The sequence below is a fragment of the Puntigrus tetrazona genome, chromosome 5, assembly GCF_018831695.1.
Source record: "Puntigrus tetrazona isolate hp1 chromosome 5, ASM1883169v1, whole genome shotgun sequence".
Taxonomy (NCBI): domain Eukaryota; kingdom Metazoa; phylum Chordata; class Actinopteri; order Cypriniformes; family Cyprinidae; genus Puntigrus; species Puntigrus tetrazona.
This window is the reverse complement of record NC_056703.1, coordinates 11,713,527-11,857,705: the sequence shown is the minus strand read 5'-3', so window position 1 is coordinate 11,857,705 and position 144,179 is coordinate 11,713,527. Positions and strand designations below refer to the sequence as shown.

The 144,179-nt window shown below is 36.8% G+C and overlaps 9 protein-coding genes and 1 long non-coding RNA gene across 17 annotated transcripts in view; 6 read left to right on the top strand and 4 right to left on the bottom strand.

Annotated features, from left to right (window-relative positions):
- mtmr8 (myotubularin related protein 8) overlaps positions 1 to 5,415 on the bottom strand; it is an 8,682-nt gene extending 3,267 nt beyond the window's left edge. The window contains exons 1-9 of the mRNA XM_043239567.1: positions 5,261 to 5,415; positions 3,907 to 4,029; positions 3,496 to 3,658; positions 2,650 to 2,807; positions 1,505 to 1,633; positions 1,036 to 1,170; positions 572 to 704; positions 308 to 417; positions 93 to 218 (exon numbers count right to left, since the gene is read on the bottom strand). Coding sequence (XP_043095502.1) covers positions 93 to 218; positions 308 to 417; positions 572 to 704; positions 1,036 to 1,170; positions 1,505 to 1,633; positions 2,650 to 2,807; positions 3,496 to 3,658; positions 3,907 to 4,029; positions 5,261 to 5,284 — 1,101 coding nt within the window. The 5' untranslated portion in view covers positions 5,285 to 5,415. The remainder of the gene's footprint in view (positions 1 to 92; positions 219 to 307; positions 418 to 571; positions 705 to 1,035; positions 1,171 to 1,504; positions 1,634 to 2,649; positions 2,808 to 3,495; positions 3,659 to 3,906; positions 4,030 to 5,260) is intronic.
- Positions 5,416 to 8,750: 3,335 nt separating this feature from the next.
- On the top strand, positions 8,751 to 10,579 carry shisa2a (shisa family member 2a). Its single transcript, XM_043240473.1, has 2 exons — positions 8,751 to 9,160; positions 9,819 to 10,579. Exons 1-2 carry the CDS (start codon positions 8,872 to 8,874, stop codon positions 10,304 to 10,306), a joined length of 777 nt encoding a protein of 258 aa, XP_043096408.1. The 5' UTR covers positions 8,751 to 8,871; the 3' UTR covers positions 10,307 to 10,579.
- A 1,857-nt stretch (positions 10,580 to 12,436) lies between these two features.
- Positions 12,437 to 17,230, bottom strand: zc4h2 (zinc finger, C4H2 domain containing). Of its 3 annotated transcripts, none has more exons than XM_043238911.1 (6): positions 17,092 to 17,230; positions 16,031 to 16,109; positions 15,247 to 15,418; positions 14,448 to 14,620; positions 14,076 to 14,238; positions 12,437 to 13,727 (listed from the first exon to the last, which is right to left on the bottom strand). In XM_043238911.1, the coding sequence occupies exons 2-6, from the start codon at positions 16,081 to 16,083 to the stop codon at positions 13,614 to 13,616; spliced, it is 675 nt and encodes a 224-aa protein (XP_043094846.1). In that variant the 5' UTR covers positions 16,084 to 16,109; positions 17,092 to 17,230; the 3' UTR covers positions 12,437 to 13,613. The 3 variants fall into 3 exon arrangements, with proteins under 3 accessions (XP_043094846.1, XP_043094845.1, XP_043094844.1); XM_043238910.1 differs by lacking the exon at positions 17,092 to 17,230 and adding an exon at positions 16,183 to 16,242; XM_043238909.1 differs by lacking the exon at positions 17,092 to 17,230 and having other exon boundaries at positions 16,031 to 16,176.
- A 433-nt stretch (positions 17,231 to 17,663) lies between these two features.
- zc3h12b (zinc finger CCCH-type containing 12B) lies at positions 17,664 to 32,439 on the top strand. Of its 4 annotated transcripts, XM_043238907.1 has the most exons (7): positions 17,722 to 17,855; positions 20,903 to 21,039; positions 23,140 to 23,996; positions 24,949 to 25,088; positions 25,755 to 25,989; positions 26,662 to 26,783; positions 28,077 to 32,439. In XM_043238907.1, the coding sequence occupies exons 3-7, from the start codon at positions 23,323 to 23,325 to the stop codon at positions 29,552 to 29,554; spliced, it is 2,649 nt and encodes an 882-aa protein (XP_043094842.1). In that variant the 5' UTR covers positions 17,722 to 17,855; positions 20,903 to 21,039; positions 23,140 to 23,322; the 3' UTR covers positions 29,555 to 32,439. The 4 variants fall into 4 exon arrangements, with proteins under 4 accessions (XP_043094840.1, XP_043094839.1, XP_043094842.1 ...); XM_043238905.1 differs by lacking the exon at positions 20,903 to 21,039 and having other exon boundaries at positions 17,664 to 17,855; positions 26,662 to 26,768; XM_043238904.1 differs by lacking the exon at positions 20,903 to 21,039 and having other exon boundaries at positions 17,664 to 17,855.
- Positions 32,440 to 34,094: 1,655 nt separating this feature from the next.
- On the bottom strand, positions 34,095 to 40,354 carry las1l (LAS1 like ribosome biogenesis factor). Its single transcript, XM_043238908.1, has 13 exons — positions 40,035 to 40,354; positions 39,030 to 39,155; positions 38,877 to 38,946; positions 38,710 to 38,791; positions 38,443 to 38,610; positions 37,860 to 37,906; positions 37,417 to 37,526; positions 37,212 to 37,297; positions 36,920 to 37,123; positions 36,117 to 36,252; positions 35,735 to 36,039; positions 34,739 to 34,889; positions 34,095 to 34,656 (listed from the first exon to the last, which is right to left on the bottom strand). The coding sequence occupies exons 1-13, from the start codon at positions 40,175 to 40,177 to the stop codon at positions 34,563 to 34,565; spliced, it is 1,722 nt and encodes a 573-aa protein (XP_043094843.1). The 5' UTR covers positions 40,178 to 40,354; the 3' UTR covers positions 34,095 to 34,562.
- Positions 40,355 to 41,761: 1,407 nt separating this feature from the next.
- msna (moesin a) lies at positions 41,762 to 62,050 on the top strand. Of its 2 annotated transcripts, XM_043239555.1 has the most exons (14): positions 41,762 to 42,140; positions 52,532 to 52,615; positions 54,162 to 54,257; positions 54,999 to 55,121; positions 55,354 to 55,505; positions 56,273 to 56,356; positions 56,474 to 56,620; positions 56,791 to 56,887; positions 57,260 to 57,423; positions 57,905 to 58,035; positions 58,114 to 58,274; positions 58,509 to 58,601; positions 59,768 to 59,995; positions 60,616 to 62,050. In XM_043239555.1, exons 1-14 carry the CDS (start codon positions 42,129 to 42,131, stop codon positions 60,778 to 60,780), a joined length of 1,737 nt encoding a protein of 578 aa, XP_043095490.1. In that variant the 5' UTR covers positions 41,762 to 42,128; the 3' UTR covers positions 60,781 to 62,050. The 2 variants fall into 2 exon arrangements, with proteins under 2 accessions (XP_043095490.1, XP_043095491.1); XM_043239556.1 differs by lacking the exons at positions 41,762 to 42,140; positions 54,162 to 54,257; positions 54,999 to 55,121; positions 55,354 to 55,505 and having other exon boundaries at positions 52,557 to 52,615.
- Positions 62,051 to 71,562: 9,512 nt separating this feature from the next.
- fdx1b (ferredoxin 1b) lies at positions 71,563 to 80,094 on the top strand. Its single transcript, XM_043238168.1, is given in 5 exon segments — positions 71,563 to 72,099; positions 76,580 to 76,588; positions 78,181 to 78,299; positions 78,973 to 79,102; positions 79,998 to 80,094. Coding segments are annotated over 5 exon segments (489 nt in total). The 5' UTR covers positions 71,563 to 71,965.
- A 2,999-nt stretch (positions 80,095 to 83,093) lies between these two features.
- Positions 83,094 to 87,846, top strand: LOC122344709. The gene is made up of 2 exons (XR_006250923.1): positions 83,094 to 83,271; positions 87,405 to 87,846. It is a non-coding gene; the product is annotated as an uncharacterized LOC122344709 (long non-coding RNA).
- A 1,845-nt stretch (positions 87,847 to 89,691) lies between these two features.
- On the top strand, positions 89,692 to 126,187 carry arhgap20b (Rho GTPase activating protein 20b). Of its 2 annotated transcripts, none has more exons than XM_043240190.1 (15): positions 89,692 to 90,113; positions 94,196 to 94,263; positions 96,945 to 97,082; positions 97,188 to 97,334; positions 99,486 to 99,527; positions 99,720 to 99,810; positions 99,984 to 100,061; positions 100,546 to 100,612; positions 102,536 to 102,703; positions 107,075 to 107,244; positions 108,939 to 109,100; positions 109,309 to 109,418; positions 112,107 to 112,296; positions 117,341 to 117,455; positions 121,328 to 126,187. In XM_043240190.1, the coding sequence occupies exons 2-15, from the start codon at positions 94,199 to 94,201 to the stop codon at positions 123,154 to 123,156; spliced, it is 3,372 nt and encodes a 1,123-aa protein (XP_043096125.1). In that variant the 5' UTR covers positions 89,692 to 90,113; positions 94,196 to 94,198; the 3' UTR covers positions 123,157 to 126,187. The 2 variants fall into 2 exon arrangements, with proteins under 2 accessions (XP_043096125.1, XP_043096124.1); XM_043240189.1 differs by having other exon boundaries at positions 89,693 to 90,064.
- A 7,045-nt stretch (positions 126,188 to 133,232) lies between these two features.
- On the bottom strand, positions 133,233 to 140,146 carry gpr83 (G protein-coupled receptor 83). The gene is made up of 4 exons (XM_043238446.1): positions 139,670 to 140,146; positions 139,012 to 139,137; positions 138,763 to 138,896; positions 133,233 to 137,889 (listed from the first exon to the last, which is right to left on the bottom strand). The coding sequence occupies exons 1-4, from the start codon at positions 139,985 to 139,987 to the stop codon at positions 137,412 to 137,414; spliced, it is 1,056 nt and encodes a 351-aa protein (XP_043094381.1). The 5' UTR covers positions 139,988 to 140,146; the 3' UTR covers positions 133,233 to 137,411.
- Positions 140,147 to 144,179: the final 4,033 nt, after the last annotated feature.

The following is a 144,179-nucleotide window of genomic DNA, read 5'->3' as shown; positions in this document are numbered from 1 at the left end:
GGAATAGTTAACGACTTAATTTGAAAAGCCATGAACTGCCATGAACTAAGTCCTGTGTTAAGGGTAGAGGTTATAGGTTACTGGGTCATTACCATGAGGCCTTTAATAGTTCTGTAGTAAGGGTCCAGCAGTATGCAAGCCAAAGAGCACACCTGAGCCGTTCTGTCCCAACCGTCAGAACAATGCACTAACACACTCGCCTTCTCTTCACATACAGCCTAGAACACAAACAAAATGACTGAGCTTATCATTGTTGATGTACTCGTCTTGGTTTCTCTACATGCAGTTATAGCATGGAAGTCAGTACCTTGGCTAGGAACACGCCTGCATCCATTACAGATTTGATGTGCCTCAACCAGCCAGAATTCTCCAAACCTGTCAAGTAGTCACTCATGGAAGGAGACTTCATAGTGCACACTGGAAGAGCAAATTGAAAAGGTATTTGATTTAAAATGCACAGCCAACAAGCAACGGGGCAACTTACAACTTACTTAGACTATATGCTGTAATGCTATATGCTAATGCATGTGCTGCTGCATTAGTGCTGTAATAGAAATAAGAGATGTCTCACCCTCCAGCAATTTTTGTAGGCTGCTTCTCATGACGTGGATGTTTTCAATTCCTTGGAACTGGAACCTGATATTGGAGTAGTTGTCCTCATTCTCATAGCCTTTACCAGCTGCGCGGTTGGCCATTGCGTTCAACTGACAAAGACAAAGATATTTACAAATGAATGCATAAATAGCTACAGAGGGTGAGGTCAAGGTTTACGGTCTCCTAAATAATAGAGAAAGGAATGAAATGTTTCTCCAGTTACACCGAGTTACTAGTCAGTTGAGATACTAGTCAGAATCCTTTATTAGTTTACTAAATGAATACGAGTAGTTGGTGTCAGAGGGTGAAAGATTACACATTCTCTTATGCATCTCCCACATTTATGACAATTGGGGTGGAAAGTTTAAAGATAAACATTTTAAAAGTCCCGTTCTGGACTGTGTGTAATGTATATAGAAAGGTTAAGGTTAAAGGTCGCACCTTCGGCCGTGTGTCCACTACATATATAAAAGGACAGTTGGGGTTCGCTTGGCTGATGGCCTGAAGCATCTGCTCGTCTTCCACACAGCGAGACGTCAAACCTGACAAAGGCTGACTGCAGCGACAGATCACAGCCTGCAAGACATTGACACAAGACGCAAAGAAAACATAATGTTGTTTTTGTTCTTGTTAGTGGCACAGCTTTTTTCCATTCCTTTTTAAACCTAGTTGTGTATTCATATGCACCCGAATAGTAAAAATGGTGAATATGATCGGTTTGTGGCAGTGTACTTTGGGACTATTGGTGAAGGATATGTGCAGTGTTACCTTAGAATTTGGCCAAAGGTTTTAGAAGGCAGTATAATTATGAGGTATACTGTTTGAAAAAGGTTCCCTGCATGTCTGGATTCCATCTATGTGGGGTGCTCACTTGGTTAAGTGCCTTCATGAAGTGAACATACTTGTATACCTTAGTGTCTTTGTGATAGTAAGACAGAACAGGCAATCGCCCTCGGCTCCTAAACTTGGCACTGCCTGTTATAACTGCACCACTGGCGTTTTTAGGCAGTCCTAGGATAGATGGATAAGTGCTACAGATCTGTGTGAAAGAGAGACATTGAAAGATCCATGAGACAGAACAAAATATGAATTATAACTTAAACAATTGAATTGTAAATACCCACCAAAAAACAAACAAACATTGATATTCAAGCTTTTGGTGCATATACTAATGTTTCTACTTTTTGTTTTTGATGTTTTGCTAAAATTGTAATCTATTTTTGGGGTAACATATCATGAAAAAAATATGTGTCATAATGGGAGTAAAAGTTGACAGGATTTTCATAATAATAGAGTATTTCATGGAATAGTGAAATATAATTTCTTTCCCTATTAATTTGTTATGTCTACAAAAATTCATAGTAAACATGCTTTTAGTCTCAATGTCCTCAGATGAGAATCAACATCCTGTATAAAATCAACATCCTAATTTGTAACATAAAGTCATATTTTGATATGAAACTCCATAACATTTTCCTGAGATGTTGATTTATGACACACAATTTAATTTTATATTACATTAATTTTATAATATTTAATTTAATTTATTTCTGAAAACCAAAAAGAGGGAAGGTCATGATGAAACATCCAATCATCGGTATCTCTAAAAAACCCTGAATGTGCTCTTTATAGAACATCCAGACTTAAAACTGTGACATGTCCCAAAGAAACTGACTAAAATATAATGTCCTCATGAGGACACAGGGTCTTGAGAGGTTCATATTTTTTAGGACTCTTTGATGAATAGGAGGTTTGAAAAACAGCATTTATTTAAAATAAAAAAATTTTCTGCTAATATCATAAATATCTTTACTGTCAATTTTCATTCAATGCATACTTGCTGAATAAAAGTATGAAAAGTATTCATTTTCACAGAAAAATGTCTTTTACCCCAAACATTTCAAGGCTAGTATACAGGTGTTTTGTTGAAACGGTTTGTCTCTAAAACATATTAATCATTGTGATCAGTAGATAAAGGGTTATTACAGATTATTGTGAAATAGTCCTTAACAGGAAGCATGAATACTAGACTGCTTAAGAATAGGAAGTTGCTACCTCAAAGTTCTTGTTGAGGTGGCTGATTTCCCAATATTCATTGGAGAGACCCATCCTGTTGAAGTCGTTGGCCACACTGATGAATTCCCAACCCTGCCTCCTGTCCTCCTCGGTTTGGTGTGGATTATAGAGAAAGGCATACAGCTCCTCTTCTTTAACTAAACATAAAATAAAAGCAGAGTTAGAATCTCAGAGCAAACGTGTGCAGTTAAGTCAGTCTGAAAGATATTACTGCATCTTCAAGTATAAAATAAACAGAACTGGACTGGACACTAAATAAGAATGAAACTGAGAAAAAAAAGAAAGAAAAAAGTGTTGTTTGTTTAATTGGGCCAGTCATGTACTGTCACCATGTACATCACTTACACCGGTGTTTGTAATGTTAACTAAAACTACAACAATTACATTTTACATAAGTGGAATAAAGTTGAAATTAAATAAAATACAAATATTAATCAAAATGGTATACTTAAGAATAAATTTAAATATGACCATGGCAACTAACTGAAATAAAAGGTTTAAGTTCAAGTACACACATTACTAAAACTTCAAAAATAAAAATAAAAAAAGCTGAATACAAATGTTAATTAGTAATTATTATATGATATTATATGATATTATATTATATTATATTATATTATATTATATTATATTATATTATATTATATTATATTATATTATATTACATTATATTATATTACATTATATTATATTATATTATATTACATTATATTATAGTTGTTGGGTGAGGTGATGAAAAGAAATCATTAACCTGATTTAAAATCAAAGAATATTTATGTAATGTCCTCACTGAAAACGTGTGTGTGTGTGTGCTGTACAACGCACCTGGTTGAGACAGGCGCACAAGTGACTGATAGACATCCTGACAATCTCTCTCTCTTTGGAACAGCAGATGAAGCAGCTGGAAGGTTTTACAGCGGATCAGGAGTGGACAACCGGATGCAGTTAACGGAAGCTTCTCTACTGACGTGATGTGATGATGCAGCACCTTCAAACACATGGGATTGATACATCCATTGTTTTCAGACATCTAGACATCGGTTTCTAAAAACTTTATTGTTACATGTACTTACTATTGTAATAACAATAAACTATGCATAATTACATGCAAGTATCCCTAAGACAAACCCTAATCCTAACCATTTAGTAAGCAGTTTATTAATATTAATATTTGCCAATCCTACTACAGGTAAGCAGAAAACTATTACATATTCTGTTCCCACTGGCCTACGTTACCCATGTTTCTGTGCGTGCGTCGTTAGTTTGTTCCACATAGATAAGATGAGTAGCAGTCAAATAGAGCGTCCCCAAAGCTGACTTCTTTTCAGGGAACCTGTTTAGTAGTTTCACATACTCCACCTGCAAATAAATCCAGTAAAAAATGCATTAGTGCAGAAGTATTTACTCGACTGTCTGCAAATAACAAACAAAGGACAAGCCAACGAAAGCAAGGGTTAATGACACAATCAAGCGCGAGGGTTTGGACGTGACCCTCAGGGAGCAGAACCTGTGTTTAACACAATGGAGAGGAAATCCTACAGAACCTCTTAAGACTACTGTCAGCACATCCTGTTCCTCCATCTCTTGTCATTTTGGTTACTTAGTAACAAGCAATGAAACGACATTATAACATGAGATGCCACTTCAGCACTAAGTAACATTTTCTTGATTCAAAGTCTAATGTATTCCGCTGGTTTAAAATTGATAAAGTATATCAGAAGTAATCTTTTCAGTAAATGATTAGAGCGATCCCTTCGGGGATTTGGGGCAGCAAGTTGGTAGGCTATTCTCTAATGTCTCTATAAAGTGAACAGGTTCATGTATTTCAGCAAGGCAAGAAACTCAAGTGAAGGCACGGTAGGTTCATTTTAGATTGTACCGCTCAATTTTAATCAAGATTCGAAATCATAAATCTTTATTAACTGCCAGAGCTGTCAGCTGCTAATATAGAAGCTTCCTGTAGTCTTGCTGATTCGACATGTGACATCCTTTGAGCTGACCCCTCACGTCCCTTCAAAAACATTCAAAAAGGTCAAACACTAATAAAAACATAAAGGTTCAAGAAAAAAGCCAATAAATACACAGTACTATAACACTACTAAAATTAGTAAAATACAAAATAATGTACCTTTATAGAATATATATATATATATATATATATATATATATATATATATATATATATATATATATATATTTATTTATTTATTTATTTTTTTTTTTTTTTTTTTTTTTTTTTTTCTATTTATTTTAGTTATTTTTACAATATTGTGTTTTTCCACTAGGTCTTTATACAGGAATTGTATACATTATCTACAAAGATTTTTATGTGATATTCCCTCCCTTTTGCCTTCTTGTTAACCTGAGCAAAGTTATATCTGTATTTTGGATAAAATAGTCCTTTACATGCAGCAATGAAATTCAACAGCAGATTAAGTAAAACCTAACATTTTGGAATCGTGTTGACAAACCCCATATAAACGCTTCCTTTGGTATGTTTTTACATCTATCGAGAGTTTAGAGTATAGTCTGACATAAAAACACGAGATCGGTCAACTTTACACGAGCACACCTGTTGATTCAGACTTACCTTTGGCGTTATAATGTGCTCCATGTTTTCAGTTGTTTATCATGCAAATGTCCACGTTACACTTTCGATGTTTAGCTGTTATCATGTTTGTTTGAGGAACTCGTATTATGTTGCTGCGTTCTTCCCTGACATGAAGACTACAATTATGTCAGCTGACGGGAGCAAATATCGCGATATCTCGAGTCTCGACGTGATTTCAGTCGACTCGCCTACGTGTCTTCAGCAGTTAATTCATGAAGAATGCTGTAATAATGTTTGCAGCCCGACTATCAACAAAACAGCATAAATAAATAATCGTTTTAGTAACTGAATATTAAAGGTAAAAATCTGTCTAGAAATCTAATCTCCCCTAGATTTAAGATATAACTGGTCTGTGCATATAGGCACAAATTATTATTAGCAATTAATAAAGTAATGCAAGTAGATTAAAATAAGTTTGGTTAAAATAAAAAAATAAATACATTTTTAATAATATTTTTTAATAAATGCAATTATTACAATTAAAAATCTTCTTTAATAAAAAACAAGGTACAGCGAGTAGATAAAACACAAGGATGTAACAATAGAAACTTTATATTTTAAACACATTTTTATTTTTTTTATTAAAATAAAATTTTAGTATGGCCTACATCGCATAAGGGCAATCATATTCGGGTGACTGTGTCCTCTAAAAGATTGAAAATCCCTGATCTAGACAAGCCTAAACATATCTGGAAACCTCATTAAGCCTTACCTACACCCAGACACACGCAGCACAGGGGGGTTGCTCCTGCAGGGTGGCCCGACCAGATTTACCTAATTGCTGGGGAGGACCCCCATCGCTTGACCCATTGTCACCATAACAACCTCCCGACCCTTAAACTCAGTTATCTGATAACAGCACACTAATGAAGAACATTAACATACAGCTCACTCGGCTTAAGCCGAATTCCCACTCGAATACCTGCCAATGTCCTGTAAACACAAAAGCACAAAATACGCATGCTGTCGAATCCGAGACAACAGTCACAACAACTTTTGACTGCAGTTAAGAGCAAATGCGAGTTTTATTTAAATCAAGTCGGCGTTTGCTCAAGAAATACAGTCGTTACTGCATACTTCCCCACTATTTATTCAAAAAAGTGGTCCAGGATGACCTCCGTATGTCACACGATAATGACAACATAACGGCAGCTGTATGTCAAGATTATGTACACGATTTCATACTGTATCCTATAATATCCTATCCTATCATACTGTGTCTATAAACCAGTGTGTTAATGATTACTATGATAAACTGAAATGATATGACAACAAATACATCAAGCCACATAATACGTTTTTGTACAGTTAAAGTAAATGTAAGCAAATGACTCCGTACAACGTACACATCTAAACAGTTACAAATGACTGGACCATAACAAAGGTTATGAAACAAGTACTTATTTAAAAGAAGTATGCTATATTGGAAACAACCCAGGCATAGGCCTCAGCTGCTGGAGAAGCTATAATGTGTTTTTAGGAATCTTGACTCAGAGAAAAGAATCAGATAAACAACACACCCTTTGGGATAAGGATAAAATCTGCAGATGGATCTTCACACACAGATCTAAATGCTGTCAAACACTTCACCCAGCTCCATCTGAGCTCATTCCTGCACTCTCAGTGTGAGCACGACCGGGTTTGGGCATGTCAGCAGAGTTCAGCTAGAAAGGACAGATATGTTTGTTTTTGACCAGCAGGTAGCCTACAAAAATACCTGCACTAGTATGGTAATGGTCTCATAAATGCTATGAAAAGGAGCATACATATTTTTAGAAACTGTGAAAACAATAAGGTACATATATCTGATCAAAATTGTAATTTTATTTCCGTGATAGCAAAACTGATTTTTCAGAAGCCATTATTCGAATTCCTACAAAATATAATATTTCTTAAGCGCCTAATTGTACTTGCAGGAAGCATGTGTAAAACAACCTGAAACTAGTTACAATTTCCTGTTTATTCCACTCTCAGTCTGTCTTTCGGTTCATCACACTTTCTCTCCATCCAACTGTCTCTTTTTCTCTGGTTTCTTATTGTTTCTATTTCTCGTTTCTGTAAACCTACCACCAAATGGTGTCACATTGCTAGTTATTTTGTACTACATTTGCCATCTGGGGCTTGCACACATGTAGGCCCTACATGCATGCTTGCACACACACACACACGCACACATTTGCATTACTGGCTTCATTCCCTGAGATGTATGCAATTCTTAAGCACCTAGTTAAAGTTAATGACTCAGTCATATTCAATAAGCAGATTCTGTCACACCCTCAGGAGACAAGCTTTGTTGACCTGATGCTAATGTGTTAGTTCTCACACAATGGCAATTTACTGTCTTTTGTTTGAGGACTAATCTCTGTTAATAGCTTGACACAATCAGGTCTGCCCAGCTGCAACAGAGATTTGTGTGAATGACGATTCGTGTTATTTTTCGGGATACATTCAAAGATGTCAAATCTGAATGGAGGTTAAATGAACGCATTAGGGCATATGACAAATTGCATGGAATAACTTGTGTTATTCAATGTACATTGTAACAAATGTATTGTGTTATTTCTTTACCATTTTAAATAAAGCACAAAAAAATTATATGTTTCTCTATAACGGATATATTGTCTTTTTCAAAGTCTTGATTTATATATGGTAATTCAAAAAGCATACACAATAATTGTTTGATTTTCATGCACTTTTATATATACTTTCTCACAATTCTGTTATTGTTTCTTCACTTCTTTTCAAGATTTTTAATTTGTCACATACAATTTGTACAAGTACAACTTGTAGTGAAATGCTATGTCTTGAAGTCTCTAAACCGGGATTCTGATGAAATGCTATAGTTGAAAACTACAGCACGAGGAGTTTCATCGTAACGAATGTGTGTGTGTGTGTGTTTAGATGTGCATTGATAGTGAACTGACCTCACTGTCTCAGATAAAGTAAACAGAGACAGACAAGCACAGTCAGTAACCTTTAACCCCACATACACTCACACACAAAAGGCTCCATTCGTCTCCAGACGTGAACAGGCATGCTATCTGTATATTTATGTGTCAGATATCACTGTGAATATTAAAGTTTGAACATTAAGTTTTTTTTCATGCAAACGGATGGAATTTAAATATTTTGTTGCAAAGTCCTCAGGCTGCTCAAAAAAGTTGCCTGGCAAAAATGCTCAAAAAGTTGTCCACTGAGTGTATCATTAGGTTTAATCTCACTTAAAAAACTGACAGATTTTGATGTGATTAAAGTTTTGATTTGTGATCCATGGAGCTGATGTCATTTAGAGTGAGTTCATCACCGCTTGTCATATCTTGTATACAGTAATTAGCAGCGCAAACATACAAATAAACAACCTTGCCAATCACTAAACCTCGCCTACTTTAAATGCAGATGAGCGATAACGAGGGGGTGATGGGAGGAGGGGCTGCTAATGTGTGTGTGTGTGTGTGTGTGTGTAGGGGGAAGGGGGTCCAGCAAACACATAAATGAAGCCCGCGTACAGTGACTCATGATCAGATGCAACTGGCTTACTGGGTCTTCGAAGCAACTTAAACCGCGTTCAAAGGATTTAAACTGACGCAACCATGACTCCGTCTGTATCTTGTGCGCTCTTTCTGTTTGTATCAGTCGTTCTCCCGGTGTCTTTTGCATTATCGGGAGAATATTGTCATGGTTGGACGGACTCCTTCAATTCTTGGCACCGGGGATTCCAGTGTCCGGAGCGCTTTGACGGCGAGGATGCGCGCTACTGCTGCGGTACTTGCGCGCTGAGATACTGCTGTACGTACGCGGAGGCGCGCCTCGATCAGAGCACCTGCGATACCGGCTCCGAGCCAGAGATCACGGGCGACGTGAAAAAGATGACAGAAAGTGGTGAGTTGTTTTTTTTTTTATATAAAAAACAGATGTAAACTTTTTAAATCTTCGTGCAAACACTTGTGTAGGATTTACTTTTTATATGGTTTTGTAAGACACTTTAAAGTTGTCCAAAGAAGTTTTTAGCAATGCATATTACTGATCAAAAATTACGTTTTGATATAGTTACTGTATTAAATCTACAGGATATCTTCATGGAAAATGATATTTTTCTTAATATTCTAACAACTTATGTCATAAAATAAAAATGTATCATTCTGACAATGAATGAAACTGGAAATTTTACATTTTTTGAAATAATATAGTAGTGTACAAGCCATGAAAGAAAATAAACGTATCAACAGAAATACATCTTAGTTATAAAAAATACACATTTTTGGAATGGTCACTTTTCCATTTTTTTGTTTCCGAGCGTATTAAAGATTTATAAACTCTATTATCTACAACCAAAAGACAATTGATACACAGTTTAGTCTGTGGGTTCCCAATAATTTCAGATGCCCTCCTGATTACTCTTATCAAAATACCTATCTTTGTGAAATGTAACATTGTAAATTAATTCAGTGTGTGTGTGTGGGGGGGGTCTGACTCAGCTTGACTTGCATGTTTCTATAACCCTCGTGTTAAATTCTGTCTCTTCTCTCTCTTTCCACAGTTCCAACCTATCTGCCCTTTGTGATTGTGGTGAGTGCGTTCCTGTCGTTCGTTCTGGTTGGTGCGGTTGTGTCTATCTGCTGCTGCCAGTGCGTGAAACCCAAAGCGAGTGATCGGCCAGCGGGGCCATCTGCTGCTCAGACCAGCCTGTTGGAGTCCGGAGGGCCCTCGGTGGACAGCTCTACACCGTCCCGCACCTCCACCTCAGGCTCCTCCATGACAAACGCTCGCCCTCCACCATCCGAGCTCAGCGTGAACCTCTACGGCCCGATGGGAAACGCGTTCCCACCCTCTCAGTCCCAGCAGTATGTTGCTCCACTCCCACAGGGGGCACCACAGTTCTACCAGCCCTACATGAATTATGCTCTTCCCCCCGAACGCAGTATGCTGATGGCCCCTGCGTTCTTGGACGCCCGTCCTGCGTTTGGGCAGCCTTTTCCTCAGGCCCCCATGCACACTGAGCCCATTTATCCCCCTGTCACTATCTGATAAAACTATGAATGGACTACAAAACTGTGTGGGACTATAGAAGAAGTAGGGATGTTTCACGGATGCTTTCTTTTCTTGCTACCTTGGGTGGCCTCCACAAACATGTTTTATATACACAAATACAATTATGACCGACGTAATGTTGGTCATTGTTGGTATCTTTTTATTATGTATTAATACTTCTCATAGGAGTGTGTTTGCATGAATACGTGATTGTTTGCTCAGCAATCAACGATTGTATTGTTATTTATAACAGATCAGAGAATAAATTTATTTTCATAGGCAATTTGTTTGACTCTCTCGTTCTTATACAAAAAAATACAAATATTTCAAGTGACTACACATTTTATACAACATTTCCATAATTTTGGCTTCACAGAGGAACATATCAGAGAATAACTCTTTTAAAAAAACACCTTTTTACTGTGAATAATATTTAAATAATTTAAAGAACCTTTTTGCAGCTGCAAAGAACGTGCACTGGATGCGAAAGAAACCACCACTGCAAAAAATAAATGTTATTTTGAATAACGCAGGGCTCGTGGAAAGCTCGAGAAGCATTGGTTTAATTAGCTGGAACTAGTTAAATCTGTGACTACATATTTCTCCAGCTGAAGTTCTCAAGATCTTCTAACCGCGTCTCTTTGTCCTGCAAAGAGCTTTGGGTTTTTCTTTTACAGTACTTTGTGATTGTAAAGCTCTCCAGCTGTTACAGCTGCGCGTGTGTGTGGCTGAGCAGGTTTTGTGTGTTTGTGTGGAAGCGGCAGGAGGGCAGAGGACAATAGACGCCGATCTCCTCACGCCCCTGAGAGTGGGATTAGTGCAGGTAAAGAGGGGTGTGTGACTGAGATTAAGCTATGGATGGCCCAGCTGGAGTTTAAGCAGATGCGTATGAGTTGATTAACGAGCTGCAGACGAGCCTACTGAGTTTCAGCCCAAATCCTGTTATGATGTAAAACGTGTAATGTGAAGCGAAAGACACATGAATAATTACAGCCGCAAAAGCCAAATAAATCTGCTCATGTACAGATAAACCAATCTGCTTTTCTTCACTCTCACACAATCATAGTTTTGAATAATTTTATATATATATATAATGTAATATACTGTAAAAAAGAGGAAACCGGCTAGCTCATTTAAGTTTAGAAACAAATAGTTGTGATATGAACATTATGAATATTGGTTACACTTTATCTTGATCGTCCACTTTAGACATTCTAATAACTATAAGTAACTTTATAACTACATGTCTACTAACTCTCAAAGTAGACTCTTTGGGTAGGTTTAGGGCTAGTAGAGTAAGTTGTCATATATGTATGTTGTGGTTACATCATATTAAAGTGTCAGAAGATATTAAGGATGTAGTCTACTAATACTCTGACGTATTGTAGTTGCAAAGTTACTTACTGTTAGACAAAGGTCTAAAGAGGAATATCGAAATAAAGTATTACCTGTATATTTCTAAAATGTAATATGCACAATTCAAATATTTTGTGTATTGTTTATCTCCCTAGTTCATATTTTGATGCTTGAAATGTATATAAATAGTCAGACATAACAGAAACACTTTTAAAACCCATCATAAAAGAACATTAAACACTAACAGGTCTCCCTATATGCAACACATAACACTTCACTTCAACTACATACATACAGCATGACGGGAAATCATCTCTAACCTATTCAACCCATTTTAGTTCTGCTATTATAATCAGTTTTTAAATTCACGTATCTTTTTTCTATTAAGAAGTTTATTGACTTATTAATTAACTCAAGAATCTGATTTTACATGTTTTCTTTTTTAAATAGGCTATGGAAGAACAACAAAATATTATTTTATTCAGCCTTTTTCTTAGCATTTTCAATATAATTATTTTATTAAAATTACAATTTAAGCCAGTCAGTGAGGCAATTCAATTTCCCGGGGCACAATGTTATCATGTTATGATATATGCTTTTGTGAGTGTGTGTGTGTTTTAATTTCGTCTTAATAGTCGCCAAAAAATCATGCCGCAAATGTTGTCATGGATCTTTAACTTTTCCTGGAGTATAAATAACGCCCCCCTCAGGATCAAGAACGCAGTGCAAAAAGAATGTAGAACCTCTTGCTGGTAAAAAGATTAGGCAAAAAAGAAAAAAAGAATGATTATTGCTTGTTAGGGGTCATGGGTGAAAGGTCAAATTCCAGATACATATCAAGCCAATACCAGACAGAGCGACAGAGAGAAAGCGAATCCATCAGATAACACTGTATTATTCTACAATTTCATTTCGACAAAAGTTACACAAGTTTATTAGTTCACAGGTTTTAATTATTAAAAAACTGACTCTCAGAAAAGATGAACACAAACACAACGATTCAATACTGAAGATTATAACACGCTCTTAATGCCCCTCGGGTCAAATTCCAAAACACAAATAACAGCTCATTCGCTCAAATTGAATGATAGATCTATAAGAACTCGAGGTTTAGAATTCTCATTCAACTTCCATAATTACTCTACTTCTAAAGGGCTGTTCACACATGCTTTTGCATTCAGTCTGCATTAATCGTTGGTCTTTGTAAGCGGAGTGTTTGCCTTTTTCCAGCGTCTCCTGCCATTAGCACCGCATTCTTAAAGACGCTTCAAGTTAAAAACTCGTTCTTATCCATTTCAATGCTCTTCATCTACATCTTGTGTGAACGGCCCTCAAGACATTCTAGAACACTGACATGGTCTGGGATAGACCATGGTTACATAATACAAGAAAAACACTGTTAGCGTGAGGGAAAAAACATTAAAAGACATAGGCAAAATCATACCGTTATTAATTCTTTCAAATGACTAAATATCGGTTGAAGTGTTAACTGATTACCGTCCGAACGGCTCTGTTCACTAAAGCCACTTTAGAGAATTTACTTTGGAACTAATGCACTAGAATTAAACCCCACACAGAACAGGACGCTTCGATATTTCTAAACCAGCATCCATATCCACTACGGACTAAATACAGACACGGTACAAACACAATATCGAGGTTTCACTTATAGAAAAAAGAAATGAAAAACTGAGACCTCATGTCCACTGAAGCAGGAAGACGGGTTAACTACAGGATCACTATAAGAGGTCAGGGTATCAGGCTGCAGATGCTCCGTTCCTTCAGGACTATATACCTTCAGGTGTACAGATGTGCAGTGAGTGTGTGTATGTGTGGAAATGTGCATGCATGAGAGCGCAAGTGAACGCGTTTATGTAAGTAAATTGTTTTCTGTTGGGGTTATGTGTGTTAGTCGGGCTTTCTCTGAGGTTATTGGTAGCTGCGCATGTTACTCGTCGGGTTTTCTCTTGGGTTTTTTAGGGTTGCGTGAGCGGCTTTTGGCTTTGCAGAGAGGACAGATCGGTGCGTTCCGATGGATTTGCTGGTGGCAGGACAGACAAGCCTGGAAACAGACAACAAATCAAATCAATACGCTCTCTCTTTTATTTTATACGTAGAAATGTAGCAGTTTCTAGTGTCTTTCCACAATAAGCAGGTACAAAAGATTGAGGTCAGTGATATCTTTTGATATTTTATTCAGAAAATTATTTATAATGTTACAAAAATTTTAAATATATGGGGTCTTCAAAAAATCCTGAAAATTGTATTACAATATATAATGTTTATTACGCACCAAATAAAACTCCTTATTATGTGGCCTTAAATACTACATACTTAAATATAAAAATAAGTGTGCTTATTGTGTTCATATTGTATTTCATAACATTCAGTAATGTAAAAGTCTGTTCACCTTCATAGGAGGTGGCTGCTGGCGGAATGTCGCTGTCTGTCTGGCATCCTGTTTCCGTGCAGCTTGAAGCTGCTGGGCTGCAGCCGCCGCCGCCGCTAAGGATTCTGGGATAGGAGGCTCCTGTGGTTCTGTCTGCCACTCAGCCTTTTGCTTTTCGAAGTAGCTGAATGGAGATGAAGAGCACACACAAACGGTAAGCAATTTAGCCTTCCCATACACAATTACGCACTCTCCGTCTTGCAAATTCTCTGACTCAGCTTTAAGAATTACTCTCTTGCAAACACACACTCCCACACCGCAGTGACTCATTTTGAGGAGTTCCCCCCTGTCAAACACACACACACACAAACACTCATGAACAGTGTTACTAACTCCAATGAGAGCTTCTCCTCTTCCTGGCTGAGGTCGGGGAGTCTCTGTAAGCCCAGGGTCATCCTCAGGGCATCCACGTGTTCTTTCAGTGGCTTGTATTCATCGTGGAGACGTCTGGTTGACTCCAGCAGTTTGTTCAAGTCACTTTCAGACTGTTTGATAGTGTTTTCCATCTGGGGGAAGAAATACAACCACTCCATAAATCACTATGGTGTGAACCTAATAGCTAGACATCTGACCTAACAGAGAGGTTGCCCGGCCAGATCTTTGACATCACAGAATAAAATGTGCCTGTAGAGCTTATAAAACTTATATACTACCATTTAACCATTTTAACATTTCTAACGAAGCTATTTGAGCATACAGTAATATTGTATTACTGAAAATATGGTAAAAACATTAGTTTTGTTGTGAACAATCTAAATAGTTTTCTACACTGAAGTATTTTAAAAAGTTGATGCCATGGATTAAATAATCTTACTGCAGTGTCACATAATCCTTCAGAAATAATTCTAACATGCTGATTTAGTGCTTATGAAACATTTTTATCAAAGTTTTTTCAGTGTTATTGCAGTTGAAATCAACTGAGCTGCTTAATATTTTTCTGGACATCATTATGCATTTTATTTTAGGATTCTTTGAAGAACAGCCTTTATTTATTTGTATTTATTTATTTATTTTTTAGAACTTTTTGATCATTTTAATGTATCCTTCCTGAATAAAATTATTTTTTATCTTACTGACCTGAAACTTTGAATGGTAGTGTGCATTTGTAATGTTTATTATTATTATAATTTACCACATTAATATCAGCATGTATGAGACGCAGCTCTTCTACGTGAGCCATTTTCTCTTGCAGCAGAAGATCCATTTCCTGTTTGTACTCTCTCAGGTGCTTCTCCTCTGACTCCAGAGCTTCAAACTCACTCCTCAGCCGAGATTTGATCTTTTCCATCTGAATTGTCTTATTCCTGCAAACCACACACAAAAAAACAGTAAACATCCAGTCAATGCATGGCAGCACATGACAACTCAATGCAAATGCAAAGACCTCTGATCTAGTGCATATGGTTTTAAACGCGCAAGACGTCTATTATGTGGTTTCAGAGACCCGATCACAAAACGCATTAGACCCCTTATGTGCAAAGCTATATTTACAGCACCCAGACAATCGTGTACGTCTGAGGTTTGTATAAATTATTAAGAACCGCTCCAGAGGAAATGAGCCGTTTGCTCTGCAGTTTGGGGTCTAACCACAACAGGATGCTTTTCACTCTCATCCTCGTCGAAAATAACGGTTAATGCATAATTAGCATGATATGTTTTCAGATTCTGTGCAAAGCTGTGTGTTTTTATAGTTTAAGCGGTTTGCTTTAGCATCGTGACCGATACGAAGAGTCTGTCAAAAGAGAAATGTAATAAATTATTTGTTCAGGTAGACTACAAATCCAAATTCACGCATTACTTATAAAATCAAATGATTAGGGAGAAATACGCAGGGTTTTTGCGATATAGATTGAACTGGCCAGATGTTGAAGACAGGCTAGCGTGTCTGCCTTGGGATCAATCTCAGCTTTTCTTACCTTATTTCTTTGATGTTTTCAAGCTTGCACATTATCTCTTGTTCGTCCGTCATGGTGGACGTACGAAACTGTGAGACTTCTGTGGGAATAAGAAAGGAGGTAAAGATTGTAGCGGATATACCTCTTATAAGAAAGACAATAGAAATGCTAACCAGCTGTGGACAACAGTAACAAGCCGCTGACTACATTTCCCACAATCCTCGGCGAGGCTTAAAGGGATAGTGTTCAATTAAGAATACACAAACATATGTATAATATTCATTGTAATAAATATTTGAGAAGCTATTGTAAAATGTAGCCATCTAAAATACCACCTACATTTCATTGACATCTGTTAAAGCCAAAGATACATGGCAAAATGTGCTACATTTAAGCATCTTTATATTGTTTATGAAGTATTTTGAAGTTTATGAACTTTATTGTCAAGTATGAAATAGAAACAGTCATTAATGTGGTTTATTACGGCTTTATTACAAAACAAGGGTTTATTACAAAAACGTGTCCAATAAAACAGGAAACAACCACATTGCCGGTTGCTATCTTAACTTATTCACATGAAAGCATCAGCATCATTTGTATTTCAATGTATATATTGATATATTGAGTTGCATATTAATGTACAGTGGAATTTAGATGCTACAGAGTACTTAATAGAATATAATGTATTTGTCCAAAACTGTGTTTTTTTAATACTGTTTACATTGGTCAGAAAAGGATTTTTCTCAAAATTCAAGCTGCGCTTCTAGACCTGATTGAACTTAAATTTAGTTTATATTGCTTGCAAATGACTCAAACGACAAAAAATTTCGAACGATTTAGACGAATCGCGAAGAGCATTTGAGAGATTCATCGAAAAGAATCGACTCAGGACAACGATTCATTCGCGAACCGCCGCTTCTGATTCTAAACAGACGTACAACAGAAATTACAAGACAGGCACGAAATTTGAAAGCTCAGATATTGTCAGTGAGACGCATCGCTAAATATACCCTGACTACTAAAGAGCGACATGACCCTCGACGTAACCAGATAAAGCTAACGTTACCAAGAATTATACTAACCGTTGAACTAACAGTTTAGCCAGTCTTGGCGTTGTTCATTCGTTGCAAAGGATGCTAGGGTAATAACAACAACTGCTGAACACCGTATCAACCTTCTGAACAGTAAAGTTGGGAGTGCGGCGGTCATATCGCACAGCGAATCCAGCTCTCTCGCGCGCGTCCGATGTATTTTTAACCCTCGGTTGCTGCATTACCGGAGTCCCGTCCACCCACGTGCTTCAAAACGCGGAGACGGAGGCAGCAAAAACGCACTTTCTGCGGCTCCGAGCGCAGCGACAGGGGGCGTCCGACGCGTTGCCGAAGCGCAGGCGGTGGGTGCAGTCGGGGCCGCTGTAGGGAGGGAGGGAAGTGAGGAAAGGGAGGGCGAGAGGAGAAGGAGGGATGGAGATGGATGATAGATGCTTATGTAGCGCGTCCCGTACGTTCGCCGTTATGCTCGGCCGCAGACAAACTTGCATCCTCCCGTGACTTTATTTCTTTCTTCTGCTGCTCCACCCATGAAGCAGGACGCAGGGCGAATGCGTGCCAGTGTTCCGGAGCGCGTCGTGATCGCTTGTTTATCCGTCTGATAAATGGTTTTGGAGCTCGCCGCGCCCGCCGGTGCAGGCCCTGCGCTCCAGCGCTGCATCCCGCACATACAGCGGGTTTTCCGGGTCAGAGTGAGCTGCAGCACCGCCGAGTCCAGCTGCGAGAGCCCCAACGCCGGCTCCAGTATCATCGTAAACATCGAGGACGGCAAGGAAGAAGATTGCACTAAAGCTAAAGTGAGTATGTGCGCGAGAGAGCGCGTGTGTCGCAGGAGAGCTGTGCGAGCACGACCGACGTTCGCCATTCAAGCTCTTTATTTCGCTGCATTTTCGGGACAGGTTTTACTTTCACGGGCCAAATCAGCAACTTTGTTCATTGCCTCCGCGATACTGTAAAATGCATCCCGTGTGAATGCTTCGGACGAGGCGAAATGCTCTTTAAATCACGCGCAGAACTGATGCTCACGACTCACGTTTCACTGAGATTTACCGAGTGCAGTTTGACACACGCTCGTTGACTTCCGAAGCTGCGGGGACCTTTCATAGACGCAGTAGTTTTTATTTTATTTTTTATTTTAAGATAATCAAATGTATTGCTTTACCTTTAAACCCGACCCTCGCCAAAAACCTGTTGACTTTATTCGAGCTGAAGCGAAACGTGATTTGTAGCCGCTTATATAGCGCGAGGCGCTTCAAATGCCAACCAGCAAGACTTTGGCATTTGTCATTATTGGGTATTTTCAAACATTTGACCCTGGCAAGTCTAGCCGGATTTGCACACACATGAAGGACTCTTCGTAGGCGTGATGGTTTTTATACTGCAAAAACTACCATTGCTAAACCTACCCCTTACAGGAAGCTTTATGCATTTTTAGCTTTTCGAAACCCCCCCCAAAAAATTTTCGTTTGTTTTTTTAAGCTTTTTATTATGGGGACATTGGCAGTGTCCTCATAAACCACCTTCAAACTGCGATACCCCTGTCATTGAACTAATTTGTGTCCACAAAAACCAGCGCGCACACATGCATCCTTTAAATTGCATTTTCTATTTTTATTTTTAGGCAGGCTATCTTCAGTGTTAAACTTTTTTTGTACTTTTTATGCACTGAAAGCATCGGACATTGCACTTGCAGGGTGCTGGTCGCGAGAAATGAAATGTCCTTGCTTGGGCCGAACGGAGTCAAGGCGGTTAGAGACAGTGTTGAGCATGTATGACAGTGTTATTGCACCAGCCTGTTGCTGCTGCATTTGTCCGTGTTTGAGATTGGCGTGCCGCTAAAGCGTGGAAAGCGTCTTCAAGCTCGCAGCCTCAGGTACGAAGCGGCCTTCTGTCTGTGCATCTTCACGTGAGCTCACGCTTTCCCCTCCTGCTGACTATTTTGGCATAACCGCACCATAAGTTGCTGCCACCCACCGCGTCTTTAGTCCGAGCGCCTGAGCCGCACCGTGGGCCTTAAATGGGCTTCATCTAGCCACGAGCTCCAGCAAAGAGACTCCACTTGTTGCTATGAGACAACAGCATAAAGCTGTGCGTGTGCTCGAGTGCATGGTGGCCTTGCTGATTGTAAGCCTGCGTTGTGGAGGAGGTGAGGAGAAGAGAAGGGAAAAAGAGAAGGAAAACAAGGCAGAGAAGAAGGGGGGAGACTTTTAAGAGGAGGATGCGTTCTGTTGTCGGGCTTGCTGCTGAATACACTTGTGCTACTTTGCTGCCGGCTGTTTGAGTCACGGAGTATTGTGTGATTTTTAGGACCTGCGTGTTTACAAAAGCCTGAAATTTTGTGTGTGGCTCACCGAAAGGTGACGGGGCCGCTTGTTTGTCCATAAGATGGCCATTTTGGCTCACCGTGCTGCAGTTTCTCTCTGCAGTCAGAGTGAAGTGTTCGGCGTGACAGAGTACGGAGCCTTGCTGTATTCGTTCACCCCGGATCTTTTATGTTTGATATGACGTCTTGGCTTTGCAAAAAGACGATTGTGTCCAATCTCTGCTCTCTGGCTCTTTCTAACAGAGGAGTGGGCTCACACCTTTTCACCCAAGGAGAAATATTTCAGCGTTCTCCTCCTTTCTTCCTTGCGTTTTCATGTGCTCCATGCACACAGACCTCTCCCACCCACTCAGCAGCAGTTTCCCGATCAGTTCCAAAGCCGGCTGGGTAATTTACAGAGAAAGCGTAAATTTACGTCAAACATGTTCTAATGAACAGGGGCGTGCGAACGAGCAGCTGACCTTTTTTATTTAAAACTTGGCGTGAGTCTTGACTGGTTTACGTCATTATTTCGGATCAGCTCTACAGTTACCTTGTCTTCAGTTGTTACTGATTTTGTCCACTTATACCTATACCATAATTATTCAGGTTTTCTGTGGGCTGTTTCACTGATCTCAGTACAGTTTCTCAGTCCGCTGTGGTGGACTGCTGGCACTGACTTCGTGATGCAGCTGATTTGCATAATTTGTTGCATACAAAACATGTTAAAAATGTTCCTGTAATAAAGTGTATTTAAATTATTATTATTATGTTATTACAGTATAATATAATATGATTTATATCAAAATGTATTAGTAATATATTTTAACATTTTATTATATAAATTATGTTTATTATTAAGTTATTAGTAAGTTATAATGTCATTGTCATAAATGTTGACAGAATTCATATAATAAAACATATAATAATTATTGTTCTTAATAGTAGTTATTAGTAGGTATTATAAATAGTAATTATATATACATTTAAATGTATTATAAATATATTTTATTTTGTATCATTTTTAAATAGTAATATTTATTAATATAATAATTTTTTTAATAATAATATTATATTGCAGTTGCCAATGTCATATATATAATATAATAATATAATATAATGTATTTATTTTAAGTTATATAATATACATTTTTATCATATAAATAAAATAGCAATATTGTTGTTATATATATATATGAACAACTGAAAAACACATATATGATAATCATTAGTAATTATAACAATAGTAATAAATAATACAAATATTTTTTCATAAAGAGGTTAAAAAGCATTTATATGATATATTTTGTATTTGTACTGATCATAACAATCATTTACTTATAATACAAAAATATCGTTTATAATAATAATAATATGCAATGCTCAATATTTTTGTAAATATCATAATTTCTACCAGGTATTCTCAGGATGTTTGTATCATGCGTTCCACTTTTTAATCTCAATGATTTTAACAGAAAACTTCTGTCTACTATGCTCCTCTCTGTTCAAGCTGTAGTGATTATTAAAGCCGTCATGTTTCAGGTTTACTGCAGGCTGTTTGGCTGATCTCAGAACAGCTCCCCGGTCCACTGTGGTGGAGCAGCCGCCGCTGACTGCGTGACGCAGCTGATCTGAGACTTGCTGCTGAAGCTGTGATCCCCAGCTCGGGCCCGTGGCTTGTGAGTGCAGATGATGCGGTTCAGTGCCCAGGGGAACATGCTGCTGGAGTCAGCGTCACGACTCAGAACAGCAGCTATGTCACGCTGGGGAGGAAATTCTTCAATACGCCACATCTGCAGAGAGAGAGAGAGAGAGAGGGGGGGGAAAGATTGTATACACTGTCAGTTTAAAGTGATATTATTCGTCTCAAATGCAAACAAACACCCATAACACGGACTCTTGCTCTCCGTCTCTCTCCGCCGCATGTATGAGGACAGCTCCGGTTCTGCGCGTAGGTGTTTATTAGTGAAGCATGCAATGTGTGCTGCTTTATGCGTGCGTTTCGGCTTTGCACATGAATCGCTGTATGGTTTCGAGCGGTGTAGATGTAATATGTGCGGCGTGTGTTTGCGTGTGTGTGTGTGTTCCAGGCTTTCCCAGAGAACACTGCGTTGTGTTAGTCGTGACTGCTAAAAAGCAGTTAGCTGATGACAGGGCTGCGTTGCTAGGCAACCGGTGTCATGAGCGCAGAGGAGCCTCTCGTAGCTGGATGGTGCTATCGGTTTTCTCTACACACACACATGCACACGCACACACTCCCAACCTACACATACACACATCCCTCTCACCCCACACAAAAACAAACAAGAGATGCACACACATGCACACGCAGATCCACATATTCTCTCTCATGCACACACCCGTTAGGAATCGCATAGCAACCTTGGTAGAACCGACAACGTTTACTTCCAATTTAATCTTGCGTGGAAGAAGTTTTTGGGGAATGGCGGGGATTACGACAGGTGTGTAGGAATCTGCTGACGGTAAAGGGAGCAAACTCAGATTTGGGTTTGAGAAAGCGGAAAGCGGAGTTTGTGTTTGCTTTAAAAGAATTTCATTACCACAGTATCGTTTCCCCTTAAGGAAGTTCAACCGTAGCCCCACCCAAAGTAGCTTCTCTTTTTGTCATAATACAATTCAAGAATGCAATGATAAGTTTTCCCAGCAGCACCGTGGTGTAGCCTTACCAGGCCAGTTTCCTTCACATACACACGTATATATATATATATATATATATATATATATATATATATATATATATATATATATATATCATTTGTGTGTGTATGTTTGTGTAGCCTATATGTAGAAGTGTCTGCAGTGACGCAAAACACTAATAATTTGGGACAGTTGGCCTGACAATTGCGTCACACCAATTGTCTTCTAAGAATATGCTCAACTCTGTAAACCGACTGACTTAAATGAAGACAGAACAGTGAGTTAGATGTATACAAACATGAGGAGCTCACTTGTAGATGGTAAATTAAAAACGAATTTACCCAGCAATTTATTGTATTGCATAGGAAAAATATTATATATATATATATATATATATATATATATATATATATATATATATATATATATATATATATGTGTGTGTGTGTGTGTGTGTGTGTGTGTGTTTATATATAAAGTAGTTAGTAGTTTAATTAGCAGTATTCAAAATTATCTTGAAATCAGTTTCATTCATGTGTTCAGTGGACATGTCTTTTATTGTCAATAATGATCAAAAATAATAAAAACGAAAATATTTTTTTTTTTATTATGGTACCATTTATGAAATGTTTTTATTTACTTTAAATAGTGCTGTCAAACGATTAATTGTGATTAATCACATTCAAAATAAAAGTTTTTGTTTACATAATATATGTGTGTATACTGTGTATATTCATTATTTATATACACAACAAACGCATGCCTGTATATATTTATGTATATATTTAAAAATATGTTTATATATTAAATGTATTTATATATAATATAAAATGTAAGAATATAAATACGCTATATACATGTAAATATTTTAAAATGTATACTGTATGGGTTTTTATACAGTATATACATAAGCACAGTACACATACATATGTAAACAAAAACTTCTATTAGTGCTGTCAGATTAATTATGATTAATCTGACAGCACCAATAGAAAAAGTAATTTGGAAAGAGTTCTCAACTTGGTTTGGGTGTGCACCTGCATAAAATGGCATGGAATCTCACCCCACAAAAAGTCTAAAAAAAAATGATGAATGTAATGAATCTTTTCTCTTTCTCTCAGGAGTACATAGTGTCTCTGATCAGCCCTGTGCATAAGCACCGTGAGCGTTTGACTCTTTGGCTGCAGCGGCGACTGCATGCCCTGCGTGCAGCTATTGAGTACGAGAGCTGTGCCGTGGTGCAGGTTAGGGACCATGCACTGGAGCTTCAGGGAGGTCATGCGCAGGTAACAGCTGCATGCGCTATGCTGCAGCGCCTGAAGATGGAGCACCGCGGCTGCCGCGAACCCCAGCCCCTGCCCGCTGCCGCCGGCCACGACTCTCCAGAGGAGGAGGAGGAGGAGGACGAAGATGCCGGAGAAGATGGAAGCAGTTCCGAGAGCGATGGAGAGGCACGGTCACGGAGCGGGAGTTCTGGAGGAGCTGGAGGCGCAGCGGGGTCGGGAGAAGGAGCGCCCGGAAGGAGGCAGGACCCACTCATAGCAACCAAACCTCACCGGCAGCTGTGCCGCTCATCCTGTTTGGACCGTCCCAGCTTCAGCCAGAGCAGCACCTTACAGGAATTACGCACAGATGACACCCAGAGAGCCCAAATGCCCTTGCGTCAAACCAGCGATCGAGATTACCAAACCAAAATGGACTTTGCTCTGAAACTGGGCTACTCTGGTGAGCAGGTGGAGTCTGTGCTGAGTAAACTGGGGTCCAGCGCACTAATCAATGATGTATTGGCCGAGCTGGTACGGCTAGGCAATAAAGGAGACCCTGAGAGCCAGGCAGCAGCGGGCACTGCCGGTTTAACGCCACGGGCGGTGGGAGCCAAAGAAGCCGTCAGCCCAGAAGCATCGCTGGAGGAAGACGCATCAGACACGTATGACAACCTCAGACCGATTGTGATCGATGGATCCAATGTCGCCATGAGGTAAATGAGAACCAAACCCTTACCGCATGTCGTTTTAAAAGAATTTCTGTAATTGCTGACAAGGCCTACATATGCACGTTTTGAGCCTAGCAGTCCAAAGTTAACTTGAGAGGCTGTTTGCAATCTGATCTGAAATATTGCAAGCTAAAAAAAAAAGGTCACGCGGAACTTAATTTTATCCATCATGGGTTGTTTGGATTGTGAAATGCAGTAAAAGAATGCTAGAGTTAGAGTTTAGAGGCAGAGAAATGTATTATATATCACAAATAATGTCAGAAACATTATCTGCTGAAAGTGCACAAAATTTTTTTAGAAAGTAAAAGGTTTCATTTAAAGGATGTTAAAGGGGTATAAAATATATATAATATACAAATAATTACATTTCAGAAAATTCTGAAAAATGATTGAAGAATAAAACACTATAGGCCAAAACCAATCGTTTTAAATGCTAAAGTGAATTTAGGCATCACACCATTAGAATCGTCATTTTCTTATTTGTTAACAATTACATTTAACAGTGTTTTTGGAATTTCCCTTCACGTTAGCATTAGATGGTGGGAAAGATAATCTAATTGCCGCAATTAGATAAGATTTAACAAACATTGATACCAATACATTTGTAAATTATATTGGCTTTTAACCGATTTTTTTGTTGATATACTGTCTGTGCATCCCTAGTCAGTTTTTGAATTCAGGGTGACTTAAAGGCTCTGGACTAATAACATGTTGATGAGAGAATTAGTCAGAACCTGGGGAACTGTGAACTGAAGATTCATCAGATTCTCACTATTGTTGTTTACTTCTGGAATTTATGCTGTTGCAGGAAGTCTTTTGATGAAATGATCTTGATGTTCCTGTTTTGAAATGATCTTAGTATTGAGAAATGTCCAATCAGTGAGAGAACTGTGTGTGTGCATGTGTGTAATTTGATGTTGGTAATATTATTTTGTAGCCATGGAAACAAAGAGGTGTTCTCATGCCTGGGCATTCAACTGGCTGTTGATTGGTTCCTGGAGAAGGGCCACAAAGACATCACAGTTTTCGTCCCAGCATGGAGGAAAGAGCAGTCAAGACCTGATGCACCGATCAAAGGTACCACAGAAAAAAACCCTGCGGAAAATTGTTTTTCTGTGAGGAGTTAAGTGCAAGTGTGTCTGTGTATATCAAGTTAGTTTATAAATCTGAGACCACCAGTTAAAATGCTCCTATGTAACTTATTTTCAAATTTAATGTTTATGTATTTTAAAACAATCGGAGTGAAAAGTTTAATTAAAAATGAATTTATTAGTATTGTTCATCCTTCATCAGCTCTCAAGCTGCATGAACTCCACAAGTTTGTGTAAAACCTGGAGAATCATGTTCTCAAGTGTGATGTGAGAATGATCCAAACAGCATCTCGTGCTTGATTCGAGAAAATCTAACCATTTCTGGTTCGCAAAGTTGACAAGATCTGTGTCGCAGGTTTATGTCTTCGATCACTGACCTAGATATATTCTTGATCATCATGATTCTTCATTTAAAAAAATTTAAATCCCCCCAACATTTCCAACTTAAAATACATTAGACTTTTGACCCATACTGTATGTTGTTAATGTAGTGGATATTGTTTTCCATGAAGAGCTGTTTTTATTAGACTCTATGAACCGCCATGTGTCCAGTGAGATCGTCCATCTGTGCTGTGATGTTTATACAAGTTTGCGTATGTCTGTGCGTGAGGTCACAGGAAGTGATGATGTGTGATGTCACCCTCGTCCTCAGATCAGGAGATCCTACGGAAATTGGAGAAGGAAAAGATCCTCGTCTTCACGCCGTCTCGCAGAGTCCAAGGCCGACGAGTGGTTTGCTATGATGACCGTTTCATCGTCAAGCTGGCCTGCGACTCGGACGGGATCATCGTGTCCAATGATAACTACCGAGACTTGCAGAATGAGAAGCCAGAGTGGAAGAAATTTATTGAGGAGCGACTCCTCATGTACAGCTTCGTCAACGACAAGTATGCTCGCACACAGTTACCGTGGTGACGGGGTTTTCTCTCTCTCTCTCTCTCTCTCTCACTCATTTGTGTCTTCTGCTTTCCACCCTCGTACCCGTATGGCATTCCTCTTTTTCTCTGTTTTTCTTCTTTTACTTTTTATTGCTCTGTCACTTGTTTCAAGCCTCTCTTGTTCTATTTTGTAAATGAGCTTTAATTTCACTGACGAGGTCCAACAGCTAGGCCTGTTGTGATTACATAATTACCTGTTCCCTTACATGTGATCTAAGCCACACACTGCTATCCAAATAATGAGCATAGAAATGCCATAATGGGCATTTTGTCCCTTTTTCTGATGCAGTAGTGAAGTAGAAATGTTTTTGTCATGCATATACTGTACATCATCTGTGGTGGTTTACGTCGCACTTAAGCAAATCTATTAATTTTGTTTAACATACATTACGAATGCAGAGTGCTGTGGTTTAATTTTATTTAGATTTTTGCATCATGGCTGCAAGTAATAAAGAATTTAGAAGAAAAGTATTTTACTATATTTTTTTGCAATATATAAAATATCATATTTATAATATCAATAATATATTTAAATGTTATTTTATTAAACATGTTTTAGGTTTGTGTCATTCTTCCTGTCATAGAGTTGTGCTTATTTGTGTCTGTTGGATCGATTTGTAGGTTTATGCCTCCTGATGATCCTTTAGGCAGACATGGACCCAGTCTGGAAAATTTTCTCCGCAAACGACCAGTGGTTCCAGAGCACAAGAAGCAGCCGTGTCCTTATGGTCAGTACAGCAAAAGTAGGAAATTAATTTATGTCTTTATTCCAGAACATCACAGCATATGAAAATGTATATTTTATGCATTAAAGGAATAGTTCACCCAAAAATGTTAATTCTGTCATCATTTACTCACCCTCGAGCAGTTCCAAATCTGTATGAATTTCTTTGTTCTGCTGAACACAAAGAAAGATGTTTTGAAGAAAGTTGTTTTGGGTCACCACTGACATCCATAGTAGGAAAAATATACTATGGAAGTTAATGGTGAACAGAAACAGTTTGGTTACCATCTTTCTTCAAAAATATTCATACAATTTTGGAACTACTCGAGGGTGAGTAAATGATAACAGAATTACAATTTTGGGGTTTCCAAATATTCCTTTAACACTATTTAAACTTTTACACTTTAATGTAAAATAAGATGAGTGTTCTGCCATGAAAGTCTAGATTATGCAGGCTATAGTTTGTTAATGCAAAGTTATAATATTCACTGCATTAAATTACTTGGTACAAGTTGATTGCTTCATGTTGCATACACTGCTTTACATTTAAATGGCTCGTCAGCATTCACAAGAGCATTTTGCAGCATGCTTTCAAAGTTAGCTCCTAATCACTCCTCAGCTTCAACTGTGATCTGTTACAGAATATTATATATGCTATTTGTGTAGCTGATAGTGTTGGCAAAAGTATCAACCGTGATACTATTTGGTGAAGACACTCGTTTCAGGCATTCCTGTGTGCTTTTGTGTGAGTGCTCTGTGAAGAACATGATGCGATGATAGTTGTAGCCTATCACATGTTATGTCTGTCAAATGTGTAAACACATTGGCCAATTAGCGGGGGTTTAAGAATTAGCTCAAAGGGTTCAATTGTTGGAGAGACATGGACTTTTTTAAAATTTCTGTACTAATTCAGTACTATTGCTGTCAGCAATTTTGACAACACTAGCATCAGTATTAAATGCTCACAGCACCATATCAGTATATGTATATTAGTAGTAATTTCCTGTACTTGCTTTGCAGTAGCAATATACTACTCCAACAACAATAGCCAAAAGCAGCAGCAATTCAGCAGCATAGCAGATCTATTCCACTGAAGACCAATTAAAATTAACATTGTCATATCCATTACCATGCTAAAATCTTCAGAGAGTTGTCATGGCAGAATATTTCTTACATTTTTCATGCACTGTCAAAATATAGTTTTTCCTGTTCCAATATTTTTCAGTATACTGCTATTTTAAAAAAGCAAACAATACAACGTTTTACAAAATACTGAAGTAACATTTTTGTGTCAACCACCACTATCTCACAGGTAAGAAGTGCACATACGGCCATAAGTGCAAGTACTACCACCCAGAAAGAGCCAACCAACCACAGCGGGCTGTCGCAGACGAGCTCAGAGCCTTTGCCAAACTCTCCGCTGTAAAGACAATGAGCGAGGGAGCACTTGCCAAATGTGGGACCTCTGGTTCTGCTAACAAGGGAGACAGTAGCTCTGAGGCAAAGCGAGTGGCACCCAAGCGCCAGTCTGACCCGAGTATCCGGTCAGTTGCTTGTGAGCAAGAAGAGAGACTCTGTCCAGCTCGGAAGGCTGAGGCCAATTCTGTACCGTCATTAGTTTCAGCGCTTAGCGTTCCAACTATGCCACTGACAAAAAGTCATGCTGCAGGCGCTCTGAACACGCGCTCAGCGAGCAGCCCTGTTCCAGGGTCTCTGCACTTTACCCACAGCTCGCTCGAGCATGCGGGCAGCGTCCAATATCCCCCCATCCTAGTCACCAATAGCCAGGGCGCCTCTGTGGCTTATGGTGAGCCGTTCCCCAAGTACGACTCTGTGGTAAGCGACCATGGCTACTATTCCATGCTCAGTGACTTCTCTACCATAAGCCTCCAAGACAGTTTCTGCAGCCTTGAGCAGCCAGAGCCTGTAGGGGTGGGTGGAGGTTATCCTGGCAGAGCCAGCATGTGCCCAGAACCCGGCCGAAGTCATTCGTCGGACTCCTTCTCGTCCTACAGTGGAGAGATGTACCTCAACTCATTGGAGGGCAGCCTGGATGACAGCATGAAAGGGCCACCGTCGCAGACCCAGACGCAATCTTCAGCACAAGCACGCCTTCAAGCCTTTGCTCACGGTTTCCACCATGAGGCCTTGACACGTGTGCAGAGCTACGGAACGGATGAACCCAAACCAGGACCACGAAAGCAGTCCTCCGCCCACCTTGCACCACACTCCCAACACCCAGTCGTTGGTGCCCGATCCAGCTGCCCAGGAGACTACCCTCCTGTGTCCCAGAGCGTGTTGCCTTCCGTCAGCCCTTCCCAGCAGGGTCGGTCCCTAGGCATGACTCGAATGGACAGCATCTCTGACTCACGGCTCTACGAGAGCAATCCGCTTCGCCAGCGGAGACCTCCTCTTTGCCGAGAGCAGCATGCCAGCTGGGACCCTTTGCCGTGTGGTAACGAGCCCTACAGTTATGGAAGCTACGGATTAACGGGAGGCCTCATGCCTTGCTGTGAAAGGGTGATGGTCCGCAGCATGCCCGAGAAGATGGAGCAGATCTGGAGGTCCCCGTGGGATAGCGTGCCGCCTCCACCGCCCAGCGCTCGAGGGCCAGCGGAGGAACCCCAAGAGCGGCACCCTATTCCAGAACACCAGTATCAAACCTACCGAAACCTCTGTAACATCTTCCCGGCATATGTGGTCCATTTGGTCATGGAGGAGAACCCTCACATGACCGATCCCCAGCAGCTGGCTGCCGTCATCGTCACTAAACTGCGCACTTGCCACTAAGCACATCACAAAAGGCTGCTAACAACACCTAGTAATGAAAAATCAGACACCGTGAGAATTTCGTATTTTTGTTTTGCTCTGAAGAAACAGCCATCCCTGTGTAGTAATGATTGGATCCATTAGGAAGTTGGCTAGCATGATAGCATTGATGATGCATTGGTTGTTATGTCATCTGTTAAGCCATATGGGAGCCTGGATCTTGTATCTGAGAAGTTTAGCGTATAACCCGATAGAATAACCCGATAGAATTCCTTCGATAAAAAAAAGTCTTACGTTCTGCTCCTGGGATGGGCCAAAAAGTTGTTCGTAAAGCCGACTCAAAAGTGAAGAGAGCAACTTCCTGCCAGTTTGATGGCAGATCTTGAGAATGTCTTCTTTCGTTGGTGATGATAACATTTATCCTTTGAAAAAGAGTTACTTGAGAGAAATCTCTTTGGTAAAACTGATCAGAAATGATCCTGCACAATATGAATAGTATTGTGTATGTATATGTGTATTCACTTGCATTTGCGTGTAAATATGACGTGACACCGTAGTGTGGTTCGTTGGTGTGCGTGATGACTTGATGTGTGATTTCAGAAAGAGGAATGAACGCTTGCGTACCTCAAAGCATGACCTTTGAACTTTTATGGCCTTACATTGGAGTGACCTCACCACACATTAATGTGAATAGTGCTTAATAGCTGTGGGGGTCGCTGTTTTGCATTTGTTTTTATAAAAGCGAGCACTGGGACAGAAAGGTCGTGCTGCGGTTCAGACTTTTTAACTGGCTGGGCTGTAACTGCAAACTTGCCCTGCGATGTCTGTTCGCACGCATGCACGGATGCATATTCACGAAGCCATTTTCAAAGATTGAGCCAAAAAGATAATCGGTGTGCGTTTTTCTGATCTGAAAGCACTAGGTATGTCTAGTTGGAGAAGTTATTCTTACGTATTTCCTAAATGTTGTTGTTGTATTGTAGATTTCAAGAGAGATGTTTGAGTAAGCATGGGCTTCAGTAAATCTCTCCCAGACAGCATGTTAGCACTATGCTCGAAAGAGAGCGCTGCTCACGTTTGGCTCGTTAGTCAATAACTACGTTCAAGTATTCACAAACTGGGGAGGAGAATGCGTCTCTTCGGCAAAATGCTCCTGTGCAGCATCTGTTTCCTGATTGATGCCGAGAGACCGCCCCGTTTCATCTGTTCCGCCCTGTAAATTAACATATCTTCAGGAAAGCGTGAATGTTATTGGTCCAGAGATGCTCTGGGTGTTTTCAAAAAGACTTAAATTGCTCCTTCATTTTTTTTTCATGAGCACAGGTGTGGCCCCGTGGGGCCCCCGTTACTGCTCGTGGGAAGGTGTGACACACTGCCTACCTGTTTCTTCCTGTGCGACACACACACGGAACACCAGGCTGTTGTTGGGTTGTTTCTGACATTTGGCTGACAGTTCGCTTGCTGCCTCTCTGTCGCCCCCAACCCTGCTTCGACGTGGACAAAAAACCCAACCTCTTAGTTCTCTAATATGAACACAGATGGCTCTCCTTCCCCTTAGTTTTGATTTTCAACAGGGTTTTTCCAGGAAGCAAATACAATCGTGTTTTACGTTTTTACAATCAAGGCAAATTTTTGTGGGCTAAATGTAGTCACCTCAATAGGAATCCACAGGATTGGGAATTTATGCAAGGCAATAAATTTCCCCGTACAGAGTTCGCAATGAGTTCACGAAGTCAAAGTCACACACATATTCAGTAGACATTTTTGCCCACAAACATTTGCTAATGTAGCCGCACTTTTAGTAGTACTTTTAGTATTATTCATATACCTGCGCAGCATGTTTCAGGTCTAAATGTGTATTTTTGTTTTAGATGGAAGTGTTTTTACAGTTGGGTTTCTCCTTTTCCCCTTCTCCTCTGAACCTAGGAGCAAACAATCCTGAAAGAGATGTTTCTAGAGCAATCTAGAAACTGATTTCTTGTAAATTATGACATTGCTGTCCGCTGCTTATGCTCCGAGGTTCAGACTCCTGTGCAGTTGAGCAGCAAGCTATCACACAACAAATGTCCAGAAACGACCTTTTGCTTGTTGATACAAATTGTATCTATTTCTTGATTGTAAAAATATATATATATATATTTCTGAGCTGTACATTATCACTTATATGAGTATATATATATCTATATATATTTAAAAAAAAAAAAAGCTTAGTTTTGTTTAAAAAAAAAAAGGATAAAGAAATATAATGCCATAATGTCAGTGATACCGTGTGTCACTCGAGTAGCCCATAGAGATGGCTTATTTCCTGCCGGGCAGACCACTACAGACAGGGATCTCTCTCTCTCTCTCTCTCTCTCTCTCTCTCTCTCATTTCTTTCTCCATCCTCTCATACCTCCTTCACTTCTCCATGCCTTGAAATTGCTGTTTGATGATTATTTTGGAAAGTGAAAGTTTACCTCAGCAGAGCTGACTGAACGATTTGTAGGCCGTGGCTTTATATATCATCCTTCAGTCTCTCTCTGTTAGAGGTGTAGATTCAGGAGAGACACATTCTGACACAATCTGTGTTCTCCTAATATATTTTTTCGCTGTAAATATCGGAAATTAATGTCAACCCTCTTGTATTTGCACAGTATTAGTGCATTCACATACATAAAGACACTCTACCAGCTTATCCGAGCAGGATCTCTCTCATACACACACTTAGACTCGATGGGTTGCCTGACAACCACAGTCAGCTGATCACATGCTATCATTAGTATTGATGAGACTAATGTAAAATGTTGACTATTGTGTGCGTTAGTGTGAATTTATGGTAAATTCACCAGTTTCACCTGTAACATAGTTTACCTTCTACAGTGAAGACATGGAGGCACGTTCCAGGTTGATGACATGAGACTTTAATTGAATTGAATTTGCACAATGTTTATTTTATTAGTTTTTTTTTTAGCAGCTAGGTGAGATTGAGCAGCTGAAGTTGATGCCACATGCACACACGTTCTCTCATGAGTGAAATGTGAGCTTTATCCGAGTGTCGTACTGAAAGATGTCCACACAAAAACACATGAACACGCACCTCGTAACCTGCCTTACAGTTTAACTAACATTACTTTGGTTTGTGAGAGTCGAGCACATTCTGACTGCGCAGCGCCGAGGCGTTGTGCTTCTGGATTGGGTTTTTTTCTTTTTTCATAAGCAGAAGTGCTAATGAGAGGATGAAGTTTTTCGGTTTCAGCTCTTTTTCTCTATTGGTGTCTGAATGGACAACCTGATTTAACTGCACGAACTGCCAGTTTTTCTGATTTAGTTTGACTAGAATGTCCAAGAAGAATCTACCGGACAACTGGACATGCCCAAAGGAGAAAAAAAAAAACGTAAGGAAAAACACTCAAAACGGGCATTTCAAACTGTCAGAAGAGGTTTCTCCTATGGCCGGTTGCAGAGCTGATGTAATCTGTACATTTATATGTATGTTTTCGATATTGAATAACTTACACCAGCTATAACTCGCTCACACAAACACTCACCAACAGATTGATTCTCAGGAACTAACAGATGTATTATTATTTCAGCTCCTTTATGAAAGATATTATCTTTGATGTTTGCTCTTCTAAAACCGCGGCGATTTGTGAAGTAGTGTGGATGATCTTGAAAATGTGTTCTTAAATTCGAGTTTTGCCATTCATTTAACATTTCCCCCTTGTATTGTGGGTTTTTTCGCGCCTTTGCAGGTTGACTGAGTGGTCTTAACACTTTTGAGTCTCGTGCTGTGATGATTACAACATACAATAGTATGTTTTACTCTCTACTGAATGAAACATGTTGCTTTTGAACTTGTTTTCAATATGACAAAAACACGAACCAAAAAAAAAAAAGAGAAAGAAAAAAAGAAAGTGAAAGGGTGGAAAAACTTTATAACGCTTTGGGTCTGTGGACTCAAACAAAATGTAAGTCTCAATGACAAAAGGTGTTTGTTCCTCTCAATAAAGCCAGACTCTATTTGGTTAACTGTTATCATGTCTGTGTTTCTCTTGGTTGCTTGTTTGACTGCAGATAGAAAATAGAGAGGAAGTAAGAGATTGCAAAACATCAGACTAAATATAACTATTACTCAATTCATACAGAGGCCCAAGTCACAATTCAAATTTGATTGGATTAGAAATAAAACCTCAGTCCAAGTGGCAAATTATGCTAGAGTGAACGTTTTCGGATTATTTTTATCAGTTTATCCCACAGACATTTTTAATGGACTTATGTTCACACAGGTGAAAAACATGTTGCACAAGGAACTTTTATGAAATGTTTTCTTACTATATATTTTTTTTTATTTAAAGCCAGTTGTAAATGCTTTTGAAATAAGAATCTTATGCTCAACAAGGCTGCATTCTTTTCAGCAAAGTTATTTGGGAAATATATTACAATTTAACAATTTTTCTCTATTTTAGTACATTTTAAAATGTGTGACCGCAATGCTGAATTTGTTCAGATTTAGCACGTTCAATATTATACCCAAATTACAGTAAACGGGCCCTGACAAACAGCAAAAACGTAACAGATGAGTGCACGATACAAAATGAAATTTATTTGGCAACTCCGTGTTCAAAAATAATGTCATGTAATTTACAACATTTCTCAAACAGCACCAACTTCTTCATTAGAACCTCACGAGACATTGCTCATAAGAGTTTCACTTCTGGATGGTTTGAACAGACACCAAGAGCTGAGCTAATCAGACTGCAGCCTGTACTGTAATAACATTAGTGTGAGACAGACCACCTCTATTCATTCTAACAAAGATGGACATGAATTAAGAAAAACAGCTGACTGTTTCCAACCATGCATGGTCATGTCAGATGCAAACAGAGAGATTGGAAATGTGTGTGTGTGTGTGTGTGTATGTATGTCTAGAAGAGCCTCAGTCCAGCTTAGCCCTCAAGTGTTTGTCTTTAACATCATAGGGTTCATAGTTCAAGGTCGGCGGTTCAGCATCTTCTGTCTGCTGAGTATCTTTGTGTGTGTGTGTGTGTGTTAGAATAGTTGGAGTCCAGCTTTTAGTTTGCTCAAATCACTGTGCGTCCAAAGCGCCCCTTCTGCTCCACTGGATCTGCTCTGAATGGGACCACTGACGATAAAGATGCATTTTTATGAAAAGAGTATTACAACATATTAAGGTGTGCCTTTAAAAGTTTTGAAACTCCTCTCACCTCCTGTTGCCATGGTGCTGGAGGAGCCGATCTAGCGCCACCTGCTGGTCAAACACAGTAAACGTAGAATAACACTCCACCATTAAACAGGAGGGGTCCTCCGGCTGCCCTGGAACCTTTCCTAGCGGGTACTGTTTCCAGGGGACTTTATCTGGTTGAAAACAAGAACACTAGATTTAAAGAGACAAACTTTTAGAATTTATTAATTTTATCAACTACAGCTATTTGAGGTGAAAAATAATCCTTATCAGTGATTGGGCAGATTTTTGAGCTGTCACTCTTCTGCTTCACATTAAACACTAGCTGACATTACTTGTGCACACTGGTCCTAGTATTTAGGGTCATGGAGTCTGACTGCCCTCATGTGGACGTTGGTCTACATTTACGAATGAATGTATTATTCAAGTAACAGGCGTTGAAGCAATTTCATTTATTTATAATAAGCTACAGACATTCTGCAACACAAACATCCTGTTTGGTAAACAGAAGGCAATCCATAAACTAACTGCAGTGTTATTTATACACTATATTAGTTTTTACAAACATTTTGTTGGCTTTTATTTTTTTAGCTTTCGATTTTTATTTTGTTATTTTTCTTAATTCTAGTACTGAATGTAGTTTTAAAATGTTTCCATGGCAACTAGCCCATGCAAAATAACTGAAGTTTTAATATAATATTTTGTTCAAGTTCCATATCAATAAATTCAAATGTATTAATGGTTGTAATTTTAGTTAACAGCATGGAAGTAAAATGGAAAGGTCTTAGGCTAAAATGGTCACATATGTAAAAAGGAAAAAAATGAAGGCTTTTATGAGATAGTAATTAAAAGAACTATCTAAAGTAAAAAGTTGAGTTAATTACTAGTTAAAGTAAAAAGTTAAAGTTGAGTTAAATGTAATGAATCAGGCTCATACAGCCTCGTTATGAAACAATTGAAAATTTTTTAAAATATGAAATACTTCACAAAAAGCATCAGATGAGGATGCGAGTGTTACCTGCGCACACAGTCCATGCTGACCCTCGTAACGCAAAGTTTCTCTCCTGCACAGTTTCTGCACTTAGGTTTTCCTGGAGGTCCTCTGTGGGCGGAGCCTGCATGGGACTGGGGGTGTGGTTAGATTGGGTTGTGGCATTACTCTTGAGCCTGTCCTGAAGGTTTTGCAGGGTGTACACAGGCTCAGCTGGGTCTGAGGGTCCGGGGGACGTGATTTCATGGTAACCCTGTGTGTAAATGCTACAGAGCCGGAGCAGGTTCTGCTGGGCGTCATGTGGGAGGGGCTTATCCATGTCATTCAAAATCCTTCAAAGGCAAGTTAGATTAGATAAGTTACTTTCAACTATACTTTTTGTGTAAATGTGTGTGCACTTTTTACTCACTGTCGCAGAAGGAACGGTGTAGCTGGGCATGGTGCGTTTACACATGTAGAAATCAGATTCTGCCATGGAAACTGTAATCTGTTTATGAAGATCCTTTCCTTGGACATTTTTAGTCGCTTGTGAGCCTTTAATTCACCTACCACACACATAGAGTTTGTTAAAAAGAAGTGAACAACTATGTTTTAAAGTTTAAGAAAGCATTTTTAAAACCACGGGTCACAGTTACTAAACACCAAGCATGTGTGAAATCTATATACAAATGTTTTCACCAATAAATGATTCACCAATACCACTCATATTAAAATTAATTTATATGTATGAATGTAATATACATACAGCTGTCTAATAAGATACCTGTGCATATAAATAACAAATACCTCATGCATTAATTAGTGAATGAGACCTAAATCATAAAGCTTTTAAAAGTATAAACAATAGGTAAAGTTTAAAAACAAAAGGCTAAAAAGGCACTTTTTTTGGACATTTTCTGGTTTGCTTTGGATTATTTTAAGAAATCTGATTTTCGCAACAAAAGTTATTACATATTTTTGGTTAAATAATGATGAAATGTTTAATACTTAAAATGTTGGTTTAATTGAGCACTTTAAAATGAAAACAAAAGTCTATTTAGTCCTAATATAGATGCTATTTTTGAGTGACATGCAATAAAATTAATATGACATAGCTAAAATATTTGATTACCCACATTCTTCAAAGTATTTTTTGTGTGATTACCAGCTTGAAACAACTTGAGGGTGAAAAAAATAATTGCATTTGAATTTTTGGGTTTCTCGGGTTCTTACTTTTGCTGTTGCAGAGTAATATTTCGGAGATCCAGGAGGCGATGTAGTAAGTTCTGTGACTGGATGGCTCATCCGAGAGCTCAGCGAACAGTTTATCAAGGATCAGATTTACAATGATGGACGAATTCAAGACCTTCAAACATGGCAACCAGAACTGCAAAAACACTCGAGGAAGACTTGGGGCTGACATATCCACAGAGTCCTCTACAAAGAAAGAGAGAGAGAGAGAGGTTAATTTAATTTACACGAGCTAAGTCCTTCATGCTTTAGTGCTTTATGAACTTATCTGTACCTGAGGGGTCAATATCCAAAGACTCCAGTTGTTCTGCAGTAGGAATGAGGAATCCATCCTGCATTAAAACATCAATGAGGACATCTCTGCAACAGAGACAGAACAGATGGCAATGAGACACGATCTTAAAACATATCAGAAATCTAGACTTGCTCAGTTGCTCTCACACACACACACACACACACACACACACACACACACACACCTGGCCTCCGTGGCAAAGTGTTTGATCTGCGTCAGGATCCAGCTGAGATCAGCGCTGGCATCCGGCCACACACCACGCTGCCCGTCCTGCTTTGCCAGCTCTTCATACGTCTGCCAAGCACACCAAAACAACGGGCATGAGCTAATTAACAACTTGAATTAATAAAGGTAACGTCCTTGAAAGATTTTAGCTCGTCTGTACATTGTTACACACATAGCAAAAACACTCAAGTTTCACCTACTGTTTTCTGAGCGTGGCGTAATCAGACATGCCAATCGTTTGAAATACTTTTTGCATATTATATAGTAGTGGAACAGATACAGTTGGACACGGGATCTTTGTATGTGAAGAATTTTAACACGTGTCATCTGACGTTTCAGAAACACAAGCTCATACTGCTCTCTGCTGGTGTTAGATGGGATAACACACAATGTGAGACTTACCTGAAACTGTTCTCGTTCATAAGAGATGAACAGTTCTCGGATTTTTTCTGAAAAATACAGAACAAAGAGAAAATATTATAATATTTAATATTTTAGAACTATGACTTTTTCCAGTGAGAGCTTGATATTGCAAACTTGTGTGACTTACACACTGGTTTATAGTGCAAACTGTTTTACTGGATGCCGTACTTTGTTGCTTTTTCCACCATTCTTTGATTCTTACATTTGAATAGATCATTTCATATAGCATTTTACACTTTTAATTCTAAACAGTTCGAAAGCTTTGCATTTAAGAGACATTAAATTTTGAGTGTGAGTACAGTTTTCCATCCCACATCTCTCTCCTTCACGCACATAAACTGATGGCCCCGGTTTCACAGACAAGGCTTTAGCCTAAGCCTAGTCCTAGCTTAAAATGTAATTCAGCTGAATAAAACATGCATTAAACGATCTCAAAATATATCAGTGCATTTGTTTAATGTTTAAGTCAAATTTCTAAAAATATATTTCTTAAATATGCCCTAATCCTATCTTAGGCTATGAAACCGGGCCATAGAATTGTATGCATAAAACAGCTACTCACTGTGTGCCTCGATCTCTTTCTGTCTATAGAGCAGCTCTTCCTCATTCCGTTTAGCAAACTCCTCTTCGTCCTCCTCTTCTGATGAGGAGTTCCAGTCCTCCGCCAGCTGACTGCCCATCTGGCGAGACCAGTACTCCTGATGCAACCAGTCAAGCACAAATCCACAACCTGAAGAAAGCACAGACAAACACAGACCCAATGCACAGATTTAAACACTACAATAACATATGCAGCAAACACAGAAGTCACACTGTAAAGGTCTCTCACCTTTTCTGCACCAATTTAATGATGGGAGTCTGCGATGTGTCAGATCATGCCTGAGGTTTACCACCCACTCTGGAATATTTAGCTGTCAGAGAGACGAACTGCAGTTAGATTACGGTTACATCAGATTAAGAAAGACATTCATCATTCTGATTTGCTGCGTGACTTACTTTCCCAGCTAACCTTCGTAAGGGTCTGGCGACTCTTTTCTGTTGCCGTTCTGTGATTTGATTTACAAACCTGAAACACAATCGTACTCGTTACTCCAGTAAAGTCACATTTGATCTGATTTGTATGGTGCACTTAATGGACGATAAACATACCGAACCAACGCCATGCCGTACAGCAGCACTAGATCGTTGGCCTCCAGCTGACCTGTGCTGTCCAGAACCTGACAACGAACCAGGTCCGCCGTGCTGTCCACAGCCACTGGAGTGCTTTGTCCAAACCTGTGGCAACAATCAGCATATCAGAGACGCTGCTCCAGACCGGTCCTAACAAACTAGATCAGACATTTTCAAAATGGGGTGCGGAATCTCCAGACGAGACAAGAATTCTAATTAAAATAAATACACTAATAATAATATAATACACTGATGCAGTAATTAATTTTAATAATAACAGATTTAACAGAAGAGTATTATAGTGATTAGAAAAAAATATGTAAAAAAATAAATATTTTCATAGTAATGCTTTTTTTAATAGTACAAATTGTTTGAAGTATATACACAAAAATAAACTGCCTTTTATATTTTATGAGGGGGTCTCGCCCAAAAATGTAGTCATATTTGTGAAACTGTGGCGCATTTAATACATTGAGAACATATGAATTAGTTATTTTAACCTGCTCCATGTAAGAGTAGCTAAAATTTAAGCAGCAATCTTACAAAACTTGTCAAAATAATGCCAAAACTCATTTCAAAAACAAAATAACACCCCAATATTCCAGTGTAATCAACTGTTAGGATTCTCTAAACTGCTTGTACTTGGACATTAGGACAGATTAGGCATATTTATTGTCTGTGTCGTAATTACTTGTAAACTGTAGTTTACTACAGATTCCAAATTACATGATAAAAAAATAGTACCATTATTAAAAATAATTTATTAAATTACAAATTTGTGGTAATATATAAGCAAGATTTAAAAGTTAATTAAATCTTTAAATCAATTAAATAAGTTAAGACAGAAAAGAAACCAATACACGAGCTGGATCATCGGTTGTCACGTGATCCACCAAAAGGCGATCGCAACATCAATGTGTGCGAGACATCACAGATCACAGGTCACAGTTACAGCAGATCGACCCCTGACCCTGTCCACCATACCTGCCCTTCCACGCAGAGATTCTGTGCAGAGCGTGTTTCTGCAGCGCGGGCTCTTTGGAGAACAAATACTCCAGCACATGCTCGTACTCCGCTTTGTTCATCCAGGCCACGACGTGACGCGTCTTCCCCTCCTTCTTCTTCATCTTTAGATCTCAGACTTAATGCTTGTGAACGATGCAGTATCTGGGATCGCAGCAGGAAGACAAGTCTGTGCCGTCAGACTGAACGAAAAACAAAACACGCGAATCTTATTTCCGAACACATCACTGTCCTACGCCCCGCCAGCTGTGCGGCAGCTTAAACGCCCCCCTTTGCACAAGCGATGAACAATGGTTCCGTACACTACACTTTCTGCAACAGAAGAGAATTTTTTAAAATGGAGGTGGGAATAACAATGTTAAATGCATTTAAATAATTGTTCACGTGTAGTCCATGGCAAAGTTTCTCAAACTCTTGCTCAATTAAAATAATTCAGCATGGCATTTATACAAAACTGATATGACCATGACCAGTCATTTTTTTGATAGGTAAGTTTCAGTAAAAGCAGTGACACTAAAGCACCAGCTTTTCTGATAAACCCTTCCTGTCTAGATGTCACACAATAATACCAAGAGATTAATTCGAACTCTTTATAAAACATCACAATAATTTTCAGATCTACCAAAAAGTAACATGCTTCTGTGATGTATTTGAAACTGGTACTATAATGGTACTTAAATATAGAAATCATTTAGCATCATTGTCTATTATATTAAATTACCGTGGTATTACATATAATTCTGCGACTGGACCACCACAGAACTTTCTATACGAGAAACCAGCCGATTGTATGATCCTCCAGGGAGAATCTATAGAAGATAATATTCATAATTTGCCATATTTAGCTATCTTTTTAGACATTTGTAAATTAACTTGGCAATTAGGTTTATGTGTTTTGAAAATGATCCTATTTAATAAAAGCACTTCTAGTAGGCTCACATTAAAAACCAAAGAATATTTGGTATTAAAGGTATAGTCATAATAGTCTAATTTTGTCTAAATCTGAATGTAATTGTAATATGCAATCCTAGACCACAAATCCAGTCTTAGCAAATTAGCAAAACAATACATTGTTTGATCCATTGTTTTCCTTTTATGCGAAAAATCTTTAGGATTATGGAGATGTTCCATTAAGATATCTTGTAAATTCCCTACCATTTACAGGCTACATCAAAACTCAGTTTATTGCACATTACAATTCCAGATTTTAAAATTATATCTCCGAATATTGTACTATCCTAACAATGTACAAATGATGATGTTTCAAAAAATGGACCCTTATGATTGATTTTGTTGTCACCTTACATGTTTTAAAAGATCCTGCCAGTTTTTACCAGTAGGCAATTTTATACAGCTATCATATATAAAAAATGTTTGTTATACACGAAGCGTTTTCAATCTTCGGCCTCTCATAAGTTGTTAATTCAGAAAATATTACCGTAAAGTGTAATTTAATCAACTTTGAGACAAGTTAGACTGCGCGGCTGTGTTTTTGTCCATATAAAGTCTCGCTATGTTCCTTAAGTGCAACGCATTTCCCGTACCAAACTCTGCCATTCAACAGAGGAAGCCAAGACGAGTTTGGAATTTCTGAGGAAAATTACGTCACTGTTGGAATTGTGCGGGATACCCCCACCTCGCGTTCCCAGAGCGCGCGCGCTGAAGCCCGGCGTCCGCGGCTCACACAAAGCAGCGGCAGCAGCAGAGGCAGAGGCAGCGAATAACGGGGCCTGTGAGAATCCGGGCGGAGTTTAGTCAAACGCGCTTTGGTGTGCCTGCATCGGCTGGGCTGGGTGTGGTTTTCAAAACTCAGTTCCGTTAGCAGGAAACGACTCTAGGACCACCAGTACTTCTCTGACCGACAAAGACGCAGCGAAAAGTGAAACTTTGTCTTCGGGACCTGGAAGAGATTCGAGGAGAAGCTTTGGCGGTGGCGGTTGCTCGGTCTTGCGCGGGGACGTCAGTCGATGGAAAAAAGTTTGGCTTTCTGTTGACTTCATTGTATCAGCTCAGTTTGTGACACATCCGCGAGAGAAGAGACAAAACACAGTCAAAATGCCGAAAACGGTGAGTACCCTTGAGAAACGGAAACCGTTGGTTTGAGTTTGTGTTGTATCAAACAAAGGCGGAAAGAGATTTCACGGCGCTTTTAAAAGCTGCGCATTTTTGGTGAAACGAGAGACAGTAGCGACGCGTAGGCGCTCGAAAGGGGCGAGGATGGGCTTTCTCTTGTTGGCATTTTTGCCAGCTAATTCCCGCGGGTGAACAGTAGGCCATGCGCAGTGCGCTATTTATGGCAAGAATTAATTATTTGGACAATGACGGTCGTTCATTCCATCCGACCGCACTGGAGAATAACGTTGCGTTGCGTTGGAAATTAAAAGGCCGACTTCTTTCATTTTATTAGTTTCTCTTATTTTTTCTGCACTCAAACTTTCGCCCTAGGTTGTATTTTATAAGCAATTGTCTTGTCTAGACGCTACATGAACTAGCACGATTTTTTCCATGAACCAATTTTACTCATTTACGTCTCTGTGGCAGCGGCGTTTTGTGTTGTATAGGGGCTGAACCGTTACTCGGTGACAACCTGTAACCCCCCTCCTCCTCCCTCGTCAAATCTGATTGGCTTCTTTTAACGTTGCTGTGAATGGTCTGGTGGCGGTGAGGATTTTGATTTTCAAGTGAGTCGAATCTTTTGATTGCGTTCACAAAGGATTCGTTCACGTTCATTGAATTCGGTCACTTGTGTCATTACGCCAGTAGGTGGCAACAAGAACGCCCCTTTGTGTTATGAGTGAGTTATTAAATAAATACTCAACCGATTTAATAGAAACGCTAGTTGTATTATCCTTATTTAAAATGCGTGTCTACACAGCTACTAACATGTCAGCAAAGAACCTTTAAATTACCTACTTTCCGTCAGCGCAAACAACTAAGTTATTTTGCTTTTTACCTTTAAGTATACACGTTTACTATTTATGAACGATGGCGAAATTAATGAACAGCCTTATCAGCAGATCCTGTTTGACACATTAGATGCTCGAAGCAACCGCTCGTTTCCTGTTCACTTAAAAAATACAGGCTTAAATTAACAAAATATTTTAATTTAACGTATGAAGTCATTTGTGATTTCACTGGCGTTTGACAGCTTTCGTCAGCTTCTTTAAAAAAAAAGCACGGCACCAAAGTGTTCACTTAAGATTCATTCAAAGCGATTCACGTCTTCAGTTCATTTAAGCCTCTGTTCAGGAACATAATGGCGCGTTTTCGACCTGCTTTTGATAAGTGGTTCCGGATTAGAAATATGAAGCGTGTCAGAAGCGGCTGTTCGAGGGGGTTTGGAGCTCGTCTGTCACTGGGGAGGGCCAGACGAGCTCATGGCGCAATCTTGGACGATTTTCCATGCCAAGGCGTGGTGCTCACCCAAATACACTAGAGAACAGCCTTTTTTTTTTTTTTTTTTTTTTTTGGCTAGAGTCCCCGATTTATTTTTCGGTTACACCTCACAATTAATGAATCATTGTTTAGGTTAAGATTAAATTGAAGACCAAAGACCAACAGTAGGATGGAAGGACACACCACTTTTTCGTTTAATCTTTTTTTTTTACTTCCTATTTGAAATGCCGTTCATTGTTTGAGTTTCAGAAGTTATTATTGCATGAGTCATAAATTGCAAGTATTCAAAAGAACCACTATCAAAAAGTACCATGGGCATGTGCTGAGATCTTGGGGCTTGTAGCATATTGTTCTTGGGAAAAGTCCCATGTAAAAACCCAAATGACTAGTCTATAAAACTTTATAATTTCTTAGCCTTTCATGCACATTCAGAGACATTTATTTCAATCAACAAAATATCAGATAATACTTTGTTATCCTTCAAGTAGTCATTAAGAATCATTACTCGCACAAACACACACATGTGATGATTACTGTAAGTAATGATGTACGTGAAAATGTGATTGTGAATTAAAGATTTGGCAAAACGCTTTATCTGTGAAGCGCTGTATACTTCACATACCATAACAATAATGTTTATTAATACATTAGGAGTTATGTGCCTGTTAAATGGCCTCATTAGACATTTGATTGTTGATATTGTGGTTAAGTTTAAGTCTAGTAGTCAGTTTTTTTCCTAAAATAGCATCACACCCTTGCACAGTTGCTTTGTTAGTTTCCTCTCAAGGAAGAGAAGTTTAAGTCAAGTTTGAGCGTGAATGGAAATGTTAACCGCATGTAATATCAGAGGTGTTTAGGCTGAGAAAATAGATGAGCTACATGACACTAAAGTCTTGGTGAGGTTGTGTGGATCGTACCAGACAGGACCTTTTTTTTTTTTTTTTTTTTTTTTTCCGGAATAGATGGATTTTTGTGATTAGTAGAAATCAGTCTAGTATAAGTAGATGGGGTTTTTCTTGTCACTGGCTACATTGGATACATTTATAGAGGTTTGGCTCTACTTATGGAATCATATTGGCCTGTAAAATGAGTCAGAACCTTTTTGTAGACTCCAAGTCCAAGAGTCTCTTTCTGAAAAATGACTCAAGGTTTCTGTGTTTCACTGTGCTTACATCACTTCCTGTTTGAACGTTTCCTGTTCGGGTCCAGCTAGGCTTGACGCTGCCGTGCAGTACCTTATTTGGAGTTTCACAGAACTGCCGGCGTGCACGCACATACGCTCTCACACACACAGCTTTGTGTAGTCAGTACGGGCCCCTTTTCCTCGGCAGATTTCTGTTGCCCAAAATGCAGCTGTGTATCACAGCTAATGCACTAAAATGGCCTCTTTTATAACCAGCACACTCCTCTCTCTCATTTCCTTCACACGCATGCACTCGCACATATGCATTTATCTCCCGTCATCAGTTTCTCTCAGTGTACTGAGTGGGAGTTTTGTGACCTCTGTAGGTTCAGGTCAGAGGGAGTGTGCAGGCGAGAAGTGAGGTGCTGATAAAGGTCAACTTAACACTATAACCCTCGTGCGAAATTTTCTAATCAGTTTTGCGAGAGTTTATATCCGTTTCAGTCACAGTAGTCTGTATATACACTGCTCTTAATAAGTTTGGGGATTGGTACAATTTTTTTTTATAGCTGCATTTATTTAATAAAATACAGTACAAGTAATTTTTTTAAATAGCTTAACTTAAAAGAAATTCAGAAGAGAGAGAGAGTTATATTTCAGTACATCTCATAATTTAAAATAAAGTAATATACCTAATGTAGTAAACTTTTTCTTTCAGTAGGAAGTCTAAACAGCATTTATATGAAAACTTTATAACACTGGTAATGTCTTTACTCTCACTTGCGAACAATTTAAAGCATCCTTGGAGAATAAAAGAAAAAAAAATTAAGCACCCCAAACTGTTGAATGCTAGCTTTTCAAATTTGTGCTTTTTCGTTTTGGATTTTCTAAAATATACTTTATTTATATTCTCTTGGAAACCCTATTTTTAAAGTTCAGGTTTAATTCTTTTGACAAAGGTACACAGATTTGATTCAGTACACACTAAAAAGAAGAGCAACGTGCAGACTGTAAGTCCTGTAACTAATTCAAAACCATCCAGATGATCCAGAGTGTTTTGAAATTACAGGCAATAACGTCTACATCACAAAATTTTGTATAATTTGCTAAAATGTATTACTTAAATATTATTTTTGACCTGGTTACCTTGACCGTGAAGTTAGAAAGGGTTGGAGGTCTCTGGTATGTGCAAAGTGGACGGATTAACTGCAAACACACACACACACACACACACACACACACACGGTCAGATTAATGATCTTTAATAAGGTAAAGCTCCAGGGGGGTTTGAGGAGAAAGTTCTAGAGTTTGTTGAACAGTTCACGTTTCAATGGAGGAAAATTGCAGCATTGAAGAACATCTCACTTCAGCATTATGTGAGTCAAACTCTGTGTAAAGTGGTTCGAATAGATTGTAAGTTAAAATAGTTGAAACATTTGCAAGTGGTTTTGGACAGTCACATGAAAGGCTTTATAGCTTTGAGCAAGATATTTTGTACAAGACTATTATGTAAATGCATAATACCGGTGTCAGTTTTATTTTTAAATAACTTCCACTTTAGAGTAAATGAGCTGTATTCATTTACTGGCAGAAACCTCTGGTGTAGCTTTAAAGACTGATTATTTAATCTACTAGTGTGACTTTTATTTAAATGTGTCTCATTGTTAAAACCGAGCCACATTTTAAATAAAAATTCATATTCGCGTGTTTTTTTATCGTATTTTAGCATTGGAAGATATTGATAGTTTGTTCATGAAGAGAGATTTGATCCTGCAGTAACAAGATGCTGTTCAAATATTTAATGTTAATATTTCCCTGCAATATGGAAGTTCTCAACAGTTCCTGTTTTTTTTTTTTAGATTGGTTATTTCTACTAGGCGTGTATGTTTTTAAGTTCTGTGGTGAAGGTCTTGAATCAACTGGGGTTTTTTCGCTCTGATCAAGCTAGAATGATGCGATGACACAGCATGTTTTTTTGCTAGTTTTCTTCTGTTGTGTACTACAGCAAAAAAAAAAGCACACGAGACAGCTACGCTAATTATCGACAACATGTTATTGATGTTTTCATTGATCACTTTTCCATTTTAGACACAGACAAATGTGTGGACAAATGTGCTTTAAAAACTAAAAGTTCACACGGGAATTGGCCACAAATGCACTCTGATTTTGCTGTGTCGATAATTTTTGGAGGAAGACGACCAAAAGAGGGGGAGGGAACGAAAAGAGGAAAAGAGGTTGACTTTCACCACCACAGCGGTGTCAGTTAGGCGAGGGTGACGATAGAATAAACACAAATATACAGAGGTTGTTATGACTTTATCTCCCCTCATCAACCTAGATAGAAACAGCAGCCATTTTGTCCCTGTTTCAAATGCATTTTCCAGGCCTACAGCTCTCTCTCTCTCTCTTTCTCTCTCTTTCTCTCTCTCTCGCTCTCTCTCTCTCTCTGTGAGTGAGAACGATGGGATAAAAAAAAACAGAAAATGTGTTCATCAACGCGAACTTGTGCCATGTTATTCCAAATATTGACTCTAATTAGCTTTTTCGTTGTAGTAATTACTTTTCACAGCTTGTTCTAGCTGCTGTATTTTAGTCTGCGTTTAAGTTTTGATATGTTCTATACATATCTAAAGCATTGTTTGCCAAATATCAGCTCTGTCTTAGCTCACGATTAGCATTTTTGCTGCTTGCCAAATTAACTTCACACATTAACTGATCCAGACCCAAGTGAGCAGCCCTACGGTCTACTGCATATGCAGCTCCCTTAAAACAGCATCCTAATTAAACCAAAACCTAGCAGCAATACAAGAGTTCCCATCCATGTTTTTTAGCGTTCTTTGTTCTGGAAGTATTTCTTCAATTAAATAATTAGAAAAAGTCTTTGAAACAGCTATAAACCGGCAACCAAACCAGCCAGCTATGAGATTAATCACAACATTATAAACTTTGATTTAAAGCACAGAAAATGTTTGAAATTCAGATTAAAAGATACAAGACTGTACAGAACAGCTCTGATGACAGGAAAGAACTACAATGCCAAAAAACATGGAATTATGAATCCAAAAGAAAAATGGATGAATATAAATCTATTGATTTAAATATTTTAAATATGTTGATTATTATGATTATTAAAAAAATAAGGCTGAATGCCTAATTAACACTTAACTCTTTAACTCCAGACCTACTGTGAGCACAAAGTCATCACTCAGAATCAATTCCCTGAAATCTACATTTCTGTCAGATCATCAACCGTCGTGGGTTATCTTTTGTCACAGAGCTGCACAGACTAATACGTTCATTGAGATTGAAATTTCTTTTCTTAAAAGTGCAAATGCTAAGTTTAGCCTATTCTTTGCCGGTTCTGTGTGTAATTGTGTGAGTATCATTGTTCTGTGTGTGTGTGTGTGTGTGTGTGTGTGTGTGTGTGTGTGTGTGAAGGCGTCTGAGTAGAGGCAGAGTGATTGTTCTAAGAATAGAGGCAGAGAACCTCTGGCGAGTCCACTGTGAAGAACACACCCATCACACACACACCCTGACCAGGCTGAACTACGCATTCTTAGTTCCTGTTTTATGAAGACATGAGCTATATTTACCCTGTGAATCTACCTCTGGATTGAGAGGGTCCATTCCATACTTGCGCCCACCCTGAAAAACACACACACACACACACACACACACACACAGTCTTTTATTACTGACAGAGAGAAAGAGTGAGATTGAGACTGAGAGGGGTTATGTTGGAGCTTGTGTATATGAAATGAACTCTCCCAGACCCAGAGAGGAGTAGAAGTGAAAAGAAGCAGAAAAGTCATACAGTTGTGGGGAAAGTTCTGCTTGTTCTCTTTCTGTTCCAACTGGCTGATGTAAGCCTCTGAAACAGCAGAGCTGGGATTCTCTGTCTCTCTCTCTTTCTCTCACTCACATACTCACACACACACACACGCACACACACAGAAAGGCTAAATTGAAATGAATCACCTCAAGCTAAAGTCAGTTCTATAGTGCTTGATAGTTACTAACAGATGCACATTCCAATAATTCAGCCTCGTACATCGTGCACACACCTGTGTTTCACATACTGTTTCACAATCCAGCCGTTTCACAATCTGCTAATGTTTAATGATATATCACTTTCTGTGCTAAATATCTAGTAGTCCATTTAACATTAAGAAGCACAAGACATCTGACATAAAATACAGATGACAGCTTAGTGTGTGGATATAAGAATCATTTGTAGAAAATGGCTTCAAGGCGTGTGAACGAGTAAATAGCTAGTGCATACTGCGTAGATATGAGGGGGACTTTGTGGGTATGAGTTAGTAAAGAATGTGTTGATGTCAAGCTTGGCAATCAAATCAAAGGCCGGGGCTTGACTATCCACAGAAGTAAAAAACGTGACGCTTCTGTTTTCAGTAAATGACTGATATTTAAAGGGGTCTAGAACTGTCTTTATTTACTTTTTGTACTGTTCTGTGATGTCCTCTTATGATGCTGTCAAGAGTTTTACACCAAAAGCATCATAATTTAGAAATAATATGCTATGCCCCCCCTCATTAGACTGCTCTGTTTAAATAGGCTTGGAGGAAGATTACAATTGGATCCATTAGTCAAGACAGAATTTTCTCTTATTTTGAGTCTTTTAAAAATCCGTAGACAAATGTGCAGTAAAAAGAAGTGAACAAAGTACAGTGTTCTTACTGACTTGATTTGGAACTTCATTAGAAGTTCATCAACAGAAGGATAACACTCATTCCATGCTTTAGTTAGGTTTAGGGCAGAGAACATTTAGTGGCAGATTGAGCCCTCCAATATGAAAGACTAAACAGCATTGTAAATCATACCGGCCTGCTTCTATCAGGCTTTTTTATTGTGCAGTAATTATAATGTATTTTTAGTGGTTAATGTGCAATTGTTTTTGTGTGTATGTACTAAGATATGTCTGTGTGCATTGAATGAGTTTTGGTTGCTGCTCTAACAATATAATTTCCTGTGAAGGATTAATAAAGTATTTAATAATAATTAATAATAAAAGTTAATCAGATAAAGTTTATTGTTTGGTTTCTGCTTCGACCGGGGGCTAGGTTAGATGGCTAGCTGGGTAATGTTTAGTTAAGTTTGCACCAATCCTGTTTTTTTAGGTAACATGAAAGTGGCTTGGATTTTATTGGCGTTCATCGCTATTGTAACTTATACTCGACGGCTAACCTGCTTTTGAACAGGTTATATAAGATGGCGACGACTGGTTCCACCCACTTTGAGCTTCAAAAATGCTCTTCAAAAATCTATGGGTGATGTCGTGGACACTACGTCCATGTTTGTTTGTTTTTTTTGTTTTTTTAGAGAACTCACCAAAATTTGACCAATGAGCTTCAAAGTGACGCATCTCTGTACAATAAAGCCAACACATGCTAAAACATTTTTAATGATTATTTTTTATTTTATAACATTTTTATTTTAATTATTTTATAACAGTTATTTTACCATTATTCCATTACACATGCCAGCTTGGTTTAATAGTAATATTAACCTTTTATTTAAATTAATATAAGCGCATAGAACATATGCAATATAAATTAGGTTTTAGAATCAATAGCTGCAAAAATGACTACATACACATCTGTACATACATGTCTATAAATATTATAAACTAACTTTACAACTTTTACTTGCATTTATATGGTAAGATGTTTTCTTTAAGTTTTATCCTGCTGTGTAAATGTTTAAATTCTTCATACTGTTCAATCGTTAAATATTTTTGACAGTTGACAGATAAAGTTAATAACCAGCCAGACTGGACTGGGTTGGTTTTGTCAACTCAAAGCTAATCCTGTAACCCTGAGTTTGTTCAGCCACCATCGTTGTACAGGCCCCTGCTTTTGCTACTACATGTGCAAATCCGTGGGCGGGGCTGAACGGGCATTGATGTAAAAGCAGGAGTTGATCTTCTGCGAAAGGCGGTGTTTAGTCACACTGTTACATCATAGAGTGGTACCTTCAACAAGCTGTCATTTTGGCAGATAAGGTGTTTTTAGACTAACATTTTTTAAATGAACAAAATGTTAATAGCGACCTCTTGTCAAAAGATCCTAGGAAACTTTTGATACCTGAGTTCATCACCCCTTTAAAATATGAACTGTTTTACAACACAAACTTTGAGTGAACAGGAATATACAGGGTTTTTTTTATTTTTGTCTCTCTTTCCTGACACATCAGCTTTTTTCAGGTTATTGTGCATACATTCATCCTTAATAGTGTGTGTTTTAAAATATTTCTTCTATTTTTTTTCTCTTAAAATCTGTCCCCCTAGGGCCCCTTGACTCTTGAATATTAATTATCAAATCTCATTTGTGCTTCTCTTTGTCACGATTGTTTAGAGGACTTGCAAGAAACAATGTCATTTAGGTTTATTGATGTGCAAATGGTATGTTGAGCTCTTAAGAGTCTCGGCACATGGACACTGGTCTGCCTCACAGGCAGCTGCTAGATAAAGCAGGGCATTATGGGTAGAGCTGAGCTGGAGGTGTGCGTGTGCCTAAATTGAGCTATTTATCTTTCGTGTACACAGTCAAAGCTGGTTAACAAAAAAAGCTTTAGCTCAGCAAAAGAGCTTCATATCGACCACTTCAATAAGACCTTCCATATTTTATAGACGTTTTCTAATGAATGAATATAAATGAATCACAGTTGCGTGATTATATTTGTTAATTAGTCAGAAGCAGCAGCACTGTACTAAAAAATTGAATTCTCTGAATGATCTGTTATTAACAGGAGGTGTGCTGTGGTTGGCTGTAATTGTATAGTGAGAGGAAGTGATGCATTTTGCTTAAAGTATCTCTATGGTTACTGGAGGCGCGGTTATCTGCATCCTGTGGGGTGGAGGTGGGGATGGGGTGAGAAAGACGAGAGAAAGAAGAGAGGGGGGGATATCTTTTTCCATTTGTTCCTCTCGCTGTTTCCTTGCATTGTTTTTATCTTATCCAGAGTTCCAGAGTGCAATCAATCATGTTAAAATAGCAGGCCACTCTTTGGCGCAGATTTAAACAGACAGACCCCCACACACACACACACACACACACACACGCACACTCATCTAAACGTACACTTACACATAATTCCTCTTTTATAGTGCTCTTTCTAGATATTTAAGCTGTACATGTCAAATAGAGATTGCGTTATTTTTTTGTGATTATACTATCATGTTAACTAAGGACTGAATTATTCAGATTTTATGGTAAATCTTTCTTTTTGTTTAAATGTATTGAGTGCATTTTTTGTGTTAGCCCTCATTAATTTGACAAACAGCAAAAACAGTCATTTTGTGAAAATTACAATATAAAATAACCTTTCTTTTAAAATATATTTTAAAATGCTGTTTATTTCTGTGTTTCTTCAGAAATCATTCTAATATTCTGATTTGGTGCTCATGTAGCATTTTCTTGTAGTCACAGTTAAAACTGTTATACTGCCTGGTATTGTTTTTTTTGTTTGTTTTTTCAATGGAAAGTTAAAAAGAACTGTACTGAAAACAGAAATGTATAAAATTTATGAATCTATTCTATCTATCTAACAAGCCTCCAACTATGTCTCAAGGGCTATTGGGTACCATGTGTGTGATGTTTTTTTTTTTTTTTTTTTTTTTTTCTGAAATTGGAAGAAAAAAAAAAAGAAAAAATCCTGAAAAAAAAAGTCTTATCATTTCATCAGTCTTTGATACGACTGGTTATATAATTTAGATATAAATATAGTATTTCATTACTTTATTTTGTTTTTTATTTATTTGTTGTGCTCTCTTTTTTTTTTTTTTCATTGGTGGTTGTTTAATATCTTGGCAAAAAAAAACCTAACATTTAATGTTTTTACTATAATTTTGTATAAATTTTAATGAAATTTTGGTGGCTATGGCTATTTGGTGGATTAGATTTTTTTTTCTTCTTTTCAGATCAGTGTTCGTGTGACTACGATGGATGCCGAGCTGGAGTTTGCCATCCAACCCAGCACCACAGGGAAACAGTTATTTGACCAGGTTTGTGGCCGTGAATTTTCTCTTGGTAGCACCACCCACATTAGGAACTGATTAATTCAACATCCTACTTCTCATAAACATGCATTAAATGTCTTCTGAGTGGCTGTGAATATATCACATTCAGTGTGAGCAGATATATTGACCGGCAGTGGAAACTTAAGACCGTGACAGAGAAGCTGTGTCTGTGTGTTTAGATTAAGAGTTGGAAATTCTTCTTGTGAGGGAATTCTCCCTTCCTCCACCCTTCCTCTTTCTGACTCTGCTTCTTCCTCAGGCTGTAATTCTGTACAGTTCCCTCTACTTCACTCTTAGTCACTCTGTACATCATGGCTGTGAAGTCACTCTTTCGTAAACTTGATAATAGACAGCTTTGTTCCTGAGCAACCTTTAATTTCTCTCTCTCTCACACTCACACACACACACACACACTGTCTTTCTCACACACAGAGCATTCATTCTTTGGACAGTTGTGTAGGTTGTGGAGTTCTATTATTTTTCCAGCAGGATTTAGTCTTGAGTTTGAATCAAGGGTTTGGGATTAGAAGGTCTCCTTTTGTCATGATACCAAAGCTTCAGAAGTCAATACCAGTACTACCATTTGTCATACTACAGCAAAACATGTATATGCTTCAGAGTATGACACGTTTTCATTTCATTGCGTTGATAAATATTTAAATTAAAATTGTCAATATATGTAACTAATATGATATATGGATATAAACAATATATGACATATGCAGCAATATAATCTGTGTGTGTGTGTGTGTGTGTGTGTGTGTGTGTGTGTGTGTGTGTGTGTGTGTATGTATGTATGTATCCAACATCCTAAAAAAAATCACCCAGCAGTGGAGACAGCATGACGTTATATTCAAAAGAGGCCGATAGAAATGGCACCTCTTTCTGTTTACACATCATATATAAACACAGCTGCCTCCTCCCCATTATTTTTTTTTCTCCACATTTGCTCATCACTCTCTTTCATTCTCTTTCTTTCTCTGTCTCTTTTTAACTTGCATAATTTTCAGACGCAGTATGGTCTGACTGGTGCAGTTGTGAGCCAACATTTGACAATCCCTCACATTTTCCATTGCTGTCTGTCTCACACACCCTCTTGACCTAGAATAGCAAGCGTCTTCTTGTGTGCATGTGGTCACATTCATAGCATCTCTTGAGCATTCCACCCCTGCTTTAAAGCTAAATGCATGAGGCAGTGATTAAATAGCTGAACCTCTTGGAGGCACTGTTGGTTTTTATTGAAGTTTAATTCACATACTCGAATAACAAATCTGTCATTAAGAAGCATGGAACAGGTCCAATGATTATTTTAAAAGAAATGTTAGCCCAATAATTTTTATTTATTAATTTATTAATGCTTATCAAAATTAGCATTAAATTAACACAACTACATTGTGAATATTAAATATATGGACACTTTTGAACTTCAACTTCCTTTTCGGATTCCTGTATTACAAAAAAAGAGCATTATTGTTAGTGTGAAAATGCTATTTTATGTAATATGCCTGTTTAATATGTGTCTGTTTTATAGGTGGTGAAAACCATTGGGTTAAGGGAGGTGTGGTTTTTTGGACTGCAGTACCAGGATACCAAGGGCTTTACCACCTGGCTTAAACTCAACAAAAAGGTGTGTGACTCCATACAGCATATCACACTTTTTGTCATGTGTATATTTTTTCAGTATTTCATGTCATCACGTTCAATTCCCTATGATCATTTCAGTAAAAGGAAATATTTAATTGCGATTTATAATGTTAAAAATTATGAAAATGTGTGAAATTTAGCAAATTTAGTTTTTTGAAAAAGGTTTAACTGATACTTATTTTTATGTATTTGTCAAGATATTTGTTTTCAATCTTTGTTAATCAACATTAACAAATTACACATCAGCATCTGCATGAGTGTGCAAAATATAATATATGATAGGCTAACTGAGATATGAAAAACGTTTTTAGAGGATAATGTATTTGAAACAGTTTTCAGTGTTTTAGATTCTACTAAGGATATTGCATTTTGTGTCCAGCATTTTTAAAGGAACATTGTATTCAAAACAGCTTATTTTAGTTACCATTTTTTATTTAAAATGGCTTAATTCTCATAATGACACTTTTTAATATTTTCTTTATTTTGGCTGACAAAGAACACATTCTTCAGAAAGATTTCGCTGATTAGCAGCACTTTCTAGTGAAACCTGCAGTCTTCCAGTTGTCTAGCAGTTTTCTTCTGTCCCATTAATTGTACCCAGCAGGGGAAGGCAATGAGAGGTCTGTTTAGTTGGGCTCAAGAAACATATGATAAGTGCTGACAGGCAGGTGGAATTAATGACTGTCAAACTGAAAGTGATTGTAGTTTGTTCTTTGTTGTCTAGGTTACGGCACAAGACGTCCGTAAGGAGAGTCCTTTGCTGTTTAAATTCAGGGCAAAGTTTTTCCCTGAGGATGTTTCAGAGGAGCTGATTCAAGAGGCGACTCAAAGACTCTTCTTCCTTCAGGTCTGTATGTATTTACATGATCTGACTGATATGTCTTAAGGTAAAGTTAAATGTACGATGCGGTCTTAGAAGCGGCATGTAATTTGGAGTGAATAGAAATGAACTCTGGGCCTTCATAAGTGATATTGCACGATCTGGTGGTCAGTGAAGGAACTGTACCACCGGGTTTACTTACAAGCCAACATTAAAGCATTTCTTGCTTTAAAACTGTTCTGTTGTTGGTTTACTTCAGGTGAAAGAGGGGATCCTGAATGATGATATCTACTGCCCCCCGGAGACTGCAGTGCTGCTGGCATCTTACGCAGTGCAGGCCAAATACACTGACTACAACAAGGATGTTCACACTCCTGGATACCTGTCCAGTGAGAAACTACTCCCACAGAGGTGTGCATGCACACATATTGTAGTTCAAATAGTGCTTCTCAAGAACCAGGGAGTGCAGAGGATTGACAGAAAATGTGCTTTGACCTGTTTTTTTTTGTTTTTTTTTTGTGGTGTATGCAATGCTTTAAAATCAGCTTTGCAAAGCATCACTGAACTACTTAATGATATAAGCGAATAAAGCTCAGAAATCTATTATAATGACAGTAACTATAAAATATTTACAAATGGCAACATTATGGCTGCTGAAGGCAGTAATAATTGTTTACTAGAGATGTAACGGTATGAAAAATTCTTATCACGATTATAGTGAATAAAAAATTATCACCGTTATCAGTATTATCACAGTGTTGTTAAACTGTGCTGAAGACATTAATCACTTCACCAATTTATTAAAATCAACAAACAACAAATAAAATTACTTTTTAATCTGAAATGTCAACTTGATTGATTAAACCTCAATAACATGTTCAAATAAAGCTTTGAATTAGATTCATAAAAAGGTAAACCTTACATTTCAGCCTTTAAATAAATAAAAGGGTTAAGTCAAAATGTGTTTTTTTTTTTTTTTAATTAGCTGTTTCTTTGTTCATACGTAATCTTTTCATACATTTCTGTGAAAAAATGCATTAAATAAATGGCAGAGGCCACAGTGTCTTGTGTAGGCTTGAAGCATAGTATGTAATATTTTGTTAAAAGGTATCTGCCAAAGAACGTGTTAAGAACGTGTTTGATATTCTGAATGTGTGTGTGTAATCTTTTCACTGCAGAGTTCTAGAACAGCACAAGCTGAATAAGGAGCAATGGGAGGAAAGAATTCAAGTCTGGCACGAGGAGCACAAGGGCATGTTGAGGTACAGCCAATGGAATGTGTGCTTGTCTTTTTCTGTTTTATCGCTGACCCTGCCAATCACACACACACCACAGATAGTATGATAATGTGTTTCTGTGAACGCGTGTTTATGTTTCAGAGAGGACTCGATGATGGAGTATCTGAAGATAGCTCAGGATCTGGAGATGTATGGCGTGAATTACTTCAGTATCAAGAATAAGAAAGGATCAGAGCTGTGGCTTGGTGTGGATGCCCTGGGACTCAACATCTACGAGCAGAATGACAAGTACTTGCTGCGTTTAAGAAACAGATTCAATATATTTGATAATGCATAATATCAATTATGTTTGATTTACACATAATAAAATAAGATGTAACAATTTTGGGCCAATAAGAAATCACTCAAATCACTGACTTCCATCAATGACTAATAATTTCTCCTTTTACTTTTTTCAGGATGACGCCTAAAATTGGTTTCCCTTGGAGTGAGATCAGAAACATTTCTTTCAATGATAAGAAATTTGTCATCAAACCCATTGATAAAAAGGCCCCGGTATGTCAAATAAAAATTGTGTGTGACTTATCACAGTTTCTATTCAGGTTTTTTTTGCAAACAGAGTGTAGACAAAAACGCTGTTATTGCAAAGCAGTGGTGTGGTGTAATGTTTCATGATCTGATTTGAGATTTGAGGATGGTGAAAGCACACCACTGCAGCTACACATTCCTCTTTTCTACACTTTAACACAGATATAAAGAGTATGGATGTGGTTGTCTCTCTTTTTTTTTTTTTCTCTCCATATTCTTCAGTATTTCCTGTAGCTCTTGATCCCTCACTACCTCACCCTTCACCCTTCTGTTTTTGTAGGCAGCATTTTATGGCATATTAATATGTATATAATGTTGTCTCCTTTTTCCCCCCAACAGGACTTTGTGTTTTATGCCCAGCGCTTGCGCATTAATAAGAGGATTCTGGCTTTGTGCATGGGGAACCATGAGCTTTATATGAGACGCCGTAAACCAGACACCATCGAGGTCCAGCAGATGAAGGCACAAGCCAAGGAGGAGAAGAACCACAAGAAGATGGAAAGGTGAGAGGAGGGAAGGGGGTGGGGGGGTATAGAGTATTTGCAGAAAGGTATTTACAGGTCATTGCATAAATTTTTGTGCCCTTTTTTTAATGCACTGTCATTTAAAATATTTGTCATTTAAAAAATAAAATTGGTTAACAAATAATGTGTTTTTTGTAACACATGCCATGTGTTCTTGAACATTCAGTTCTCCTTTAGGGCTTGTTCAGGCTTCGACAGCAAAATCATTCAGTGAAGGCTGTATTTACTCAGTATGCCCAGCACAGAAAGGCAGAAAAATAATGATTTGATCACTTAAAGGATTTTGATTATTTGAAGCATTTATCAGGCACAGTAGGAACAAGCCTACACATTAAATGTTGATATTGCAGTGTTTTGAAATGAATGGTTATATGTTTAGAATAGTTCATTGTTCAGTGTTGTGCACTTAACAATGCCAGGAAGGACACATTCTTCTAATACATCTGTCTGTTTGTTTCAGGGCCATGCTGGAGGATGAACGTAAGAAGAGAGAGCAGGCTGAGAAGGAAAAAGAGAAGATTGAAAAAGAAAAAGAGGAGCTGATGGAGAGACTCAAAGTGATAGAGGAGCAGACAAGAAAAGCTCAGCAAGGTGATATGGAGTGAAGTTTGCTCTTTGTTTTTTCTTCTCTTCATTAGTGATTTAATCACTCATTGTTTGCATGTGCAGAGCTTGAGGAGCAGACCCGCAGGGCGATGGAGTTGGATCAGGAGCGTAAACGTGCTCACGAGGAGGCGGAGCGCCTGGAACGGGAGCGTCGTCTGGCAGAGGAGGCCAAAACGGCTCTGCTGCAGCAGTCTGAGAGCCAGATGAAGAACCAGGAGCATCTGGTCAGTTAGCATGACTACCAAGATACACATTGCCAGCCACCATGGCAGCACAATTCTAGTCACCATGACAGCTTCACAATAACACTTTAAGTAGGTTACAGTAGTAACTATGGTAACAAAACTACAATTATGAAGTTTCCACGATAACCAAACATCATCTAACCACAAAGAGCAGGACAGCCACAATTAGACGTGTTCCTATGAGATTGAGTATATTTGTGTGTGTATATACAGGCAACTGAACTGGCAGAGTTGACTTCGAAGATCTCACTGCTTGAAGATGCCAAAAAGAAGAAAGAGGAGGAAGCATCAGAGTGGCAAATTAAGGTAAAATGCAAATACAAGAACAATAAATGCACATATACCTATTAACATACTTTCACATTAATATAAGCATGCAAATAAACAAAGCAAGAAGAGAAATATTATCCAGAACCTGCCTCTTTAATGAATTGCTAAAATGGGCTCCTAGATTTTATAATAAGATCAGGTTTCATTTAAAAACTCCAAATTTGAGGGTAAAAAGTAGGTCAAAACCCCATTGACAAATAGTTGGAGGAGATGGCAGCTTTAATTTAGATAATTTTGTCAGGAATATTTAATAATTAACAAAAAAAAAAAAAAAAAAAAAAAAAAATATATATATATATATATATATATATATATATATATATATATATATATATATATATATATATATATATATATATATATACATATATATATATACACATATATATATATACACATATATATATATATATATATATATATATATATATATATATATATATATATATATATATATACACACATACATATACATACACACACACACACACACACACATATATACATTTTAATACACTTAAACCATTATATTATATATTTTTAAATGCTTAAGGAAAAATATACATTATGTAAAAGATTGGTGGCAGTAATTTTTCTAAGAATGTAATATATTTATTCATCAAGGATGCAATAAATTGACCAAAAGTGTTAAAATAAATTCGTATTTTAAATAAATGCTCTTATTATGCTCTTTCTACTTAATAATGAAACCTGGAAAAAGTGTCTCTGTTCCCTAAAATAATATTAAGCAGCACAACTGTGTTACAAAATTGTTACAAACACCAATTCAGCATATAAGAATGATATCTGAAGTATCATGTGACACTACAGAGTTATGGCTGCTAAACATTTAGTTTTGCTATCACAGGAATAAATTAATATTTATGCTGTATTTGCAATCAACAGCCTTTTATACTCTTTGAAACGTAGACAGTTTGAAAGAAATGATTGAATGAAACTGAAATCATAATCAAACTTCCTATATTTTAATACACAATGATGTTAAAATAATGTCTGTCTTAATATTATGCTTGTTTTAAAAGCACAGTCTTTATTAACCAAATAAAAAGCACATTAAATATAATCACATAATTTAGTAATTTTTACATGACTTGGATAATAATGCTGTGTGTCTCTTCCAGGCCACTCAAGTGCAGGAGGACCTGGAGAAGACTAAAGAGGAGCTGAAGAACAAAGTCATGTCAGCCCATGTCCCAGAGCCTGTGCACGGTGAAAACGACAACGACGATGATGAGAGCAGCGCAGAGGCCTCGGCAGAACTCACCTCCGCAGCGGCTTATAAAGACAGGAGTGAGGAGGAGCGCATGACGGAGGCTGAGAAGAACGAACGGGTGCAGAAACATCTGCTGGTAAGAGAACTACTTCACAAAAGGGTTTTTAAACGGATACCTCTTTCAGAAATGACACATAGTTCACCAAAGTAAAACTCATCTGTGATCATGTTGTTCCAAACCTGTAACACCTTTGTTAATCTTTAGAACGCACATTAAGGTATTTTTTGATGAAATCTGAGAGCTTTGTGACCTTGCATAAACTGAACTGAAACATTCAAGACTTGGAAAGGTAGTAAGGACATTATTAAAATAATTAATGTGATATCAGTGGTTTAATCGTAATCTTATTAAGCTGCGAGAATGCTGTTTTTTCTGATTTAATTAAACTTTATTCTGCAATTTTTCTCTTGTGGGTCAGTCTCTTCATGAGAGTACCATGACACGTGCTCTGCGCTTAGAATGAGCATGCATTAGTCACGCTATTGTCATGGAGGTACAGCAGAGAAGAAACTGTTGAATAAAGTCATTTTGTTTTAGTTTTCTTTGAACATATTCTTGTAGCTTCATAAAATGTAGGTTGAACTACTGTTGTGACATTTTATCAGTGTTCTTACTACCTTTTGGGCTTTGAACATATTGGTTCCATCTGTGGAAGGTCTGAAAGAATGGGAAAAAAAAAAAATCTTTTTCCACAGGCTCTTACTTCTGAGCTTGCTAATGCTCGTGACGAGACCAAGAAGACCCAGAACGACATCATCCATGCAGAGAATGTACGAGCAGGACGAGATAAATACAAGACGCTTCGTCAGATCCGCTCTGGAAACACCAAACAGCGAATCGACGAGTTTGAGTGCATGTAAATGTACCACAGTCAGCCAACAGGGGGAGCTACAGCCTGCCTTTTGCATCATTCCTGCAGAGGAACTACAGTACCCACAATGCACCGCTCCTACAGAAAATAAAGCCAAATATAGAATAATGCTGCACAATTCAAAAATCCCTTTAATTCAGGAGTGTTGTTCGGGTTACTGCATTATAATAAGGGAGATTTTTGTTGTGTTTTGACCTAGATGTAGCTTTTTTTTATTGGAAAACATTAACGGTTTGCTGATTAACTGGACTAAAGGGTTTGGATTTCAGTAAAACTGGGATTTCAGTAGGAATTGAAGTATATAAAAAAACATTCCAGTGTTAGGATAGATTTTGAAAGCACTCCTGAGAGACATGTCAGTGTGCCAATTCCAATCAGTATAGTCGATTTATCAAATTGCACAGTGCCACTGTGATGGTGTAATAGCCTAGCTATTGCTATAACATTGTATCTATGTGCCTTTTCTAATAAAACAACTACAGTATAGATTAAAACTCCTGGCTATCTGCTCCCATCAACCACTCTGCCAGTACAGGCAACCCACAAGAGCAAGTGTGCGTGTGTGTGTGTGTGTGTGTGTGTGCGTGCGTGTGTGTGTGAGATCTCTGTTGATGATTCCTTTTTAGTTATAGTTTCTCACTGCTGCAGGTTTGTGGCTGCTCCCTGTTTGTGCCTTTTCACTGAAGAGAAAATATCAAACTGTATTTTTAGTTTAGTTTTTAATACTATTCTTATTTGAAGCTTTTTTTTTTTTTTTAATGAAGAGACTTTTTTTTGAGGCATTTGAATTATTTCGCAGTATTATTTTAAAGAATCCTTTAATAGAATGACACCTTAAAAAGCATCTTCTGGGATTAAATTTCTTCCTTTTTATTTCTGAACAGTATTTACCCAGAGTGTACACAGTTTTGAATAGCCCTGCACTTGTAGGCAGTGCCTTAGTTGTTTTGTATTCATTTTTTTTTTTTTATTCATGTGGCAATATGCTGCACTGAAGCAATATGTCCCCAGTGGCTTTGGAAGAATTCTTTATTTGGATCTTACTCTTGGATACTTTCTAAACTGTTTTGATATACACAAACATGGATTTCCTGATTAAAATATGAAGCTTGTTTTTATCTCATACAGCGTTCTTGTTACCTGGGCGATTTCTCGCCTTGAGGGTGCAGGTGTTTTTTTCTGTCAACAAATCAGAGAAGAAATTGCTGCTTAAAACATTTTCATTGCAACTGTCAATAAAATATAAAAAAAATCACCAATTCATGGGCCAGTGTTGCTTGTTCTTCAGTTGTTTAGTGATGGCATTATTGTAAACAGATACGGTCAGAAAATGCAAGCTTGTTTAGAATGGATCACTACCATAATAGTTTCAAGGATATATGCCAATCTAATATTATTAACAATGCATATGATTCGTGTGTGTGACTTATTTATCCACAGGCTCATCTAGGTGTTCTGGTCTCTGATGAACGTCATCTCCAGTGTTTCCAATTTAGCTACTTTGTAGCTAGATTTAGTGACTTCCCTCTTTTTCAAAGGCTTAGGGACAATTCTATCAACCTCTCGGACAAACCTTATCTAGGTTCTCATCTTGCCTGCTTATCTATATAGATCAGTGAATTGGCCATTACGATGTCATCTAGTGACATTTAGCTAGGAGTTTTCATTTGAAAGCAGTTGGCAACACTGATCATCTCTTGGCGTTGATCCACCGTCTGGTCTAGATACGAACTGAGAAACAGAATAAGAAAGCAGACTAATATTAGCTTAGATGCCAAAACTGCACGTTGCCTCAAGACAACATTGTACCGCAATTGAATCGCACAAGGCCATGTAGGCATACTAGGTTAAGTGTATCATATATTTTTATAGAAAATAGTTAGAATGATCTAAATTGATTATGCTTTTTGAATGATTTTGTAACGTATTTGCATTTCTTATGCTATAGCTGCGCATATTTAGATCTTTCTGTTGTGAAGAATTGCTTCCTCAGTTTTCATAAGCAATGAGGTGTCATTAGTAAAAGATATTTCGCATACACGTGTTTGTGTGTGCATGTGCATGCTTCTAAGGATAAAATGCATATTACTATAAGCTTATGATGATTTTTTTTACACTTTGAAGCAACACTGATTATAATGTTTTGGTATGACAAACAACAAAAATGATTTGTAGTTATACTTGTGATCTACGACAGTATGTAACGCCCCGAGAATACAGGGAGAAATGATCACTGGTGATGCTGTGGTGTTTCCTCAGTGAGGACATTTACTGGTATCTCTGTTACACACAGGTTACAGTGGAATATCTTACTTCTTTGTGTTACAAATATGACTTTGGAAACATGTGCAAGGCTTCTACAATACATTTCTCGTTGTCCTTCACACTAACAGTGTGTGGAAAAATTTAACATGCTTTGTTACAAAAAGAAACAATATGGGATATAAAATACACGTGCGCTGTTTAATTTTACAGCATGGGGAAATGTATTTTACGCGGCCATGAGTCGGGCGCGAAACAAAACCACGTGCTTCGTTTACATGCACGTGTTAATAACGCTGCACTTACTCGTTCAGCGATTACATACACATTCTTAACGTTCAAATCCATTTTAGAAATGCATTATAACCAATTTATTGATCTGATATTTAAAAAAAAAAACTGGGATAAACGGTCAGGAGTGCTATAACATACTTCCTCAGCGAAAACAACTACTCGTGTGAGGAAACTAGAAAAGTGAATCTAGGCATACGAAGTCGATCACAGACTAACGGATCGGTTCTATCTAACTATAAACGCCACAAAATAATAACAATTAATTGACTATTTCTCCCTCTTTAACAATTAATGTTAAACTGTTAAATTTCATTGTAAGTCAAACATATTGAACAAACTGAAAACTGCCTTTGTATAATAAATAAAATTATAACTGCATTAACGTTGTGTTAATGTCTGCTGGATAGTGCAATTAATACTACGAAGTGAACACTAACAGTTACTGGTACAGTGTTGCCTGAGAGCTGGCTATGATTCATTTTTATTAAATATGAAAAGTGCAATATATTAAAACTAGATAAATCTGTTTGTTCGAGTGTTTCGAGACAGGTGAAAGTGTAACGAAAATGTCAAACTTTTTTTTCTGTTGTGGTACTATGTTGCTTTGAGGCAACAAGCTTAATAATAATTTAAATATTTTTGTTTTATTTTTAAATGTTTATTTATAGTGTCCAATTTTAAATAGAAAAAAAAACGTCACAAGTAATTTCCTCACTGTTATCATATCACTGTGTGTCATATTCACAGAAAGAGAGAGAGCACTTAAGAACACGGAAACGTGGCTGCATAGAGACTAATTTTTGTAAGATTATCTTCACATGTCTATATTCCTGATCCATTATCTGACTGTCAATAATATAATGAATAATAATAACGAGTTAAGTCCATTTTGCTCAATTTGGCCATGTGTCGTATTCTAAAAACAACATCTTTTTCCAACACGTCAGCAAACACAGCGCCCAAAATGATTGACAGGCAGTGAACTTTAGAGGTTGGCTAAAATGCGCCTGCCGTTGCTCTGCCTCTTGAACGCGTGTAGGTTTAGTACGTTTTATGTAATAATTAAGAATATTTGGTGTAAAAGTATGCACTATGACAGCGTTTTTCCGAACATGGCCATAGACCCATGACTTCACCGAACACCAGAGGGCGATATTTTCCAGCATAGATCATGTAGAATGCGTGGCTATTAAACCTCTGAATGTGTTCGAGACATAAAAATGAATGCAATGAATATGTACTCCTTTACGTATCTGCTGCCTTTACGTGACATGCATCTGATAGACACAGACTATCTATTATGCAGCCCTTGAGACTGATCATCTCTGTTCTCTTTAGACGCTCAATCTGACATTAAATGCTACGATGTTTAGCACGACTCCTCTAACCCCACGAAAGCAGAAGAATGGCTCTATACCGTGGAATTTACACCGAAGCTCATTCAGTTGCATAAAAATATACAATTCATTATCTTAAAAGTGCGATGTTATATAAAGAGTGGGGCAGTTCTTACCTAACGTAGCATTGCATATAAGTAACATTTCAAAATATGAAATTCAAAATACGTTTTGACCTCGCTTTTGATTATACAACTGTGTTGCATACATTAAATAAGTCCAAGGACAAAGTTAATGTCGGGAAATAGCAAAGAGCATACAGTTCCTCATTACTATTCATCAGTAACCTATGCTTGCTTTTCTCTTTCTTTCTTTCTTTCTTTCTTTCTTTCTTTCTTTCTTTCTTTCTTTTTCTTTCTTTCTTTCAGTGTTAGTGGTGTGCTTATCTCAAATAAATTTTTTTATTTTATTTTTTTTTCTTCTTTGCAAAAGCACAGGCCATATAGAATAGATTTGACTCTGTGCACTTCTAAAAAGCAAAGCAAAAATAGCGTGCTAATAACACGAAGAATGTAATCTTCTGAAAAACAACCCTTTAACCAGATCATGATCAACCTCAGGGAACCTGCTATATTTCCAAAGAGGAGAAGTAAACACATTTGTCACAACACATTATCTGAAAAAGTGTCGTGGTGACAAATAGCTGCAAAATATATGGAAATGATTTTCGGAAACTGTTGAGTGCAAGTTTCTCATTGTCCGTCTAAATCGAACAATCGTGCGCGTTCCTTTTCTTATATTGGAGGAATCCGGCTCTTGCATTTCTAAAAGTATTTATTAATGAATGAATTTTCAGCTTCAAGCTTTGGAGCATTAGCAAAATAGGCAGAGAAATCAGAAATAAAACAGTATACGGCGGTATGTAAATGAGAAATTTCACAGCGTTCATATACCTGACTGCAAATGTTTTAGATTTTTCAGCCCATATCAATGCCCTTCTGTGATTATGTTTCTCTACAGATAAGATGGCAAGCAACGTGTATGATTATAACAGGGTAAAAGCAGGTAAGTGTCCCTGGACTTGCACAGAGATCAAGTGCTGTCATTAATATTCCTTTCTTTCCTAAAGATCTTTAGCTCTTTGTGTTATACTGAATACAGTCTGATTTTATAACCTCCACACATTATTGTACAGCATATGCGTAGATAAAGTAAGACTTGGAAAGGTTTTTGAAAATAGAAACCCAGAGTATGGTGTACATTACAAGGAAAGCAATTCAGAAAAAAGACTAAAAGCAAAAGGCATCAGATATTTTCTGTTTTCATGATGATGGACATGTGACTTGACTTTTCTCTCAGCTGTTTCTCTCAAATGATGCGTCTTCTCTTTATTTGTAGTGCACATTGGGAAAAAACCCAATTCAAACCTTCACTTTCACAGTAGCCTGTGGGTTTGGAGTGTTGCAGTTCTGAAGTGCTTGCTTGATTTTCAGATGGACACAGAACAGCCCTCTTAGTTTCTCAAGGCCATCAAAATACGTTAATGGACACCGTTATCGGTTGAAGGTTAAAATGCTTCCTGCTGGCCTTCAGAAAGCCTCTGGAGCTGACAGATACAAAACATAAAGTGTTCTTGTGAGTGTGTCTCCCACAAAGTCTGACTGTAAATTATCTCTCACATTCAAAATTGTTAGCTACCTGTGCGTTAGGTTCATAGATAGAAAGCTTTTTCTTGAAGATCTAATGCTAGTTCCTATAGCTCCCTTACATCTCTTTCACTAGTGTCAAGGTATTTCTTCAAAAGCATTAAGTACTATTAATAGAATTTTATTATTAAGTATTTATTCATATAAGCATTTTACAAGCACATGCAAGATTTGATTGAACCATCTGGATGTGAACCCTAAGTTATCTTTTCAATCTTTCAGGCAATGAAAGCAAGCAGCACACCACTCAGACGCACATTAATGTCAAACACATTTGACATCAGATTCTAGACAGAGCTCAGCAATTGACAAAGCATTTTGACAAGTAAAATGGCATCTATCAGCTCCTGAATATTTAATATGTTTGAGATTGAATGCTTGTTATTATTATTTATTAATAATAAATAAATATGAAGACTTTACCAGGAATACTAAAAACAGGTAAATTGCAGTATTGTAAAAGTGTACATTTTCTGTATTTTTAGTAGTATTTTTAATATCTATCTATCTATCTATCTATCTATCTATCTGTAAAATGTGACTGTTTGTCTGTAGCTTTCATTAGTTTTATTTTTTCTATTAAAAAAAAAAAAAAAAATTTCTTTACTTTAGTTAACATTTATTCGTTTTAGGTTCCGTTTTAACCAATTATAATAAACCCACCTGAGGCTCAAGCATTATTATCTTGATATGTACAGTATAAGAGGTTCTGGACGAATAACCTTGTAAATGTCTTTTTTAAAGTTCTTTCAGAACAGCTTTCTCAGAATGGATCAATCTCACACTGAGAATCAAAATGATGCACTCTATACTAGTGTGTTTTGTGTGTACTTGTACCTCTAAAAAATTTTTATGACCTTAAGATCAAAGCTGCTTTCTTTGTATCTCATCAAAAAAAAGTCAATATTTGTTGGCCCAGCTGTAAATGTTGTGTAACATAAAATTATTGAACTCTGTTAAATGCTATTTCATCCCTGCTGAAAAACACTTCATAAAAACAGCCTTTTAATGATATTATAAGGGTGTTGTTCACATTTCAGCTTGTCAGAATTACTAACCAAAACACACACACAGACCTTTTTCATGTATTTCTTTGTAATGTGCCATTTGGATCTCTGTAAATAAATGGCTGCAGCAATTAAAGGGGTCATACAACGCCAATTTGATTTTTTTAGGGTCTTAATGAAAAGTCTATAATCTAGTTTGTTTAAAATTTTTCAAAGGTAGTCCAAAAAACAGACTTTTTACCCTATCAAAAACAGCTCTATTCAAAACACTCTGTTCTGTGTACTTCCCCTTTAAATCTTCACAAGCTTTGCTGACCCCGCCCCTCTTTTCGAAAGTCTATAGAATACCTAAGACGTGTCACTCGTAAGGTTTTGAATTGGGAAAAATACAATACATAAATGGCCGATTAATCACAAGAAGCCCCACCTTTTAAATAAATTAGCCCTTCATCACTGCATCTGCCGTTAGAAGTTTCGGTTGCTATAGAAACAGTGAGCATTCTGAGACGTGCGCCTAGGACTGCACATGCGCAATGGCTGATCTCGCCTAGGAAATAGGCTTTTTTTTTACAATGTTATTTGAGCAAAAGAAACAACAGTTACTGCACAGTTGTTGTCAGATTTAATTGGTGATTTCAAATATGAAATTTAATCGTAAGCTTAGTGAGCAGTTTGGGAGAATTTGATGTTTCCCTAGGTGATAGGAGCTGCACTCGAATGCCTGAGAGGCATTTCAGGTGGCCGCAGAGCAACATGACTTGTGTTAAAAAGGCTTTGGCAGTATTCATAGTCCTAGACATTTCATTCATAGTGAAACTTGCTAATTAGCATATTATCAGGAAAAGCTATTTAAAAAGATTCATTAAAAGACATTATACACAATGCTGCTGTAGGTGAGGCTGGTTTCATAAGAAACATTCACGATCTACCTGCCTTTAGGTAGATCAAGGCAAATTCCTTCAGAAACTACCGTGAGATAATGTTAAACCTCTGCGTCTTCAGCCGCTCAGATGGTGGGAATAAATGACTACTGCTATGTTAAGTGTAAAACGCTTCCAACCGTGTCACACGCTCAGACTGCTTGGTTCGAGAAAGAGGAAAATATTTAAGGAGATTACAAAAAAACACTAGGTAGATTTTTCTCATTATAGGGTGTTAACACACATTTCAGTTCAGACAACTTGTAAAAGTGCATCTAACATTTTATGACCTCTTTAATGTATGCTTAACAGCAAGCATAGTTAGGTTATATTTTATTTGCTTATTTACTTTTTTTGGTCAGTGTTAAGTGAACATTCATCACATACCTTAAAAAAAATATCAAGCATATAATGAGTAAGTATTCTGTGAAGCATTTTCCTGCAAGAGATCTCATATTAGGAATTTCAGACAAAACTCAGACAATGAATTATATAATACTGCAGGCTTTTCAAGATTCAAAGTTAATTGATTTCCTCCACTTCACAAATACATTGTTATAGAGGTATGCAACAATGCATGTTTGTTCCAATTGTGCCAATTAGCCATTTAATATTTTCAATTTGTAATTTTCCTGCAGATGCAAGGTGGTTAGAATTGAGTGCCCATAAGGCATGGCGGCAGATTTCAGACTTGTGTTCTTCCAGGAGTCTTGTGGCAGTCATTGAGATGTGTTATATTTGCCACCTATCACACACTCTCTTGATTTTAACATCGACCAATCAAAACCCTGTTAATCTTAACCACGGCTGATTACAGATTCAAACAAAAAACAAATCTGGCCTTAAAGTGAAATATGGAGTTCCTCAAGGCTCAGTGCTAGGACCGTTACCTTTCAACCTTTACATGTTACCTCTGAGAGATATTATCAGGAGTCATGGTGTTAGCTTTCACTGCTATGCTGATGATACTCAGCTCTATATTTCAGCGCAGCCTGGTGATACACACCAAATTGAGAATCTAACAGAATGCATAGTCGATATAAAAAGCTGGATGATGAGTAACTTCTTAATGTTAAATTCTGAAAAAACAGAGGTGCTAATAATTGGACCTAAAAACCCCACATATAATAATCTAGAACACAGCCTATCACTTGATGGCTGCTCTGTTAATTCTTCATCGTCAGTTAGGAACCTAGGTGTGCTGTTTGACCGCAATCTTTCCTTTGAAAATCATGTTTCTAGCATCTGTAAAACTGCGTTTTTCCATCTTAAAAATATATCTAAATTACGACCTATGCTTTCAACCTCTAATGCAGAAATATTAATTCATGCATTTATGACCTCAAGGTTAGATTATTGCAATGCTTTATTGGGTGGTTGTTCTGCACGCTTAATAAACAAACTTCAGCTAGTCCAAAACGCAGCAGCCAGAGTCCTTACTAGAACTAGGAAGTATGATCATATTAGCCCGGTTCTGTCAACACTGCACTGGCTCCTATCAAACATCGAATAGATTTTAAAATCTTATTAATTACCTATAAAGCCCTGAATGGTTTAGCTCCTCAATACTTGAGCGAGCTCTTATCACATTATAGTCCTGCACGTCCGCTGCGTTCTCAAAACTCTGGCCATTTGATAATACCTAGAATATCAAAATCAACTGCGGGCGGCAGATCATTTTCCTATCTAGCACCTAAACTCTGGAACAATCTCCTAACTCTGTTCGGGAAGCAGACACACTCTGCCAGTTTAAATCTAGATTAAAGACACATCTTTTTAACTTAGCCTACACATAACACACCAACACGCCTTTTATTATTCAAATCCGTTAAAGGATTTTTAGGCTGCATTACTTAGATTTGCTGAAACCGGGAACACTACTCCTACAATACGATGTACTTGTGACATCGTAAAAAGAATGGCATCTACACTAATATTAGTCCTGTTTCTTTCTCAATCTGTTTTCACAGTTTGTATCCAGACTAGATGGTGGATCAGCACCCAGAGATTATGTTCATCAGAGACCAGAACACCTAGATGCGCCCCGTGGACCAATCACCAGATCCTGATGCACACACGCACACGCACACACTAAGTCATTTACACTACCTGACACAGCCGCGTTTAAAATTGAACTGGAAGTTAAGTGCTGGGCGTCCGGTCAGAGGAGAACTGACCCCAACTGAGTCTGGTTTCTCCCAAGGTTTTTTTTTTCTCCATTCTGTATGGATGGGGTTTTGTTTCCTTGCCGCTGTCGTCTCTGGCTTGCTTGGTTGGGGACACTTAACTTCTAGTGACTATCGTTGAATTGACTACAGAGACCGTCTCTGCATTTAATAAGAAATTGGTCACTCTCGCCATTATACATCCCTGTCATTATACTGTACAGTGCTTTGATGCAACCTGTGTTGTTAAAAGCGCTATATAAATAAAAATGATTGATTGATTGATTGATTAATCCAAAGCTATGTATAGAATCTGATCCACAAGGCCACGCCTCGAACAACACGACAAATCTCAAATCTCTCAGGCCCCAGCGCACTTAAATAGCAAAAATTGCCGAACAATTGCATGTGATGTCATTTGAAACTAAATCTAGCCACTAAGAACGTCTGCTATAACCAGACTCCAAAGGGACTCCCTGGGTGAGCCTTCACACCTGCGAGGTTGAGCATTGTTGGGGAAAACACTGATGGAGAAGCCTGCTGTGCACAACCTCGTAGTTGAGCGTCGGTCCTCTAAATCTGTATCCTTTATGCTGATAAGATTAGTCAGAGTTTGAAACGCTTAACTTCAGAGAAACATTGTTTTGTTGTTGTTTTATATTCAGTTGCAAAATATTTAAGAGAATTATATAGTGGTAATAATGCTCTACACCAGAATTATACTTGGAAAGAGGCAGTAAATGTCAAGAGATTAATGTGCTGTTAAAGTGACATTAGCAAGTGTTTATCGTTGAGATGTATGTGGTAATGTATTCTTGTCATTACATAACCTTCTAGGGGGCCCACCAGCAAACATAAAGACAACTCTCAACATACATCTGACCTAATAACTTAGATGACTGTAGTGATTTCACAGTGGTATATAAACAAAAGAAACTGCTTATACTGTTAATCTGTAAGGAAGCACGTGATTTACATTGCTTATTATTTTGTGGGGGAGGGTTTAACGGCCTCAAAGAATTATTATTGTTATTTGCTTCCTCTCTCTTTTTCTCTATTTTCTGTGATTAATTTACATCAGTGTAATCTAAAGAGAATGACGTGCAGAAAACAATATGTACACAGCTAAGGGCGCTGTGAGAAGAGATTTCAGGGAACAATATAGGGAGAGAAGGAGTGTTATAAATGTGTGCTGTTGTTGTTAACGGTCCGCCCTGATTCCTGGTAATTGTCCGAGGGGGCAACATTTGGAATTACACGAGGGTGAGAAATGAATGAAATAATGTTCGTTTTTGAGCTAACCATCCCTTTAAGTCCAAGGCTCTCTCTTTCTTTTTCTGTGTGTGTAACCTTGTCCACCTCAGGGTCGGCCATCACACGGAGCTCACAGTTTTGTCCTTGAAACAAAGAACGTTCCAAAATTATATGCAGACCCTCTTCATTCACAGAGCCAGATGAACACACAATTGCACAGCAGGACAGCATGGCCTTTCGTAAGTGTGTACAGGTCCCGCTCCGTTCCAGCTTGGCTCAGGTGTGCCACTCAGGATCCACAGGGACCCATCCGAGATTTATTCACACAGTTCCCAGACTCTGCAGTCTATCTCAGCCAAATGGGTAATGTACTTCTCTTGCTGTTTCACATAATAATTTGTGTCTGTACAGGGAAGATGTAACCTCTAGATATCTTAAAACAAGTCGGTACCATTTCTTCACCGCAATAAAAACTACGGAACATCTTTATGATGAGTGTAGCCAATGGGGTTTGACTATTTTTATTTGCATATTCAATATAAATGTACAAATGTCCAGCTGTGGAAATCACACATTTTTAAAGAGGGGTTGGAATAATAGTGTTGCACACAGATTCTGGTTTATAGGAATACATTACTGAATATAATTTTTGGTAGCACATTATTCTAAGGTGTCATAATACAGAGTAATTACCTAATTAGGTACTTAGTTGTAGCCATTGTTCTTACATGAAAAAAATGCTATGGAAAGTCTTTATTACATCTTGTAATTATGCAGATGTAACAGGCAGCTACTATTAAACATATAATAGACCCAGTCTGTTACACAGCTACTTAAACTTAAGTACAATCTTGATGCACTTTATTTTAAGCAGCTTATGCCTGTGTAATATTCTCTAATGTTAATGTAATTTGAAAGGAACATGTATTTAAGCTGTGTACGAATAGGTTCAATCAAACTAAGATGCAGCTAGATAAGGTTTACAGTACAGATAAACATGAAGTACACATTCTTGATACACTTTATTTTAAGTAGCTTATGTCTGTGTACTTGAAATTATAATTGATTAAGGTCTGCAACACATACGTGACAATCTTTTGGTTACGTAAGTAGCTGTCTAACAGACTTGTTCCTTAACTTAGTTACATGATAAGTACATTTTGTTTCATGGAAGTACAACAGCTACTACTGAGTACTTACTAGGTAATTACTCTGCATTATGGACACCTTCAAATAAAGTGTTTTTTTAAACAAAGGTATGACAAATTTTCAAGTGACACCTGAAAACATTGCTTTCATCGATATTTGAAAAATGTATATAGCTTTCTCTTTCCTCTAGCTCTCCTTGTTTAGCTTGTACTAATCTGAACAATGCCTGAAACGTTGTATTGCAAGCACTTTGCACTGCATTTATTTGCCTCTTTATAATGAGTCACTTAATGTATTCATCAGCTGTATAAGTCACTTGAATAAAATATTCTGTTAAAAAATAAATGTAAATGTAAGTCTAGGTGCTTCTACAGCATGTAGAGGATAAATTATAGCTATATGTCAGGTTCTCTTGAGTGAAAATGAAAAACTTTCTCTTCTACAGCTTCTCTCTCACATTCTCATGGCAACCTTACTCTTGTTCTTTGACCGTTCTAACACTTCGCACTTCCTGCTATCATATTTAGATGATGCCTTTCTTGTTTGATTCAGCCATTATCTGACTCTCTGAAGATACAATGAATGACCAACTGTAATAGTTCTTAGTAATGAGATGTGTACAATTGTTTGATTAGAAATGTGACATTTTTTTCCCTTGTGTAATATAAAAAAAGTTTTGCTCATACAGTGAAGGACATAACAAGTGTTTCTCCATTATAAGTAGAAATTGCAGACAGATTTTTACTCAAGTAAAAGTAGGGGTACAATGCAGGGTTTTATTTTATGTAATGCTAAAGAAACTTATAATTTTACTGTATGCCTACTCAAAACAGTGCTTGTAGCATCATTAAAAAAGAGCATTTTAGAATGTTAAAACATATAGAAATGTATGTAGTTATTTTACACCCCTCCCCTCCCCTTTAAAGGCAGCATGGTAGTGATCTTACATCTATATGTAGTCATTTACCCACATATGAACTGAGTGGGCAGTGAAGCTGCTGTAAATACAGACTGATAAAAAAAAACAAGAAACACCCACTTTAAAACACAGCAACACAGCTGTATAATTTTACAACAGCAACGCTTTAACAAAAAAAGCAAAACGGCGAGATTTATTTAATTTATTTATTTGAAATAAAACAAAAAAAAAAAAGTATTTTTTTAAGTACAGTTTGTTTGTTTTTTGCAGTATAATACATTTTTTAAGTTTAACTACAGCAATCAATTACATGTACTTAGTTATTGATCATCTGTAAAGATATTCAGTGGGTACAAAACTAGAGTGAAAAAAAATTATGACAGGATTCTGTATGAACTGCATTTCCAAAAACCTGAAAACAATAATTGTATGATGAATTTTCAATTGGCTCATTATTAACAATGGCTTTGGGAATGTTTTGCCAACCAGCATCTCTTTGAAAGATCACTAGAATTATTGTTGTATTCTTAGCTTTAATGCACACAATATACAGTAAATGCATGTACTTTCTTCAGTTGGTGAATTGCATATCTGCTTTAGTATTTGGTGAAATAGCTCATTGTTATCAACCCACTGGGGTTCCACAGGAATCAGAGGTGCTTTTTATCTCTGCCTACACCAGATTGTTTGGAATAACATCTAATCAGATGGTCTTTCTATCACTGCTGCACTGATAAAACAAACATTTTCTCCCATCTGCCTCTGCATCTGTAATCAGAGAAAAGATCTCTAGTCTTTGACACGTTGGACTGGATGTCTGCTGATTGCTTTCAATAAGTCTTCTCCTTCCCAACCAAAACCTCCCCTCAATAATTTTCTTTTGATCGCAAAAGTGAAAGTGTCCTATAAAAAAAGATTAGTATTTACACTTTATTTATTTTTCCACAAAATGAAAAAGTGATTGGATGGACAAAGGTATTTTCTGTTGAAAAGGTTTTATTTTTGTATACCTGTATTTTCTGAAATAATAAAACTCCAGTGGAAAACATCATTTATGAAAGACGTGACAATATTTAAATTATGTTGCACATTGTGCTTTTCTCAACACAAACGGTTTCAAAGCTTACAGAAAATGATGCATGAGTATGTGAATGTAATGTAAAACCTTGTCAAAAGGTAATGCCCTTATGGCAATAATATACAGCTCAAAGTATGGTTAGTTCAATTTATGTGATCATTAAAGACTGAAGTCAGTAACTTATTGAACAGAGCTATTTCTATATAAAATAAAATATTTTTTATGCACCACAAAGATAAGCTTAAGCATTTATCTCTAAATACAAACTAATTACATTTGACACAAGAAAAACAAGGTCCTTTCTCAAAAAACTACTCTACCCAACTCCCCATTAGTCCTGGTCTTCTTACATGACCAGGTTGTCAGAATCCTGGAAAATACCCATTCCTTATCCTTCCAGACTGCAAGTGTCTATTAGAGTTTAATGTTGAAGGCCTGTCCTCGATCATCAAGAGCTACATGTCAGGCTGGTCATTATTTTCACCCATTTCTAGCAACCTATTTTAACCCATTTAAGGAAACCCATCGTTCTTGTATACTGGTGAAACAAAGCTGCAGTTACTGACATGTGATTGGTTATAGCTAGAGAGCTGTAGATAACGCCGTTTGTCACCCATCCTTCAGAATCAAGTAAGCTAAATCTAAGTGGCTTTTGCTCAAAAAATGGGTAAAAATAAAATATGTGACCCTGGACAACAAAACCATAAGTAACATATTTATTAAGTATATTTGCAGCAATTGTAGCAAAATTATACATTCTTCTTTTGTCAGAAAGGATTTTATGTAAAGATCATATTGCATGAATATATTAAATTTCTCATATATATAAATATCAAAACTTGATGTTTGATTAATATGCATTGCTAAGAATGGTCCAGGATGACATATAATTTATTAGTCCAATTAATGTGCCTGTGACAAAGAGTTAGAGACGTTCGGATCCTAGGTATGGAGCATGATGGGTAATGTTAGAGGGTTAGTACTCGGGGGAGGGTTCTCTCAGGTGATCGTCGGAGAGAGCCACAGAGGAGCGGTTCATGATAGCCCTTTAAATAGAGTTATAAATATTGCAGTTATGTGTTCTAAGCTAATGAGCGAAGCCGTTTCCAAGAACAGAAAGTCATACTCATAATATAAAATATCTATAGGGATCAGAAAGATAAGTCTGTAGTGATATATTATAATAAATGACTTCAGAAGTGCATTTCAATTAGATGAAAATACGAATCACATAATGAATTTTCTTTATGTAACACAAACATGTAGCTTTGATTGCCTGTTGTGTATAAGTATGTGATGTAAATAAATTGTTTATTTATGCAAGTTTATGTGACTAAATCAGTTCAGGTGTAGTTAGTTGGGTGAATTGTTCACAATATTACAAAACCGTATTTTAGTGCATGATGTGTCATAATAAAAAAGTCCATCTGTTGTTAGCTAATGTGTGTTGATGATGAACGAAAAAAGTGGAAGAAATTTTGTGAATTTACTGGAATGTTATTTGTTTGGGAGGGGGCTATATTTGTAAAACCTGAGGAAATCGGCATCTTTTGCTCTCCTCACACCATTTCTTCACATTCTTCAACATGTCATACTACTTCCCTATCACCACCCTTTTTAATAGCCTCTTTTCCCTCATACATGTATCTCTATATGTGACAGAAATAGTTCAAATAGACAGAAGTAGACAGAAATAGTTCAAATGCGTAAACCATCAGCCAAAAATTAGGCGAATCCTAAACTCAGAAGAGTGTGATAGAGGAAGTATAATCCAAAGCCAAAAAGGTACACGCCTGTCAAATGCAGGGGTGCGTTATTCATGGATGGGTGACAATGAAATGTGTTCAGAGACTCCTGTGCGTAGTGCGTGAGTCATCACTGAAAAGTCTAGAACGGGAACAGTCTGGTGAAAAGTTTGACATGCCATTTGTCATTTGATTTACAGAACCACCTAATTCACTTAAATGTAATGCTTTTAAAAATTCACTCTAAAATTCTGGACCGTCTTTTTAAGAGAAATTCTTTAGTCTGGCTGAAACTGTGGCAGTCAGAGTTGTATAATATGATTTGTAGCTCAACGTGGTCCAGCATGTACACACATTAATCGACTTACAATTGGCCTCACCGTTGTGCGCGTGTGGTGACGTTATTTGATGACATAGATATTCAGTTACGCATAGTGTTATGTATACTTGGGCAGACAAATAATGAATGTAGCTTGACTACATGAAAACTTATAACTCAGTTATGACTGTTCGTGTAAACACAATGACGAGGACAAATGCCTTAGTCAGGGACATTTTTTCTTGTGCTGAGAGAATGGTAATCTACTTTTCATTTTCTACTTGAAGTCCAAAACACTCAAAATAGAATTTTCTGGGCTTTGTTTTCAAACTGCACTGTTTAAAGACTGTGAAAGACCATGTTCAATGTCATGATATTCTTGGACAAACGTCCAATTAAATTACTGTTATTTTTAGTGTTGGGTGTGATGCATTAATATTAATTATTTTAATTTTACTTTACCCTTGAGAAGGTACAGTACGGGATTACTCTTAATTTCTCTGCAATTTAATTACATTTATTTTGGGCGTAATTGCATTTAATACTGTATGCAATAGTTCTATATACAACTATAGTTTGTTTAACATGAAAGAATAACATTTAATTTCAAAATGTTTTTTTTTTTATGTACTTGTCTTTACGTTTATCAGTTCAAGAATAGTTTATGCATTTTAAAATGTCTTTTCTTGTATTGTTCAGCTGGCTGTGGTTGATATAGGATTTAGAAAGTAATAAGTAGCCTATTATGTAGCAGCACAGTAATCTGCACTGTTAAAGATATAATAAGTAACCAAACTTACCCGGCACTGCTTTTTTTTCATTTGGTCAGCAATCACAAAACTAAAAGGTATCTGTTGAGAGTGTCATTATCTGTGATTTACAGGCAATTCATTAATGCCCAGCTGAGCAACCACAAGGGCCCTCAATTGCACAATCAGAAACATTGAATGATTAAAACCAATCAAAACGCTTGTGTGACACTACAGATTCTCCCTCTTTAAAATAACTAAATTCAATTAAATGAAATTGTTCCTGCTTTTTAAATAAAATGAAATTGTTCCTGACTTTTAGTAACAAGCACTGTTTGTCTTTCACTTTAACACTATTTGACTCATCATGCCAATCCATTGTTTAAAAATGTTACTTTTTTTTTTTGTGATTAAGAATGCCTCCACCAAGAACTTGAGTGCAATGAGAGGAAATGAGTTCAGTGTGTTTGTGTGTGTGTTATCAGTTCCAGAGTGCTGGTGCATTTTGTAAATCAGTCTGGGGTAAAAAGCAGTGTGTTTGTCACAGAGGGGGAGACTCTTCTAGACGCTGTCATCAAGAAGAATCTTGACATCAGTGGTTTTGGTAATGAAACCATTTTTTTTGTGTTAATTTGCCTCCATGTGATCAGTTCCAACTGTTTTAAATGTGTGCATTATAGAACTTTTGCTCCTATATGCATATGCATATATATACATATATATATATATATACATATATATATATATATATATATATATATATATATATATATATATATATATATATATATATATATATATATATATATATATATATATATATATATATATATATATATTAATTCTCAAACCAGAATAAAAATTGTGAGGTGGTACTTGATAATGTATACATACAGTATGTATGACAATGAATGAATATTGAATATGAATTGGATATAAAGATTTGCTGAAGATACATTTTATGTTCTTTATGTTCCTTTATGTGTTCAGACCAACCATCTGTGTGTTTCATGAACATTATGAAATTAAATCCTGTTTAGGTAGCACAAAAAGTATATAAAAATATTTTCAGATTTGTCAGGTGTTCTGAAACCACTAGATAGACAGATAATTACTTCTAAATCTATAAAAGATATTATGTACAGAAATTATGTTTACCGATCTATTTAGATATTTAGCATGACAAGTAATAAATTGATAACAGAGTAATGGGATAAAAAATACAGCTTGTACTGTATTATTGAATGTCCTTATAAAACATTGTGTATGTGTTTTAGGAGCATGTGAGGGCTCTCTGGGCTGTTCTACCTGCCACCTGATATTTGAGGAGAGTGTGTATGACAAACTGGAGCCAGCAGTGGATGAAGAGGTTGACATGCTGGATTTGGCTTACGGACTCACCAAGACGTAAGACACCCGAATTTAAAAAACCAGTGGAGCTTTACGTGAGTCAGTATGATTCATCTAGTGCTAATCAGATATCCCTCCTCTCCCACAATATCTGGGGGACTCCTGCATAGAAATAGCAGCTCCCTGACTCTTGCAAATAGAAAACCCACGGAAATCGAGTGAGAGAAGCCCTGTTTCCAGGGTATTCAAATACATTTTCATGGATCCAAATTGCCAGCCAGCATGCAGCTACCATTTCCAATTTGTATACATGCATCTTGAATGTGTCTCCAATAATCATCACATTTTGCATAACAATGTGCACCGATTCTATTGAATAGATCACACTGAGTGTGCAGATGATTTTTGAGCAACGTGAAAAGGACAACAGCTATGATTTTTGCTGTTAACATTAGAATGTTAGAATGTATTATTCGTGGTTGGGGTAATCACATCAATGCATCTTAGACAATAAAGAAATGATTTTACTTAAACTGTTGTTGAACTACGACATGATAAATAATGCTGTTAGATAACAACAATGTGCAAATGAAATAGAACTGAGCTGAGCACAAGTAAACTGAAGTGCATTGCAAGCAGGTTAATCGTCTCCATCAAATGAATCATACATGAGTTCAATCAGCTATATTGTGGCTACGTCTTCAACATAAAATATAAAATGGCAACTTATATTTGCACTGACGTTGGGGAAAATAGGTAAATTTATCCTTGATGGTTTGTGAAATACCAAATAATAACATACTAACTTCTAAACAGTACAACAGTACCTGAACTTCAGTAAACCGATTAAATGGCATTATTTCAGAAAGTTAAGATGTTTACTAAGACAGACTGTAAAAAATAAAAAAATAAAAATTCCCTACTGTGCTAATGAATTTTGTCTTTGCCTCAGATCTCGTCTGGGTTGTCAGGTGACTGTGGAGCACTGGATGGATGGGATGACAGTCCACGTCCCACAAGAGATCAGCAAGGAAAACTAGGGGCAGTGAGAAGCAAATGATACGCAAGCATTCACATGTACAATTTCCATGTTAATTTAACACCAATATAGGCCTACAGTAAGATCAGTTTTACTTTGATTTGTTTTGTTTTGAAGGCGTATGAGCATGGTTGAAATGATACAAAATAATAAAATGAATGTGACCCACCAGTATGCTTCTATATAATAGCCTAAAGAATCTTAACACGGCAACATTTTAGGGGTCATGACATGGGAAATCAAATTTGCCTTGATCTTGATAAAACATTCAATTTTCATAGCTTAAAATGTCCTCCTCATTATTAAAATGCATTTATTTAATTATGCTAAGATGACACATATTTGCATAAACACTACCTTAAAACAGAATGGGTGTTAAAAATAATATTTTTTCCATGTATTTCTTTATTTACAAACACACAGCATCGTCACAGCTCCTCAGCGTGGATGAACCTAATGTTTTGAGGCATGTGTGTGGGCATATTATACTTTGACATTTGACTTTTTTTTTATCGAAAGTAATACTGGTTTCACTTTATTATGATGGTCCCTTTAACACATTCTATTGACTATAAGTAAAGCTGCAGCTACATATCTTCTGACTCTCAAAGTGTTAGTAGAGTTTTAGTAGACCGGTAGGGTTAGTGTTAGAATATGTTGACATATTCTTGAAACGTTATCTATGGTCAGTAAAATGTCTGTTGGGAGGTCATCACAATGAAGAGCTAACAGATATTAATCAGACAGTCTACTAATACTCTAATGAAAGTTGGTTGACATGTACATGCGAAGATACTTACTAACAAAATGATCAAAAGGGACCATCAAAATAAAGTGTCACCGAAATACTTTTTTAACCTTCAGAATCAATTTAACGTTCCATAGACTTGTTCTCTTTAAAATAACAACATCTTTTGTAAGTACTGTAATCCCACGTAACTATGATCAAATGCACATTAAAAACTGGAATGTAATCTAATTTCAGTCACTTACATGAGTTTCATTACCATCTCGCACTGTTTAAGACTCCTATCTGACAAGTTTAAGGCTGCTGCCTTGAAAGAATGTTTTAACATGTATTACAGTAATTGCACTTAGGGCCTTTGACACATGTGCATTAGATTGAAGATGAACTCATCTGCATATTTGAAAGTTTAAAATCGCATCCTTCTAAAATCAATGTGAATGTGTGAGTTAAATTGCATAATCCAAACAGCGGGATTATACTGTTGTTAGCCTACAAAGCATGAGGTCATTATATAGATCAATACTGCTTAAAACTATGGGCTAGTAAATCAAGAATGACCTTATAACCTCTGCTCAACCTCAGGCTGTTCTGAGGCCGCTGTATGTCTTATATAGTAAGAAAACAACCGGTTTTACAACAGCTTTGTTTGAAGGCTGTTCATTCTTAGCGCATGCATGCAAGGACCATCAGTGTATTGGTATTCTTCAAACATTAGGTTTTTCTCTTTTTTCACTTTTGCAGATTACTATTTTTTTGTATCTTTTTAAATCATATAAATAGAATGTTTTCAGAGTCGGAATATCTGCCATTGTCTTAAAAATTATCCAGAAGTGGCCAGGCAACACTGCTTAAAAAAAGCTGTGTATCATCAGCCTTAGAATTGACCAGAGTTGGTCAAACTCCTCCATTTTAAAAGGCATGGGGTTTCCTCAATATTTTTAAGTTAAACCAACATATCACTTTTTACAGTGTGGTTACTGGGTGTCATGACAATGCTGACTCAAACTTTTTATTATGGCAAGACCAGATGCCAACACCTAAGCTTAAAATAAAACATGAACAGCATTCTGTTGCAGTCTTGCAAGCATTGGTATTTCTTTCTGTAAATACTTATTGCCTTTTCTTGTTAACCTGATGGAAATTTTCATTAGTAATTATGATTTCATTTTCTAATAAACAACCACTGCACGTAGAATTGAAATGCTAAATGTAAACAAAACATAGTTAGATTTAATTAACAGATAGCACATTCCCACACACGTTACACCACATTCTAACAATGAAACACAAATTTCACAACCCTGTTGTTTGTAGCGAGGAACTTGTGTGTGCAATCTCTCATTAGCTGTCAGTATGCTCAGCATGCTAAACACTGGCTGTCTAAATCATGTTGAGAGTGTAAGAGTTCTTTATTATATCGTTATGATCCTTAACACACATAGCACTGCATTAATAGTACTTTTTAATCTATGTATCTAATCTACCTGTTCATCCATCTTTGTCTTAAATTTTTTTTCTAAAAAATTGTACTATGTGTGGCATCATTTAGCAGTAAAAATTCACAATATATGTAAATGCCATGTAAATTATTTTGTGATCCTTTCTTCCAGTTCAAAATCACCTCTCAGCCAATTATAGCATGTTAATATTTATATATAATAATTTAACAGCACATTCACATGTTCACAGTTGTCTGATGACGTTTAATGGTCACAATGACATGCAGGGAAACATAAAATCTTCAAAATTTTGTATTATTATTTTATCAACTCATAAACCCTCAGCAGTTCTTACCTTAGTTGCGAAATCCTGAAGTTATGTAACGCGTTTCACGATGTTGAGAGCAAAAAATAGAACATATTTTATTTCTCTTTGCTTTTTTGCTAACAAAAAACCCATTCAAATTTATAAACAAGTCTATAAAAAGTAATCTAAATGTAATCCACAAGTAGTCAGAATACATTTCTTAAAATGGGTAATAGACAGCAGTAACAGACAACAGTTTGTAAGCAAGCTACACAGCGCTGATCATAAGAAGCTTACACGTGCACTGCTGCACACGGTGTAACAGGGTCGCTGGTGTCAAACAGGTGACGAAGAACTTTGGAGACTCGTGCCCCCTCTCTTGGGGTATTTGACAAACTGACACCCCCTTAAATCGAGTGTCAACCACAGTCTGTCAAATACTCTAAGAGAAGAGTCTAGATCAGAGAGAGACCGGCAGATGTGTGAATAGACCTAGAGAGATGAGGGAGAAAAAATGATATTAAAAAACACATTTAGTTCAGGAAGATCTCTCTTTCTCACTCCTCCCCCTTCCTCTATTCGTTAGATGTGCTTTAACAAGCTGAATGATCAATGATTCTTAATTCCTTACAAAGATTTTTCAGACTAAAGAGAGTCCTTGAGTGAAGAGCGGCACCCAGCTCAAATAGTCAGGTAATTATGAGATCAAATGCGTTTGATCACAATATTTTTTAATTAAAATAATTTTAAAAAAAGCTCAAAATCCTATGAAAGACCTCATACAAGTAATAATTTAGAATTATGCAATGATTAGCGCTTTCTGTTCGCCCACCGTGCAGCTCTCTGCTTCTCTTCACTTCCCTTTCTATTTTAATGCTAGTTTACAGTTGCATCTGTCTAGCTTAGCTGATGCCTGGAAGATGTTCAAACCTTGGCATCCCTCGCTTCACCGTTGGTCGGATCCACAGGTCTCTTTGGGGTGGCCCGTCCGCGGGCATGTGTGCTCTTCGGAGCACGTATGTATCAGGCGCTGATGAGTGTTTGTGTGAAGAGGACAGCATGTGTGTGATCACTAATAAGCCACCAGCAAGAGGAGGAAGTAAAAGGGGGAAGATAACACGCAGGCTTCAGAGCAGGAAATATCTGGAGGTTAAAAGACAACACTGTATGTGTTAAAGTAGTTGTGAAATGTTAAAAAAAAAAGCTCTGAGTTTGCAATAACAGCCACAAACTCTCCCGCCAAATTACTCCACAAACTGTAGCCCTGTGTGTGTTGTATTGGGCCAGTCATCCTTGTAGAATAATAGATGATGTTCTAGCAGAACCAGTATCTTATGTTAAATATATATTTCATGGAATCTGTGTGGTTTAACACAATGCAATATATGCACAATGCAATTAAAAATACGGGTAAAACCATTGTGACTACAGATAAATACAGAAAGCACCTTTTTTTAAACACTGTACATGTGCCCACTTTTTACAGATTTTTCATTCACTATGTTGGCAGAATTTCTGACTTCCTTTGGATTCCAAGCTGCCAGCAGTTTCCATGCTTGTAATACATTCAGAGTGTGTATGCATACAGTGGGTGATTAAAATCTTAGTTAATGTGAACATAATATCTTAATGAACATACAAACACAAACGTGCTGGTTGAAGAAAGCAGTAACTTATGCTAGCATGTTATTATCAATCCTGAATTCAGGTCAGATGTGGGCACCGTTAAAGTGTTGTGTAGCCCTTGCTGAACACAGTGAAGGGATATTAATTTTGCTTCTGTGGAGTGTGGAGAGACTGGTCTGCCAGCTTCTAGTGGCAATAATCCTGCATCCTTAGAAAACTGTTGGATGGATTTGGAATCCTTTTATATTTTAATGCACTTAATAACACTAACACAACCCAGCAATTCCCTCCTTGATATAAACATGCCTTTTTTCCCTCCTCAGTAATAGAAATGTTGTCTGCACTAATGGAAAAATAATTTGAAACTCAAATTCCTTCCAACAAAAATGTTTAATCAGTATGTGGGTTCATTTACTTTATTAAAGTGCAGTGAATAAAAAAAAATTACAAAGCTTATGGTTGAGCAGAGTCTTCAGGCCCCCCTGCTGCTCAGTGTGTCTGGTTTTAAGTGATGGCTTACAGTTTACTGAAGTGTAAATTGTAAATTATGTTAACACCACTTTGGGAAGTAAGGAACTCTTTGCCAGTCTGATTAAGTGTTTGCTTTCATCCTCCAGGTGCCTTTTAAATAATTTGAGACAACAGTGTGATGTTCAAGTTTGAGGTTCGTAGTGCTGCCAACAGATGTGCTGTTTTTCGAGTCCAGTTGCAATGGACGAATTCTTCAGAGGCTGCTCTTGTGGGTGATTGGTGTTTTGTGCTCAGCTGTCATGTGGTAATGTGTGAATTTCTGCTAAGGATGTTGGATGCTCTGAGGTCTGGTGTTTCACACTTTTCTGTTCATGTCCCAACACTGCTGAGCTCAGTTTTAACTCTATCTTCCCATTTGGCAGACGGCCTGGTCAGGCATCAAACTCTTTGGTATCACTGGAACTTCAGGTTAAGTTGTAGCTTGACTGCCTTTGTACTTTATAAGCTAAATTTATAAGACAAAAGTCTGGGAATAAGAGCGAAAAATTAATTCCAAAATTATTAAAACAGGGCTGTTCTAAAACCAGCTCTGATCAATTCACACAGTTAAATAATGTATATCCTATAAATAGTTTTTACATTTAACCAGAAGTAATACAAATTAATACTAAAATACTATATTGTGAAAAGACAAGTTTGGCATCCTGTTTTTGTGTGTGTGTGTGTGTGTGTGTGTGTGTAAAAAGACATTCACATCATTGTTACAACATGTTTTTAATATACGCAAGAATAGGAAGCAGCTAACTTAATGGCTGATGATGAGTCTTTTGCCCCATAAGCAATGACTGAATCACTAGAGAGGTGTAGGAATAGTCAAGTTAATGTGAACAGGTCACTGGCTGTGTGCTAGTTCAGTCTAATCAAGCTTGAGTGTTTGGCTGTCACGAGCACTTTACTCTCACTGTGCCTTTCTGACATTTGCTGTCGTTTTGGCACACTGCGGCGTGCCTTTATTAAAATATAATTGCTCAATGTAGATGCATTGAGAAGAAAATGGCTTTTTTTGTCAAAATTGTCAAGTTCCCATTGCTTCGGCTGGTTAAAAACCTAAACAAACTCTTAAAGGTAGGGCTAAATAGTTTTCTGTCTCCTCAAATGTAAAAAGAGGGTGACAGTGTCTGCCCCTGTGAACTATCAGACTGAAATTAACACCCACCAGTCTCAAAATGCAGCTGTGAAAAGTGCAGATGAAAATCAACCCTTGTGTGTAATTCTGTCAACTTACTAGTCAGTTTGGCAGGTTATGGTTATGTGCTATCAAGGTGATGACACAAGCTAGCTTTCTGTTGGTGCAGGGCAATATTGCTGTCAACGAGTAACCAGGTTAGACAAAAAGTCCACGGGTCACGAGTCCTTCATGTGTCTCTGAGAAAGACACTTAACTAAAAAGTGCTCCAGTAATATATGTATTGCAAGTTACTCTAAATTACCAGCATACACTAGTTACTCAAACACAGCTGCACAAAATGCATTTTATAGATGATTAAAGCACATGTTTTGTATTTCTTGTTTTTCTCGTGTAGATGAGTCATGACACAGCATGTGGCATCGGTGGTCCATTGACCAGCTTGAAAGTCTGTCTCACGCAGCTGAGACGATACGGGTTAGAAACAAAAGCTCACATATTTCCATTGCCAGATTGAAATGCTGCCTGAAATGATAAAAACAGTGCCAAGAACAGTGAAGCTTGTCATCTTGTTTAGCAGATTTCAGTGGTCTCAGGGGTAGAAGAAGCTGTTATTGTTTACATTTGCGTAATTTCAATTATATTTGTTATCATGTAAAGATAATGACATGAAGACAAGCCGAAAATTTTCTCTGTTTCTTCCTGCTGTTGCTGTACTTCACCCAAAAATGAAATTTCTGTTATCAATTACTCATGTTCCAAACCTGTAAGACATTCATTCATCTACAGAACACAAATTAGGATATTAGGATATATAATTAGGAACACAAAAACATATATATTTTTGACTAAATCCGACAGCTCTCTGACCCTTTATACGGTTGAACCACTGATGACACATGGGCTATTTTACTATGTTTATGTGCAATGATCATGGTAGTTCCCTTGCTGTCTTTAGAGGGTCAGAGAGTTTTTGGATTTAGTGAAAAATATCTTGCATTACAAAGATTAGTAAAGAACAGAGGCTACTAATTTATTAGTTGTTGTAGTCACTACTGTCTCATGTTGATGAGGTGACTTCTCTAAGGTCCTGTGTGGAAGAGCCAACTCATTTGACATCCAAGTTGGCTACTCTGGACATGAACATGTATTTGTAGAGTATTTGTTCATCTGCTGTTCATTCAGTTTTTTTCATTGTTGTTCATAAAATGTTCACTGGAAGACAAGGAAAAGAAGAGGAGCATAATGAGAGTGCAAAGGGTGGTAATTATGATAATGCAGTTATGGAAAGGAAAGCAGTGTGTAGTGCATGTTATTGAGGACATGCATGTCATTTTGAGTCATGAGGAGGTTGATAATTATGTAAATGTGCAGTTAGATTCAGTAAGATTTACAGGACGCAAAAAAAAAAACGATTCTAAGAAAAACAGCAGATGAAGAAATGTAGCCTATCTGGCGTGACTTGTACCCTCCAGTTTTATATCTGTGAAACTGAATCAGAATATGTATGGAATTGTAACAGTTTTTTTTTTTTTTTTGAAAGCTTCAGTGATCACTGACTCACAACAGTGACCGCTCAGCAGCTGCCTCCACCCTCCACACTGCGGCTGAGAGCGTCACAACAGCAGCGTTTCAGGCCTGATTCTCACAGAGATGTGTTTGAAAGAAAGACAGAGAGAAAATTCTGTGATGCCTTCTAAAGAAAAGACACTTCCTTCGAAGAGACACCTCTTCTCTGTTTTTTCATCTTGTCATGCAGTTATCTCGAGTAGCCAAAATAGCACATACACACAAAGAAATAAAAAAAAGGAGAGAAAATTATTTGTTTTAGGTATAGCTATATTTAATCAGAAGCTTGGTTCGGAGAGATCTGGGGCTTTCTTCTGCTTGTGTTGGTTCTGGTTTGGTTGCAGCTTTTTAGTATGACTAGATATACATCAGCAAAGCTTATAACCACACTAGTCATGATGACTCACATACACTCATTATCACACTCTCACCACACATGCATTGATGCTCTTATCTGCTCCTATCAAAGCATCAAATGTAAAATAAAAATGGATAGTTTGTGTTCTGTTTAATTTCTAACATCTCTGTTGCTCTGTGCATCTGTTTGTATATTACTATTTGCATGTTTAGTCTAATCATTTTTTCGCATGATTGTGTACTATTTATGTCTGTACGTGTGTGGTTAGATATATATGCATTTAGATGATATTATATACGTTGTTCACTAGAGTACAAGTTGCTTGTTAATAGGCTGATATATAAATATACAGTGGACAAAATTCTTGCTCATTGTGAGATTGTGTGTTGTGCACGTATTTGTGTATGAGTGTGTGAGTGTGGCCACGCCTGGGGTGTAAGTGAGCTTTCAATATCTCTGTTAATAATCAGATGTGTGTGCAATCACCATTTCAACACTCAACCAGCTAAAGTTGTGGCCCATCTCTTAAAGGGGAAGTTCTAATATTCAGTTTGTCTTAAAGGAGAAGTTGGGTTCGTTACTTCACGATGAGTCTTAAGCAAGTGTTTTCATCAGCCTCTTCTGCATGACTCTCTTAGCTCAAAACTGCACTTTATTTATGGCAGAATGACTGAATGAATTCTGGTGAAGAAGTTTAAGTTCTCTAGCTCTGGGAATTCTTCCAGCTGTGTACCAGGCCTTTGCACTCTTACAAAGACTTCACTCCTTACAAAGACGCCTACACAAACACACACTGAGAACAGAACAAAGGGGGAAAAAACATTAAAAGATGTTCTTTAATCCTTAATTGGAATGAAAATGTGACCGGCACACAATGATTTTCCCCATTATTCCAGCTATTGGTTTGTATCCAAACCGTGTTTTGATGTTTTTGTTCAAAGTCTGTTTATGTTTTGATGTCAAATCAGAGAAAACAATCGTGTCATTTATTTATTTTTGATATTTCATGAGTATCAGCACATTGTCCATGTAAAAAACACTTAATGGCCCTTAACACTTAAAAACACTTAACAAGACCCAGAAATGATAAGGTTAAAGCAGATGGTTAAAAAGGTTGGCAGATACTGCTTGGCGTGTTTGTTTAATGGAATGAAATGTGTACATTTAGAGTGCCATTTAAAATGTACAAGCATGCATTTATGCAATGACAAATGATATGGTAATGCTGGTTTGATTGCTTCTGTTGTCCTCTTTTGTAAGTGGCTTTGGATAAAAGTGTCAAATTAATATGAAGCAAATAAAAACGTAAACGCATAACCAATTAAATATTAATAGACATTTAAAATGGCACACTGGCTGTGTCTGTGTCTTAGTGCTGATGAAGTGCTGTCTCGTGTGAGTGAAGAAGTGACAAGATGGAGGCAATAAGATAAAACCTCTTGTGTGACTCAGACCCTTGTCACAGCTCTGTTGGCGGGAAGAGCTTCAGCAGGTCTTATGGCCCATGAAGTAAACCATTCTAAAACTTTTTTAGTTGCTGCTTGATATATTACCGTTCAAAAGCTGGCTATTTTCTCTTCTATTAGCTGGCATTTTTCACCACTTGTGAACTGTGAAACTGCGGCATTAGTTCTGCAATGAATGTTCAGCACAAAGCGTCATCATGAGCTGCTTCAAAGCAACATTTAAAATACTCAATTGCTGTTGATTGCAAAGCTGAACTTAATTTTCACAGTTCCTGTAGTGACAATAACATCCAGCGGGGGGCCTTGGAACTTCAGTAACTGTGGAACACTGAACCTCCATGTCCATATTTAGAGAGAGAGTGCGGCAGAAAGAATGTGTGTGAGGGAAACGGGACACAGAGAGAAAGAACACAAGGAAAGAAATGAGAAAGCCTTGCCAAGGAGGGAGGGCGAAAGGAAGAGGACAGTAATGAAAATTAAAGAGAAAAGAAAAAGTTGTGGGGGGACAGGAGATAGGCTGGGTGGGTAAAGTTCCTCACACCAAGATCCAGACAGCTTCTCATCAGGGTGATAAAATCAAACCCCTTTATGATTGAAAACAACAACAACAACATATTTTCAAAGACAATCCGATATCCTTTGCTCTGTAGGATTTTATGCATGTTTTCTGTGAATGAGAAGATTTAGAGAAGCCTTGCCGAGGATGATTGGGGGAGATGGATGAAAATGAGTCCACATCTGAGGGTTTCAAATATCACTGACCTTCAATCTACCAGAAGAGGATCACTGACGAGGCCTGTGGAAGAAAAGGTGTGTGTGAGTTCACACGAGCTGTCCTTGATTGGACCTCAAACTAAGGGTATGCGAGTTGTACGGCAGACATTTTCTTAAATGTGATAATGCATGCTTTTAGCTCATATTTAATATTGTTACTAGCGGTAAGCGATATCGAAATATGAAAGCCTCTAAACTAAATATAGCATTCTAATTTCGGGAGGTATTGCTGCGTATTTAAGTGTAAATTTTTTCTTAAAGGTCGCACAGCAATTTAATAGCAGATTGGCCTGTATTCAGCAAACATTATTGCATTTCGCAATGAAAAGGGTTCAAAACCGCTCTGTTATTAACAGTATGTTTGGGCCAGTAATGGGATTAAATTGCTGAAAGCTGCATATGTTTTTAGAAGTTTCAATAAGCTAGGAGGACGGAGCAATGATATTGGAGGTGTTATGAGTTTGTGTGTGGCATTTACTGTGGCTATTCACTAGAGGTTCTTTTCCATTTGATGAAATAAAATGAAAGTGAAAGGCCTTCCAGCTAATGTACTCAGATTGAGTGGAGGAGGAAGAGGAGGATGATGAAGGAACAAAATGAAGATGCTATTTAGATTACAGCGTGTTAAGTCAGATGGTGTTTAGAAGGGGGAGTGCATGGCCAGCTTTGATGCCTGTGAATGTGCACACTATACATGCAGTGCATTACACGGACACTCAAGAGCATTCGATGTTTAGAAAAAGCTCTTCTGCCTTTCTTGGTATTGCATATTTCCATCAAATTCACATTAAATGGATTCCTTTTTAGTCACGGTTTATAGATTGCATAACTGCTGGAATGCTGTTAAAAAGGCATTTGGGTCTAAGACTGAAAGGATTTATTTCATTTAGATGGGTATTAATTTGTTGTGAAGTTAGAGGTTAATTCTAGGCTTACTTTGTTGTAACGGCAAGTTGACCACATTAATAATAATAATAATAATAATAATAAAGTAAAAAAATAGTGCTGTCAATAAAAAAACCCTAATTAATCATATTTTTATTCTAATGAATCTTAGAATCATCTTAATTAAAGTGTTTAAATATACTATTACAATAATTTCACATTCAATCTTCAAATTAATACTGAAAACTGCACAAAGACAACTTCTTTATGACTGAAGGTGAGTATCAATGATACCAATTCTACTGATGTCTCTTTTTTCTAAATATTTATCTATTGACTATTGTCATTCACCGTCGCAGTATAATTGAGAGCTATCAATTTTAACATTTATTAGACTTTAAAAAATAACAACTTCTAATTTAAGTGAACTTATAACATCCATTATCCATTATAATATGTAATTCATGTGCCCTTTAGCAAGTAAGAAACATACAGAAATTGAATAAAGGTAAACAAACTAAATTCTAAATTAAATATAGATATATCCTTAATGCTATAAAAGTTGCTTTCTTCTTTGATTCTCACGGCGACTGGGTTATTGGATTATACATTTTCAGAGCTGGACCCTGCTGAACGTAATGCAGATCACAGGCTACAGGAAAATCAGTTTTTAGGGACATATGACCTGACAGCTCCTTGTCACGCTACCATTTCCAAGCTCTTTTGACTAGCCCCTAGTGCTGAGGTGAAGTGGAGTGCACGTCTTAGAATCTCCTGTTTGATGTGGTCATAAAGGCGTTCTGCTTCTAAATGAATGCCGTTCTTGTCAAGAAAAAACAACCCTCAGCCCTCTCAGCCGCAGTGTTAATACTGTATTTTTAACACTGTTAAACTGGAAAAAATGATTTACTTGCATCAGTGCGCTACTTATGACAGCATTAGAAAAAGTAACATTTATTTCACACTTTTTAAAAAAAAATTAAAGGTGCCATAGAATGTCTTGATAAAATATTTTAAATTGTTCTCTGATATCTACATAGAAAGTATGTGGCTTAGGTAAGTGCACTTCACGTCCCCAACACAGCCTGGAACATAACGTTTATTTCCATGACCTGCCATTTTTGCTATTTTCATGCTTGTCTCTTCATAATACCTGCAGATCTTCTGATGGTTCAGCCGGTGGCTGGCCTACAACAAGGGTGGGTATATGTTATGCAAATAATGGGGGTGTTATTAGTGATCCAGACTAGTTTCTACTGTTTTTCAGTGAGATGCACAAGAGTAAACAATGGTGTTTGAGACTCACGGTATGTCGTTTCCATGTGGGATACAGAGCTATTATTATTCAACTCTGCCTAGGTAAATACTTCTCTATACTGCTTTTCAATTTGCGGTTTATGAATTGAAGTCTGCAAGGGCAGAGTTCTAGCACAGGTATTATCCGCAAGGAATGTTTCGGTTGTGGCACTTTCCGTGGACCCGTGGATGTTGAGTCACAACATAACTTGTAGTAACAGACAGATATGAAAAGTCTCAGTTGCGTGTGTAACCCTCATTCCCTGATGGAGGGAACTGAGATCTTATGTTGTGGCTCGACATTTGGGGGTTCACTTGGGAGGCCCAATAATATCTGCCTCTAAGAGAAAATGGCAATAAATTTTGGCTAGTGGCTAGTACTCATGCATATGGGTATATATAGGCAACAGGTATATCCACTAATACCGGATTAAGCATGACTAGCTGAAAACGTGTCCCAGCATAAATGACAGTTCGAGGCAGTGGCAAGGGGACATAATGTCTCCGTTTCCTCCTTCAGGGAATGAGGGTTACACAAGCAACTGAGACTTTTTCTATCTGTCTATCTGTCTACGAGTTATGTTGTGACTCAACATATGGGGTCCACGGAAGTGCCACAACCTGAACATCATCACAACCCAGTGGCGCTGCAAATGTCGATAAGTCGCAGCGTGTAAGAAAAATGCTGTGCAAGGTCATAAACTTTCGACTCCCCAGTGCAAATGCGCTGACCTTGGTGCCCACATGGACCACAGGTGAGTACATGGCTGCTATAGGCTGCTTTGTGGTCTTAGGGGCCCAGACTTGGGGGCCCAGCTGGGACACAGGGGGCCGCTGCGCTCCTGTGAGAGTCTTGACACGCTAGTCTAGATGTTACCTGTGCACTCTGGAGGACCCACGGCGATGAGCAGGCTTTGCCACTGTCTGTTTCTGTACTACCGAGAATTGCTGGGCGTGAACAGTCCAACAACCCGATGGTTACCCTCTCCACCTGGCGATTGTCAGCGTACCCCAGATACTCATGATTGACATCTGATCCCCTGGGGTGCACCAAATGAAATGCTGTGAAATTACTTGGGAGCCTATGATCACTGCATGAGGAGTGAAAAGAGACAGATTCTCAGTCAGACCATTTCCATTTTCCTTGCTGTGCTGTGAATTCTGTTCTTTCTGTGAAAAAAAACACAAAAAACAAAGCTCATGTGTTGTTTTTTTTCATTCAGACCCATGTGTTCTGATATCACATGTTGCCCAGGCATCTAGTTGCTTTTTTTTGCTATATGATGTTTTCTCTTTTAAGAGCAGCTGCTCACCTGCATGCCTCCACATTAAGACTGCAGCGTTTTCCAGATCTTTAACAGATGTCCTTGTGATATGTACTGTATGTGTGCTTACTGGGCTACCATATTAGACAGAGACTCAACACTTTTAGATTAACATGCATGAATTAGAAAGCCTGGGGAATCTTTTTCATGGAATATAATTTGAGCTAAAATGATGCAGGACCCTGTTATTTAATTATTTGTGGAAATCTATTAGGATCCTTTTATATTTGTTAAAAGTTGCAAAAGAATTTCCATTAGCAATTTTGGATAGGGATTCCTTAATTTGTCCATCAGAATTAAAAAAACAAACAAAAGCAATATTGTATATATATATATATATATATATATATATATATATATATATATATATATATATATATATATATATTTATTGGAATTTTGATCTTTTACATTATTATTATTTAATAAACATAGGATGACAAGCCTTTACCAATTCTTTTAACCAGGTGTTATATGAAGAAAGCAGATTGTTTGGTGTAAACAGTTTCTTTCACTTTCACTTCACAGAGGGTTGCCATAGTTACTATGTAAATTCACGTTTGTTATATTTTCTCTTTATTCATGAATACTTTTGTTGCTGCTTATATATGCAAGTTTTACATATAACCGCTGTTCAAATGTGTGTGTTTTTAATTCGTAGAAAATGAAGTCCACAATTCCAAGAAGGAAAAGCACAGTTATTAAGGCTTTCAGCAAAAGCAGACAAAGGTACATGCACATACACATACATACAAAAATGCATATATGGCTTGTGTTTTTTTTTTAAATGGGCATTTTGTACATTTAATATTTTTTATACTTTCACATTTACACACACACACTTTATTATTCTCTCCCCGTGTCCCTGGTTCCTCCTTCTTTACCCTTCATTGATTTCAAGCAGAAAATCTAAATGTCTCTTTTGGTGCTCTGTTCCTCACCTGAATGGCTGATCGATGTGTGTGTCAGAGCTTCACTAAATGAAACATAATCACTTGCTTGGCACATCTTGATTGCAGGGCTCTTTAAAAAAGAACTTTCTATCACAAAGTTCACAGAGTCAAAGATATTTCTGGCTTTTGTATACGTCTAGTGCTGTGTGTGTCTATGGACTTATCTGGTCAAAACCATTCAAGGTAAATGCTGTCTATATCTTGATTTGTCTGTTTTTTCTCTCTTCCTTCACTGCAAAGATAATTTTCTTTATAGTTCACCCAAAACTGTCATCATTTACTGACCCTCGTGCCATACCCAATATATACATTCATCTGTGGAACATAAAATATTTTAAGAAATGTTAACAGATTTAATGGAAGTCAATGGTACATATTTTATTTTGTGTTCAAGAGAAGAAAGAAAAGCATGCACAACAGAAAAGAACATATTTTGAATATTCTCACATTACCAAATAGGGGTTATGCATTAGTCTTGTTGTCCTATTTTTTTCTAAAGTAAAATGAACATTTGTGAAGAATATGGATATTAGTGGAAGCCAAGACAAAAATATTTAGGAATATTTAGGAATTTATTATTATTGTTATTTTGTATTTACACTGTAAAGCCCGCATGCACAAAAGACACACACTCACACTAGCTGCTTATATCTGACCGATCCCTTGGTATTGGCTAGAGGACACACTCTACCTTATATAGGCAGGAATGCAACAACAGACACACACACACATAACAAAAAAAGCTGGCAACGTGCGTCATTCACATTACAAGCAAGAAAAAGAGAGAGAGACAAGATGCCAAGACAGAATGACCACTAAATACAACACACACACAAAAAAACATATTTATTTTAATCTATCATTTGTGTGTAGTGTCAGTATCAGTTTGAAATTTGAATGTGTATATATATATATATATATATATATATATATATATATATATATATATATATATGTGTGTGTGTGTGTGTATGTATGTATGTATGTATGTATATATATGTATATTTTTTTATTATTTTTGTATTTAATTTTTTGTATTTATTTTTTTTCTTGTAGAAAATACATGCTCATTTGAAACTTAAACAGGAATACCAATACAGCAACAGGTGTTTTCTTCTTTAGTGCTCAGAATATTAAATCTTTTCTTCACCGAATAAACCTTGGCTCATTTTAGCCTCTCACAAACTTTTTTCAGATGTTCACAATAGGCATTCAGTTTAACTATAAAGCATTCCACTTATATTTGTGAATATTGAATATTGATGAATGTTTGAAACATGCAAACATTATTATTAAGATTCTGCGGTCTGTTTTAATCCCAGTTAAATGCAGTATTTATATGTAAATGGAGAGATAAATCTGTGCATCTCTTGCCAACATGATAGAAGGGCATACTGAAGAAAACATTAATACATTATCAAATGGCATCTTTTATTTAATACATTTAATAAGTCATCTAAAATATAAAATTAAATATTCCAGTTGTCACTTAAATTAACATTAAGTAACTTAAAATGGAAAGTTCGCTAACAAAAATAAATTAAGTCAACAGGGTAACAAAGGATTTCAAGTTGAAACAACTACTTTTAATTTTTTTTTTGCATGAATCCTTAACTGATCCCCACCTATTTAAGCATCCGTATATATGGCCCTTCAGTATTATCAGCAGTTTTCACATTGCTAATTATTTCAAATAGCTAATAACCCTCCCCAACTCCTCCTCTGCCATCATGCATTACTGAACTTTAATGATATCTGCAGTACATTCATTGGTTCTGTTTACCCTGGGGGGTTATCACTGCTCTCCCTGCTCTCTTCCATTCACAGTGAGTTCTTGCCCAGAACAAAACCATGCCGTCAATCCAAACTGTATGAAAAGTATTTGCAGAGATTGCAGGAATTCCGTTGCAATGAGGAGATCACTGTAGAAATGACTGTGCTCAGCTACATTCCAGCAAGAGTCTAAATAAAATGCTGTACTCAGCATTTTTTTTTACAGTTTTTACCTTGGAGTAACAAAAGTAGCACAGGTATATTAGTAGCAATAGGCAAAAATACATTGTATGGGTCAAAATGAAAGATTTTTCTTTTATGCTGAAAATCTTTAGAGTGTTAAGTAAAGGTCATGTTCTATGAAGATATTTTTTTAAAAATTTACATCAGTGGAAAGCTTATTAATTCAGCTTTTAGATGATGTAGAAATCTTTTTTTTTTTGTGTTCGCCTTATGTCTGGTCCAGGGTCACAATTAGCATATTATGGTGGCTGTTAAAGACTCAGTAAAAGTTTTAAAGATAGCTAAACATATCAATAGATGTTAACACTGATATCTAGAGAATAGAACGGCGCATACAAATCAGAGATTTACCATATTAACTTAAATACGTAAATACGTTTCTGCATGGAAATGAATGTTCCTTAATGCTATTGTGATTTTAACTTGTTCACTCTTCTGCAGTGATGAGTATGGGGCATGTAATGTATCCCAAAATGCAATTCTGTTGATGGAAGCCCATGCTCACCTCACCATCGGCTTGCAGTCAAGAGAGAGACTTTTGCTGCTTTTCACAGATTCACTTATCATCGCCAAAACTAAGTATGTTTCAGCAAGTGTGAATATGCCAATTATTTTTGTAGGAAATACATCTGTCTTTCCAAGAGTGGACTTCAATGCATTGTGTGTGTGTGTTACATGTTCCAGGTCTCTGTATCTAAAGCTGAAGGCTCGTGTTAGCCTCTCGGACATATGGCTGGCATCCTGTGTTCACTGCATCACAGACAGAAAGTTCACCTCCAAAAACTCATTTGTGATTGGCTGGCCGACCACCAACTATGTCGTCACTTACAGGTAGTCTTTGAAAAGCTATTTAAATATGACGTAAACATCTGAGATCTTGGCATACCAAACCAGGCTGAAATGGTTGTTGTATGTCATACAGACAAACGGCACTGAAAAATCCTAAACTGTTTATGGGCTTGAAACGAAGCAGCCCTTCTTTAAAAAAAAAAAAAGAATTATTCTGCAGAGGAATGCGTTGAAGTGTGCTGAGGAAAAGAATTCAATTAAGATCCACCCACTCAGCTGCTACTGATTTGATCTTAAAACAATTTGATAAGGTACGGCATTTCTCAAGTGAAGATTACATTATCTGGTTTGAACTCGGTTTCAAGCTCAGTTTGGACTCCTCAGTCCTTCACATTGCTGATTTAACTTCTCGTTAACCTAATTTGAAGTCCTTCATTAAACATATTGTTGTGGATATGAAAAGTAGGTCAAAACACTTGAAATGGGAAGCACAAAGTATGCCTCAAATTACATTGTAAAAAAAAGAGACTTTTTTATTTATTAGTTATTTAATATTACAAAGACGGTGTAATAATGACCTTTTTGATTGTTCCTAATGTATGCTGCCATATTAAATACCATATGGCATACTGAGCAAATTATGTAGTAATAAAAAGATGCTGGGGACAGATTTTTTTAAATAACAATATAATTGCCAGCATGATCTTAATGAAACTAATGGGAAAAATATCAGGCAGAAAATGAGCAAGATGAAGGCATTTCGAAAGTCTCAGCTGAAACAGTTTGGCAGTGACTGTGGTATTGCAGTAAGCGTCCAGTGAATGCATAACAACCAGAATGTAGGATTTAGACAAGAAACGGATGAGTCTGGTGTGTTCTTCTGTCTTATTTTCCACATACAAACTCAAGTCCATTAACAAAGGCACATGCAATGGGCCACTTCAGGAAATTTTAGTATTTAGTATTTATGGTGATGTGACATAAGTCTTCACAATTAGTTTTGAAGCTAGCATTCATTTTAAAGCTAGAAATAGTTTTTTCAGTATGCAACAATGCACACATTTTTTGTTATGCACTTCTTTTAATGTTAAATAGGTTTAATACATTTAATAGTTAGGGATATTAGGTACGTTAGGTAAATGTGACTGCCTGCAGTGTCCACAGATGAAGCAGCTGGTAAAACTGAAAGCAAAAATACACACATTTTTTTTTCTGTGAATTTTCTGGAGACTTCTATTACTTTTATACTGTTGGAATTATATTTTCTATTCCCTAACCATCAACCTATACCCATAACAGAAATCTTGTTTGCATTGCATACACTTTCATATAATCATTTACTATTTTTAATATTTTTTTTCCCTCATGGGGGCTGGTCAGCTTCCACAATGTCAAAAAACTCAGTAATAAGATTTTGCAAGAGGATGGTATTTGTCATGGTAACGTTGTAGGTGAAGATCATTAGGAAATTACATTTCCTTATTTCTTTTGTCCTGCTCTTTCCCAAGTGTTCATTTCAAAGGCTCTGAGTAAAGTATCAAGAGATGGTCACATCTGACTGGAAATTGCTCAACAATTTACAAATGCACAGAACAAGTCCTTACACGTGTAATTTACAAATGCAACGACCCAAACAAAAAACAAAATCATATCCATTTTTAGGGCTGGATGCATAGACTACAAGTCAATTCACTACAATTTAGATGTCTATCTACAAAAGTGAAGAATACAAGGTTTTTAAAAGGTGACATTATAAAGTACTTTGCACAAGATTACATAGGGCTGGGGAGATCAGCTGATGTGTGAGAGAAGAGATTTTATGACACATGCTTTCAAAAGAAAATTACAAGCAACAAGTATAGAATCATGCTCACTTTTGCTTTTAGGACTGCTCGAGGGAAGTATTTTTCTTTCTTTCTTTTTTTGACATATTTTGCCGACGCGTTGCTTACAATATGTCCTCTACAGGCTGACTTGATGTTCATGTTTGTCATGATTATTTACTTTATTGTGTTAAACAAAAAAGATGTAATGTAATACGAAACACACATTTACATGCATGCAAGAGTGAAACAAGCAAACCACACTTACAAAGATACATCTATCTGAAAATCTATTTATCGTGTAAACGCCAAGCACTAACCCCCTCTCTCTCTCTCTCTCTCTATTTAAACCTATCCTCCCAAACTGAAGTTCATCCGAAGCAAAGGAAAAATGGTTACATGCTCTTCAGTGGTAAGGAAATACAAAAATCAAATTATCGCATCCATAACCTTATATGAAGTATCACAATACGAGTTTACTTTCGAAATTGAGGTATTCCTGCTGTAATTTCTGTTGTCAATTTTCTTCACTGTTCCATGCCTTTGTATTTGTGTCAACCTTTCGCAAATGTTTGTTTGTCTGTAATAATGTTTTGTTCCTCAGGCACACCTGCAGAGCCAGGCAGAAAGTCTTGCCAAACGCCATTCTTCTCGACGTCCTGCTGATTTGCCATCCAGATGACAACAGCTCAGCGGTAACACAAGTGCCTTTTCAGTTTAATTTGGAGCCGAGCCACTCCCAGTCCTCTGGGAACTAAATCCATGTATCTGTTTACAAGTGGAAGTTATTTGTACTCCAGCCTGAAGCTTTTTTCTTGAGAGCTGATGGTCATTGTTGCTGCTTGTTTACATGCTGCGGGCTGTTAAGACCGTTGCTGTGGCAGTGGACGTGAGCACGACGGCAGAAAATGTGGTACACTACATCATACAGCAGTGCAAACTATTGGTAAGTGACCCTTAATAGCCCCTCATTAAGAGTGTGGTGTAATATACTGTATGCTTTTAGTACTAGGGAGTGGTCCAAATGACAGATACACTGAAAAAGAATGAACATGGCAAGTCTTTGAAATTACAAATTAAACATGTATATACAACACAATTCATTTATATTTCTGATGTGAACATGATTTAATGAAGTACGTATATGGCAATCATATAGTGTTGAATGCACACATTTCTACCACGTTATTGAAATTAACTGAATGTAAAACTGAACTCATGCACATTTTTTCTTTGTCCCTGATATCATCTTGTATCTTGGTGTTTTTGACTACCTGGCCAAGCAATGCTGTACTATAATTTTGTGTTGCTCCCTGACCAGTAACTCTATATCGTACCAAGTTTGTCCATTGGCATTTCCTGTGTTTGATAACAGCCACTTCCTCTTTCCTGTCTCTTTCTGAAACATAATGACAACTTCCTGTGTGCAGGGTGAAGTCTCGGACTACCAGCTGTGTGTAAACTATGAGAAAGAAGAGGAAACATACCCCCTTATTGGTGAAGACACACACACACAGGAAACTTTTTGCTTTTGTAGATTTTCAAAAAAACACCATTAGGTTTGAATTACACTGAATTTAAATTACATTGAATTAAATTTTAATACCTCTGTCATGCCCATGTCATTATAAAAAAGTTTGTCCTGTAAACCATCAGTAAAATCAGTACACAAATACACGCACACAAGCACACACACACACACACACACACACACACACACACACACACACACACACGTCAACTCAAACATTTTTTGAACATCTAAACATGAACATTGCATATGCACATTTTTTCTATACAGCTAATTACATACACATTATAAACTAACCATACTCTTTAATTGTAAAATTATATAGATCATTTTATTTTTAGTTTTTGAAAGGTTCTGTTCTGACTTTTTTTGACCCCAAAATATAAAGTATTGTAGGTACACACACAAATATATGGAGATTTTTTGTTTTGTTTTTGTATTAGCAAGCATGTTTCCTTATGTAAAATATTTCCAATTCGTAAAATTGTACCCATGCAGGGTTCAACAAATTTCATTCACCAGAGGGTTTTAGATTACATTCAAATTTTAAAATGAGGGAATATTGTTCAAACAATAATATGCACGTCCTGATTTGGCTGAGTTTTATGTGTTCTTAGGTCAACATATTTTGTTGACCCTGGAACAACATTTTAACCAAATTCCTACACCTAAACCTAATCTTACCCATGAGTAATCCCTATATCCCTAGAGGAACTGATAGATGAATGGCAATGTACAAGAACCAAACACTGATTGTAAACTGGTTCATCAAATCCGATTGGTTAATCAAAATGTTGTTCCAGGGTCAACAAAGATCTTTCTTTCAGAACACGTCTGGAGGGTTATTTTAATTGCAAGGTATGCTATTCAGACAAACTTAACATTGCATAATTATGTAAAAGGGGTTGAGAAAAATAAAGAGTTGAAGAACTTCCCCTCTTTTAGTTTGTGACTTGGAAGTTGAATTTAATTGTCTGTTTGTTTTTTCTGCCACGCATTAACATTCAGTTTGTGTTCACACACTTAGCATTTCTTTCGTGAAATTCACTTTTTGCTTAGAATATTTTCTGTGTCTCTCTGTTGTTGTTATACCCAGAAAATGTTATTTGCAGATGTCAAGCATAATTAAGTATTTATAGTTCTTTTGTTACAGCATCCTTGCACACCTACACAGGAAAATTGATTTGGAAATGTTTTTTTTATTATTATTATTAATAAATATCATACTAGTATAATGTTTTAAGAATGACTTTGTTTTTTTTTGGTTGAAACCCTCTGTAGATTGTCTTTAAAAGCTATGATGAAACTCTGCTCATTGACAGCTCTGTGATGAAAGACCAGGAATGATAGAAAAAAAGGCTTAGGGATTCCCAAAAGAAATAGGAAGCAGTCTGGATGAGCTACTATTGATGAGTTCTCTGCAACCCCATGCCCCACAGCTAAGGTCATATGTATGCAAGTAAGGTTTACTGTATGAGACAACAGGATATGAGAGATTTAGTATCAGATAACAGAATCCAAAGCTCAATTAAAATGTCTCTATGTCTGCCTGTTTGTCTCTCTATGTTGTAATAGGGCAACCTCAAGATAATTCTCTCCAAATAGCAGTGGCAAACATTCACAAACACACGCAAGCTGATCTTCACCGTCTATTAATCTAAAACTTTTTTTTACAGATTTGTTATAGAGAAAGTTATAGAGAAATCAGAAAACAAAGCACTAACTATATCCTCAACGTCACAATGCTTTATGCGCATACGGAATGAAATATGTTGGCAATGTAAAAAGTAAACACAATAATAAATGTTTGACCCCTGCAGTGTTTTTTGAAAATTAAATCTCCTGCTATCTAAAATACCAATTTCCTGTCTCCGTTTTGTCTGTTCTAGGCCATGAGCTACCGTTCTTCATTCTGCATCACTCCCTGAGAAGTCAGCAAGACCATTTGCACATGCCCAGTGAGCCCTTGCAGGAAGCGTTTAGTTCTGGCCAGCAGACCGAGGCTACTCCCAAGACCCCCCACTTCACCCTAAAACACAGAACACATACTCCTAGGGGTGAGTACATCTGTCACCATACGAATGCATAACAAAACTTGATCATTTTATCAAATGCATAGTAAGACCGAGGGTCTAAAAATTCTGGATTTCTGCAAAAATGGAATTAAACATGGATTTAAAAAAAGTTTAAAATTGTGCTGTGAGTACTGTATAGGAATGTTTTACAAATAAAAAAAAGATTTTTTTTTGGGGAAGAGCACATTCAGATAATTAAAGCAGCCTGTTAATCATTAGTGTTTGCACCGTTTATCCCGAATAACCCACAAGTAATCTTCTATAAAAAACCAAGGACTTGCTGAGCTTGGAGCCCCCTCTCTGGACAGCACACCAAATACGCATAACTTTTTCAGTGTAAATATATGTTGGTGTGAACTTGTGAATTTTTTACAGTAGAAGGGACAGGGAACCCTTGTGATTGATAAATGGTTAAATCATGCTGAACTTTCTGCTGAAGTCTGCAGGTGCAGATTCAGGGTGTAATAATATTGAGCGGCTGGCAAAACTGCCACATCATCTGAAAGCTGAATAAATAAGAATTCCATTGATGTATGGTTTGTTAAGAACAGAAAATATTTGTCCGAGATACAACTATTTGAAAATCTGAAATCTGTTTGTGCAAAAAAAATCTAAATATTTAGAAGATCACTTTTAAAGTAGCCCAGTGCAGCAATGCACATTACTAATCAAAAGTTTTACAAATATTTATGATAGTATTGTTTACTATTGCTACAAATATACCTATGCAACTTAAAGGGCATATGACTTTGCTAAAAAGAATATTGTTTTGTGTATTTGGTGTAATGTAATGCGTTTTTTTCCACATACTGTTCATTTTTATTTCTCCTCTAAGCTCCGCCTCCTCAAACTGGTCGATTTGTACAAAGCTCATTGCTAAGGTGTGCTCCGATTGGCCAGCTGTCCTATCCAAATAATGTATAATCTAAATAATTAAGCTATGTGACGTGAAATCACACACACACACACACACACATCGTTTACATAGTACATGTGTGTACTGTTTACATCTATTATGTTAATGTACATTATCCTACTTATTACACGGTTTCTTGCCACAAAAGTAAATAATTATACATAAAATTTTAAACTCGGCAAGTTTAAACTAGACGGACATTCAAGGGAGAAGGTGCAGTCATAGCAGGTGTTACACAAACTTTCACCACAGAAAATAATTTTGGCAATGAAATATATTCAAGACAAAAAGGTTTCAAACAAGTTGTTAGTTATCATATAATCTGTTTCCTTCTACAAAACAATTGTTGAAGCAGCTGTGTTTGTGTGAAATGAGAGAGGAAGTCCGGATACCAGGATGACATTAATTAAATAATTGTACTCGTAATACTAAATTGAGTTACCAGTTTTAATGAAGAAAAAAATGTTTTCAGTGAGTGAACAGCGCGGACTGCAGGCAACCCAGATAATGAGGCCCAGAATGTGGCGACTGACCAGTTAGAATAGAGTACTCCACAAAGCCGCCTAATATACAGTATATATATTTAAAATTCACTTAAGAGACATCTTTCAAAAAACCCTGAACTTTTGAATGTTAGTGTATTTTTATGTTCCATAAATAAGAACAAATCCATGCATAATTAAACCTGTAGGGCTTTCATTAAAAACCCCAAAACACACACCCTGTCATTCCAAACCTTAATAATTTTCTCATTTGATGTTCATATAAAATGTATGTAATTTCTGAATAAATAGATTTAGATTGAAATAAAGTCACATTCCCTGACATTGCATACAACAACAACAACAACAACAACAACAACAACAACAACAACAACAACAACAACAACAATAATAATACTAATAATAATGATTTTAAACTTAAAAACGTTTAATATTTTATACTCAGAAGTTCCCATTCACAAAGTAATTTACTATATTTATATAGTATAAATATATTATATAAGCGGTTTTGGGTCACCATTGGTTACAATCCTTTTTCAAAATTCATACAAATTTGGAACTACTTGAAGGTGAGTAAATTACTTTTTAACTTTTGGGTGAACTATTCCTTTAAAAAAAAAAAAACGGGTTAACGGGTAATGTTATAGCCATGCTTGTTTTTTTTTAAATTAAAAATCTGTATTGACTGCATGATCATATCATTGTGTTATTTACTTCCATGCAAGCCACAAAGTAAAGCTTGGTGAGTCGCGCAATGAGTAACATTTCTCTATAGACACCACTACACTACAGGAAAATTAGGGACATCAAAGCACTAGTCAGAAATAGGACACATGATAACCCTAGATGAGAGTAAAAAATTTACTCAAGGGTGCCAAAAAAGGGCACAATTTTTCCTTCCTTTTTTTTCTCGAACATAAAATAAATATAACTACTATTTGTCAAATATGGAATCAGAAGAACATGTGTTCCACCAATTAATTCAATTGCCTATGTCTGATTGGTCTGTTGTGTTTCATTGCAGGTACTTTGCTAAAACACTAAAGAAAAAGGTCTCTGATATGTATGCATGTGTGTATGTGTGTGTGGTTTTGGGACATTTAATACCTTTATTTGATAGGAAAGTTTGAAAGCAGACAGTAAAGCATTGGGTGAGTAGACAGGTGGCAGGATCGGTAAAGGACCTCAAGACAGAACTCAAAATCACCTTAAGTGCTGATATCAGTGCACCAACCACAAGGCTATTTGCGCTGACGGTCAACTTGTATATTACATTAAATATTCACTGGAGATAAAAATGTGATTCCTCTCAGACCTATAATGTAAAAACAAAACTACACTGGGAGCTGCCACTGAAGCTCAAACTACTCCAGTGCTCATGGCCAGAATTTAATATGCTTGAATATTTACCCAGACAGTCTGTGTCCTGTTCCTCATAAAATATGCAGATCTCAGTGGCAGAACGGATGTTCGTGTCCTAGATTGTTTATAGTACAGCCTGAGCTGAAGTCATGGAAGAGAAGACCAGCTCAGTGTTTTACAGCATCTTCCTGACAGACCTGTTTGCACGGCAGACAAACTGAAATGTGTCCACCTCTGATTGCCGTTTCTCAGGACGCACTCAAAGACGTCCATGATCACATGTGCGAGGAGGTTATTTTTGATCTAGGTGGTTGTGAATGTCTTACGATCTGTGCCTATACTATAGTTGACTGCATTTTAATCTTTAGAAAAAAAATGCAATTATTAATTCACCATGCACCTACATCCTACAGTGCTCTGTCCATTAGCTCCAAGAAGAGCGTCCCTTTTGTATTTTTCACACTCTTCTTGGCAAACCAGTAACTGTGGGGGAATTAGATGAGGAGTTCAGGAAAGTCTATGTACTGCATATGAGTATTATGTTTTTGAAAAAATTCTCTTCTCTGTTGTCTGTTTTGATGATTCACTTTGAACCATATATATATATATATAAAAAAACATTCCTTTTACCATATTCCATATTACCATTTTACATTTGGTAACCTCAATTCAACCTACAGTATAAAGGCAGTTCCTTGTAAAAAAAAAAAAAAAAACGAACAAAAAAAAAACATTTATTAACATAATTACGCACATAAAAGCAATGACCTTTTCTTTTCTGTAAATGTCAAATTCTTGTTTCTTAGAATGTTTTTAATGAGATATATCACGTATTTATTCATTTATTTTTTATTGATTATCAAGACATGAAGACTAGAGGAACAGATAAAAGTATAGAAAAGTTAACATTTAATTTGGTTAAACATTTTCCAGCAGTAATTGAAGCAAATAACACTTATTACAATTATATTACCTCTGACACTACCAATAAGCTATTTGGATTCCTCTCACATCTCATCATATTATACTTGATTGTACATAATGATGCCAGCAGGGGTCAGTTAAAAGTAACGAAGGCCTTGCATTCAAAGCTAAACGAAGAACTTTAAGAGGAGCATTTAGTGTAATCACACTGGATGCAGCCTATTCTGATATCTTCTATGCTTGAGAGTGGCTCCTCATGCCCTCGCACATGTTGTCTTTTGTCGGAGTAGATTTTTTAATGGGTTATGTTATAGCCATGCTTGTTTTTTTAATGTTTTTTATGAAATATCTGACGGCATGATCATATCGTCGTATTAGGCCCGCGAGCTGCGCAATGAGAAAAACTGCTCTAAAATTAGAGACATTAAAGCACTAGTCTAGATTAGACATAAGACACATGACAACCCTAGATGATAGTAAAAAAAAATGCTCAAGGGTTTTAAAAAAGGGCACAATTTTCTTTCTTTATTTTTCATGAACATAAAATAGATGCAACTACTATTTGTCAAATGTGGAATCAGAAGAACATGTGCTCCACCAATTAATTAAATTGCTCATGTCTGATTGGTCTGTTGTGTTTCATTGCAGGTACTTTGCTGAAACATAAAAGAAAAAGGTCTCTGATTGATTGGGCTCTGAGGAGGGGGCACTTTAATCAATCCGATGGCCAGTCTGACCCACAATCTGCCTCGCACAAGCTATTCGGCCAGCCTCTTTCCTCCATTTGTCCTGATGGAAACCTGCCTAAACCAATAATGGTAAGGCTATTGCTGGCTTTGGATCTTATTATTTTACTATATTTTGTCGTGTTTGGGTCTTATTGTCTCTGAGCATTTATCATTCATGGCTCTTTGACTAAGCCAGAGGTTTAGTCACCATGAATAACGAGCGTTCAAGGACAAGGAAATCCAACATAATATTGTTATAGTGTCTTGTGTGTGGAACTACTGTATTGCACCACAGATTTGTATCTAGAGTTTAATGGATGAGCCCAAGCCTCCCTTATTACACTTCAAAATCTTTTCTTGACACACAATTTTTAAAACCTGACACTCAAACACCAGAATATATTTTTCTCAAGGGTGCATTTCTCAGATTGAAAATTTAATTCTCAGATCTACTTTTTTCAACCTCCACATCATCTAGTCACTTGTGCACATCAAAATGTATCATATAGTATTCTGTGCAATAGTTAAAGTGTAACTGTGAATCCTGTCCAGTCTCTTTCCATCAATATCACACAAACAGTAATGTGTACATTTGTACTTTTGAAATAGTTTCCATAGTATTCTTCAGGTAATACTGACAGAGTGCAGTGATATAGTACATTGACACAAGGACTTTTCATTCTGATGACAAATTCTTTTGAACAATGAACTATTTTGATTTAGTTACATGCTTTTACAAGTATTCCATTGTTTGGTGCTGTTTGTACAAATTGTTTTGAGGAATGCACATACGCCAGTATTACAGTAAGGATGATTTGAGAAATGCACCAAAGAGACTGAAATCTGTAGCTTTTGAACAATGGATACAAACAATTAATTTTCTTATTTTCTTACTGTAATACAATGTTCACAACCATTAATGCTTACTGCATTATTGGTTTTCAATTTTGCGTTCATGTTTACTATGATTGTCGATATATCCAAATATGTATTATTTCATATGTGCAATGTAAAACAAACGCTTGCTTTTCAGATGTGTTTGTGATATTTTGAATGCAGTGCTTCAATTTGCAATTGTGAGGCATCTTGCATTTTGCATGGTTTTGAAAGGTTTTGAAAAAAAAGTTTTGAAAATGTGTGTAATAACTGAAATTAGAAAATGTCATTTTAGAATAAAGGAATGTGAAATTGTTTTATTGAAGTTAAAAAAAATGCTTTAAATGTTCTCTCAGGAGGCAGTATCTTTGTTGCTTTCAATTAATTCTATTTACCTTTGACTGGGCTTTCCTGTGACAACGATGGTCAATTAATATTTTAGTTGCATCTTAAAGGTATTTTTTAGCCCTTTTCAGTATAAAATATTTTGCTACTGATTTACTCATAAACACTACCATTAATAGTTATGTATGAAACAACAATTTTCTGACCCTTTCAACATGAAGTCAAATCCTTAATGGCTTAGTACTGAGTCAGAGACATGATTATGAAGGTTAAGTGCTATTACATACTTTGTTATTAAGATACTGAAACATTGAAATTGACATCAATTCCATTGTCAGGTAAGGTTAGGTTAATTTAAGGTAAGGTTTGTCTATCATTAGCAAGTAAATAGTAAAAATAAGTCATAAATGTTACAAAAAAATATAAATTTTTTTATGAGTTACCTAATTACATGGGGTACTTGAAGTAAATGTTTTAGGTGAAGGGTTTGGCTGACTATAATTATGGGAACTTGGGTTTTGATTAACCAGTATGTGTGTGTTTGTGTGTGTGTTCACAAATAGGACCTGCTATATCTGCTGTTCTGTGAGGGTCCAGAGACCAGTGGAATCTTCCGTCGTTCAGCAAATGCCAAAAACTGTAGGATCCTGAAGGAGAGAATGAATGCTGGGCAGAGTGTTTCGCTGCATGAACAATCAGTGTTCGTCTCGGCATCTCTAATTACAGTGAGAACGCGATCATTTTAATGTAACGGTCATACAGCATGCTCTGGATGAAACATCACTCAAAGCATTCTTCATCTACATTCATGATTATTCATTCTCAGTCCAAATTGTCAGAATTAGTGGCTTGAACATAAAAATCTCCTCTTTGCCCAATATACAAAAATGTCTTTGAATGGGCTTTTTATTCTTTGTTAAATTGTATGTATAGGAGTTTTTACGCAAACTACCCGGTGGTGTTTTGTGCTGTGACTTATATGAGGACTGGATGGAAGTGCTACAGAGTGAAGATCAACAGGATAAACTTAATAGAGTCAGAGGGTAAGAACAGCATACAATGCATATGTCCTGTACATATGCTCACACATACACACTCAATTTAGAAAGTGTATAGACCATCTTTCTATTTCCTATATATTATCCATACCATTTTACTAAAGCAATACATAGATTAAAGGTTTAATTCAGTTTAATTCAGTTTGTATTCATTTGAATAGCACTTTTTGTTATCTGCAGGGATTCTTACATGCCATTTACAGGTATAAAACACTTTTTTTGTTTTTTTTGTACTTTTGTATATACTGGCAGCATATAAAGCATAAACATTATGACAGCAATAGAAACATGTAACTTGTACCATTAACATATATAGCTACATTTACAGTTTTACAGATATATTTTAGATGCATTAACCTACCCTCAAAGCTGCCTTAAAAGGTTGTAGGTGAATGTAAACATTCATACTGTAAATAATACAAATTAATTGCATGAATTATATATTCATAGAAAATGCTCAAACCTCATTTTAAATTCTACAAAGACAGGGTTAGAGTTAGGGTTAGGAATACTTGTGTTTAGATGCCAGGTGAAAAAACGTAATGCACATAAAACCATAAGTTTTTTTTCTGTGAATAGCTTTTGCACAGGGGGAAAAAACGCTTTTAGACATCTATTGAAAGTAAGAAAAAAAGCACACTTAACTCGTATTTAGACTTAGACTAGTATCAGAAGAGTCATTTGCATAAAATCAAAGACCCTGCTTAATAAAAAAAACATGTAGTAATTATCTTTTAAATAAGACTATTAGGTTATTTTGAAAACCCTTTGTCTTGGCAACGCTATTACATGCGTATGCTTTCATAGCAGTTGAAAATGGGAAATGAAAAGCTCCTGACTCATGTAAGTGTATAATTAGTGAATCTGCTTAGAACAATGCATCTTCTGGGTCATGACACAAAAGTAACCATTAGAGTAAACTTAGAAAAAGACAAATCATAAATATAGCTGCTTGTGTATTTTTTAATCCTTCTGTCATCACCTTTTTGCATACCCCCTTCTCCCATATTCCATACAGCTTTATTATTCAAGCAACAGTTGCTGACCCTCTATTTGTTTATAAAACAAGCACTTATTATTTGAACATATTAGGAGAAGAAACTAATTAGTGTGAAGATCAGCTGTTGTAAAGTTTTATTAAACGTTCTTGGGAGCATGAATTCTCAGCTGAGGGAATTTTAATTGATACATTTCTCAGAAGTATCCAGCTGAGGTGATTTTTTTATTTTATTTTTTTTAAGAAAGAAAACACTTTGTGCTTTCACAATTTCAAATTTTCCTCCATGTTCTAGCCCTGAGGTCTTGAACCCTGTTTCTGGAGACCCCTGTGTCCTGCAGTTTATTTTCAACCTCCTTCAAGATCCCTGCGATTTTCAAGCAGTCCTGAAGGGACTCATAAGCAGGTTCGGTTTAAGGTTAAGCTGATCTCCAGGAACAGGATTGAAGACCTCCTGCATTCTTCTAGACAATGTTTGGAACAGTATATTTTAGCAGTACAAAATAATGGAACCCAGAATGGACAACATTTATCGAAATTTGAATAAAATGATTATAGATAACATTGTAAAACTGTACAGTCCATGGTGACATTAGTGTGAATTCACAGAAGTGTATAAAAAAGAGCCTTTCACAATTTTTAAGCTTTTTTCAGCTATTTGCTGGCAGTGGCTATTTACACCACCTCCGTCCACCAACGTGTGATTGGGCTAGTCAACATTACAAAGAGACATTTTTTACTTTCAGTTCAAGTAGCGCAGATGGTATAAAGTATGTCATATTCATTTTGACGCGATCGATCGGAGTTCAATCCACATTTGAAATTTCAGATAACATCACAAAAGCTTTTATTTTCAATAGAAATAAAGAAAATGATTGAAAATAAAGTATTGGCTAGAGTTAGGGTAGGTGCAGGGAGGGCTTTATTGTCCCAGTTAGGTGGCAACCGTGGCATCCATTTAATGATTTGAATTAAAATTTACACTCAAGTTATTGCATACTGTTTTATAATGTACTGCAGTATTGAGGTGCAGATAATTGCCAATATTTGCATTAAGTTGCTGCAGAACAGATACTATTTCCCTGCTATGTCCTGCTATTTTAACATAGTATATTTATTTTTTAACATTAAAAAGTAATAGGTGTAATAAGCAGGCAAATCGAAGAATTCAAACAGATTAAAATTAATTCAATATTCAGATTGCTTTGGTTTGCTGGTGGTAAAACTTATAAAATGACCTTGATCTGTTGGTTGTTTGCATCTACTGAAACTTGTGTCAGGAAGCTGAAGAATCAAAGTAGTCTGAATAAACAATACTCTTCAGAATATCTGTAGATATGTAGAAGGTTTTGAAGGTCCCACTCAAGCATTTTGCTGCAGGCATGATAATATTTTCTTTATAGCATTCAGAGTTTGACATTTTAAGCTTTTTACCTCTTATAAAAATTAAGATTCCAGTAGAGCTGCTTGTAAATGTTTTACAGATGGATTTTTATATTCACTTTTTTATATGCACACCTGCTGTTTTATATTTGTGTGCATATTTGTGTCTGAATGCATTTGCATATATATGAGAGGAAAGACAAACTTCCACACATAATCATTTATTGTCAAGATTGTTTAAGCTTGTTTGGGGTAATCTGCCACTGATCAAGCTCTATTGTCTTTTTGTCTAGTTTGCTTGCACAGTTGCCGGAGGAAAATTGTACCTTGCTGTGTCACTTATTTGGAGTGCTACACAAGATACACACTCACTCAGAGGTGAATCAGATGACAGCAACAAACCTGGCCCTTTGCATTGCGCCCAACATGCTCTGGAGGTCTTCCCAAATCAGCCCTGACAAAGAGGGACAGAGCGTGCTGCAGGTAAAAATCCGCTTATGTGCATTTACGTGCGTTTTCTCACTTCACGTGGGATAACATGTCAATAAACTGTTCATGGATGCTTTACATTTAGTTCTAGGTGCAAATTAAACTCATACAATGGGGATCAAAAGCCTGAAACCTCCAAATTGTTTGTCATTGTAAATAATGAAGCGAAAAATTACCTTCTGAATATTTGATCAATTATCTCTGCCATTATATGAGAATGATCTAAAGAGTATCTTAAGCTTAAAAATATCTTTTTGATTAGTGACCCTGAAATTGGGCTGAATCTGATTTCAGTGAGCTCTCAGAATTTTACGCCCACAGATTATGTAAGGGAAACTGTATTAATTCCTGTCATTACACAGGGAAACTCTTCTCTGAATCAACCTTATAAATATGTTTATTCAATCTTGTTCGGAATTAGAAGCAGGTCCAGACCAGCGATTAGGGTTTTGGTTCAAATCACCAAAGATTTTTTTTTATGCTGCAGGGCAGAAGATCCTAATTTGCATGCCAGCTTGCTAGCAATGTCATGCCGCTTAGACGGTTCACCTTAATTGCTCTCGGGGAGGCAGAGTTTAATACCACTGTCACCACAGGTTGTCACGCTGGTGAAAAATCCCAGTGATTATGTTAACATACACTCACATGAATTTGAAATAAGCAGCTTCTGATAAGTGTACAACAACCGGGGTCATTTTCCATTTCCAAATCACACAGAACTAGATTGTGCAGAGTATTATTCAAGAGAAACCCTGATCATGTGTCTTAACCAATATTTTTAGCCTAAAGCTGCAAATGATTTTCTCCACCCTTCAGATGAGGATTTCTGATGCATCTACTGCGGACTTGCTCTGCTAATTAAGCTCAGCAGTTTACAGTCGTGAATTGGGATATAACCAGACGCATCCGCCTTAACAGGATGTTGACTCAAATGTAAGCAAGGACATGATTAAGAATTTAAATCTCTGGGGACCTGTTGTACAGGTCTACATTACATACAATATAGATTGGAAGGATATATGTTACATATGTTAAGAGATTTATAAATCAGATTTATTTACAGAATAGTATGTGCCATTACATGGAAAATTTTACATTTCAAATTAAAGGGTTAGTTCACCCAAAAGCTGTTTTACTTGCCTTCAAAGCATCCTAGGAATATATGACTTTCTTTATATTAAAAACTGTCCATGTTTTTCCACGGGACTTTTGGAAGACATTAAATAAAGTATTTGTATCCATGATAATAATAATATGCCCCTTACACAGGAATAAAGAGGAATAAAGTCCTCCTGTATCGAATCCATGCATTTTGTAAGATAAATATCCATATTTTCTTTTTTCCCCTCACTTCTGCTGGGTGCTTTATTTAACAAGTTCTGGACTTTTAAAGGAAAACACCACTGCAATGATAGACCTTAGAAGTGCCAGGAGAATGTTTTTATATAACTTTGATTGGATTCTTCTGAAAGAAGAAAGTGACATATTTTAGAGATTAATGTGTTACGGCTGCATTCCCCTTGAAGGTTGACTCCAACATTGACTTCAAACAAAGGTACTTTTAATGACAAACAGGAGAATTTGCAACATAACATTAACATCAGACAAACAGAGCTAAACTGAACCGGCCTTTAATAAAGACACAATCAGGGAGAACTCAGAACAGGTGGACAGACACAGGTGGAAACTAATTCACTAATAATCACAAATGAGGACAGGAACAACCAAAAAAGGAAAAACTGGAAGATGAAGAAAGCGAAACCAAAATAGAGTCGGTAACAGAATGTCTTTGTAACACCAGTTCTCAATTTAAATTGGATAGTAAAAGCCCGCGGCACTGTGACAGAAAAGATTCCTTTTAAACCTTTGTATTCAGGACCAATAAAGTTCAAAAACATGTCCAAATTTTCCTTACTAATATTCTGTTGCATCATTTGACAGTTGCTAATGAGTCATCGTCTTCAGAGACTGACATGAACGCAGGGCTCAACTATAAGTATGACTCAGAGCTAGCATCAGGCCAGCTGAAAATCTCTCATTCAAACTCTTGCTGTGCTTTTAGTTCTTGTTAAAATGGTGAGATTTGAAGGCCAGACATCAGTTAAAGGGATAGTTCCCCCACAATGAAAATTCTATCATTAATTACTTGTTAATACTTATGCTGGTGTAAACCCGTAAGACCTTTGTTCATCTTTGGAACATTAATTACGATATTTAGCAATGGAAGTACCACATTCAATACACAGAAAGGTAATAAGGACATCATTAAAGCAGTCTATGTGACATCAGTGGTTCATTATGAAGAAAACCAAAATAATGACTTTATTCAACAATTTCTTCTCATCCGTGTCAGTTTTTGCTGCACGTTCAGCCTTTAAAATCTTTTAAAAATGACAGTATGCCCTAATTTTCTAGGAAAAAGTGCTTTACATTCATAGCCACCATGGAACTACAGTACAACTACTGTATATATTAATATATATATTTTTATCATTATTATTTGTGTATTTTATTTTGTGTGTTTTCATATTTAAGCGAAAATGGCGTATTTATGCACAGCAAATATGTGCGTGTCATATAGTGTCACATGTCATAATTTTGGTATATCAATACCACAAGTTTTTATTTGGTGTACTATTTATATGCCTTTTCCTGAGAGATGGCTGGTATTTTAATAGCTAATATCTACTTGGCTGGGTATTACTTTAGAACGGAGAATTATATGAGACATATTTTGATCACAGTTTGAACACTAAGTTGGTATGTGGGTTCAAAATTTCTTTTTTTAGTCAAAAACTTACTGAAGTTTTTTGAAAGGTAATTTTTAGAGACATTTATTAAAAGGGAAAATCAGCTAGGGTGATAGACACTGAGAAGTTTCTTGATATAGATATAAAAGCTTTTCATTTAGAGAGAGGATAAACATTTCAACCATACACAGCTGGCGGCTGCTGCTTGTGTTAAATCACGGCTTCTAAATAACAGGAGGGCACTGGTAGCACAGCAGTCTGCAATCTCTGATGCACAGGAAGTCTAAGAAATAACCTGTTGTAGTGATCTGTGTGATTTTGAGAGATTGAAAATGAGATTGGAGGAAATTGGGTCATTGTCACTGTTGAGCCTGAGATGATTGACATACGAGTTATGTGACTGGAGAGTAAGCTGAAGACATTAATTAAATTCCTTACAATAATGTAAGAAACATGCCGGGCAAGTGAAGGACATGTGAATGAAATTCCACCTTGCGAATCAAAGCATAACACAGTGTGTTGCCTGGTTACCTAAAGATGACAGTTATTAGACACTGGTTTCCATAGCAACTTATTTAGTGGGATATGACTAATATGACAAAAACTAGTATTGTCCAGTGCTCTGACTCCAAAAAAATTCAATGTATGAGACAGGATGTATAGAATTGATCCATTTCTAGACATTTCTAGCATTTATTCACAAATTTAACATCAGTCATTAATTAATTCAGACCAGTCTGATCCACAATGTAGCATGTGAGATCAAATATAGCCTGGGTTGTATTAAGGTGACTTTAAACCCTATAGCCAGAAGTCCTGTCATCTTTGTACATCAAAATCCACTGACAGATTTGCCCAAATCTGTTTTGGACTGGTTTTGCTTTTAAATAGTACTTGATCTGTGGATATTTTGTACCTGATTTAGATGAGACAACTTTTTCACTAGGGAAAACAAACATTGTGAATGAAGAAGCCAGAAGCAATGGTTTAGAGATAAAAATCTCTTAATGGATTTGTTTATTGCAAACACACAGCTTCTCACCTGAAATGGAGTGGATTGCTTGTGGATTATTGTGATGTTTTTACTCACTTTATGTACTTGTTGGACATAGTACAAATGGACATAGTAAAATATAGAAAATTTAAGATAAATAATAAAAGTCAGCTTAAAAATAAAATTGTGAAATGACATGACTGTATGAGAGGACCCTTTTTTGCCCATTTAGGAATTGATTGGATTGGTCATTGTCGTATGCTAATTGCTGTGAGCTAGTGATTAACAGAAGAGAGGGATTATTGTCCTGTTCTTGTCATTAGAGAAGTGTTGTGGTTGCGAGGCGGAGAGGAAGTTTATCTTTTTTATTTAACATTACATTGATTTAGAAAAAATAAGGATGTGCACAGATACAATAATTTGGAATAGATGCTGCAATATTCCTCACATTTTACATTTTGACTTCTGGGGGCTTCAAAAGATAATGAAGGGAGATATGAATCACAGATTGATCTGTAATGAGCAGTTGGATGTGCGTGACTGTGCAGATGCTTTTGTTTCTCAACACCCAAGATGGCGGTTAATTTGTGCAGCGTATTCTCACGCCATGTCTAAACCCAACGAAACCAGCCAATTAGCATACAGAGCAGGTTATTTGAGTGAACCACTAATTATTAATGTTGTTAGAATAGCTCGCCATGTCACCACTACGTATGATGATTCCTTTTGCATTTATGAGCTAATGCCAAATGCTTTAGAAAGAAAACAGCATGAGTCAAGTCAGTGGATGCCAGGCACAGATCCCTATGGTGTCTATGAATTATTCTTTTTTTTTTTTTTATTCAGACCATTCCATTCCCTCTGTATGCTTTTTGATTTTCCATTCCATTGGGTTTGTTTGTATCTGAAATGAGTAAGGAGAAAAAGATTCTTTGCATTTTGCGAGGATCTCTTTGCACACGCACAGACACACACACACTGGACTCACGTACAGTCTGTGTGATGAAAACTCTAAACTGATGTCTAAACACTCTAGTACTTGGACAGAAACAAGGTGGCAGTCTTCTAACAAATACACAATGTGTCCACCTCAGACACACTGACATGCTCCTATGAGCGCACAACAAATCTTCTTAAAACATCTCCTAACACAAGTCGTAAACTTCACACGCTGGTTTGCACAGCGCTTCAGTCTCTGATATATGTGCTGCTAAGTACAACGTTTACGTTTGTGGGCCAGATGTGTCTGTTTTCCATATTGATGATGTTTCATGTTTTTCCATCTGACGTTCAGGTCGCTGCACTCATCCAGTACCTGATAGAAAACACGCCTGCCATATTTGGAGATGATCTGGAGAGTCTGTTCACCAGGCAGATGAATTCAGGGCAGGAAGCATGTGATTACACAGGTAATTTTAAAGTTACGCCCTTTGGACCTATTTTAAGTTAGATGTAGATGCCTATTGAGGTACTTTACAGAAAACAATTAGCCTTTTTGACTGTGCAATTTCACAGTACTCCCACACACACTTTAGCTGCTGGTAGATGTGGGTGCTTTAGCGGTTAATTAATTGAAAATATTGCATTTTAGATCATGTTTAAGAATTGCCTTTGCCATTATTGCAGTTTCAAGTATTCCAACGTTAGTCTTCTAAATTTCACTTAAGATCCTCCTATCTGGAACTGTTAAGAACACAGTTTCTAGTCCAAAAGAAACCCTCTTTCAATGACATTCTAACCTGATCATAATATTGTCATTGTCAATATTTTCAGTGAAAACAAACCTACTTTGCAATCACAAAAAGTATTTAATGTTTCATTAAATGTGCGATAAGAATGCACTGATACTGTTTTTTTATTGTTCTCCGATATCTACACAGAAGGTATGTGGCTCAGGTAAAGGCAAGAAATCTCCAAAAATGGTTTTGTGTGTCCATTTACAGTCCTAGGATTTGTCCCTGGAATGAAATGGAAGGGTTATGAATAATACTGTTGAGCTCTGTTATCATTGGCTGTTTCACAGTTCGGCTCATTTCAGTAGTTCACACTGCAGGAAGGATTTCAATACTTTCTCTCACAGTTGTAAGGAGTACATTTATTTCTTTATTAAATTAAGACCTTGTTGTAACCAAGAACTGCCGTTCAATAAAACTAATCTGAGAAAGGGAACTTCAAAGAACAACAAAACCCCTCTCTTCTTCTTGTTTTACGATGTCCATCTTACATCTTACATCTTCAGCTTGTGGGCAACAGTGAGCCACTATTGTGTGCTTTTTAGTTTTACTTTAAAGATTTGTGATCAAACATACTCTGTTTATACTTTGGGGAATACATACCACACATTTTACAAGATCAAATGCTTGTCAGTGGTGCTCACAATCTGTAAATGTAACAGGCTATCGCGAGCAAGCAGCTAACCCTGTCCCTTTAGTGACTCCCATTATATTATTAGAAAGCGATATTTGTTTTCTGTGACTTTCATAAATATTTTTTTCAGGATTTGCCCTGCTTGTTTTTATGCAATACTAGCAGAGTATATGCAAATCTTGCAATGATGTTTGAGGATCACAGTATGTAAAGAATAGTTATGCAACTATGCCATGTTAATTACAGTTTCTATTAAGCCTATATATATATATATATATATATATATATAATCTTTTGTTCATGGTAGCAGTAATTCATCAACTGATGGTAAAATGGCAATTACTTCGCATTTATTAAGATAAGATAAGTTTTGAAGTGACTAGTTCACTAGTTCACCAAAAATATTGAAACTTTCATCATTACTCATCCTTGTGATGGTCCAGCCATTTTAAAAAGAACCTCTTTTAAAGGACTGCTTGCCCATACATTTAAAATTGACTGAGTCAAAAACAGCCTGTGTCTCCACTGACTTTTATTTGTTTGCACAAAAAAATCATCTTTTGTTTTGGGTGAACTATACCTTTGGATTGCTCTGATCAAGTGATGCTGTCTCAGTGGAGTGTGATTGATCACAGTGGTTTGACGTCCTCCAGATCTGACGTGCAAGATAGGGAATTGCACCATGCAGATTGCTTTCAGCATATTTGTTGCACTCCGTTAACTGATTTATATAATCTCTTTAGTGAATTGTGTGCTATTACAAGGCAGGCAGTACATGTAGATAAACATTTTTAATTCATTCTTATTTTTTAAACAGCAGCATGCTGCTTTGTTGGGTTATAAGTTATTATTTTGTGCTTGTTTTGTCAACTTGCTTCTTGTTCATGTTTAATGAAATGTTAGGTCAAGAATCTTTGTATTATACGATTGCACAGACCTACAGTTCTGTTAGATTTCTGCTAGATACCGCAAATATGCAGATTTTAGCTAATGTAGTAGACATCAGGGTGTGTGTTCAAAAATATACATGTTTTTTTTTTTTGTGTGTGTGGTTTTCATGTTTGTACTTTCGGAGCTCATAAATTCAGTCACTTCTTTCATAGCCATTCCCGTCTGGTTTTGTCAGTTTGGTCATGTTTAGCATGAAAGGTGAACACTTGCCTTGAAGAATAGGATTTCTTCTAGAATTTCTCTCTGTTCTTTAATATATACCAGCTCAGAAATCGATGCTGAGAGTAACCCTCAGAGTATCCCTGTAAAATTGACCAGGAGAAAATGTCCCTTTTGCCACTGTAGTTATTAATTTCATTCATAAAGAACCTTATGGTCTAGACAGGGTGACACACTTATTTCTTTTGTATCAAACCATACCATGGAAAACTGTTTCATGCACTGATAGTATCTGAATTGCAGGAATCAATAAAAAATCTCTCATCTCTGCTGAAATCTCTGATTCACTGTTATAAGTTATCATTGGGTTCTTATTGACTTACTTTAACAAGGACCAAGAATTTTGATTGTATATGTGGTTTTGGCAGCCTGCTGATTAATGCTCCAAAAAATAAAGCTAGAGGTTTAAAGCACAGTAGAGGTAGCACTTGAACAGTTTGATTTATTCTCATTGCATTCACGCAATGAGAGAATATCTCAGAAGATTTATATCTCTTTATGTGATTAATACTGAAGATAAAATGTTAATAATGAAGAAAATTGTAATAGGTTATTTTGATTGAAGTGTACCGAAGTATTGTATCTTCATCCATTTAGATAAGTATTGTAAAAAAAGTTGTATCCTCCCATACAGGTGTTAATGTCCAATAAAAAAGGTCAAATAGACTACACTCCATGTAGTAGTTGCATCATCTGTTGTTGTAACAACTACATAGGCTACGTCATTGTGAGCAGTCAATGGTTGTGGATAAAAATAGGGGTATGGTTTAGAAGGAATCCAGCAAAAAAAGCATCTTAAAATATATCTTAAAATACAAATACAGTTTCTGGAACAGAACATCTAGTACTATGAACAAATAATTCTGAGAAACATTATTACTCGGGCAGTAGTTGAAAGACGTCCAATATAGAGCAAAACACCAACAACAAAGATGATGTATCCTTCATACATATAATAAATGTACATAATAAATGATATATAATGTACATATCATGGCCAAAATTGTTGTAACCCCTGAAATATTTACAGAAAATAAAGTATTTTGTTATAAATATGTTTATTCCCTTTGTGTGTATTGTGTGTATTGGAACAAAACAAAAAGGGGAGGAAAAAAAGCTCATTTGACACAATGTCACAAAAAACTCAAAAAATGTGCTGGACAAAATGATTGGCACCCTTTTAAAAATTATGGGTAAATAAGATACTTTCAAGCATGTGATGCTACTTTAAACTTACCTAGGGCAAGTACAGTGTGGGCACAAATCACACCTGATAGCAGATAAAAAGAAGAGAAGTTAACTTAGTGTTTGCATTGTGTGTCTGTGTGTGCCACACTAAGTATGGAGAACAAAAAGCGGAGAAGAGAACTTTCTGAGGACTTGAGAACCAAAATTGTACAAAAATATCAACAATCTCAAGGTTACAAGCCCATCTCCATATATCTAGATTTGCCTTTGTTTTGATGTTCTGGAAAAATTTCAGGGGTGGCAACAATTTTGGCCATGACTGTGTCTTTGAATATAGATATAATGATTAAACACAAAATGAACATCAATAAAGAATAAATCATAAACATGGATACATAGATTTGAAAATAAAGTGATGATATAATGCATATACAAATATAATTTATTTTAGATATTTATACATATTTTTTACAATTGTTGTGAAATTAAGATTTGCACTTATTTTATAAGCATTTGTGTTTAACCAAAAAAAAAGTAAACTCTCTCTCTTCTATAGATGGTTCATATTTTCTTCAGCACTCGTCTTCAGAAGACACAGATCAAGACTTTACCATTTCTTCTCAACTATTGCCCGAAGTTCATCCTCTTTTTCTGCCTCTGGCTGCACTTTCTCTGAAAGAAAAGAGACCCCAGCCCTTTCATACTGATATGGCAACAACAGAAGGCGCCTATAGCTGTGGAACACTGGATTCCATTCCCTCACGTTCCAGTGCTACTGCAAGCATGCTGGGAGTCAGGGAACTCAGCCAATCACGTGATCGTTGCCTCTCTGAGCCTTCCATGTATTTCTCCACACCCCAAACACCTGCATCGGCTCATACACCTGTTATCCGCCAATCCAGCTATGATATGGCTGTAACAGCGAGCAGAAGTGAGCATTCACGCAGCTCCATGGGGTTAAGTCCAGAACAGCAATCGCACAACTCTGAAATGGGTACAAGGAGGCGCCGTTACACTTTCTGGAAGTCACCCCAAATCCCCACCCGTTTCCGTCATCCTGCGCAAAGATTGGCCAGCATGTCAAGTCTGTCATCTACTGCCACCTCTTCACTCAGCTCATTGGATAGTACATTGTCTCTCAGCTCTGCAGATCCCATCCCCAGCCCTCAAGATACACAGTCCCGGCCTTTTCTGTTCGGAGCTGCAGCGAGACTGCGGCCACTTACACCTGAAATCTCCAGAAAGAAGTGGACAAGTACTTTCACTTATGAAGAGGAAGAGGACATTTGGAGAGAGAAAGTTCAAGAGACAGAAAATGAGAAAGAGAGGGAATTTAAAGCAGCTTTTCATGACTGTGAAGCAGTAAAGGACGGAGAAAGAGCTGAGAATGAGGATGCCACAAGGTGTGAGTCCTTCAGCGACATTCATGAGGTTAAAAGTGCAACGAGACTATGTGTGCCGGAATGTCTCTCTGAGACTTTGTGCAGTGTGGAGTTTAGTGTGAATCCATTACAGTCCTCCACCGCAAGTCAGATAAAGCCCAATCCTGACTTGAATTTGCAAGCGATCTCACTGAATCCATGCAGTGTATGGACAGTTCCACGAGTTAATCCGGGTGACAATGTAATACATGAATGCCAGGTCACACAAATGCTCACAAACGCACCTGCAACGGCACAAAAACAAAAAGAGGGCAAAGCAGAAAACTCAGGTCAGGTGCAGCTGGAGCATCCAAAGACTAGCTCAAACATTCATGCCTCAGGTGGGCAGAAAGTGAGCAGAATGAAAATCACAGTCTTTCCATCAGCAGGAAGAGTGACGCTAAAACATTCGAAAGTCACAGATCAAACTCAAAGCGTCTTGGGGGAAACAGAACAGAAAGCAGAGGGGAAAATACGAGAATCTGTCAAGGTTCAGATACCACAGACGCTGTTTTATGGTCATAATGTTCCGCTGGTGTTACTTAGTACACCTCCTCAGCAAACAGCAGTACAGGTGAGGACACATTGTACTCCTGATGATGATGCAGATATGAGAGACGCAGATTTGAGTGATGAATCTGTTAGCATTTTCACGACTGATATTAGCAACGGTATAAGCAGTTCTCGGGCAGAGAAAAGTCCTTCTGTCAAAACGATTAGTCATAGTTTGAGCACTGTTGATGACATCCACCGCCCTGGCTACATTACTGAAACCGTTAGCCCTGCTGTTAGCATTAGTGGGGGTTGTAGTGTCAATCCCAACATTAAAGTCTTTCACAGCGATGCTAATCAGAGCATGTCTTATCCAAAACCCACTAACAAATCCTCAGGAACTTTTCGTCACACAATCTGTATCAAGCTCCCTGGCCACAGAGGCACAGCACAGAACAAACCACTATCATAACTGCATCTGGTGATGTAATACTTTATGAAAAGTTCATTTGCAAAAACCAATAAAATTAGCTGATTGCTGTGCATTGTTCTTCACATATAGTTCGATCTGAACCCTAAATACGTTATGTCAAAAAATATGGTATTGTCTATTTTCATGGCATCGCAGGTTCACGTTTGACCATCAAGCACTCTTGTTTTTGAGCAGAAGCCAATAACAACAACCTTCGTAAAGGCTTATCATCTGAGAGGATTACAAAGATTAAACTTAAGTGTTTTAAAATGTGCTTTAAAATAATATGTTAAAAAAAATTATTTCAGTGAACATTCATTTTGCAAATTACATGTACAAGTTATTATTGCTTAATCAAAACAACACAACTGCAGTTTGGTTGATATTACTTGGAATGTGCAATAAAAAAAAAAGTTTGCTTTCTGAAATAAAAAATAAATCAAATAAAGTTATCGTTTTTTGCAAATGAACTCTTCATATGTTGGTGGGGGTATGCAGTATATTAAATTTCAATAACTTAAAGCCTTTATGTATAATGCATTATAAAGGTATTCATAATGTGTTTTGTAATGCATTTGTTTCATAATTATAATCAAAGTTAAAATGTAGGCTATATTTGAAGGTTTGTTTTCGTGTGTTTTAATACATTATACTTTATGAAGGTGTAGCAATTAATAAAATAAATGTTGCAGTGTATTACAACTGTAATTAATACTACTTTTATAATGCATTATATATAAAGGCTTTAAGTGAGCTGGTAAAAGAGTCTGCAGTTGTTATGAGAGACACGGGCATGTGTTTACTTGTATGTGGTAGAGGCCACAGGCATAAGATGAAAAAGCATTTCCACAAGGATTTAACTGTTGGGTGCATCTTTTCAAAAGTATCTGCAGAGACACATGATGCAGTTATGTGAATGGAAAACTTGTTGAGGTTAGTCCATGCTTGTAACGGAAGAAGAAAAATTTCTGGGTACTAAAAGCTGACAGAAAGTGTAAAACAATGTTGGCTGTTAACTTCAAAGAAATAAATATATTAAGAAATTATCCAAGTTAAAATTAACTATCAATACATTACAATTTATGTTACAATACTGAAACCAAAACTTTAAACGTAGTAAACGTAAAAAGTAAAAATGTAATGATGGCGACTAAAATTGCACTGCATTTTTGCAAAGAGAGTGGAATATTACAGAATTTCCATTTTTGGGTGAACTATCATAAATTATATGATTTTTAAACTGAATTTCACGTTAATTCGGTTTATGTCTTATTTTTTATTCTGCTTTCTAAATTCTAATCAGAAATGTACTATGAAGGTTGTATACAAATTTACTTTTTAAATTTAATACACATTTTATGAAATCTCTAAAATGATCCACGAGACCCTAAACCCAGTTTGAAACCCCTCTGGTTTAGAGTACATGGCGTTAAAGCCAGTAGTTGTAAATATTTGAAGACAGTTAGCATTTAAAAAGACAATATGCATGTGCTTTAGGCAGAATTGGAAATTTATGTGAGGGTAATCACACTCTTGTGGTAGACGATTTTAAGTGCTTTAGTGCAAAAGAGTAAACAACAGACGTCACAAAGGGCATCACTATAGTAACAAAGCAGGCGTCAGGAGAAGGGACTGTAAAGGCAGCAGGAAAGGGTATAACTGAGAGAAGCAGCATGATCTGCATAAGATGCTCTAGTAAGACCTTTAGAACATTAAGGAGAAACAAGTTGGTGGGAGGAGTTTAGACATGCAATCATATGGTTTAGAGTCATGTTTGTTTATAGTTGTAATGTGAGATGAGCTTTGCCACGATCAAGACATCAGACAGCAGACTCCCTTAAATAAGTGATGGCAGTAGTACTGTTTGTGACTTTAATAGTTTAATCAGATTTTAAATATTCCAGATGTTAAAATACATGTTTGCGTATGTATATGTAAATCAGATTGAATGGAAATATTTTAAAGGGGGACAAGAAAACTAATACCACAAAATAGAGATTTTCATAATTTACATTATGGCAGTTGACTTTTACAAAGAATCTAAATGTACATCTCGCAATTCTGACTTTTTTTCAGAGTTTGCTATTCATTTTTAAATCAGTAAATAAATCAGTAAAAACTTTGTAACAAATTTTGTTTTGTTTTATGTGTATGTTTATTATTTATTAATGACAAAAAAACATGCAGGATGCCTTATTGCCCATTACGTCATTTGACATGATCGAAACCTATGCTGTTGAGAAGTTGTGATTTTGGATGTAGCTGTAGTGTGGTTGCACTGCTAATTTTTGAGGGAAGGATGCTAATTTTCTGCCAAGAAATGAAGGGTTCCAGTGAACTGTGGGATGCGCATTTGAGCAGCTTTCACCTTCACACAGATGAATTAAAAGAGCCACCGGCATTTGGACACAGTTCTCTTTTACACCCACTCCTTTTTCACTCTTCACATGACCACACAATATAACACCATAAAGATGTTATGGTGGATATCTGCTGAAATAGTATGCCGTCTAAGATGTGGGTCTAACATATGTGTATATGTGTTTAAAAAATGCTGCTAACAAATCGTTAGATGAGACAAATCATAGCCATGAGCTCGTAAACTCCTGTGATATTTAACACGGCTTCCGACTAATGCTAAGAAGCTGTGTGCGTGTTTAAATTACTCACATGTGATTTACTCGTCATCAATCTATAGAAACCAAAGCAACAGAAAGCAGTGGGGAGTTACAGAAGTAACAGCAACTCAAATCGATCTATATACTTCATTCATTTAGCAGAATTCATTCTCATGCACAGGTTTATTTTCAAGCAAAACAAGACTGTTGCACGTTTTTATCTGGATGGTTGTCGTTTTTTATTTGTAATTGTACTTAAATTTGTTTTATAAATCAAAACACTTATCACTGATTGTATATCTAAAATCACATTGTGTGTAATTGCTGTTGTTATTGTAACTGCTTTCACAGGTAGAATATATGTATAAAATAAATGCTTGATCAAAGTTTAAATAAATTCTTTATAAAATAAATTACATAGCTGGTTTTCATTTCTAGGGCTTATATTGGTTTATATTGCTTTATTTTAAAACCTAATGTACAAAATGTGCTAAAATGGCGTTTGTAGATGACTCGTGCCCACACTGGGGATCATGATCGGGAATGTTCTGCCGCGGGCCATCCCCCACGATAATCCAACCCCTCTCAGTGTAGTCCCATGGAGCTCCTAAGAGATGCTGCAGGTCTGTCCTGCAGGGGATCTAGTGTCTCTTTGCGTGCTCTAGAGGAGGATAACATGTTGATTGCAACTCGCCCGCCATCTCCTCCTGTGGAGTCACACATGGCTAAAATCACTGCATGTCATTCATATTCCAGGAGAGCTAAATCATGCAGCCAATGCTCTCTCACGACATGCTTACTCTTACTGGAGAATGGAGACTACATCCCCAGGCGGTCCAGCTCATTTGGATTTAGTTCAGCGAGCAAGGATATTTCTCTGTTCCCTAGTGAGCCTCTTTGCACAGACCCTGTGCAAGATCAGGTTTTGATGGTTGCACCATGTTGGACCACCCGATCTTGGTTTGCGGACCTCATGATTTTCGTTACAGCCTTGTCCTGGAAGATTCCCCTGAGGAAACCTTCCTTCTCAAGGGATGGGCACAATTTTATGCCCGCGGTGCAATCTGTGGAACCACGGTTAATTTCTGGGAAAGCATTACCTGATTGTCAGGTTCCTGAGTGGTATGAGGAGAATAAACCATCCTAGATCCAACCTCATCCCCCATGGTTCTCTTTGAACAGAGTCGTTTGATTTAGTCAAGCTAACATATCTCTTACATCAAGCGGATGGGGAATCTGCATGTATTCTCAGTCAATGACCCATGCCTAGAGTTTGGTCCGTCTGATTCCTATGTTACATTGAGACCTTTGGACTTGGCTTATGGTTATGTTTTGAGTCACTTTGTTCTGACACACTTGGCCTTTTCTTCTTAAGTTCAAAGGTGATTGGCTCCCAAGACGTTGTGACATCCATTCCTTCCTCTCAAGTTACACAAGTTAGACAAGGGCAAAAAGTTTTTATTTCATATCCACAATATTCACTTCTTCCCATTAGATGAAAATGTCTTCCAGGTCTCTTGTCTCTGTTGATATTCCTTTTTCACTGTTGATTCAGCCTATGTCCCTCCCTCAGTGATGACTGTACTCCAAAGGTTGATAAACTGCTGCATTTCCTCAATCGGCTGTCCTTGAACCATCGGGTGGAACTTGGTTTGTCTTTTATCTTCAATAAAAAAGCTCTGTGTTCAGGCTGACTGTCACTTAGCAAATACTCTCGTCTTGGTGGTAAAGATAATGTTTTTAATTAATGATCAGGAAATTGACTCTGAAGAAAACTGGTGAGGATAAACTAGAAATTTATCTATATCAGCCATAACCTTGAAAAACTCAATGAGAAGAAGGTTGGAAATAAGTAATATTTCCAAAAAAGTGGAGTGTTCCTTAAACAAAGCATTTAATTTAACATTTCAACTGAACCGCAAAAGATGTAGCTTTATTAAACAGATAATGTGAGCAAAGAGTAGCGGAGAAGTAAAGAAAATGCTAACGCTGAGTAAGCTGCATAGCAGGTAATGAATATGACAAAGGTATAATGACATCAAGACATATTTAGTGATTCGAACAGGCTTTAGCTACTCACTATAAATAAAAAAAGTCCCTTTAAGGCAAGTCATATCACTCAGCGGCCATCTTTGAAAGACCTCTCAAGCATACAAGTGCAGCTCCTATCTCTTCACCAATGAAACCTGACAACAACTGTATTGTAAATTGTTTATTTTGCTCAAATAGTATTATGAGCATATTATTCAGGCTATAGACCAGCAGTGCACATGTGCCATCTCAGGTGCTAGTCTCAGAATGTGTATCTGTTTCTATAGCACCAGGACGTCCACCTGCAGCTTCAGTGAAGAGCTGGCTGTACCAGTGGTGATTGGCTCTTTTCATACTGCTGACATACTGAGCATTGCCTTTTTCCCAATTCAATACTATATGAGTGGCATGTCTTAGGTATTTATAGTCTTTGGAATAGCTACTTATAACTTAACCAATTATACGTTTCCCATAACACCAGAGAGTCTTAAGCATATTGATGATAACCAAACGACTGCAGCAGTATGTTTCCAGTAACAAAGGAAAGCTGTTTCAACAGCATATTTGCTAAAACACAGCTAGCCTAACAACAGAATATTGCCAATGATCAACACAAAATCCTGGTAACGGTTCCAACGGTGACTAAATAGCTTTTAAGACAAGCTATGGCAAACAATGAGAAGACTGTAGGAACGTTTTTGCATTACCCACACTTTCATGTCTAATCTGCTTTGAAACAATTTCTGTTGTATGAAGTGCTACAAAAAAGTTAGCTTGAGGCCAAAGGTCATTGCAGGAATAGCAGACAGGTCCCTATATACCTCATTTCTGAATCACTGAGAATTCTCTACACTTCCTCTGTTTCAACCTTCAGAAGCAGCACAGTGCTTTTAATTCATTTGAATTGAAGTCACTGAGGAAATGACAAAATGTACATTGATCATTTTGTGTCACTGATGTCTCTTCTGTCATTACCCTTAGGTACATGGGTGTAGAATAAGCAGGGGACATTTCCATCCCCCAACTTTTAACAAAACATGAATAAGCAATTTTGTCAAGCTAGTGTGTTCACATGGAGGTTTTTCATGGGCGAGTGTGAATAAACATATATTTATATTAAAAAGAGATGATCTATACATGTTCTAACTTTTTATTCATGAGGCGATGTAAACATGGAGTGCTAAACACACTCACACAGTGTGTTTCATTCATACTCAAGGCAGTCTTATGCAAAATGTCCAATATGAATTTCATAGAGGTAATAAATTATAATGTACCAAGAAATCTCTAACATGAACAAAAACATTCAATTGTAGCTAAGCTAAAACCTGAAACGGTGTTAGGGTACATGGATTTGCTGACTACCTGAATAAAAACTTCCTGTTAAGTTATTCAACCCCATACTATCCAAGGTGCTTTCTTCCTCAGTCAAAAAGAAATCAAGGTTTTTGAGGAAAACATTTCAGGATTTTCTCCATGCAGTGGACTTTAATGAGAACTGATGGGTTGAAAGCCCAAACTGCAGTAATGCAGTAAATGCAGCTGTGAATGCTACACAATCTCTTTTATTGATCATTTTGAAGTTGAAGGAGGAGCCTCCTCTTTTTTTAAACAAAGAAAACAAACTAAGAACTAATCGCATTTCCAACTTGATTATGTAATGCGTGAGTATTTGTGGTTAAAAAGTAACTGATGTGAACTAGTCTTTTAAAAGAGCCACTGTTCTGTGTTCTGAGGTTCTTTACCTGTACCCACAATGGCAGGTGTGCTTCTTCCACCACTCTTCCACAGACAGATGGGAAGACAGTATACACACGATTGCTACAATATATGGGTCTTCATGTCCGGCAATAGATAAATCAATGCATGTATAATAATGCATGAATGCAGTGCTGATTGACGTCATTTTTTACAGTAGGATAATAATTTTTTTTTTAGCCTTACTCTTAAATGTGTTTGTAGAATTATATATATATAGTTCACTTCTAACCCCCGTCTCCCTACATTCAAAGGGAAGTCTGTTTGGTAATATTTGTACTATAACCCACAACAGAACAACAAAAAACCCCATGCTGATTTCTTTTTAGCACCCTCTCGACATCACTGCCGAATCACCCAAGCACCTGGACATCTCTTTTGTTTGCTTGTAACATAAAAGCCTTTGCGAGAAGCTACATCACTTTCACCATAATTATATATTTTTTTTTTCATATGTGTTGAATTCAGAATTTAGTAATTGCTTGTTTTTTATTATTTTGGGCATACGTTTAGACATCATACTACTGGTACTTATAATTATAGCCTAACCTTTGATGGTTTCACATCTCACGTGTTTCACATCAAATATTGTCTGTCTCATTTTTCTTTTTTATGCACCTGGTCTTTTTCATTTATTAATCTAATCAGTTTCCTGATTGGATGAAAGAGTTTGTTGAAATGCTATCCTTGACAAATGTATTAGTGACAAATGTGTTGTGATGTGTTTTGGTATAACTTATGAAAGGTTGTCTGTAGATTTGGGTTTGTGTTGTAAAGTGGGCTAGAGGTTTTTTGTTATATTCACTGAATAAGGATGTTTAAAAACGCATCCCCTGTCTACCATAATAAAACCAAAATAATATACATATATTTTTTATTTATTTTTATATATTTTTAATTTAGGCTCACTTTTAAATTAAATTATAATTATTATAATTTTAGAATAGTTATTGTTGCTCTCTTGTCCCATGTGCTCTGTGTTCCCTATAATTTCAGTTAATTGTCTTATCATGTTCAGCTATGTCTTGTTTATTAAGTATTTACTTTGTGTATTTAAGTCCTGTTGTTTCAGTTCAGTTTGTCCAATCTCGTCTATATTATGGGTTGTTTGGTTTTTCTGCCTGTCTGCCTACCTTCCCAAGGTATTATCATTTCCTTGTTAGTGAATGATTAAAGTCGTTGAAGTTATATTCTCGTCAAAAGCTCCTTCCCTAAACCACACCGTGACAATAATACTACATAAAAAATATTCTATGATATTCTAAGATCATATATCAGATCAACGTGTCATATGACACATTTGCTTTGATTATTTTTATATAATATCAGTTATGGGGAGAGTTGTAACACCACCATTTGCACCTATCAGGGATAAGCTAGGAGTCCTGTGTTAATTTCATTATTTAACCTATTCCCTGATCTTACAGAATGATAATCAAGGCTGTAAATAAATATATGCACCAAAAAATGTTTGGTGTAAGAATCCAATTTTTTGGAAAACTTTATATTGCTTAGTATTTAAACCATTGCAAATTAAATCTTATAACTTTCATTAGAATAAAAAGGTATATTCAAGCCATTATGCTAATACAGCTAACTAATCATTGGATGACTGGGGTGGGGTAAGTTGTAAAACAGTTTAGCATTCCATGGCCTAGAACTGAGAACTTTTATGTTGTCTATATGGAGCTTTTTTCACTTTTTTGGCAGTCAAAGGAAGTGTGAGTAAAATGTGCCCTACACACTTTCTGGATCTAAGCCTGGATCCTAGGGTTTAAAATATTTGGTTGACACCAATGGTTTGACATCACTGTCAACCTGATTGATAAAAAATCATTCATAGACAAAATCTCAAACAAAATTTAGTTTTTTGTTAGATCTGCATATCCATTATCTCTGTAAACTGGAGTTGAGTGTTCAGTAAGCATAAATGCTGTTAGGAAGGTTTGTTCTTTAAGTCTTTTTACACTCACATGCACACTCTACTGCCTCCAACAGAAAGTGTATTGGAGATGTTGTCATTATCTTGTATTGTTCTTTTAGATTGTTAAAAAACAACCTGCTTTTGAAGCAGACTAGTGGGGTAGATTGTAACAAAGGCAGTCCATGTATTTACCATAAACTTTTAAGGCTGTGGTATCCTTACAGAGGATTAACTGTTAACTCAAAAGGTGCAGTGCTTTCTGCAATTCGGTCAGACTGTTTTCGCAACTTGAATGCAAAAGATTGCTGTATTCACACCTGCCCAAAAACACTTACAGACAAGTGAGTACAAACAGGCGTGTCCTTACAGTATCTATACATTGTAACTAATAAGACAAATGAATGCATGTACATGGTAAATGTGTAGCACCTATGGAAAAGGTTGTATTATGTGGTAATAAACAATGCACATAATGTACTTTGTAAGTAAAGCTAACATTTGATTGAAAGTGCCTTGATGCCTTCTTTCCTTGAAATGTGTCTTGCAGTTTCATATGCAGACATCATTTCAGCATTTATTCTGCTCCATTTTCAGACACGCTTGTTCTGTGTAGTCATATTGGAACATGCTTGTTCTTAAGCTCTTGTTTGTTTTGGGATCATGCTTGTTCTTAGTTATAGTTGTATTATTGTCAGGGTTGGGTGAAGAGATTGAGGCGACATGCAGATATTATGAGCTTTTTATTCAACAAAAAATAAAACAAACAACAAAAATGACCCCATAGAGAAAAACAAGACTAGGCAAGGCAACGGTGAATATTTGAAGACAAACCCAGAACTGCAAAAACAAGGACTTTATAAAGGAAGCAAATGAGGAAGGTAACAAGGTACAACAGGTGGGGAAACTGAACCAATAATCAGGAATCAAGACAGGTGGGGTCAAGACAGTTGACATGAGAGCACATGGCACACAGAAAGCAAAAAAAAAAGTCATATGATCACACAAAACAAAAACATGAGCACATGGCCAGCAAAACAAAAATCACCGGCCATGTGCAAAACAAGACACGAAAACGCAGCCAGTGTGAGAGCATGCAACCAATGAAAAACACAAACTGCGTGCCTCACAGAACAAGACATAATATGAATGCACGCTGCCAATTGAAAAGGAACTGCATGCAACACCACAAGACAACGCACATGGACAGAGGAGCGTACATTCAAGTGAGCTCAATGAAATGAGGGTTAAAGAAAATTTGATTTCTACTGATTTTCCATGGTACTGATTTATATGGAATTGTTTAGTAGTCAGAATAGTATATGGGTTGAGAAGCCTAGAAGAAGCTGTATGGAAACAGGAGGCTGCATGGGCCATACTTCAGCTTACAGGAAAACAACTGGGAGACGTTGTTTTCTTTATTAGCCCGGATTAGGATAGTTGGGCTGGATGGGAAAGGAATAAAGGCCCGTTCACACCAAGCACGATAACTATAAAGATAACAATAAAAAATCAAACAAAAAATCAAAAACAAAAAAAAGGATCCCACTCTCGATTGAATCATGTCGTATAACCATTCTCATGAAATTCTTAAAAAAAAGCATGCCAAAAATTTTATTAACTTTTTTTGCATATGTATGATACAAGATTAAGTGCATATGATACGCAGCTACCCCACAACTCTAATCCTGCCCATAGCGTTTTCATTTTTTCATTTAGTACAAATAATCACACTGCATTCTCCAAGATCACTTGACACAACATATAAAAGCTTTTAATCATTTATTTAAATTACAACCACGCAGAAAATACAGGCTTTTTGTAATAATGATTCTAGAAATGATCAAAGTCTAATGCAGCTGGTTATCCATTTAAATCATTTGGACTTTTGCTACACATCCTTATACTTGCTTGTCTTTTTAATTAATACATGCAAGCAATGCTCTGTGAGATTTTTTTTTCAGCTGTTTTGGAAAATCCTTTCGAAGAAGAATTGGTGATAAATCACAAATAGGACACATATCACAACATAATGTATGCCAAAAAAAAAAAACATAGAAATTATAGAAGTTAAAAGCATGACATTTTCAAACGCATTAATCATCCTTGAAAAACATATAAACATATATAACATTAAATAGACAGGCACAGGGGGAACAGGCACAAGATTGACATTGTTAGCGTCACCACATAAATGAGCGCCACCAGTTTATCGTTTCATTTCAGACAGATAACATCTTCACAACTATAGAAATCACATAACATTTAAAGCTGCAAATAATTCCCACTGCAACTGGGAAATCAAGTTCAATCAAATCATTCTTGCAGAATTGTGATAATCCAGAAAGATGTTTAAATCTCACACACAGCGTGCTGTGGGCAAACAGTGTCCCACACACAGAGACGTCACACGGAGATCAAATAGCAACACAGAGGGATTTATCACATCGAAAATAACTGTGCAACAATACATTTGGTTCTTCTGTTCAATGTAAAAGCTTCTTTTTGCAGTAGTTGAAAGAAAAATACCCACTGACTGGGCAACAGTATCCTATAAGGATAATGCAATACAGCAGAAGTCACCTCTGTGTTACCTCTGTTAGACAGACAAATGGCATGATGTCTGGCTTGTTCTTCTAGACGCAATGGCACAGCTCAAAAGGCTTGACAAATCTCTTTTGGACTAAGTGTGCTTTTGGTTTATTTTTAGATTTTAAGACTGATGGATGTCAATAGATGCAAGCACAAGATTACTTGAACGCTGTTTTATTACAAACTTTTCCCAAAGCACAGCATCTGTCACAATGGCATAAAAAAGCATTACATTTAATATATATTTTTTTTTTTTTACACAAAATGGTGGCTGGTTGAATTCATTTAAACAAATTGTAATTTTTATCTTGTCGTGTCATCTATTTCTTTAGATTTTGATATGTGTGAGTATACCAGGGTTTGGATGAGGTCATTCTCCATCTTCTTAAATTTGCCTTTAGATTTCTAAAATCACAGTAATTGACCTGAAATTTCAGACAAACTTTGATATCTAGTTAAATGTTTATTTGGATATAATCATTTGTGCTACAACATGTTGCTCCTTTAAAACATGTATTACTTATGTGTATTATTTTATTTTGTGCTCTGAAAAATGCAACAGATTTATAAATTATGCAAACAATTAAGGTAATAGCAGTTTTGTTTTCTTTAATTTAATATGGTAATATATGATTACTTCTTATTTTCATAGTGTGAAAAAAAACCCACATAATAAATGAATACACTAAAATAATGACTCATGTTGCTAAGGCACCACATAATTGGTGCAGTTGCTGAGGTAATTCACGAAAAAATCTTTTTTTTTTTTAAGTGGCGCTATTATGTATTTTTCATGTAGTGTATGGCACAGTTCTAAGTGAATGAAAACATCCCCCAACGTTTTAAATTCGTTTTAATATCTCTAAAATGAAGTTGTCTCTAACGTTGTCTATCAAAAAGAAGAGTCGACTCTGACTCATTGAAACAAGTCCTTTTTAAAACGAGCCCCAAGTCGTTTTCACAATGAAGCGATTTTCACATTTAAAATATAAAATCATTCTTTGCCATTAGGTGCCGCTTGTGGAGCTTTAAAAGCTCACAAATACTGCTTCAAATAAAATCGACCTATCAACACAGATTAGCTTCACAAAAAGGAGGGCTTAGAAAAAATGGATCATCTTTTGGGAGTCCTTGAACAAATAAGGTAAAAATAAATGCATATTACAAGAAAATGACAGTGTTTTTTGACGTTGCATGCACATCAACCTGTTGTAGGGGACTCCCAAAACCAAAACTTGAACTGTTACCCTATAATAACCCATAATAGGGGCACTTTAATTTAGGAAATAATTCTAAGATTCAGAACAGAAACTGAAGTAAAGTGATGTCATGCACAAAGCACAACACTTGCATGTTTAAAATGCATAAGATAAGAGAATATTTAGAACTGCTTAATGGAGCCAAAGCAAGTACTAAAATCAATTAAGAAATGTAGTAATCAGAAGACTACATTTCTGACTCAGTCAGAATACTAGGTATTAGGTAGTACATCCTACAATTGTATCACACCATCTGCAAATCATTTCCCCTATTTTACCCAAGATGGAATAGCAAGTAAGCAGTAAGTAAGCAAGTAGTCATTTTCTAAATGTTGCTCCAGATGCCTGCCTGTGCTATTTGTATGCAAGTAGCAATTTAACAGGCAATTGTAGCCAAAGCATCTTAAATTGCACATTATAGTGACCGTCTCCTGTGGCTGCTCCAGGCTTAAGGGCCCTGCTGAAGGTCACAATATCTGTGGTAACTGAGCCAGTTACCTTCCGATTACCAACCATGTTACTGTAGCTGCATCACGTCAGTAAAGTACAGTACATTAACACCTGGTCCGCGTAGATAAACAACTTGATGAACAGGTTTTGTTTATGCGGGGCTGCTTTATCTTTTACATACTCTTTGCACATAAGATGAGCCAAATGTTTTTTGCACAGTTTCAAGACTTGATCCGTTGCATGTCATAAACCAGTGGCAATAATTAGCACTGTCAGATAAAGGCTAGTGGTCAAAATGGCTTCAAAATCACAGTTATTATGTGTGGGGGATAAATTCATATCTACTTGGTGAACATAATGAACATGAGCTCAAACCTGAGACCTGGCCACCCAATTAATTTGCAGTCTGTACTAAATCTTCTAGCAGTATATATAAAAGAGCCCAGATTGGTTGGTCCAGAACAGAGCATTCTGCAGGAGCTGTTAAGCTTTTTATATGAAACATTTTACCTCTATAACAGCCCCCCAAAAAACTTTTACCAGCTGCTATTACCAGCTGCTCACTGAGAGAGAAATATTTAGAGGGATACAAGTGCATGAAATAGCAATTCATTTAGCTATATTCATATTTTACCATCTAAAAGTAATGTAAACATTATTGATAAATTGTAACAATATCCATACATTTAATACAGTGCTGCCTGAGAATTACTCATGCATGGAGATAAATTAATGAAATATGGCTAACGTGTTAGAAAAAACACATTCATAAATAAACAAATAAATACACCCTGATATGAAATCATTCTAGTGCAAAGAAGGTGAATATAGTTAAATAACAGGCTAGCTGTTACATTGAGCTATCATAAATCAGCCCGAAGATCTCATTCAGTAGTTTCCAACCTGAAAACAAAATGAACATCTTCTATATTCACTCACTTTTATATGATTCTGTTTGTGATGTTGTGCTATTAAAACGCCTCTTCAAAGGCAGGAGCATACTACATAATTTTAGCCCCAATTTGCAGTCTGTATGAGTCAAAGCTTGCTGCCAGATATTATACACAATCTGCTGATTTTGGGCAGCCGTATTTGGCAGATTTCACAGAAAATCATATAGCATATGACAGGCAGAGATGTATCTTTTTTTTAAAGCTTCAGACTATAATTGCAAGTATAAAACAAGTTTGATATTCCAAGCTGATTTCAGAACACATATTGTTTTCACTTGTCATACGTTTCCAAGCAATAAGGAACACATTACTATAAGACTACCATTATTAATATTTTTGTTCAGAATGACTGAATGATTTTAAAAGCCATGTAGTGTGTTCCACTATGTGTTTTTTTCTTGAAAAAAAGAGCATAGTTTCTATTTAACATCTTATACCTTCTATATTATTTTCACCATGCCCATGAAAATCTGTCTTTTTCAAAGGACATGGGTTTATGTGTAATTTTCACTAAGATGGAGAGGACTAAATGTGAGCTGTGGGTGGCATAAGTATGAGAAATAACTAGGATTAGATGGATAATCCGCTACAGTACTTTCATATGAGAATATGCATTTATGAAACAAAGGTATATTAAAATAAAAATCAGAACGGCAAAATCTTGAGTGCTTCCTTAGGATTGCTGGATGGCATTGCCCTTGGCTATACGGCCAATTAGAGGCAGGGCTCTTAGTTCGGCGCGAAAGCTGTGATTGAGCCAGCAGTATATAAAGGGGTTGTAGCAGGTGGAGCTCATGGCCAGCCAGTGAAAGCTGAAGTACAGGGCATTGTTAGCCTGGATCACTTTACTTGACAGCAGCACAACGTAACAGTTTAGAGGAAACCAACATACTGCAAACACGGCCACCACCGCGATTAGCATTTTCAAAGTGGTCTTCTTCCTCCTGCGATGAGCGGCCGACTGGGCCAGCGTGACATCACCGACAGCGTTCTGGAACCAGACCTTCTTGGCCACCACAAGGTACGATAAGGAGATAATGGCTAACGGCAATACGTAGAGCAGGACGAAGGTGGCAAGATCCAGATACTTCCAGAAGAGATCGGAGGGATGAGGAAAGCTGGGCAGACATACCATCCGTACTCTGTTATTGCTAAAAGAGACAAGAAGAGACATCTTGTAACATCACACTGTGGTTCAAGTGTTTGGTCATGGAAAAAATGTACATTTGCTGAAACTTTTCTCTCTTTTAGGATTTGCATGATAATTTAGTTTTTCTCCAATGGAACAGACTTTAGGATTATGTCACTTGATTCTCAACAATGGATTCTTTGAGACTCTAAACATCACAATAATCAACATGACTGCAGTCCTTTAATTAAAGTCTCGTGAAATAAACGACTATGTTTCTAACACACAAATTTATCAGAAAGGTGTTTTGACCTCAGGCAAAAATAACACATATTAACACTTCCCCCAGTGAAAAGTGGAGAGTTGTTAGGATTACTTTATGGATTATTGTGATGTTTTGAATCACCTTGGACTTTTATCCTGACAGCACCCATTCACTGCAGATGATCCATTTCCCATAATACTACATTTGTATTGAAGAAAAAAATAGCCTGAATGTAAGTATGTTTTCAGCCAATTTTCATTTCTGGGTGTAAAAGCCTAAAATTCTGTTTTTTAAATGTCATTTTTAATTTAACTGCATTTTAAGGTCACAGAAAGTACAGCTGGGGCAACATATTGAATACGATGGGTATAGACTAGACAAAAATTATCTCACTGAAGTATATCTCCCTCTCTATTCACGCCTGACTGCAAACACTTCCAATGGCTGGAAGTCATCATTGCATGAATGCTGCTTTTTTAACAAATTATAATGTAGGTTTCCTGTCCCCCTGTACTGAGAACAAAATGTACTCAAGTTTGCTGCAACAGTCATTATTCGCATCCATTTAAATTGTCACAATATTTATCCATTTTGCTTTATCAGCAATAAAAAATTGAATAAAAGACATACATGAATTCAAAGCGCAACAGTTTCTGGTAGATGGCATGAGGTAGAGAGAAGCAGGACCCCATGACCCAGATTACACCAATCCAGGCTATGCCCTGAAGCCGAGACATCCTCTGTTTCATTGGATGCATCACCACCTGACGGACAACAATAATCACCCATCGTGACTGAGAGTGAAAAGCTATTCACTCAAAATATTTTATTATTATTATTTACAAATGGTTGCATGCATCTGTTTGTAAGAACACTTACCTGGTGTCTATCAATAGCAATAGCAACCAGTGTAAGAACAGAAACATGAACTGAACAATACTGTGCGAAGCGGCTGACATGGCACATTGCCTTCCCAAACACCCATGTACTGTAAACAAACCGAACCTGAAGAACACATATACAACAGAGCGGCCTTGAATCAAGTGGCATGTAAGAATTAAATGCAAGCTCATCCCTATATACTCACATAAAGATGAATCATGCACCTTTGATGTCAAATGTCATCGGCAAACAATCAAGGGCAATGATAGAGATAATGTACAAGTTGAAGATGTATTCGTGATGGATATTATGTATTCAATGTCCTTTTTTATCGTTATTACCATGACTAGTCCACAAATGGCATAAAAATCAAGTTTAAAAACAGCTATTAAAATACTTGAACCATGCGTGAGTGTACAACAAATCTAATCATTATTTATAAAATGCATTTTTTTATATCAAGAATTTTATTTAGGCACAGATAACACATTTATCACTGACTTCTTCAATAACGTTTAATGTATTTTATACATTTATAATAAATGAAGATGCCCAACGACAAAATCGTCTGCATTTTGAATGGCATAAAAGCAACAAGTAAAACTATATAAATCATTTTAAATATATTTAGGTAAACAAGCGAAGCTGTACTTACCAGAGTAAAAGGTGTGTTGAGGAGAGTGATAAGAATGTCAGCAATGGCTAAGTTCATGATGAACAAACTTGTCACCGAGTGCATCCGTTTATTCTTAATAACAACGTGACAAACCACCACGTTTCCGAAGAGCGAGATGATGATGATAACGGAATACGCGACGACGAGCAGGGCTCTGATGGTCGGTCTGTGGGATTCTGACTCGTAGTTCGATCCTCTGTCGTACATCGAGTCCAAAGAGAAATTAAAATACATGGAGAAATTCTGCAAGATAAAGAACTGCGAGAAAAAATCCACGGAGGAGTTTGTGAATGTCATCGTAACGAGGCTGCGGTATAAACAGAGCGCAGTTCTGCTCCACTTTTTGGACAGTTTGGTGGCGTTTGAGCTGGAGAGCAGCGTCGAGTCAGACGCTTTGGACGATAGCCACAGTTATTAGTGATTCGTCTCAACCCCTGGAGTGATCATAATCGCAGGCTTCTCTCTAAGCATTGCCACCTCTCTCTCTCTCTCTCTCTCTCTCTCTCTCTCTCTCTCTCTCTCTCTCTCTCTCTCTCTCCTACACACACACACACACGCGCGCGCGCGCACACGCACAATAAAAATCCACGCTGCGCGGAACAGCACTAGTTATTAGCTAAATGTTTTTTTCTTTTAATTGAGGCACTTAATAATCAATAAGCAGCAATGTCTGGTCTGCTATCATCGGAGAGCAAAGCAGCGTTGTGCAATAACGGGTGACTAATTATGCAGCGTATAATATATGAATATGAATATGAATCCACGTTCTTACTGCTCTCTTTCCCTTGTGTATATTTTCATGCGTATTTGTCAACACTTTAATGAAAGAGAAATTACTGATCTAATGTTAGAAGTGTATTATTAAATTAGGCGAGGGAAGTTTATTTGTATAGCTCATTTCATACGCAGTAGTAATTTTAAACTGCTTTACATGAAATAAAATAATTATACAAAAAAAATAGAATTCAAAAATAGATTTTAAGTAAAAATAAAACAATATTTTATTAAATATTTAAATAAAACTAGTTGTAAAATACAGGGCAATCCGTTCAGACATATCAGAGTGCTCATGCAATAAATGCACAGCTAAACAGATGGGTTTTGAGTATGGATTTATATGTGACAAATGTTTTAGCACATCTAATCTCTTCAGGAAGTTGGTTCCAACTACAGGCGGTATAATAGATAAAGGCGGGCTCCACTTGTTTTGTGTGAACCCTTAGTATTTCTAACTGACTCTATCCTAATGAGCTGAGTGCTCTGTTAGGTTTATACTCAGTGAGCATATATACAATGTATTTAGGTCCAAGGCCACTGAGTGATTTATAAAATAGAAAAAGTGCAATCTTCTTTGCTTTTTCAACATGAGGAATGTGCTACGCAAGAATAACATCTGAAGAAGCACCTCCAGAGTAATGCGCATGTTTTCTTGTTGAGGTTAAAATCGAAATCCAGCAACAAATCAAGAGTTAACAATGAACATTGTTTCTTTGATACATTTTTTATACATTTATTACCTAATGTTGGTTGCAAGTGTGAGGCGTGAATAATTCTTGTGTAGTTTTCTGGTAATCTGCTAAAGGATAAATATTTCTTAAATTATGGTTATGTTAGCTTTGTGTGATAAACAGCAATACATAACAGTATTCATTTTTGTTAGGCAGGCATAACGAAGGGGTTTTAGGAAAATGGAATAGTTCACACAAAAATGAATTTTTTTCTGAAAACATACTTACTCTCAAGCCAAAATGTAACTTGGAGGTCAAATTTAGAAAACTTTAAACAGTTGACTGATGGACTGTAGTCATTTGGATCATTAACAGTAGTCTGTTTTCTAAATTAAGATCTTACTGTGTTTGGTCTTTGATTTCAGCCACAGCCTGGTGGGTTTCAGATCAGATTTTCTGTTAGCCATAAATCATATCTTTTCACTGCTGCTCTCAGTGGGAGGGAAAGGGCCATCTGACTCAAATCTGTTATTGGTCCAAATGAGTGTCAGCGCTTTCAAAAAATATCCTCACCTTTGCATCCTTGTGTGGATTCGACAACTACAGACGAGAGCACCTTTCCAGTCAATTACAGTCGGTACAGACCGGTAAAGAGTGTCATAACCATGTCTTCTGTGTTTTATTTCAGAGCACGCACACAAGTCAAGGTTATGATGCTTTTTTGTTAACATTTTAGCATTTTATGTCATAACTATTACAACACTGTTAATAATGTACTGTATGAAACGGTGAACTCTTAGCAAGTTCAGTACAGAGCTATGCAGCTGCCAGTACGATCTCGTTCTGTATTTACCTTGTCTTTAGCAGTTGCTCGTGAGCACAGGTCAAAATACATAAACAAACACAACAAAAAGTGAAGTTAAACTAATTTAACATTGAACGGACTGTGAGCTGCTCAGCCCTGAAGGCCCTTTGACCTGTGTGGGTGGCACAGGCCTTTCACATTATAAAATTCCAAGAAACACATTCATGATTCCACAAACAGATCTTAAAGATCCGCTAATCAAAATGTAACGCTTGTTTGATTTGATTGAAATGCTTGATAATATTTATATGTACAGCAGAATTGTCAGATTCCATGAAATTAAAAAACAACTTTGATCCAGCTTTGCCTTTTATGTAATGATTTAATTACTTTACATACTTACTTATTTACAGAGATCACTCATAAATTACTCTTAGTAGAAAGTTTAGTTCTGTGGTACAGCTGGTGATGATTAAAAATGATCATGATCGATATTTTTAATGGATCTATTTAAATTTGTTTATTGTAGAACTTTATTTTAAGGTGTCCTCTTTTTCACATTTTACATTTGCTTACTGTTATGATAACAATAAATTGAGCATAATTACATGCAAGTAACCCTAAACCAAACCCCAGTCCTAACCCTGACCATATAGTAAGTAGAGGTATTTAACTATTATTACTTAGTACGCAAATATATAATTATACCGTAACAAGAAAATTTTATAATAAAGAGTAAACATGTTTATTTAATTATTAATTCATATATGAAAACCTATTATTATTTGTATGTTAACCAATTATAGAAACATGGTGTTTGGCATATAACATTAAGTAAAATATTCTGGTAACACTTTACAATAAGGTTCATTAACAACATTAGTTAACATGAAATAACATTTATCAATACTTCTATAGCTTTTATTAATCTTAGTTAATGTTAATTTCAGCATTTAATGCATTGTAAAAAACACAACATGAATAAAAAATTAACAACTGTATTTTCATTCTTTAACATTAACAAAGATAAATAAATAGAGCAATAAATGTATTGTTCATGTTAGTTAATACATAATGTTAGCAAATTGCACATTATTGTAAAGTGTTATTCTAACAGCATTTGAAATGCAATTCTTAAATGAAATGCAATTTTTAAATGAGAATTATATGTAAATCTACATCAAAAAGCCATAAGCTCTCCTGCAGGTTTTCCAATAAAATAAAAAACTCAATAAAATGGTTTATGGTTTAATCACAATGTTGTTCCAGGGTAAATATGATGATCAAGTAAAATGTCACACTAAAATCAGGTTCTGCCTGTTCTCAACCACAAGAAGTGCTGCTTTAAACCTGCCTTAACTCATTTCTGGAGGACATACAGAATAGAAAAACACTCCCTGCACTGAATGGAAAAAGGCAATCTGACTTTTTCCAGCTGCAGAGAGAACATCTCTCTCTATTCAGGTGTCTGAAGAGCATAGAAGCTACCAAACAGCCACCTATAAACTGAGCCCTTCCAAAAAGCCCTTCCAAGGAAAATAATCATTGTTATTCTGTCAAAACAACACCTTAGCTTTTGGTCGACCACATCTCTGAGGTTACATGTTGTACATCACATGTCTATAAATGGATCAAGATATTAAGTGTGGCGCATCATTTCCTATTTGCTGTTTTTGTATCCTCCCTTGAGACTTCTGTAGAAATAATTAAACTAATTTGAGTCCTGCATTAAAAGTAATGAATTTAAAAAAAAAATACAGCAGATGGGTCTTTGACATTCTCTGAGCCAACAAATGAAACACTGACAGCAGTGTGCATATCTATGTATATTGGCCATTTGCAGCTTAATCCATTTATCTAGCGAGGGGTAAATGAATCCAGGGCTCAATCCCAGTGGGTCTGATGAACGAACAAGCCTTTTCTCTTTACCCATGCACGTTTCTAAATACAATAATGCCTAATTCTAATTAACTAGTCTAGCATTATTTACTGTAGTCATCATATTGTTTTGCCAAGAGTTTCCAGATGGCCCTAAATAGAAAGACAAAATGTGTCTTGGCAATATATTTGAACTAACTTACTACTAAATAAAACTGGAGAGAATGCCTTTTGCACAATATACTTAATTTTCTGGCAAGCTGAATTGTGCCATTGTTTTGCATTACTGCACATAGTAATCTACTAGTAACCCACAAACATTATTTATGTTGTATATAAAACATAAAACATAAAAACA

What these genes read in the sequence shown, in the direction of transcription:
- shisa2a (XM_043240473.1), top strand. Translation starts at nt 8,872, where the DNA reads ATGACTCCGTCTGTATCTTGTGCGCTCTTTCTGTTTGTATCAGTCGTT. An exon ending in GAAAAAGATGACAGAAAGTG is followed by an intron (nt 9,161 to 9,818) that starts GTGAGTTGTTTT and finishes CTCTTTCCACAG; the next exon opens with TTCCAACCTATCTGCCCTTT.
- zc4h2 (XM_043238911.1), bottom strand. Translation starts at nt 16,083, where the DNA reads ATGACGGACGAACAAGAGATAATGTGCAAGCTTGAAAACATCAAAGAA. An exon ending in GAAAACATCAAAGAAATAAG is followed by an intron (nt 15,419 to 16,030) that starts GTAAGAAAAGCT and finishes TGTGGTTTGCAG; the next exon opens with GAATAAGACAATTCAGATGG. An exon ending in GAGGAGAAGCTCTCATTGGA is followed by an intron (nt 14,239 to 14,447) that starts GTTAGTAACACT and finishes ATCTCCATTCAG; the next exon opens with CTACTTCGAAAAGCAAAAGG.
- zc3h12b (XM_043238904.1), top strand. Translation starts at nt 17,664, where the DNA reads ATGGTTTTGGAGCTCGCCGCGCCCGCCGGTGCAGGCCCTGCGCTCCAG. An exon ending in AAGATTGCACTAAAGCTAAA is followed by an intron (nt 17,856 to 23,139) that starts GTGAGTATGTGC and finishes TCTTTCTCTCAG; the next exon opens with GAGTACATAGTGTCTCTGAT. An exon ending in TACAGCTTCGTCAACGACAA is followed by an intron (nt 25,990 to 26,661) that starts GTATGCTCGCAC and finishes ATCGATTTGTAG; the next exon opens with GTTTATGCCTCCTGATGATC.
- las1l (XM_043238908.1), bottom strand. Translation starts at nt 40,177, where the DNA reads ATGAAGAAGAAGGAGGGGAAGACGCGTCACGTCGTGGCCTGGATGAAC. An exon ending in TACGAAGGTTAGCTGGGAAA is followed by an intron (nt 38,792 to 38,876) that starts GTAAGTCACGCA and finishes TCTCTCTGACAG; the next exon opens with CTAAATATTCCAGAGTGGGT. An exon ending in CAGCACCATGGCAACAGGAG is followed by an intron (nt 34,657 to 34,738) that starts GTGAGAGGAGTT and finishes CTTTATCGTCAG; the next exon opens with TGGTCCCATTCAGAGCAGAT.
- msna (XM_043239555.1), top strand. An exon ending in AAAGACTCTTCTTCCTTCAG is followed by an intron (nt 55,122 to 55,353) that starts GTCTGTATGTAT and finishes GGTTTACTTCAG; the next exon opens with GTGAAAGAGGGGATCCTGAA. An exon ending in TGAAGAACCAGGAGCATCTG is followed by an intron (nt 58,275 to 58,508) that starts GTCAGTTAGCAT and finishes GTGTATATACAG; the next exon opens with GCAACTGAACTGGCAGAGTT.
- arhgap20b (XM_043240189.1), top strand. Translation starts at nt 89,975, where the DNA reads ATGAAAATGAGTCCACATCTGAGGGTTTCAAATATCACTGACCTTCAA. An exon ending in TGGTTACATGCTCTTCAGTG is followed by an intron (nt 99,528 to 99,719) that starts GTAAGGAAATAC and finishes TTTGTTCCTCAG; the next exon opens with GCACACCTGCAGAGCCAGGC. An exon ending in CAGATGACAACAGCTCAGCG is followed by an intron (nt 99,811 to 99,983) that starts GTAACACAAGTG and finishes CGGGCTGTTAAG; the next exon opens with ACCGTTGCTGTGGCAGTGGA.
- gpr83 (XM_043238446.1), bottom strand. Translation starts at nt 139,987, where the DNA reads ATGACATTCACAAACTCCTCCGTGGATTTTTTCTCGCAGTTCTTTATC. An exon ending in TTGCTATTGATAGACACCAG is followed by an intron (nt 138,897 to 139,011) that starts GTAAGTGTTCTT and finishes GTTGTCCGTCAG; the next exon opens with GTGGTGATGCATCCAATGAA. An exon ending in CTGTTGCGCTTTGAATTCAT is followed by an intron (nt 137,890 to 138,762) that starts GTATGTCTTTTA and finishes TGTCTCTTTTAG; the next exon opens with CAATAACAGAGTACGGATGG.